This window comes from Passer domesticus, chromosome 23 (genome assembly GCF_036417665.1).
Source record: "Passer domesticus isolate bPasDom1 chromosome 23, bPasDom1.hap1, whole genome shotgun sequence".
In the NCBI taxonomy this organism is placed as follows: Eukaryota; Metazoa; Chordata; class Aves; order Passeriformes; family Passeridae; genus Passer; species Passer domesticus.
In genome coordinates, this window is record NC_087496.1 from 6,618,351 (window position 1) to 6,756,919 (window position 138,569).

The 138,569-nt window shown below is 50.7% G+C and overlaps 3 protein-coding genes and 2 long non-coding RNA genes across 16 annotated transcripts in view; all 5 read left to right on the plus strand.

The window, feature by feature from the left end:
* Positions 1-1,744: 1,744 nt before the first annotated feature.
* Positions 1,745-11,766, plus strand: LOC135285500 (uncharacterized). Of its 2 annotated transcripts, XR_010350312.1 has the most exons (3): positions 1,754-2,275; positions 8,027-9,143; positions 11,364-11,766. It is a non-coding gene; the product is annotated as an uncharacterized LOC135285500 (long non-coding RNA). The 2 variants fall into 2 exon arrangements; XR_010350311.1 differs by lacking the exon at positions 8,027-9,143 and having other exon boundaries at positions 1,745-2,275.
* Positions 2,285-5,137, plus strand: LOC135285499 (uncharacterized). The gene is made up of 2 exons (XR_010350310.1): positions 2,285-3,779; positions 4,955-5,137. It is a non-coding gene; the product is annotated as an uncharacterized LOC135285499 (long non-coding RNA).
* Positions 11,767-13,063: 1,297 nt separating the features above from the next.
* On the plus strand, positions 13,064-102,802 carry NCAM1 (neural cell adhesion molecule 1). 9 transcript variants are annotated; one of them, XR_010350273.1, is made up of 21 exons: positions 13,064-13,255; positions 53,544-53,618; positions 54,500-54,718; positions 55,169-55,312; positions 56,502-56,639; positions 57,034-57,151; positions 57,823-57,992; positions 58,765-58,907; positions 63,314-63,343; positions 67,796-67,946; positions 68,834-69,018; positions 69,357-69,453; positions 70,339-70,509; positions 71,097-71,228; positions 84,305-84,429; positions 85,280-85,460; positions 93,937-94,144; positions 95,026-95,142; positions 96,107-96,859; positions 97,835-101,674; positions 101,715-102,802. XR_010350273.1 is itself a non-coding variant. In XM_064397729.1 (20 exons), the coding sequence occupies exons 1-20, from the start codon at positions 13,201-13,203 to the stop codon at positions 97,947-97,949; spliced, it is 3,327 nt and encodes a 1,108-aa protein (XP_064253799.1). In that variant the 5' UTR covers positions 13,064-13,200; the 3' UTR covers positions 97,950-102,802. The 9 variants fall into 9 exon arrangements, 7 of the variants coding, with proteins under 7 accessions (XP_064253799.1, XP_064253801.1, XP_064253800.1 ...); XR_010350274.1 differs by having other exon boundaries at positions 101,755-102,802; XM_064397729.1 differs by having other exon boundaries at positions 97,835-102,802.
* Positions 102,803-105,528: 2,726 nt separating this feature from the next.
* Positions 105,529-120,616, plus strand: TTC12 (tetratricopeptide repeat domain 12). Of its 3 annotated transcripts, none has more exons than XM_064397737.1 (21): positions 105,529-105,707; positions 106,207-106,358; positions 106,605-106,635; positions 107,118-107,195; positions 108,041-108,162; positions 108,659-108,718; positions 109,036-109,107; positions 109,429-109,489; positions 109,572-109,760; positions 110,449-110,515; positions 111,010-111,098; positions 111,705-111,870; positions 113,406-113,498; positions 113,663-113,726; positions 115,214-115,348; positions 116,038-116,136; positions 116,915-116,983; positions 117,072-117,173; positions 117,811-117,910; positions 119,653-119,878; positions 120,458-120,616. In XM_064397737.1, exons 1-21 carry the CDS (start codon positions 105,644-105,646, stop codon positions 120,531-120,533), a joined length of 2,115 nt encoding a protein of 704 aa, XP_064253807.1. In that variant the 5' UTR covers positions 105,529-105,643; the 3' UTR covers positions 120,534-120,616. The 3 variants fall into 3 exon arrangements, with proteins under 3 accessions (XP_064253807.1, XP_064253809.1, XP_064253808.1); XM_064397739.1 differs by lacking the exon at positions 105,529-105,707 and adding an exon at positions 105,749-105,925; XM_064397738.1 differs by lacking the exon at positions 105,529-105,707 and adding an exon at positions 105,946-106,122.
* A 15,052-nt stretch (positions 120,617-135,668) lies between these two features.
* Positions 135,669-138,569, plus strand: part of ANKK1 (ankyrin repeat and kinase domain containing 1) — a 7,837-nt gene continuing 4,936 nt past the window's right edge. The window contains exons 1-3 of the mRNA XM_064397546.1: positions 135,669-135,856; positions 137,627-137,921; positions 138,259-138,410. Coding sequence (XP_064253616.1) covers positions 135,669-135,856; positions 137,627-137,921; positions 138,259-138,410 — 635 coding nt within the window. The remainder of the gene's footprint in view (positions 135,857-137,626; positions 137,922-138,258; positions 138,411-138,569) is intronic.

The following is a 138,569-nucleotide window of genomic DNA, read 5'->3' on the forward strand; positions in this document are numbered from 1 at the left end:
GGTGCTGCCCTGCTCTGCTGGTCACTGCTGGGGTCATTTCCTGCAAACAGGGAGCTGCATCCCCCTGGTTCTTCCGAGCAGCAGTGATTTCACTGCCAGGCACCTTCCAGTGCCCAGCTGGAGTGTCTGCCCATCAGGAGTCGGTGCAAACAGCTCTGCATGCCCACATCAGCAGCTGGGCACTTCTGCCCCAAGAGCTTTCCATGCCCTCGCTGCTGCTTTTGGGCTCTGTGTTTGTGCTGCTGTCCCCAGGGCTGCCTCTGCCCCCCTCCCCTGAGACACAGAGTCACCTGAGCACGAGCTGTCCCTGCCCTGAGCACACCTGGGCACACCTGGGCACACCTGCAGCTCCAGAGCAGCCTGCAGCACTGCAGGGGTGTTTCCCCAGCGCCCCGGGGCAGCAGCTCAGATGTGGCAGGGAAGGGGGACTTCAGAGCTCGGAGCTTGTTGTGGCAAAGCCACCCTGCTGGTGCCAAAGCCACCCTGCTGGTGCCAAAGTCACTCTGCTGGTGGCAAAGCCACCCTGCTGGTGCTCTCAGAGCTTTGGAAAGCTTTTGAGGAGGACATGAGGCTGTGCTGAGAGTTTCTGCTCCTCTGGTCGCTCTGGGGTGGGTGGTGAGCAGGTGACAAAGGAAAAGCAGAGCTGGCAGCAGTGCCACTGTCCCAGCAGTGCCAGTGCCCCACAGTGCCAGTGACACTGTCCCAAGACATGGGAAAGAGCTGGGCCTGCCTCTCTGTGCCTCTCTGTGTCTTCCTGTGCCCTCCTGTGCCTCTCTGTGCCCTCCTGTGCCTGGGAACCCGGGCAGGGCCAGCTCCCCTCGCCACCCGGAGAGAAGCAGCCCAGAAAGGAGCTGGGATGTGCTCCAGGTCACACAGCAGAGCAGTGGCCAGGAACAGGAGCCAGCTCCCACTTCCCTTCCCAGAGCCTGTCCCCTGTGTCCCCCCCAGTGCTGGCTTTAATCACCAGAGCGTGTTTGTTTTCATGGCCATGCATTCCTCACCCACACGACATCGGATCCTCTCTGCCCTGCTGGGCCAGGTGGGTGGACAGCAAGGAGAAAATCAGCTCTTTTTTTTTTGAGAAAGAAAATTCTCCAAGCCTTCTCCAAGCTTCCTGCTGGACTGCAGCACTGGGAATTTCCTCAGGGGTGAGGTTTTGTGACCCCTTGTCCCACTCAGGGGGTTTTGGGACCCCTTGTCCTACTCAGGGGGTTTTGGGACCCCTTGTCCCACTCAGGGGTTTTGGGACTCCTTGTCCCACTCAGGGGTTTTGGGACCCCTTGTCCCACTCAGAAGGTTTTGGGACCCCTTGTCCTACTCAGGGGGTTTTGGGACCCCTTGTTCCACTCAGGCTCCCTTGCCCAGGGGAAAGGATATCTGCAGAGCGTTTAACCCTGAGCTGGCAGGCAGGAGGTGCAGGGCAGTGTGTGAAGGACGCTGTGACAAGGGGCTGAGATGTGCAGAGTGGAATGGAATTACCAGAATGTGCTCCTGAATTGCAGTTCAATTAATTAATTAATTCCAGGTACAGGAACCCTGGGATCACCCCTCAGAGGGGAGGATCCCCCAGCAGCAGGGCAGGAGGGACTGGGGTTGATTTTCACAGAATCACAGAATGACCCGATTGGAACACTTGAGGGAAGGTGCTGCTGGGATTTTCCTGCTTGGCCAAACAAAAGAAGCGATGGAATTACCAGAATGTGCTCTTGAACAGCACTGAATTTATGAATTCCAGGTACAGGAACCCTGGGATCACCCCACAGACGAGAGGATCCCCCAGCAGCAAGAGAGGAGGGGACTGGGGTTGATTTTCACAGAATGACCAGGTTGGAACGCTGAGGGAAGGTCCTGCTGGGATTCTCCTTATTGGCCAAACAAAAGAAGCAATGGAATTACCAGAATGTGCTCTTGAACAGCAGTTAAATTAATTAATTCCAGGTACAGGAACCCCAGGATCACCCCTCAGAGGGGAGGATGCCCTGGCAGTGCCCCTTCTCCAGCCATGGGTGCCCTTCCTGCCCCTCCCTGGCAGAAGCCACCCACACCGAGCAGATCCCACACCGAGCAGATCCACCAGGCTCTGCTACCACCACAGCATCCCAGAGTGAACAAAGAAAAGCCGGGTTTAGCCCAGCTGAGCTGAACTTTAGCGCTGAGCCCGGTGCCACATCGCCATGGCAACAGCAAGGCCGCGCTGGGCAGGGCCTGACTGCTCTCCAGCCTCCATCCCGGGTGCTTAAACCATCATTTTCCATGGAATCACGGCATCACTGAGGTTAGAAAAGCCCTGTGAGACTATCGAGTCCCAGCTGTGCCCTGTCACCACCTTGTCCCCAGCCCTGAGCCCTCAGTGCCACCTCCAGCCCTTCCCGGGCCACCTCAGGGACGGGCGCTCCAAACCTCCCTGGGGATTTTCACCAACCCCAAAACTTCCTGTGGCAGTAAGACAGGACACGGGAAGGGATATTTGGAGACCCAGAGGCATTCAGGGCGTCCTGCCCCCTGTCCCTGGAGGATTTGGGGCTGTGAAACCGTCCTGGTGTGAGCTGGGCTGGGCCTGGAGGGGCTGAGCCAGGACGGAGCTGCTGTGGCAGCCTGGGTGGCTCTGGTGGAGCAGGAGCTGGAGAATGCAGCCTTTGAAGCCTCCTCAGAAGTGTGTGGATTCCCCAGGGATGGGCTCCTGCAGGCGCTCCCTTCGTCCCATCCGCTGCCACGCCTTGGAACCAAACCCAAGTTTTTACAGAGCTCACTTTTGTACCCTCTCCCTGCCTGATCCCAATGGGGAATTCAGGCCAGAATTGCCTTTCAACAGCAGGAGAGCTCCACGTTTCCCCGAGAAAACCTCCAATCCTGGTGCTATCAAACCCGGTAAATTGGATTTGTCTCCTGGATGCTAATGCCAGCAACCCGTGGCAGTTAATTGCAAGTTTTCCTTGCAGGCTGTAAGTGATGGAATCTCGCTACAAAAGCCATTTCTGATGGAGGGTGCTCTGTAAATATTTATGTTCTTTCAGTGGAGGAATGCCTCGCAATCAGACAAACCACACAAAGGCAAATGAACTCATCAAAAGAAACCACAACTGAAATGCAAACATTATAAAAAAAGGGGGGGAAGCCTCTCTTCTGAGAGAGTTCCAAGCCCAGGTGGTGCTGTGGGTTTTCCTCAAGTGAGGATCTTTTTTTTCTAATCTGCAGGTGCTTCCAGATGATGAGCAGGATGGGAAATCTGGCCCAGTCCACCTTAAATCTCAGGATTTAATGGAATTTCAGCGTTTTGTCAGGCTCAAAGGCTGTAATTAGTGACCAGGACATAATCACCACTCACACTCAAACACTCCAACTTTCACCGGTGCCTTTGGTAAATTCCAGACCTGCTCTGAGCCAAATATTTTGCCTCCTAATCACAGTTTACACCCTTTATTCCTAAACATTTGGTAGCAGCAGGAAAGGAAAGTCTGTGTATTGTCAGTTAAAGGTTTCTTTATTTCAGCCTTGTTTTTTTTACACTATCAGCTAATCCCCAGCACCAAAACAACGCTGGAACTTTGTCAGGAGTTTGCTGCTGATATCCAGAAATATAATTGCATTTATTTATCTCCCACCTCCAAATTTTAATGGATTTATTTTTCCCCTCACAGATAACAACAAGGACACAATGGGCCATAGACAGGCTGTAAATGTAAAATCTCACTTTTCTTCTTTCTTTTGAGCTCCTCTTGGGACAAATGCAAGCAGCGGGTAGGAGCAGGACTGCAGGAGTGTCACGGGAAGGCTGATGGGTGAGCCCAGGTCCTGTGGCCCTGCCACAGCTGTTCTTCCCTGCCAGGAGGCTTTGGAAAAAAAGGATTTCCATGGCAAAATACAAATTGCCTTCATCAGCCCAGCCTTCTTCCTTCAGTTCAGGGCTTTTCCTTACACACCGTTACCTGCTCATCTCAGAGCCATTCCCTGGTGGAACCATGCCCTTCCTGGCACTGAGTTCCAAATCCCAAATTCAAGGATCCCTGAGCCCCTCTCACCAGCCCAGTCAGCTGTGGGCTCACTGGGAGAGATGAATTTGGATTATTCCAAAGGGATTCCAGCTATTTCCCACCTGTTTGGGCATTCACAGAGGTGCCAGGGCATAAATCAGCAAAAAACAGAAGAGGAAAGGCAAAGCATGACTCCCAAAAAGGGCTCTGCAGCAAAGAGGAAGGATGGGAAACTGTTTCAGTGCCTTCCTCAGGAGATTCCAGCAGAATTCCCATTGTTCCCTGGGCAGAGCATCCTGGCACCAGAGCCCAGAGCTCCACCAAGGCAGTGGAATTTTTGTGTGCCCCAAAATCCTTTGACCTACCCCCACACCCAAGACTCACACAGCTCCCAGGGCTGGCTGGGATCCTGCCCCGTCCCCATTTATTTGTGGAATGGCAGAAACCTCAGGTGCAGCTGCTCGCAGGAAATTTTGTGTGGCTGTGGAAAATCCCAGCAATTTTCTGCTCTGAGCACCCCCATAATAACACAGCAAAGTTCTGGCTCAGGCAACTGCTTGGAATTGGGTTTTACGGCCGGGATGCAGCTTGCTTGTAACAAATCCTGGACTTTTCGAAGCTGGCCTCTGTCACTTTCTGCTGGGAGAGAGAAATCTTCCATTTTTAATTCTATTCTGGGCTTTTTTTCTTTTTTTCTTTGGTTTCTTTTATTGTTTTCTCTGGAAAGGAAGACAACTCAAGTCAGGGGATGTTGGAATGGAAATTATTCTTGCAGAAAGTCTTGCAGATTTGCAGGAGGTTAAACCAAGGAAAATTGGGAGCCATTATCTTCCCAAAGCCAGAAAATGTGTTGCCTGAATTAATGGCTGATTTCAGGAATACACTCAGTAACGCCATACATCAGAAATGAGATGCGAAATTACCAGCAATAGCCCCGTTCTTTATTAAACACTTTGGTTAATTAGTCTGGGAACATTTCACAGGCTGGGGCACTGTGAAGAACTGCAGAAGGTCACAGCAGAAGGCAGCAGGCGATGGATTAGTGAGCACCAGGACTCAGCAGGTCTGTTCAGCCTCTGAAATCCGACTGCCTGAGCTCCCCAGCCCCGGTTTTTCCACCTGTAACCACATGAAATAAAAGTGAATAATGATTATTATGGCTAGGAGACCGTGGCAATTGTTCTTTCTGGTGAAAGCTGCCAGTCTGAGCTGAGAAGCACCTGCACTGAGTTTGTGTGAGCTCAAAACCCACAGGATTCTGTGCAGGATTTACCCTGCAGTGAGACAGGGAGCCCACACTGCAGCCCCCTGCCTCCAGCAAACCGGGGGGGATAATAAATGCAGAATAAAGGGAATTCTCTCCTGTCCCTGGCAGCAGAGGGTTTGCAGCTGTGGGTTCTCACAGGCTGAAGCCCCCAGCAGAAGGGGAGAACCTTTCCCAGCCTGCAGAGCTTTGGGTGGCGCTGGCAGTGCCACCTTTTGCCTCCGTCTGTGGCCCTGCTGTCACCCTGATGGAGCACAAGCCCGTGTCCCTCCCTTCCTGAGCCACTGCCATAAATTAATGGCATTACAGCTCCCCCATGTCCTACACGAGGAGCGTGCTGCTGATCCCTTCCCCTGGCAGGGGCCCAAGGCAGGTAATTACCCTGAGCCTGCCTCGCGTGCCCCTGGGCAGTGCCAGGAGCACTCTGGTGCTGCTGGCAGCTCTCAGTGCCGCCCCAAACACAAACCCGACACCTTGGAGGGATTTCCCCCTTTCCTTCTATAAAAACATCTCTGATTTCCAGTGCCATCCCTGCTCCAGGATCAGTATTCCAGCCCCCATCTGGGATTTGTTTACATCCAGTTCTGCCCTGACAAGGGCACTTTGTGCTGCTGGGGATGGAGGGAAAATGATGCCTCTATTCATGGGTGAGCACCAATTTCCAACTGGGATTTTCTTCCAAAAAGGCCAGAAATACAAAATTACTCCTCAGCTAAGAAAGTAGAAAACCAGGTCTTGATGTACAAAGGATTGTTATGCAAAAAATCCCAACCCCGAGGCTGCATTATGGAAAAAAATTAGGGTGATTTGTACTTTTAGCTTAAATGAAGCAGATATCAAACTAGAAATCCAGGGACAAATTCCATCATTTATTGCTGAAAATGATTTTTTTTTCCCTCATGAAATGAGAAAATAGTGAGGGAAACCCCCCAACAGTCCCAGGTAACAATGCTGGCACCTGGCTGCCCATAAAGGTGATTCTCCCCCAGTTCTAGAGAGGTGCCCCATGTCAGCTCAGCCCTCCTCACCCTGTGCACGCCTTAAATGAGCTGGAAACACAGCACAGAAACATGAAACAGAATCTTCTGCTATTGGATTTTCCTTTTCTCTGCTCCATTTGTGCTGTGATTTATATGGAGAGCGCAATTTGGAAGATTGCATTGTGCCAGCAGTGAGACCACTCACCCTTGATGCCAAGATGAATTATTTTGCAGCTTTCCCATGCTGTTAAATCATAAATAGGAGCAACGGGCAGAAGATGAACCTGTAATTAAGCAGGATTTTCTTTTTCATGTAAATTTCCCAATTCTGAAATATATTTTGATTACATAGCAGAACGTACTTTTGGGAAAAAAAAAACATTTCTCACATTTCCATCTTTAATGGTGTGAACAACTTCACAGACATTGCACAGAGCTGGAAGAAGAGTGGGAGGAGGAAGAGCCCCAGAAGAAAAGGAGTTCATGGAGTTTAAAAATGCAGTTTACGTGTTCAACAAGAGTCCTGCAGGAACATGCACGTTCCACATGCATTTTAAAGCTCCTACAAATAAACAGTTTTGCTCCCTCTGCTGCATATTTTGATCTTGGTAGCAAAAATAGGAAATACCAGCCTGACACTAGGACAGGATCCTTTCCCTGCAGGGTCAGAGGGTCTTCTGTAGTGGGATTATTTTAGAAGTGAAGCTTGATCAGACACGAAAGATGGAAATTTGAAATCTTGAAAGTGATTTGAAATACCGAAAGTGATTTCCTTCAGTGCAACAACTCTGTAAGTGTTTGACTGTTTCTAAGACACAAGCTGATCTCAGAGTTAAGCCCAGCTCAAATGGCCGTGTTTAATGGCCTGGTGCTGTGGTGGCTCTGACCCCCAGCCATGCCGGGAATGAAGTGCACTGTGGATATTGATTAGCCCTGGAATCGTGAGTCATTTCCTCTGATACACTGCTGAGTGTTAGCGTGCCCAAGGGGCTGGTTTAGGCTTCAAAAAAATAAAAAAAGGGAATTACAAAGGGAGTGTGGGCTGTGGAATGGCAATGACTTTCATTCAAAAAAACATCTTTGCAGAATAGCTTGGCTTTGAGAAGGAAAATATTTACATCCCTTCTGATCTGGAACTGGAAAAACAAGAAATAAACCTTGAAATGGCAAAAAAAAGGGCAAGATCCTGTAGTTCCAGAGGCTTTGTAGCATTAAATGCACTTGAAAGGACAAATCACAGCTTAGGTTTTGATTACTCACATTACTGCAATGGAGCTTTTGGAGAAGGGCTTGAGGGAGAGGGGAAGGGATATTTTGTTTTTCTTGCATTTATTTCCATCCTGCTGCTTTCAGGATTGGCCTCGTGCTCCGTGGTTGAAGCTGAGCTCTGTTTCCAGCTCCCTTTTGGCCACAGCTTTCCTACGGGGAAGCACCAGACACATCACTAAATCAAAGTGTGCTCGGCTGAGGTGACTTTGGGCTGTGTCCTCAGCAGGGGCTGTGCCGGGAAAATTCCCCGAGTTTGGGGTTACAGAACAAGGAGGACTTGGAGAAACCAAGTTCTGTAAAAGGAGAAATATGAAATAACAGGGGAATGTGCTGAATTCCAGGGCTGGAGGGCAGGGAAGGCTGCACGAGCTGAGATGTGTTTAGGGGTGATGATGGTTTTGTCTCCAGATTTATCAAGACAAGTTACAGACCCCCCTATCTGTCCCTGACTGTCCTACCTGAGTGGGATCCAAATGGCTCCAGAGAGGATCCTGAGCCACAGCAAAGCTTTTTGTGGTGGTTTTTTTTTTTCCCCCTTCCAGAACGAGCACGGCCCTTCTCCAGGAGAGGCTGGAGCAGCTGTGCAGATGGCAGACATCTGCCAGAGAAATGCATCATCTTACATCATCTGGCACCGCTCCTGCCAGCTCAGAGCCGCTGATTTGTCGCCCAACAATTCCTCATCAGAGACGAAACTCGGGTGAGGAGAGCTAAAGGCACACTAAAGGTGCTCTCCTCATCCCATCTGGGTGGCTGCAGTGGCATTCATGGCAACCTGGGACCTCCTAACCCTGGTGTGAAGATGAAAGCCACCACATCTGTTATTGGTGGGTGCTTTGCATGAAGAACCTGCCTGTGGAGCAGCATCTTGTGTTTAGGAAATCACCGAATATCACTTTAATTCAGAGGAGCACGAGAGCAGCAGTAAAAACTGCCTAAAAAGCAAGGATAGGTCCATGAGCTCTGAAAATCATGGTCAGGACTGCAGGGGCAGCAGCTGCCCTGGGGTCTGGGGGTGATGCTCACGAGTGAATTCGGGCCCTCACACCGGTGATGGCAAAGATTAAATTCCCAAAGTGGTGCCCAAAGGTTTCGTGGCTGGATTTTAGCATCCAGATGTGCCTGAGAAGCTGCCTCAAGACAACCTGGATGCTATAAATCCCAGAGCCTCCATCCAGGCTTTGGTAACAAAGCAGAGGATGTATCAATTCCAGAAAAAAAAATTATTTTTGCCTCAACAGCAAGAATTTTCCAGGATCTTTTTCTTTCTCACTGCATTTCAGCACCATCTTAAGACCATTATGTAAAAATAGAAACACTCCTTTACTCATATTTTTATCCTCTCCTCAATATTTTTAGAGAAATGTGAGGCTGACATAACACAGAGTCAGAGAGTGAGATTCTGTTACAAGTTTTATTCTTCTGTGCCTAAAACCCAGTCACAACCAAAGAATGTTGGGGAAACATTCAGCTCTGCTCTGGGCTGATTTCAAAACGGAATTATTCCTTCTTCTCTTGGAATGACTGCCTACCTGCCTGCCTTGTGGGCAATCAGCATAATCCTGTTTCGTTGCCTCTCAGCAAGAGGAAAAATTAAAGCACAGTTCTGCTCCAGTGGATTCATCTTCTGCAGCTTTGAGTGGCAAGGAGCTCCCTGTGGTAAGGAAAGAGAGGAGCAAAAAGTTGTAAATTACCCTTTTTTTGTCGTCTTTTGGACAGCTCTTTGCTTTTGGGGGATGGGGGAGCCTTCATTGAGTTTCAAAGCGAGTCCACTGGTCATTGAAGCTTTAGAGGCAGCTCCGGGGAATAAATCTGCTGAGTGTGGGGCTGGCAGTGCACTCCATGTGCAGGGAATGTGGCTCCTCAGAGCTTTCACATGTGCTTCAACATTCCTGCCAGGCATATTTATACTTTTTTTTAAAATCAAAGCAGAGCGAGGGATGGGTTTTTTCAATTAAAACAATCCTTTATTGCTTGCTACCATGAGACACCCTCTTGTTTTAGTCTCTTCTATGCTAATTTTGCACACACTGGTTTTACACTTGCATTAATGCACGTGATGTGATGGTGAGGCTTGGAATAAATATTATTACAAATAAAAGCAGCAACTAGAACAGCTGTTCTTTTAAAATAGTATTAGTGATACTGATGTCTGTTATTTAGAGGCACTGGGTGATGGAGGTGCTTTAAATACCTTCAATATTTTAAATTAAAACAGAAACCAGTGACACCATGGGGAGAGTGGAAGAGAACAGTCAATTAATCCTCATGTACTCTTTACACCCCTTTTAATTTCTGTGATTCTGCTCAGCTGAGAATCCTTTTCTCCTTTGAATTAAAGCACCAGAGTTGACTGGGTAGGTTAAAAATATTAAAATGAGACATTTAGTGCACACTGGCAGTGTGTAGTTGTTTCATAGATGGAAGCATGCAGGCTAAATGTAACATTTGAGCTTCAGAGATGGGAGATTTCCTGCATTCCCACAAGTGCCAGGTGACTTCCAGGAATGCCATCAGCCGGGTGACATGTGAGCTGTGAGTCAGGGTGACAGAGCATGGCATATCCTTTCCCTGGGTATTTCCATGACTAACAGCTCCACTGGTCTCCATTTCCTCCCAGCTCTGGGCAGGAACCATCCCTGCCTGTGGGAAGCAGAACTCCAGGAGAATTCCAGGAGAAATCCAGGGGTTGGCTCAAGGTGTGCACCTAAAGCAGAGGTTTTGAGTGCTCAGATCCTGAATTTCTGGCCTGTAATTTTACCTCTCCAGTTCTGATGACTTCACCCTCATTCCCATGGTTGGTGACATCAGCAGAGCACAGGAATATCCTTGTGAGCCACGTTGTCTAAACAAGGAAAGGGACATACTCTTCCTTTTTTTCTATATTAAGACTTTTAAAAATAATCCGTGGCAAAGACAGGGATGTTTCAAGGGACTATCTCTGCTTTTATTGCCTGGCTGTGAAGAATATTGATTTGAGGTCATTTTGCATAGTGTTCTTATCCATCACCATAAACATCTGCAGAGCACAGAATAATTCCCCTGTGGCCAGGAGGAATTCTGAGGTGCATTCCCCAATTATTCCCTTTTCCAGAGCCTACAAATAAGGGAGAGCTCTGCTTTGTGGTTTAAAAATCTGGGTCTAATATTTGCGAAATGCCTGTATAGTTAAAATTCACTTTTGTTATATTTGCATAGCAGAAGTGGAATTAATTTGACAGATTCCACTGCTGCTGCTTTTAAATGTGGCAGAAAACTTCACATTTCCTGCTCACTTTTATGCCAAGTACCCAGTGAAGTCAGGAACTGAGACTTGCACTTCAGTTATTGATTGATGGGAATTTTCCCCCCTTTTCATTTCATATATTAACAAAAAAGAAATGCACAGGCATGGCCCATAAACCTCTGTTAATGGCCAGAAAAAAAGGGAAATGTGTCAGGTAATGTACTTGGAGCACCTCATTCCATTTGGATATGCCTGGGACTCGTCTCCATTGGATTTTCATCATAAAACCCATGATTTTGTTTTTAAATTACTCGGAGGCTCAAATTCAGGCTAGGCACTTGGTGTCTTTGCTCTGTCAAGTCTTTTGAAGAGAAAAGCTCATATTTCTGGAATTTTGTTCCAAGTGTCTCCAGATTTTCCTTTTTTTCTGCCCCATCCCTGGGCTGGAGGGGGTTTGGGGTGATTTTTCCTCCTCTGATTTCCATGTGAGTTCTTCCCCTTATCCACCCTGGGAGTTAAAACTCCCACACCACGGCCTAAAATATGGTTAAACAGGAATAAAGATCTGCTGGTATCTCCACCACAAACAACTGCTCCCCCACAGCACACAATAACTCATGGTATTTGTTGTCTGCAATATTCTCTCTTCACAGATCCTTCTGTTCCAATTTTTGGGGATGTCAGCTTGCAGGGGAGAAGAGCTGCCTTAATTGATGGAATATTCTCTCCAAGACTATTGTTTACCACCGAGGAATACTCCTGCTCTGCAAGGACTTGTGGATTTTTGTGGAGAAGATGGCTGGGATTTCGTGGAAACGCCTCGGTTTATAAAATTGTGTCAATAGCAGCCTGTGCACCGCCACAATTTCATTTTCTGGGTGCTCTAAAGGTCATTTTCACAAGGGGACAGGGACACCTCCCACTGTGCCTGGCCTTGGACACTCCCAGGAATTCCTCCCCAAAATTCCATCTCCACATCCCCTCCCCAGGCCTGAAACCATCGCCCTTGTCCTGTCACCATCTGCCCATGCAAATAAAAATAAAGATGCGAAATCCCGCTTTGTTCTCTTCTGGGGTTACTGTTAACATTGCCATAATTACTATTACATTGTCAATAATATCCTGTAATTAATACAAGCTACAGACATGATTGTCTTTTTATCTGGCATATAATACATAATATATACAATTTTCCATAGCATATAATACATAGTATATACACATTTTTGCATAAATATTAAATACCTATTTTCAATAGTGCATAATGCATATAACATACACATATTTACACATGTATTAATACATAGTATATACACATCAGAATAATTTATATTCTAACACTATAATATAATAATGCATGGAATGAAATAGAATAGAATAGAATAGAATAGAATAGAATAGAATAGAATAGAATAGAATAGAATGCTGCATATTGCAATATATAATAATATAATAATATTTATTTGTGTAAATATTAACTACCTATTTTCTATAGCACATAATACATATCACATACACATATTTACAGACCTATTAAATACACATTATATCCACGTGAGAATAATTTCTATTCTAATACTGTAACGTGATATGATAATAATTAATAATTAGGCTATGAAAATTAACGATAAGGTGATATTATTAAAAATATCAATACTATATAATATACCATATATAGTATTATAACATATATTATATTATATTATATTATATTATATTACATTACATTACATTACATTACATTACATTACATTATATTATATTATATTATATTATATTATATTATATTATATTATATTATATGATATTGAGGTATAGTATAGTATATTGTGGTATAGTATATTATACTATATTTCGTTATATGATATGACATTCTATTATATTATATGACATTATATCATATTATATTATGGTCTAGTGTATTCTAGCATATATTATATTATTCTATACTATATTATATTATATTATATTATATTTAATTACATCATATCATATCATATCATATTACATTATATTACATTATATTATATGACATTATATTACATTATGTTATATGACATTCTATTATATTATAGTGTAGTATAGTATATATATAGTATATTATATAGTATTATATTATATGATATTATATTATTAATATGCAATAATAAGTAACAACATGCAATAAATATACAACAATACAACAACAATTAACAACGCCGTTATGCTAATAAAAACAAAGCAATCACAATAACTAACTACTCCTTCACCCCCCCCCAAATCTCCCCACCCCCACCCCGCGGCACTACTTTCCGCGGCGGAGCGATCGGCGGCCGCGCCGCCGGCGCAGGGATCGCGGGGGCGCGCTGCGGCGCTGTCAGTCAGCGCGGCGGCGCCGGGACGCGCCGGGCGCAGCGAGCGCAGCGGAGCGGCCACCGCGGGCTCGGCTCGGCTCGGCTCGGCTCGGCGCGCCCTCAGCCCCGGCCCGCGGCTCGCCCTCCCGCCGGTGCGATGCTGCTGCCGCTCGCCGTGCTGCCCTGCGCCTTCGTCCTGCTGCGGGCCGCAGGTACGGCGGGGCGGGGGCGCGCCGCGAACAATGGGGTCGGGCGGACCCCGCGCTGCCCGCAGCGGGAGGAGGAGGAGGAGGAGGAGGTGGCGGCTGGGTTGGGCCGGGCTGGGCTCCCCCGCGGCCGGGGGTCGGTGCGCGGGGGGCGCAGACAATGGGCGCGGAGGGGATGCTGCGTGCGGGCTCGGTGCGCACCGCGAGGATGCTGCCGCGGCCGCCGCCCTCCGCCCGCGGGGCACGGACGCGGCCGGGCGGGGAGCGAGGGGTGCCGTGGAGCGGCTGGAATAATGAAAGGAGAGGGGGAAAAAAATTAAAAAAAAAAATTAAGAAGAAAGAAAAAAAAAAAAAAAAAAAGGAGGGGCGCGGGGCGCTGCCGTTGTGGAGCGGCCCCCGGCGCGAGCGGTGGTGCGGTGGCCCCGCCGTGGCCGCTCGGTAGCCGCCGGTGACCCGCCCGGGTCGCCACCCCCGGGTCCGGGAGCGGCAGGTGGGCTGGGAGCGGCAGGATGGAGCGGCCACACCTGCGCCGGCCCCGCCCCTGCCAGCATCCCTGCTCCGAGCTGCATCCCTGTGCTCTCCATCCCTGTGCTCTCCATCCCTGCTCCGAGCTGCATCCCTGTGCTCTCCATCCCTGTGCTCTCCATCCCTGTGCTCTCCATCCCTGTATTATCCATCCCTGTGCTCTCCATCCCTGTGCTCTCCATCCCTGCTCCGAGCTGCATCCCTGTGCTCTCCATCCCTGTGTTATCCATTCCTGTGCTCTCCATCCATGCTCCGAGCTGCATCCCTGTATTATCCATCCCTGTTCTCTCCATCCCTGCTCCGAGCTCCATCCCTGTGCTATCCATCCATCCACCCGCCCGTCCGTCTGTCCCTCCTCCCCGGCGCTGTCCGTGCGGCGCTCCCCGGGGAGCGCTCCCGAGCCGCGCTGGGCTCCGCCGGTGTTTGCTGCCTGTCCCGTCCTGTCCCGTCTCCTCAGCCCCGCTTCCCCGTCCCTGGAGGGCACCCCGGGCTGGCTGTGCCATCGCCACCTCGCCGCTGTCCCCCCGGGCTCCGCGTTTTTCCCGGCGCCGTGTCCGTGTGTCCGTGTCCGTGTGTCCGTGTCCCCGCGCTCCCGGAGCTGTCGCTGTGTCCTTGCCGCGCTCCATCCCTGCCCTCCACGCCGAGGATTTTCATCTCCTTGAGCAATTACCGCCGCTGGGGTGGCGGTGGCTGTCGTGGCGGAGCAGTGCCACCAGTGTCCCCAGGGCTGCCGCCAGCCCCGAGCCACCTGTTCAACAGCAGCGCAGCGCCCACGCCGCGCCCTGCCCGCCTCTCCCGCCGCTGGCGAGCCTCTCTGGAACGAAAATCAAAGAGAAAAGTGGTTGTGGGGGGGTCGCGCTCCCGTTCCAGCCGCTCCTGCCGTGCCCAGCTCCGCATCCCGCCCGGCCACACCCTGCCGTGCCCGCGGTGCCCATCGCTGCTGCCAGCCTGCTCCTGCCACCGCACTGCCACCGCCTCCCCACCGCCTCCCCAGCTGCGGGAGGGCACGAGGAAGCGCCTCGCTTTGGGGATTTTTTTTTGTTTTTTTTTTTTTTTTTCCAGGGGGAATAAATGGGAGTAAGCGAAAGAAAAAATTATCTGCATCTGTTGCCCCACTCAAATGCGTGTTTATCCAATAATAATAATTATGAATATGGAGACTGCCTAGGGAGCTGCACAGCTGGATCTGTTAAATCAGCATAAAATGGAGAACACAAAAACCAAATAAAATATTAAAAAGCTAGAACAAAGCAGCAGCAGTGTTTGTGGTGAAAGCAGCACCAAGCACATCCAGCTCTGCTTTCCACCCTAAAGGATGCTCTGGTCGTGTTCCTTCTTTTTGTGCCCAGCTGAGCTCACCAGTCTGTGATGGGGGAGAAGGAGTTTTGCTTTGAAAGCTGTGGAGATGTCAGTGCAAGAGGGTGTTTTATTTATTGTTATTTATTTTATGATTGTGCTGCTAAAAAAACCTCAAGCTTCAATGTAAGAGGAGGCAAGAGGGAGATATTCATCAGTGAGGGAGCTGTTGTGTGGGGTAGGCTCACAACCAAACCGTGTCTTTTATGTCTTTTAGAATAATTCCACATTTCGTGTGTACCCCCGTGGCCTGTGACAGTGATGATTTATTTTATTTAGTCTGCTGTAATATTAAAACATTCTCTGATAATTTAGAAGCTGATTTATAGACAGAGCAGATGGCTCCTCTCCTTTCATGTACATCCTGAGAACTGTGGTTTCCTAAAGAATAGCGAGGATTTTGTATCAACTTTATCCCCTTGACACATGAACTCGAAAATTCCCAAATTGACTCTTGGGCTGGGGTTTTTTTTTGGGTCTTGGTTTTGTCAGAGGTTTTTTTAAGGCCATTTCAAATGAGTAACTTCAGCACTACCCGGTTTTGAAGTGTTAAACATTGTGGCTGCTCTCCAGGCTGAAAGTGCCTTCACTTTTCCTGGCTGGCCTCCAGAAATGTATTTTAAGGATAACTGCTCTGCTTCCTCCTGCACAGAGAATGCCATGGGGGGTTTTGATGGTTTTCCCGTGTGTTTGGGGTGGGAGGGCGATGCCATGGCTCTCCTGCACGGGCTGCCAGGGAAGCAGAACCAATTGCTGGGGGAGGAGGAGGAGGAGGAGGAGGGGATCCTGCATCTGCTGCCATCAGTCTGCGAGGAGCAGAGGGATAGCTCGGCGAGCAGACAAAGCACGGTTAATTTCCTCATTTCAAAAAAGGCCATTGCGAGGTTTTCCTCATTATTTTACACACCTGGTGATAGAAAAAAGGCACATTCCTGGTTTGGTTTTTTTTTTTTTTGGTGGGTTTCTGGGCTGGTTTTGGCAGCATCGTTTTTGCAGCGTGTTCGGTTTGAGATGGGCATTATGAACTTCCCCAAATGCCTCTCTGAGCAGCCTGGCAGGAGCTGTTTCCCCTGGATTTGTGGCTTTTATGCGGGGAATTCCGAGCAAGCTTCAAGGATCTGATGCTGCCAGGGCAGGGTTTTCCAGGTGCTCTCTAAAGAGCGTGTTCATTGCTTTGTTTATTTCCCATTTCTGTCATTTTCAATTTCTCACGGATGTGAAACAAGCCAAGCGACTCACTTGCAAATACGGAGCTTTGAAAACGACCAGGAAACAGAACTGTGTTTTCCTTGCTGTTTGTAAACCGGGAGAATGGGAATAACTGGGCTGAGGGTGTGTCTGGCAGGGAACTACGGCTCCCAGCAGCTCCTCTCCTCTCCTCCTCTCTCCTGGATGTTCCTTTGCGCATGTTTTTCAGGAATTAATTTGTCGCTTTTCACCCCCCCACCCCCCAAAAAAAAAAAAAATCAAAAGAGCCACCAGGCAAATAGACTTCGAGCCATCCAAATCACAGGAGCGAATGTGAAGGTCAGCTCTGGGCTGGCTGTGGCTCCTTTTGTTTAGGAAAACACATTAGCATGGAGCAAAGGGCTGGCTGTGCACAGGGATGGAAATGAGCAGGGCTTGGCAGCAGGGCCGCTCTGGGTTCCTGGTGGGGAAATGCAGCTGCTCATTAGCAACGATGCCTTTTGGAGTGACCCCAGAGCCAAATGGCAGCTCCTGCTCCTGTCCGCCTGCCTTTGGGATTGCCTCTGCACGGAGCTGTTCTGGGGGTTGGGGTTTGTAGTGTGTGTGGAACGGGGAAAAACAGATCAAAATCAAGGGTAAAATTCAGATTAAAATAAATGTATGGCTTTAAATGCAGTGGTTTCCACTGCATTGGTGGTAAAGCAGATAATCCCTGTCCGTAGATGCAGATTCCAGACCTTCCCAGGATAAATGACACACACAGGATGGAGTCACCATCCCTGGAAGTGCCCAGAAAATACGTGACCATGGCACTAGGGGCAGGGTTTGGTGCTGACCACGCTGCTGGTGCAGCGTTGACAGTGACACTTGATGATCTCAAAGGTCTCTTTCAACCTTAACGATTCTCTGGTTCCACAAAAAACAATTTCAGGAGGAATTTCTTCATGGCAAGGGTTAAACATGGGCAGGGCTGCCCTGGGAGCTTTGGATTCCCCATCCCTGAGGTGTCCAGGGAATTGCTGGGCAAGGTGGGGACTGCTCACAGCTTGGAGGCTTTTCCATGGCAAACCTCGTGCCACAACACACTGGGCTGTCCAGGGGAGCTGCTGACCTCTTTTAAAACTTCCTCAGAGCAGAGCTTTGGCTTCTGAGGTTGCTTTTGACCCAAGAATTTATGTACTTCAGCTAAATTCTGACTGGGACAAATGTGGGGCATCAGCAGCCTCAGTCCTGAGAGCTGCAGATCTGCAGGCAGCTGCCGGAAAAGCTGATTTTGGGGGAACAGCACACAATGGGAGGTTTATCCTGCAAAGCAAGTGCAAATTGCTTTGAGATTCCTCTGAAGAAGCAGCAGCAGCAGCTGTGGGGTAGAGTCACACAGAGCTGTGCTTAAGAGCAGGGGGAGTTATCTGAATTCTTACACGTGAATAATAATGAGGATGGAGAGCTGGCGTTGGCAGCAGAAATCACAGAGGGTCGGAACAAGATGAAAATTCTGCTTGTGCCTGAAGATGAATGTCTGCAGGAACTGGGGCTGGGAAATGGGGGGGATTTTCAGGAATCTCTGTTTGCTCTGGCACTGCTCAGTGCTCCTGCCCTGCCCAGGGATGGAGGGACCAAAGGTGCCAGGTGGATTCAGGCTGAAAACGGGATCAGAGAGGGGACAGAGCGCAGGGGTGGCAGCCAAGCAGGGCTGCAGCCCCAGAGCCACCTCTGCTGCAGGGAAATGCAGCTGGGGCTGCGGGCAGCGAGGGGATCCCTGGCAGGGCTGATCCATCCTCTGTTTTCATCCAGATCTTGTGACAGGACACGTGCAGGGGGTGCTGGGACAGTGGGAGTTGGCTGGTTCAGTACAACCTGGGAAAATATTGGGAAATCCACTGAAATGCTCAATTTCTTAAATCAGGGAGCAGATTTGATTTCTTTTGAGTCCATCACTTCACCAGGGCATCATTGGCCAGGACAAAATCCATTTAAAAAAACTCTTCACTGCTTGAATTGTTCCAGAATTGTCAATCTCATCATGTCTTGATCAGAAATATTTGTGTTTTCTTTCTAGCTGAGTTTTTAAGGTAAATCAGGGTAGGTACTTTCCACAGTTTGTTGTTAAAATCAGGCCAGTCAGGTTAATTCTCTGAAAATCCACCTGCCGAGGCCACATTTGGAGCGTGGGGTGCAATTCTGGGCTCCCCAGTGCCAGAACAATCAGTGGATTTGTGGATTTACTGCCGAGGGACTGGAGGAGCAGCTTGGTGTGAGGAGGAGCTGAGACTGCAGAGAGAAGGCTGGAGGGGATGTGGATGTGGAAGGAGTGAAGATCCCAGCATGTCCCAGGGACGCCCAGCAGCAGAACAAACTGGAATACAGCAAATCCTCTCTGCACGGATGAAAACGCACCAAAATCCCTCTTTTTGTTTTTATTTTTTTTGTTGTTGGATGAATCCTGGACCAGGTTGAGTGGAGAGATTGTGGATTCTCCATCCATGGACCTTCAGAACACTCCTGGCCAGACCCCTGGAGACCTCCTGCCTTCCCCTCGTGGACTGGATAATTCAAGATGTCCCTTCCAACCTCAATAATTCTGTGATTTTTCTACCTCTACTCTTATTAAAATAGTTACAATAGAAGCTTATTTGAATATTTAATTCACTTTTCCTTCTTTGTTTATATTCATGACGTTTATCACCCTTGAATCTTTAGGATAAACAGGAATGTTAATTGTTGGTTGCTGGTTTATGGTTAATTATGATTTTCCACGTTGATTAACTTGGAATGTAACTCCAAAGACATGAAAGGGGGTTTGTAAATCCGTGTACAGAAATGGGGAATTGTGTGAAATGAAGGATTAGAGGAAGAAATAAGCCAGGTAACATTCAGGCCACGTTTTAGGCAGAGTTTGGTCAAAATCAGTGCTTGAAATTCAAGGTCCTTTCCAGAGGAGAGCCCTGGCTGAGCTGTGGAATTGAGCAGGTGATAAATGATGAGATGAAGTGATGAAGATCTTAGACAATGGAAATAGAGAATTGTTGCCTCCAAATTTGAATGGGCTTTTCCAGATGTTTAATATCTCTTGTCCCAAAAGCAACTGCATAAAAAATACCTCAAATGTTACTAAAACTGCAATATCCTCCTGCAGAATTTAGTTAATTGTCCCTGAAATCAAACTGTAGGATTGCAAATGTCCTTGTTTCATGGAAAAAAACCCTAAAAATTTATTTATAAAGTGCAGTTCCTTTTACAGTGAAGACTGATGGCATTATTGCACCCTTTAAAATAGGAGCAGCCAGTTTGGCACAATATTGGCAAAGTGGGCTCTAATCTGGGGCATTATTGCACAATTTCAAATAGGAGCAGCCAGTTTGGCACAATATTGGCAAACTGGGCTCTAATCTGGGGCATTATTGCAGAATTTAAAATAGGAGCAGCCAGTTTGGAGGTGTTTCCCCAATATTGGCAAACTGGGCTCTAATCTGGGGCATTATTGCAGAATTTAAAATAGGAGCAGCCAGTTCGGTGGTGTTGGCACAATATTGGCAAACTGGGCTCTAATCTGGGGCTTTATTGCAGAATTAAAAATAGGAGCAGCCAGTTTGGAGGTGTTTGCCCAATATTGGCAAACTGGGCTCTAATCTGGGGCATTATTGCACAATTTAAAATAAACCCAGCAGGGATTGAGGGCAGCTCAGGGCTGGGGATGCTCGCTGGTGGTTCCTCGGAGCCCAGGCTGTCCTTGCATATTAATCACCCTCTCAAAGGAGCTCTGATGTGCATTGTGCAGGCTCGGGGATTGTGCTGCTCAAAAGGGTTTTTATTCCATTCAAGTGGCGGGGCTGAGAGCAGCAGAATCCGGGCAGTGTTTGGGGTTTGGGGAGGGACAGCCCCGCTCTGCCCCGCGTGCCTGGAGCTCTGCCCTGCCAAATGGGCACAAAATAGTTAAATATTCACCCTCGGGTCTCCCTGCTCCTCAGCTGGGGGGTGAAATAAAATATTGCCCCATTGGGGTCTCAGCAGGCCGAGCTCGAGGTCTTGGTCCCGTTGGGAAACTTGGAGGGGGTAAAAGTTGGGGAAATGGCAGATTTGTGACTTTGGGAATAACAGGATTTCTCCCAGTAAAGAGTGGGGAAATTCAGATTCTGTGGGTTTGGGAATGACAGGATTTCTCCCAGTAAAGAGTGGGGAAATTCAGATTCTGTGGGTTTGGGAATGACAGGATTTCTCCCAGTAAAGAGTGGGGAAATTCAGATTCTGTGGGTTTGGGAATGACAGGATTTCTCCCAGGTAAAGGTTGTGGAAATCTCAGATAGTGTGACTTTGGGAATTACAGGATTTTCCAGGTAGAGCGTGGTGAAATGTCAGATTTGTGAGTTTGGGAATAACAGGATTTCTCGCAGGTAAAGATTATGGAAATTTCAGATTGTGTGGGTTTGGGAATGACAGGATTTCTCCCAGATAAAAGTTACAGAAATCTCAGTTCTGTGAGTTTGGGAATAACAGGATTTCTCCCAGGAAAAGGTCATGGAAATCTCAGATAGTATAATTTGGGAATAAGAGGATTTCCCAGGTAAAGGGTGGTGAAATGTCAGATTTGTGAGTTTGGGAATAACAGGATTTCTCCCAGTAAAGGGTGGGGAAATTCAGATTGCGTGGGTTTGGGAATAACAGAACATTCCTCTGGTGATGTGGTTTTATGTAACTCCAGCTGCTGCTCTGGGGCAGTGAGGTGAGGTGCTAATGAGCTGTGTCTGTGTGAAAAAATCCAGAAAAGGAGAGATTTTGGATCCTTCTCTTGGTACAAATCTCAAACCTCCACAGATACTGAAACACGGACTTCAGTGTGCAGTAGAGATGTTTCAGTGGGTGATGGTTGGTACTCTGAAGGAGAAAATGGGCAGATAAAAAATACATCTATATCAAGATGGTTACAGATTTACACACAAATGTTCCAGCGCAGGAATTTTGTTGCAATCAGTAAAGAATTGGGCTGCAGACTGTGGTTGGGAATTAGCAACAGCTCACGTTGTGAGGACAGGTGAAAACTGGTCCTGGTTGTGCTGAAGAAAACCTTTTGTTGGAAGGCAAAATCTGCATTTCAGACAAGCAGTGAAATACCACACTGCTCCCCAAATGCAAAGCTGTTTTTCTGGGCTGTGTTTAATCAATATTATTGAGCTGTTTGCCGAGTCCTTGGTGTCTCTTTGCTCCTGCTTTTCCTCCTTTTATCAACTCTTGGGCACGTTTTCTCACACTTGATTATTTTGTTCTGCGAGGGCACTGCCAGAGTTCCCTGCTGGTGAGAATTTCAGGAGTGAGGTTGTGGAGAGCAGCAGATCCAAAGAGGTGTCCAAGGAGCTGAGAAAGCCTTGAGGGGTGATGGTCAGGCTGGGCTGAGGTTGGTGTTAACGTGGGATGGTCTTGGTGGAAATGAATCACCAGAGTGGAGCTTTCGGTGTGTTTGTTGTTGTTCTCTGTGTTCCAAATGGGATTTTTTGGGGCATTTTTGTAGGGAACACGAGGGATTTTTGTGTAATTTGGTAATGCTGTTAAGGCAGCAAGAAGGGGAGAGCATTTTTCTGCTCAGTGTTCATTCTGCTGTATTTGAGTGAGAATTGTTGGGTTTATGTGTGGATGTTTTGGGGTGGATTCTCATGTTGCAGCAGAGCCCTGCCTGTGTCACTGCAGTCAGAAGGAAGCCCCCAAACCATCCATGCCAGCCAATTCCCATTTATTTCCCTCAAAACCCACCTAAAGCCCATTGCAATGCAGAATTTGGAGTGAGGTGTAGCAGGAAATCCTGAGTACAGCCAGTGCTGGCATTTCCCTTCAGTGAGAGCTGCCTCATCTTGGTTTTATATTAAATTTAGATTAATTGTGTGCAGGCTGTGGCACTGCTCTGATCAAGCACTTGGAGCCCACCTGGGTGTGCTTTGAAATCTTCAAAACAACCATTTTCAGACTTGTTTTAAACTTATTAATGTGCATCAGAGATCCTGTGCAGTCCAGGGTCTCGTGAGCAAAATGCCCAGTCATTATTGGTAATTATAGCACTGGAGGGTTTAATTTTGCATTTTTCCCTGTGTTAATAGTGAGAGGAAGACCCTTGTGCATGGCATTTTAACAAAACACAACCAGCAGCTGCTTGGCCGAGGAACTGAGTCAGTTCCTGCGAGGAGTCAAAAGAACAGAGCTGCAGAGTGCTGCAGTTGTGTTTGCAGCAGATAATCCCCAGTGCAGCGTGCTGCAGGGCTGCACAGACACAGGAATTACTGCCCACTCCCTAAATCCTCCTGCACTTTAATCTCCCCATGATCTCTGCGAAGGCTCGCAGCATTTATTCCATTTATTCCGTTTATTCCGTTTATTCCCTGCTCCTTCCTGGCTGGGGTTTGTTGGGAATGAAGGAGGGAGGTTGGAATACATGAAGGGGATAAAATTTAAATTTATTTATTGTAGACAGTCTGGACCAATTTTTTTTTCTTTTTTTTTCTCTTTTTCTCTGTAAGAAGAGCTGCAGCATCAGAGATTTAATTTCATCTTGATTCACTTCTGGCTTTGCCACAGGGTTTTATTTGGGGATGGGCTTTGGTCATTTCGCTCTTTGATTTTTCCCCATTTCTCTGTGAAATGAATATTTCATGAAATACAAGCAAACTTGGAGTAGTTTGTGCTTCATGGAGAAAAATAACATAATGCTGCAGTGATAGTTTGTGATTTTAATTTCCCACTGCAGGCTGGCATGACTGTTAGCTCCAGAGCAGGAAATACTGTGAAATATTTGTTTGGAGTAAAACTTATTTAGTATAAACACTAGTAAATAAAAAAGTTATTTAGTTATTTATATTCTGTAGAGAGTAAAAGTTATTTTTGTCTGGAAATGGGTGTTTCTGTTGGTAGGATGATTTTATTCCTGGCAGATAAGGGGGGGTTTTTGTGGTGTGCAGTTTGGTTTTGCACAGTATGAGGCACAAGGAGGTAAATCCTGCTTTTATCCACTCCCAGGGAATATCCAGGGAGGAATTTTTCTCACCTGCCCACAGGTACTGAGGGATCCCCACGAAAATTCCAAGTGCCTACATGAGTAAAAATCAATGTAAATCTGCTCAAGGACCATTTCTTTTTAAATAAATGCCTTGAGCTGATCTTTCTTACACCTGGTGAAAAAACAGGCTTTTAATTGAAGGATAAAATGTGTTTTTTTCTCATCCAGGCCCTGCCTGGCTGCTCACACTGCAATTAATGTGACCTGCTGCTCATGAATTCCTTGCACAGAAATTGATGTAAATTGTCCTCTTTTCCTTGCCGGGTGCTCCCAGCTCTGAGAAGGGCAGATTTGAGGAGTTTGAACCAATCTCTCAGCATTTTGTGCTGTCCCACACTTGGGTTCTGTTGTAGAATAAAATCCTCAACATCATCACAAAGCACAAACCCCTGAGGGATTTTCTCACTCAGTCTCTCTTCCAGGAGAAAACTGCACTTCAAACCCTTTGATTGGGCTCTTTTTTAAAACACACAGTTTCTGGAGCAGCTTTTCCCATTATTTTATTGAATATTCCAGGTGAAAAGGTGCCCTCGGAGCAGTCCCTGGAGTGTGTTTGCCCTGGGTTTTTTTGTGTTCTGGGCAAACACACTTCAGGTATTTCTGCTTTTATCAATGGCAGTGGTTGGTGTTTGCTGATAAAACAGTAGTAGAAATAAATGGTTTGTGCACAAGCTTGTGGGATTGCATTATTTTAATGCCTTGTGGTATTATTTTCACATTAAAAGATGAGGGAACTTTAAAAGGTGGCCTTTGGGACAATCTCTTAGTGCTATCTAATACCAATAAATTAAAGCTTTTTTTGCTTTTTACTAGGTGTGCCTCAGTCTCTGTTTTAGTTACATTTTACCTATTAATCCCCCAAAAAAGGCTGAGTGTGCCAATGAAAGTCCCAATTTTGCAATCCCCATTATTTTGGTTCAAAGAAGCCATTTTTCTATAAAGAATTCTTGCTTCATGAGACTGGATCTGGATTTAGATGAAAGCACAAAGCCATTGTGGCCCATTTTTGTTGTGTTCAGCCCTGAATTTCAGGACCATTTTTGTGTGCTCAGCCCAGAATTTCAGGACCATTTTTGTGTGCTCAGCCCAGAATTTCAGGACCATTTTTGTTGTGTTCAGCCCTGAATTTTAAGACCATTTTTGTGTGTTCAGCCCTGAATTTCAGGATCATTTTTCTTGTGTTCAGCCCAGAATTTCAGGACCATTTTTGTGTTCAGCCCAGAATTTCAGGACCATTTTTCTTGTGCTCAGCCCTGAATTTCAGGACCATTTTTGTGTGCTCAGCCCAGAATTTCAGGACCATTTTTGTTGTGTTCAGCCCAGAATTTCAGGACCATTTTTGTGTGTTCAGCCCTGAATTTCAGGATCAGTTTTCTTGTGTTCAGCCCAGAATTTCAGGACCATTTTTGTGTGTTCAGCCCTGAATTTCAGGACCATTTTTGTGTTCAGCCCAGAATTTCAGGACCATTTTTCTTGTGCTCAGCCCTGAATTTCAGGACCATTTTTGTGTGCTCAGCCCAGAATTTCAGGACCATTTTTGTTGTGTTCAGCCCAGAATTTCAGGACCATTTTTGTGTGTTCAGCCCTGAATTTCAGGATCATTTTTCTTGTGTTCAGCCCAGAATTTCAGGACCATTTTTGTGTGTTCAGCCCTGAATTTCAGGACCATTTTTGTGTTCAGCCCAGAATTTCAGGACCATTTTTGTGTTCAGCCCAGAATTTCAGGACCATTTTTCTTGGGCTCAGCCCTGAATTTCAGGCTCTGGTTTGTAGCTGCAGGCACTCTGGCAGGTCTGGAGGGTGATCAGTGCCTTATTCCAAAGCTTCTGTGTATTCCCAGGAGCTGCTTTTTATCAACCTAAATTGGTCAGCCTGGAGATAAAAATAGCAAATCCCCCACTCCTGGTTTGGACCCTGCATTATTGATGGTTCCTGCAGTGTCCTCCGTGTCCAGGAGATTTATGGGGTGTAATTTATTTAGTGGCACATGCAGAAGAACCTCCAAGCATTAAAAGAACAAAAGATAAAGGTATTTTCTTATCGGGTGAAGGGCTCTCTTATCTCCTTTTCCTTGACGATTGCAGCAGTAGTGGGACCAGAGGAATTCAGCTGGAGTGGTGAGTGAAAGCAATGCTGCTGATTCCCTTGGAATTTAGCACTTTAAATGGATTAGAACTAAAAATATCCCTGCCTGGCATTGCGTCAGAGCCTTCCAGAGTATCTGCATTTCCATGTTTGATGGCAATTTCTAAAGATTCCCACGTTGGAGCTGAGGGGGAGCCTTGTGAAGGGGAGCCAGGATTCTTCACTGGAGCAGCAGGGTTGGGGATAATTGTGAAATTCCTGGGGGTTGCTGAAGAGGGAGCCCACAGAAGCAGCGTTTGGGAAGGAAAAAGTGATTTTTGTTGCAGACAGGTGTCGTTCTCTCCTTGGACATGTGGGAGCCTTGACAGGAATTGGTTTGTAACTTTGGGGTGGGATCTTGTACTGGTCCATGTCTTGTTGGTCAATTCTGGTGCAAATTAATTCACTCACTGCTGATAGTTTGGGGTTTTTGTGAATAATGGTGTGTGAGCACTGCATTAGGGTTTATAACCCAAACCCCAGACCTGGTATTGCACCAGTGCAAAGGGAAATAATCACATTTTGTGCTTACAGAAAGCCTGGAGTTTCACTAGGACAAGGCAGGGTGTTTTGATTGAGCTTGTGGCGTGTGCTCCTGTTCTTTTTGGACAGATCTGACATTCCCAGAGCAGTGAAATGATCTCAGTGCCCTTCTGGAGGGGCTGAACCAGAGAAACACAGAATCCCATGGTGCTAATTGGGGTGTTTTTAATGAAATGTGGTGGTAGCACCGTGTTAAACACCGTCATGCATTATGAGTTCTAAACTGCTGGAAAATCCCGATAAATCAATGCAGGATTTTCCCCCTTACACTGAACATTTCTGTTGATTTTTGGCCCGTGTTTTGTGTGACTGCAGAGCTGCTGGCTGCACATTCAGGAGCTCCAAAGGTGAGTTCCTGCTGATGCTGGGGGGGTGTTTTGGGCTCCAGGTGTTGGTCCTGCAGCTTTGTGGAAGGTGAGGGAGCCGAGCAGTGTTAAACTCATCAGTTTGATGGATCAGCTGCCTGCACTGAGGGAGGGCTCTGTGAGAGGCTGTAAATTCCAGACAGGTAAGGTTTGGGAGCTGTGGTCCAGGTTAACATTTTGGACTCCACTAGATGGCACTGATTTATTGTGCTGTTGATAAAAACCCATCAAATGCAGTGGCAGACTTTTATTTTTTGAACAGAAGCCATAAAGAAGGTGATGAGGATGCTCAATATTTATTTGTTTGTCTGCTGGGTGCATTGATAGTTTCCTTCATGACCTCCTGCTTCTGAAGTGCAGTTTTGGGTGGGGTGAGCATATCTTTGAAATATTTAGCACTGGGAAGACATCTCTAAATAAATATCTGGGTTTTTTAATCCTCTTTGTGTAGAAGGAAGGAAGTTGAAGGAAGAAGCTGGGCCAGTGTTGGTGCAGGCAGCTGGGTTTGCCACAACTGTGTCTCAGACCATCACAGAATCCAGGATAAATAGAAATTCTTGTCTTTCTGATAAGAAAAGAGTGTTCCTGGTGGGTTCCAGTCCCACAGTGCCAGTTCTGGTTCAGACAAAAGTGATTTCATTGTGGTGGTGCTGGAGGCCACAGGGTGGGGGCAAATAATTAATTATTCCAGAAAATGGCCACGAGAGTTCTTCTGGTAAATTTGGTGCCCACATTCTCCCCAGGACCTCCTGTGTCCTGCTGCCCAGGGTGGAGGGGCAGCGAGGAACCCCAGATGGAATCTGTAATTCCATCTCTCCTGCGTCCCCCGTGCCACCACACGCTGCCCTGGGGGCACACAGGAGATGTTCTGCTCAGCATTTGGGACGCTCCACGGGGATAAACCTGAGTTTAGGCTCGGTTCCACCTCGTTTTCCTGCTGTAATCTCCCGTCCCTGGCGGCTGAGGGGGAGCTGAGCAGTGCTGCAGGCTGGCCTCGCTTGACTCCAGCACTCGTGGGTGTTTCCAGCTGCTGCCTCACGAGAGGAGCTGGCCCTGCAGCTCTGCCTCCCTCTGCTTCCTCGCCTTCCTTCCAAGGGAGCTGCAGTTAAATGGTTTTCCAAGGAGCTCAGCCTCAATATTCCATCGGAAGGATCAGTTCTCTGCCCGCCCTGTGGTTGGAGGGATCAGCTCAGATAAAACCAGCAGTGACTCCCCAAAATTCAGCATTCTGTGGGTGCTGCTGCTTCCTCCAGCGGCAGTTTTTGGGGCTGTGGGTGGGGTTCCTGTGTTCCCCTGGGGAATTTGTGTTCCCCCTCCCCAAAGGCTGCTGGCAGGGGCTCAGCAGCCAGGGCCCTGCAGGGAGGGACTGAAACCCAGTTTTGTGCAGCTTTCGTGGTTTCAGTGCCCAGAACTGGGGCTGATGTGCTGATATTCCCTGTCTGCTTTGGGATTTCTTGGTGCTTTCCTCTCCTCTCCTCTCCTCTCCTCTCCTCTCCTCTCCTCTCCTCTCCTCTCCTCTCCTCTCCTCTCCTCTCCTCTCCTCTCCTCTCCTCTCCTCTCCTCTCCTCTCCTCTCCTCTCCTCTCCTCTCCGACTGGAGGTTCAGTTATTACTTTGGCCTCCAGTTCATAATTAGTTCATAATTAGTGATGTTTCTCAGGCCCAGCTCACTGCAGCCTGTGGGACTCCTTCCTGTGACATTGGCAGGGTTGGCTTTTTCTAATTTTTTTTTCTTTTGACACCATTAATTTTGACATAAATTTATGAATTTTACCCTTGGTGGGGAAGTGTTAGGTGACGTTCCCTGGCTTTGAATTCATTCCTAATGCCATTGTTTCCTGACTCTGTGATTTATATCTATTCCATTTCATTCTGGGCTTTATATATTATTAATTCCTAATTCCATTATTTCCTGACTTTTTTCCCAATGCCATTTTTTTCTTCTTTTTCACAACGTTTATCTCTTGTTTGCTGCCCGCTGAAGCCTGGATGTTCCTGGATAAATGGATTATTAATAAATTGATCATGTGCAGTGCCTGGGAACTGTCCCCAGGGGCGGGTGGGGACCGGGTGCCTGCTGTCCCTTGGATCTCACAGCTCTGCTTGTAAATTGGCCCCCAAAAAGGGGGGATTTAGAGGAGCATGGCTGGGTTTTTTTGGTTTGTGCTGCTGGGAGAATCAGGCAGGGCTGGCTGGGGACTCCAGGCTCCGTTTGCTGTTCTGTTTTCCAGCACAGAAGGTGGAATAGTAATTTATTATCTGACATTCTTGGCAAACAGATGGAAACCACTCTGCCTGTGAATTTGCAAGGGAAAGGATTGTGGGAGCAGGCTTTGCATATGTCCTTCCCCCCTTGGTTTTTTTTGCATGCTTAGGAAAACAACCATGAAGTCATTCCTTGTTGTTGGAAGGAAACTTGTGTGGTGTTCCCGCTCCTGCTGTCGAGATGGATAAAAGAGACATCCACTCTGAACGTGGGAAATGGAAGGAAGAAATGGGAATAAAACGACAGCTGAGAAGCGCAGCGAGCTCTGCTTGGTTCTCATCCCACATTTGCATTTTTTAGTGCGGAATAAACCTCTCTATTTGATGGTGGAGATGCTAAGGGTAAAAGCAGCTAATTAAAGAGGGAGCAGGTGAATAAAGGGCTCGGATCGGTGAGCAGTGAAGTGCCCTTTGCAGCCGTGACATGTTTGTGTTGTAGTTGGCCTTTGTTTGTGCTTTTCTTCAAGAGGGCAATTAATTAACTTGTTTCTTTGTTTTGGTTGGGGGAGGTTTTGCCTTTAGCGAGTTTCACACCGGGGAGTTCTCGCCCTGCAAAGATGAAAAAAGGGCTCTGGGGGTGGGAGGGCAGATAAGAGCACTTGGGAATGGGGATTTTGCAGTTTTGGGTAATTAATTGCCCTCTGGGCGTGTGCGCTGTGCCCTCCAGGCTGTGATCCGGCACTGCAGAGGTTCCTAAAGCACTTGGGCTGCACAGAAACAGCACCAAGGGTTTGTGACTGGGGCTGGAGCAAACACAAAGCCGGGGAGGAATCGGACAGATGGGATCTTAACCTAAATCCCCTGAATTCCCTGGGGACACCTGGCCCAGGCTGCTCTCCTGGGTCAGCGCTGCGGTGTGAGGTGTGTGAGTGCTTTATTCAATATCCAGGGCACATGAAATGTCCCTCGGAGCTCCTGGAGGGGGAAATGCTGCTCACAATGTCACGGACACATAGAGGGGATGGCACCAAGATCCCCGAATGCCTGGGCAATCCCAGCAGAAACCTGGGAGATTCCCCCTTACAGCTTTGGTCACAGCTCCAGGCAATGTTTGGGTTTTCCTTCTCACTAAAATCCATCCATGGCACCAACGTTGGCTGTAGGAAAGTGGGAATCTCCCATCCATGCACTCCCAGTGCTTTCCCATTTTTTACATCAACCACTTGGATCTGGCAGTGCCATTTATAGCGAGACACAGAGATTGAAATGAGCACTGAGATATTCTCACCATCTCAGTGTCCATTCCAGTCTCTGCCTTTCTCTTCCCCATCAGAGCAGGACCTGAATTTCCCTCCCTGAATTTCTCCCTGTGCTGCCTGGGAGAGGCAGAAAAAGGACATGCCAGCACATGATGCTGATGAAAACAAGCAGCTCCTGCCTGATGCAGGGCAGGCTCCTGCTGCAGGATCAGAAAATCCCCTTCCAAACCCTGGTGCCAACTCATCGGAGCCAGGCAGGACCCCCGTGCCTGTCCTGGTGCCCATCAGGAGCAGCTGCAGGCTGGACTTTGATGTCCTGCAGGACAATGGGGTCACTGTTCCAGCTCCAGAGTGCCTCTCCTTGCTGTGTGCTCTTTGTCTGGGGGCTCTGGCAGTGGGGAGGACGTGAGGGGCGACACGAGATGGAAATCTCGGGCAGGAAATTGCTCCCAAATGCCATCACTGGGACGTCAGGGTGTCGGCAGGGATGCACTTGGGAGGCAGCAGAATTTTAATGCTGGCAGATAAATGAGGATGAAGGGGGAAATTGTCCTCATTGAGGAGGGGAAAATCCAGCTTAATTCAGAGCAAAGTGTAATTAAGGGGGAGAAAACTTCTGGTGTAGATAGAGACAGCTGAGAGATCACAAGAAATGTTCTTGTGCACAAGGGAAATTTATCTGTTTCTGTCTGGTTTTTCTGGAGAATGTGCCCACATTTTCCTGGGGTATTTTATGCAGTGGACACCCAGAAATTTTTGGGTAATCCCTTTCTGATTTGTGCAGCAAAGGAGGTGTCTCAGTGCAGGAAATGTGAATTTCTGCAAAGTGAGGTGCTGTGAACAGAGCCGGAACAGCAGAGGTGGTGGATCCTTGTGTTTGTGAGGAGGAGGAACTGGGAGGGATGGCCATGGGATAATGGGGTGACAGAACCCCCATCCCAGTGCTCTGGGTTAGTGAAATAACACTCCCAGGTGCTTCTTTCCCTTCTCTCCCTAAAAATCTCCCGTTTTTGCCTCGCACACCCCAAACCCGTGGCTCATTAAGCTCCGTTCTCATTTCTGTTTTCCCCAGACCTCTGGCAGGATCCCAGTGAGTCACCTTCTCCTCGGGTTTTTGTTGCTGTTCCCTCCGTGACAGCAGTGAGTGAATTCCTGCTCGCAGGCATGTAGGAGATCCCACATTCCTGCTGCCATCTGTTACCAAACTTGGAGGGTTTTGTTTTTCCCAGTTTGCAGCAATTTGAGGGAGAGTGGGGGAAATAGAGCAGGTGATTAAAAGGAGGATTCAAGTGATGTAAAACATGGGTGTAATGACCAGGAAATTAAAAATGAAGAGTGCCTGGAGCGGGGCTTCACTAAATTCAGCAGCCTCTGACAGAAGATGGTTTCACTCAAATATCCTGACTCTATTCCCCCTGTCATGAACCAAATTTCAATTTATTTCTGTATTTTCAGTGGAGTGTGGCTGTAATTGCAGCTCATTATCTCTGTTGTGGTGGAGGCCGGGGTGAGGATGTCCCAGGAGGTGCTGGCTGATAACAAAAATCACCTTGCACTGAGCTCTGAGTGCCAGCCCGGCCTCCAGAGTGCATTTTTTAATGAGCTCACCCCGTGGACAGATCCATTGTTCCCTGCACAGACAATTGCTGGCTTGTGCTGTTTGCTGTTCTCTGCTTGGCCACAGTTCTTAATGATAATTCTGTGGGAATTATCCTTTGGGTTTGGCTTTTTCTTCAGCAGATACAAAAAAGGAATAAAACCCCTATCCAAAGACATCTTTAATTATTTGTGTTTTAGTGGTGCAAAGCTCCCACTTCGTTATGTGATGCTCGAAGCAGACTTTTCAACACGGATGAGCAAACAACACTTTGTGTTTTTCCCACAGGGGATGAAAATGTTTCTTAAAACTGAAATCCCCCGTCATTCATGAGTCAGGGCTGATTTTAGGAAGGAGTTGATTGGACATGAATTACGTAGATGCTACTCCAGAGTTGAAATTATCTTGGGTTACTGTGGGTATTTTTATCTGTGCAGCTGCAGGATTGAAGGCAGAACTGTGCCTACAGCTCTGCTTTCTGTAAAGAAGAATTTATAACAGAACATTTTAATCTTTCCCTTCAAAGATTCAATTAGCAAGCTTTGATTTTTTTTTTTTTAAATCTTTTTCTGTCACACAGACAGATTCCACCTGCACTTTGGGTTCCCTGACCACGCTGACTTAGGCACCAAATCCTTTTTCTTTCCCCTCATTGCCTGAAGAGTGAGAAGTCACTGGGCACATCTGCCCCCAGATGTGAGGGTCAGCTTTGGTTCAAGGTCGTGCTTTTGGCTCTTTCTGCATTGAAAGAGAAAACATTGGGGGTGTTTTAGGTACCTCGAAGTGGAATTGTGCTTAAACCTGAGACAGGAGCAGCTGGATCTCAGTGGGGGCTCCTGGGGCTCCTCAGAGTCAGGTTTTGTACACCCTAAACCCTTTTATCCTCTTACAGCCTTGATTTTTTTTATTTATTAATATATTTTTTCCCCTAGAAGGCACAATACACTTATTAAGAGCTGTGAATGATCTTGTTCATGTGTTTCTGAACCTTTGGGGAAGAGCAGCCTGGAGTGGTTCCTGCTCTGCTCTGGTGTCAGTGGTGTCCAGATGCAGGGAATAATGATGGACCTGGCAGTGACAGATCAGCTTTGGCTGCTCTGCCCCATGTCAGGTATTATTAGCTGTGCTGAGCATCCGATCCACCCAAATCCAGCAGCTAATCCCGTTGTTTGAAGGAAATTTGAGTGCTGCACAGTGGCAGGAATGTTTGTCGGTGCACGCTGTGGGCTTCCTGAGGGTTTTGGGCTGGCTGGAGTCGCCTTCAGGGTGATTTTGTTTGCTGGAATGTCACTCGGACTGGGCTGGGTGAGGGAATTAAATCAAGGTAAGAGTGACAGCTCTGGGGAGAGCAGAGCTGGCTGCTCCTGCTGTGCTGAACTCGAATAAACTGAGCATTGCTGAAGTGCAGAAGGTGAGCTGAGACGCGTCAGCCAGGGGACAGTGATGAACAACGAGCAGCAGTTCCCTTAAAAAAGCTCTTGCCAGCCTGCCGGGGGGGTCTGAGTGTGGCAGACCCAGTCTGGGAGCAGAGGGGTTGTTTCTGCAGGTTATTTCTGCAGGAGAGGTGTCTGGGTGCCCGGCTGATGTGCCCGCCTGAGCAATCCTCCCCTTGGCAGCCGAGAGATCCCCAAATCCAAATATCCTGCTGGGGTTCAGCCTGGAATGAGCTTTCCTGAGCATCCCCAGGGAGGGTTCCGGGGTGCTGGGAGTGCTGCAGGGCATGCTGCAGTGCTGCTGGGCATCCTGCACTGCTGCTGGGCACCCTGCAGTGCTGCAAGAGGCTGCTCCTGATGGAGCAACTCCTGAAGGTTCTTTGTCCTGCTTCCAGGGTTTCTCCTCCATCCCAGGCTGTGTCCTGCATCTCAAGGGTGTCCCCAGCACCTCAGTGTCCGTCCTGCACCCCAGGGTTTTTCCTGCTCCCAGGGTTTTTCCTGCACCCCAGGCTGTGTCCTGCACCCTGTCCTGCTCCTGGCTCCAGCCGTCCTGCCTTGCCTGATAAAATGGAACATTCCAGAGGGGCAGTTCTGCCCACGCTGGATTTTCTGCTCCTAAAAACCAGATTGCAGCCGGGAGCATCTTGCAGAGCAGGTCCTGAGTTTCTGGCTGTTAAAGCATCCTCTGCAGAGCCTGATGTGCATTAAAATGTGCATTAAAATGTGCATTAAATGCGTTGTGTTTCCCTGGATATCCTGTTAGACCCAGCTACCAACACCTTCTCTAGCCCCATGAACCCTTTGGGAACATTTTCTCTGCTGTTCTCTGGTGCTCACAGAAGTTTTTGCCATCTTTGTATTGAGTTCTTCACCTTCAGGTGCTTGTGGAAAACCCTGTGGGGATGAAATGGAGTGTTTGATTTAGAATGTTTGTTTTGTGGGATCTGGATTTCAGTGGGTTTCAATTTGAATTTTTTTTTCAATAAAAAATTCTGATTTTTGGTTTTTTTCCCAATAAAAACCCTTCTCCCTGGGAACCTGAACCCCCCAGCTGAATTCCTGCCTCCCCTGCCACCCGCAGGCTTGACCAAAAATGCCATTTTTAATGCTGTAAAGCGAGCATGAAACCCTGCTCAGCACAGATGCCCTTTTCCAGCACTGGGGTTCCTTGTGCAAGGAAAACCATCCCTGCAGCCAGAGGAGGGAGAACAGGAAATTATGGGATGCCAGCAGTGCTGTATAGGAGCTTTCACTGCCTGCCCACAGAGCACTTCCAGAGAAACTCAGAGCCAACACTTCCCTTGGCAGCAGCTGCTTGATTTTTATTTTTTTTTTAAATTAATTTAAATTATCATCTCCTGCAGACAATCCTGACTCGGTGTCCTTGGTTTGAGGCTTCTCCAAGCCAGGCACACGAGGCTGTTCCTGCTGGATGTGAGCAGCTCAAATCCCCGTCAGTCCTTGATTGTGGGGAGGATTTTGGCAGTGCTGGGAGTTGATTTATTACATTATTTTTCCCCCCCAATAACGTGATGTTGCTGGAATTTTCCATGAGTGGGAAAGCTTGTCCTTATCTTTTCTGGAAGTTGTGTGGTTGAGGGGGCTGGGAGCACACCCTGGAATATCTGGGTGGGAAGGGGAGGCTGCTGAGTCCTTGGGGATGGGGAGATCCCCCCAGTACCCCTGGCTTTGGGGACATTCCCCCAGTGCCCCTGGGTTTGGGGACATTCCCCCCAGTACCCCTGGGTTTGGGGTGTCCCACTGCAGCATTTTGGGGTCACACTTGGCTTCAGGGATTGTTGAATGGGAGAGGCAGCTGATTTTTCCCATTTTTCCCTGCCCAAAAGCCATTTCAGCCAGGTTGGTGTCCCTGGGCACAGAATTCCCGGTTTTCGTGCAGGATGGAGCTGGGACAGCACAATCCTGGGGGGAATTCCCTCATTCTCCCAAGGTGTGGGGAGCCCCCAGAGCCTCCTTGCCCTGCCAGGGACAGGCGTGCAAATCGTGGTTAAAAATGATAAAACTGTGCCAAGAAAACGGGCACTGAGCTGTGGAGGGAGCAGGACTCTGTGCGGGGAACAGAGCGTGCCTGTTCTCGGGGCAGGAATTCCAGCCTTTGGGTTTCTGATGGGTTTTTAATTGCTGTGATAGTGCCCTGAGCGTGTGCAGGGGGGCAGGAATCGCAGCCTTTGGGTTTCTGATGGGTTTTTAATTGCTGTGATAGTGCCCTGAGCGTGTGCAGGACGCCCAGGGGCCGTGCTGTGTTTGACACATCTTCCTTGCCACGCCACCTGAATTTCCACTCGGTTTCTGTGCTCTTACCCAGTTCAGCACCCAAGTGCCAAAGGTGTTTTCTTCCTCCTGAAGGAGATTTCAGGGTTAATTCAGCGTGCCAGTGCCAAGGTGGGGAAATGCAGCTGGGATTGCTTCTGGGGCAGCTGGAATTCTGCAGCCACCCTCACCATCATCATCCTCACTGGACAGAAACGCTGGGGGTTTGTGGGTGTGCTCGAGGGTCCCAGGGCGAGGGAGGAGATGAAGACCTTGACTCCATGTCTCAGAAGGCTGATATTTACATTATATTATATTATATTATATTATATTATACTATATTATATTATATCATATTATATCAATTATATTATATTGCATTATATTATATTATATTATATTACATTATATTACATTATATTACATTACATTATATTATATTACATTACATTACATTATATTCCATTACATTATATTTATTATATTCTTTATATTTATTTTATTATATTATATATCATATAGCACACTTACTATATTTATTATACTATCTTAGATATTATATATTATATTATCTAATTTATATTACATGATATCATATTGTATCACATTATATTACATTATATTGTTATACTGAAGCTATACTAAAAAGAATAAAGGATACATCAGAAGGCTGGACAAGAAGGAATAATAAAAACCTGTGGCTCTCCAAAGTCCTGGCAGAGCTGGGCTGTGATTGCTCATGAAGTAAAAAATCCCCAGGAAGCAGTCAGAGCTGCACCTGCTGGTAAACAAGCCCAAAGCACATTCCAAGCAATCAGATCGTCGTTGTTTACATTTCTTTTCCGAGGCTTCTCAGGAGAAAAACCCTGGGCAAAGAGGATTTTCCAGAAAATACCACGGTGACACGGGATTCTCTGCACATCTGCTTGGGAAGGAGCCTGGCAGCGCTGCTGGCTGTAATTAGTGGCTGGGGCCCTAATGAAGGTGGCGGTGTCCCACGAGGACAAGCCCCCTCTCCTTGCCCTGCTGTTCCTGTCCAGTGGAAGCTCCCAGAGCTCGGGGCAGGATTTGGCTGCACTTTGTGCCTTGTGATGCCCCAGAACGAACAAGAGACTCATTCATGGCCGGAGTTTCCCTACAGAGACAATATGGAAAATAAGGAAATTGCGTCGCTTCTCGTCCCCAAACAGATTTCAGTTTGAATTTTCCTTGTTTTCCCTCTCCCTGGGTTATAAATCAGATTGCCTCTCCTTTTCTTTTTTGGCTGCTCCCAAGGGCTGCATAACGTTTTTCAATAATAGAATGCATATTCAGTGCTTTTAAATAATAGAATGTATATTCAGTGCTTTTAAATAATAGAATGCATACTCAGTGTTGCAAAAAAACCTTGGGATTGTATTTTGGGAGCCAGTGGCTGTGTTGGATCCTTGGCTGTGACATTTCTCTGGGAGAAATCTGCTTTCTGAAATGGATTATTGAATGGGACTCATCGGAAAACAAACACGGATATGTATTATTTACTTTTGAAGGGAAAGAAAATGGCCTAAAAGCAACCCAAAGCTGCTTTAGGTTTTAAATCTCCACACCCAGGTAGAAAATGTTTGTGGCAGGACACGTGGGCTTGGGGAGGTGCATTGATTTTTCATCAGTGATCAGAGAATCCAGTTCCATCAGCTGTGCCCCTCCTGCGCAGCCTTTCCCTTCCCTCTGCATTTCCACTGCAGCTCGTTTTTTTCCTGGTGTTTCATTCTTTATCATCTGTTCCCTTTTCAAAATAATTAAGGAATGAAACATATGATTTATGGCAATTATCTTGCACATTAGAGGGGGGAAATACACAGTGTGTCTGCTGGCTTTGGTGTTGCAGTTTGCAGAGTTGATAAGCAGCCCCAATTTCCTGACACATTCATTTTTCAAGTTGTTCTGAGAGAATCTGATGTGACACAGTGAACAAAAGACTAATCTAATTTATCTTTCTGATTTTTTTTTTCCCTCATCTCTCTCTCATCCCTGGAATGTTTCTGCTTGGCTGGCTGCATATGTGGATGGGTTTTGTGGTGGCATTTCAGTTTTGGGGTGGTGTTGAGACAGGGAACAATATTTCAGTTTTGGGGTGGATGTTGAGGCAGGGAACAACATTTCAGTTTTGGGGTGGTGTTGAGGCAGGGAACAACATTTCAGTTTTGGGGTGGATGTTGAGGCAGGGAACAACATTTCAGTTTTGGGGTGGATGTTGAGGCAGGGAACAACATTTCAGTTTTGGGGTGGATGTTGAGGCAGGGAAGGACATTTCAGTTTTGGGGTGGATGTTGAGGCAGGGAAGGACATTTCAGTTTTGGGGTGGATGCTGAGGCAGGGAACAACATTTCAGTTTTGGGGCAGTGTTGAGGCAGGGAACAAAATTTCAGTTTTGGGGTGATGCTGAGGCAGGGAAGGACATTTCAGTTTTGGGGTGATGCTGACGCAGGGAAGGACATTTCAGTTTTGGGGTGGATGCTGAGGCAGGGAACGTGTCCTCCCCTTCCCTGTGATTCCAGGGGACAGCTGGAAGTGTGGCTGTGAATCCTCGGGCATCAGGGTCAGAGCAAACCCCTCCTCTCCTGCAGGGACAGACTCGTGCGGTTCTACAGGACATTGATCATTTCCAGTGAACTGAATTGATTGGGTTCTGATCAATACATTGAATTATCGGGTTCTGATCAGTGAATTACCAAGTTCTGATCAGTGAATTAGCAGGTTCTGGGCGCTCCATTGATCAGGTTTCAGTGAGTCCATTGATCAGGTTCTGGGCACTCCATTGATCAGGTTCTGATCACTCCATTGATCAGGTTTCAGTCACTCTGTTGATCAGGTTTCAATCACTCCATTGATCAGGTTTCAGTCACTCCACTGATCAGGTTTCAGTCACTCTGTTGATCAGGTTTCAATCACTCCATTGATCAGGTTTCAGTCACTCTGTTGATCAGGTTTCAATCACTCCATTGATCAGGTTTCAGTGAGTCCATTGATCAGGTTCTGGTCAGTCTATTGATCAGGCTCTGATCACCCCATTGATCAGGTTTCAGTCACTCCATTGATCAGGCTCTGGTCACTCCATTGATCAGGTTTCAATCACTCCATTGATCAGGTTTCAATCACTCCATTGATCAGGCTCTGGTCAGTGTTTAGCTGTGCTCAGGCCTTGCTGTTGCTCAGACTCAGAGGTGATCACATCAGCTGCCTGCCCACAGATAACGATTGATAACCCTCAGTGGCTGCTGAGGCTTCCCAGTGCCACAGGTCCCTATAATCTGATTTACATCATTCCCTCTCCTCCATGGTCTGCTCCTCACATCCTTTGTCAGCCCGAGCCACAGCTCAGCTGCCTGCAGCAGCACTTTGGTTGGGTTTAATTCCTCTCCAAGGGGTGAGGAGTGAAACGTGTGTGGAAGGAAGCTGTGCAGACAACAAATGCTGTTTGTGTGCTGTGCTTTGTACCAAGGCTGGATCCAGCCTGAGGGAGTAGCTGAGCCCTGAAAAGAAAGACCGAGGGGTTTTTCCCTAATCCTGTTTTACCTTGTGGCAAAATCTACTCCTGGGTTCTAACAGTGCTGCCCCCCAGGCCTTAAAGCAGGGATTTAGGAATGCCTGGTGGGTGTGCTGCAGGGAAATCTCATTTCCACTGCTGGGCTGTCAGGGGTGCAGAGGGGTTTGGGTTGTTGTGTTCATCTCCACGATCACGGCCATGGCAGCGGATGGGACGTGCTCAGGGACAGGATTGCTGCTGGCACTGGGCTATGCTCCTGTTCCTGGCCATAATTGCAGTGATTCGGGTGACAGGAGTCTCCAGTGCCCTGGCAGGACTGGGGCCTTATTGGACTTGTCACCAAGCTGAAGGAAATATTAAAATAACGAGTCAGGCTGAAGCGCCGCAGGGGGAGCACAAGGATGGGCAGTGTTCTGCTCAAGGTAAAGCACAATGGCAGAGTTCAGAACAGCTTCCTAATTCAGTAATTCAGGCTGGAAAAAGCTCCTGTTCCACTCTGCTGTGCCCTAAACCCGATGTTCACGCTGCTCTCAGATATTGGGTATTAGATAAGGTTATTTCACCACTCCTCTTGCCTCGCAGAATTTGCCACTTATGAAATGATTCCATTTAGCAGATTAGTTTCTGTAACTGCATATTGCTTTTCATTAAAATTTCATGGGGCTTTTATTTAACATGCACTGGAGCCTTGTTTATGTGGGACCTGTTGAAGGCAAAGTGGATTAGGCCATTTAAGCCATGTATAATCCATTCCCCATGGACTTGTGTTTGCTGCTGCCTGCCTGGTCCTCATCCCTGCTGCTGTCCACCCACCCATCCATCCATCCACCCTGCGAGGAGCAGAGTTCTGCATTTGCTGCCCAAGGAATTAGCAGTGCTTTAATTGCGTGATAACAAACTCGTTCCAGGCCTCTCCTCCGCCGAGTTCCAAATTTTGCTCCGTCCTGGAAGCCCAGTTTTGGCTCTGGAATGGTGCCAGTTCTTGTTTGCAGGAGCTGGCTGCTCTCTACATGGAGATTTCTGCCCTGTTCTCATGGATTGAGGGCAGGTGTTTGTTATTTAAAAGCTCCAATTTGTTTAATGCTTTGTCCACCGTGTTCAGCTGAGTCAGTAAGGCCCTGCTTGGGTTGGTTGTGTTTATTGTGTTAATTCCCACATGCCGCACAGCCCAGGACTCCTGGCGCTGAATCTGGGCAGGGTTGGATCCACTGTGGGTTGCACACATTGGGAAGGAGCACGGAGTCCACGGAACACGAGCTCAGCCTTTTGTCCCCAGCTGGTCCCAGGGCCAGTCCTGTCTGTGCCCAGCACTGTGCAGGGGCTCCAGGAGCCTGGGACTGATTTGGGCTTCAGTTTGGGTCCAGTTTGGGGTTCAGTTTGGGTCCAGTTTGGGCTTCAGTTTGGGTCCAGTTTGGGGTTCAGTTTGGGATTCAGTTTGGGATTCATCTGGGCTTCAGTTTGGGATTCCTCTGGGCTTCAGTTTGGGGTCCAGTTTGGGGTTCAGTTAGGGATTCCTCTGGGCTTCAGTTTGGGTTTCATCTGGGCTTCAGTTTGGGGTCCAATTTGGGCCCCAAATTTTTTTTCAATTTGGGATTCATCTGGGCTTCACTTTGGGGTTCAATTTGGAATTCATCTGGGCTTCAGTTTGGGGTTCAGTTTGGGATTCATCTCGCCTTACTTTGGGCTTCAGTTTGGGATTCAATTTGGGATTCATCCCACCTTACTTTGGGCTGCAGTTTGGGTTTCATCTGGGCTTCAGTTCCTCCTTGCCCAAGCTCTTCCATTCCAGACCCAGCCTGTTGTGTCAGGGCACAGGGGAACTGAGTTCATTCCAGCTGAGAATCCTTCCATCCTCGTGCTTTTTTAGGGAAAAAAGATGGAATTTCAGAAGCGAATCCACCTTGGGCATTGCTGCTTGGGACAGAATCGTTGACACCACCTGCAGCATCCTCCTCCTGCAGGAGATCGTTTTTCCCCCTGAATTTCATCCATTAATTAGCTGTAAATGTCCAGTTTTTATTTTAATGCTCTCACCTGATGTCTTATTTGCCCGTGAGGTTTGAAGTGATTTCTCCCCAGCCCCTGGCTTTGGGATTGTTGTGCTCCAGAAGCTTTTTCCAGGCTGTTCCAGTGGTTCCTGGGAGGACAGGGCTCTGATTTTGGGGGAATTCCAGCTGGGATCAGCTCCTGCTCAGGCCTGGCCTTGCAGGGAGCTCTCACTGCGGGACAGGAGGTCAGGATGGCAGGGGATGGAGGAGCCCCTGGGGAGCATTTTGGGGACATTCCCACGGGAATTTCCCCTGCAGTTTTACCAGGGCAGGATCTGCAGTGCTGTGAAAACACCTGGGGCTGAGAGGGGACAATAACCAGCAGCAGAAGATGCTCCAGCAGGGCAGGACAGAGCCTTTCACACCCATTTTTCAGGTGGGACCATGAATTTCAGCCGTTGGTCCTTGCCACTGGTGGTGGTGGGATCCGCAGGAGTGGTGAAGGATGGAGAACTCCTGATTCCTGCTTTTTTTCCTGATTTTTTTTTGTTTTTTCCTGTTTTTTTTCCTGTTTTTTTTTTGTTTGTTTTTTTTTTTGTTTTGTTTTTTTTTTTTCCTGTTTTTTTTCCTGTTTTTTTCCTGCTCCTCCCGAGTCCTTGTGGCTTCCCAGGTGCAGCAGAGCCCTTGGAGGAGCTTGTGCTGCTGAACCAGCGCAGCCCAAGGGCTCCTGGTGGGTGCTAATGGCTTAATTGTCACTTGGAGCTCTTCTTGATTTTCAGCTTCTTTATCCCCTGAAAGGTGAGAAAATAAGGCCAAAAAACTCCAGAGGCATTTTGCTTTCTGAGCCTCCTTTCTCCAGGCTTCTGAAATGTATTTATGCACAGGGCTCCTCCTAACAAAGGCCTCTTTGAGGGTCCTGTGGTCGTCTAACATTCCCTCCTTTCACATGAAATTAAGGGCTGTGATTTACTGCAGTGACCTGAGTGCTCTCATTTACCGCCAGCACGGCTTTTATTTTCCTCTTTCTAGTCTTTTTCTATATTTTTTCTTCTTTTTTATTTTCTTTTTTTTCTATTTATTTTTCCATTTTTTTTCTTTCCCCCCTCTTTTTTATTTTTCTTTTTTTATTGTATTTTTTCTCCTTTTTTCCTCTTTTTTCTCTTTTTTTTCCCTTTTTTTTCCTCTTTCTTTTCCCTTTTTTTTCCTTTTTTTTTCTTTTCTTTTTTTTGAGGGGAGAATGTTTTTTGTGGGTACTTTACTCATGCAAACATCCCGGGAGGGCTGGGCTGGTGTCACACAGCTCCCCGGCTGCCTTTCCTTTGCCTCTTGCAGTTCTTTTTCCCCCCTGGCTTTTCATCCCGCGAAGAAAAGGCACAGATTTATTCATTTTAATTAACCAAAGCATAGATTTCTTTGTGATTTTCACAGGTGCTGATGGAGGGCACGGAGTGGGGAGGTTTGGGTCTTTTATTTGTGGGGTTCCCAGATGAAGGGAGGAGGCTAATTTATTATTTTATTATTTTATTTTTTATTATTTTATAATCGATATTATATTAAAGAATACTAAACTATACTAAAGAATACAGAAAGGATACAGACAAAAGGCTAAAAAGATAATAATGAAAACTCGTGACTCTTTCCAGAGTCTGACACAGCTTGGCTGCAATTGGCCAATAAATCAAAATAATTCACATGAAACCAATGAAACAGCCACCTGTGGATAAAGAATCTCTAACTCCGCTCTAAAGCAGCAAAACACGGGAGAAAGAAATGAAATAATATTGTTTTCTTTTTTTTTTTCTGAGAGACTTCTCAGCTTCCCAGGAGAAAAATCGTGAATAAAGAGATTTTTCCAGAAATAATTACAGCAAATGTCCCAACCTGCTGCTCGGCTTTCTTAGGAAATAACAAATTCTCATCCCCAAATTGAGGCAGTTGGTCCCAGCTCCATTCCCTGAACCAAACCCGAGATTTTCGGAGCTGTTTCACACCTTGATCAGCCCAGCACTCCTGCTGGCCCCGGATCCTTGCTGGAATTTGGGACAGATCCTGCTGCAAGTCAGGCAGATTTTTATCTTTGCAGCAAGGAGTTTTTACCAAATATCATGTATAAAATAGGGATAATATAGATAAAATATCAGGTATTTTCCTTTTTTTTTTTTCCTGTCTGTAGGATTTTTTTTTTAATTTTTTTTTCCTCTCCTTCTGTGAGATCTGTAGGATTTTTCCTGGTGTGATTCCCCACCCCCCCTCCTTCTGTGGCATCTGTAGGATTTTTTCCTGTTTTTTTTTCCTTCCCTTCTGTAGGATTTTTCCAGTTTTCCTCACCTCCTATGGGATCTGTAGGATTTTCCCTGTTGTTTTTTGGGGGGTTTGTTTTTTTTTTTGGTTTTTGGGTTTTTTTTTGGGGGGGGGTGGGATTTTTTTTGTTTGTTTGTTTTGTTTAGTTTTTGGTGGTGTTTTTTTGTTTGTTTGTTTTTTGGTTTGTTTTTTTTTTCTTCTGAAGGATTTTTCCAGTTTTCCTCCTGTGGGATCTGTAGGATTTTTCCAGTTTTTTGTCCCCTCCTATGGGATCTGTAGGATTTTTTCCTGGTTTTTTTTCCTTTCCTTCTGTAGGATTTTCCCTGTTTTTTCCTCCCCTCCTGTGGGAACTGTAGGATTTTCCCTGTTTTTTTAATTTTTGTTTTGTTTTGGTTTTTTGTTTGTTTGTGTTTGTTTGTTTGTTTGTTTGTTTTTTGGGGGGTTTTTTGGGGGGGTGGGGTTTTTTTTTGGTTTTTTTTTTGTTTTTTTTTTCGTTTTTGGTTTGGTTTTTTTTTCTGTAGGATTTTTCCTGTTTTTTCCTCCCCTCCTGTGGGATCTGCCCTTCCCTGGCAGGTGCTGCAGGAGCAGGGCTGTGTGCTGCAAATCCCATTAAAACCTCATTAAGTGGAGCTGTCTGCCCTGCCCAGCCTGGGGAGCTGGTTTACTGCAGGAAATAGAAATTCAGCTCAGGACAGGGCGAAAATCCTGCCTGGAAAAGAAGGCCAGGGCTGGGATGGCGAGAAGGAATTGGTTTGTGCTGGAGCAGCTCCGGAGTGTGGCATTGCTCTGCTGGTATTTTATCTGCCTTTAGCCGGGTTGGGTGCAAAATAAAAGCTGAAAATGCAGTTTTTGGGTGGTGTGGTGGCTGCTGGCAGTGTCTCCCTGGCTTGCTGCTGTTTGTCACGCAGAAAAATGCTGCAGTTACCCCGCACAGTGAAATTCCTCTGTGCTCTGTGGCCCTTGCCTTTGTTTTAGGAAGTTTTTTTTTCCTTTTAGGAAGTTTTCCCCTCAGATTTTCAGCTGCAGTTGCGTTGCTCCGTCATCCCCCGTCTCCTTTTCTTCCTCTTATTTTTGTCTGTCCTTGTCCGTCTTGTCCTTCTCCCCAGCAGAAACAAAACGCCCTTTGTGGCTGCAAACCGGGTGCCAAATACTTTGAATAACTGTGGCAGTGTAAAACAGAAAAGGGCCCGTAAATTCCTTTTAATGCCATCCTATAACCCACGAGAATTCCCGTTTTAATAACGGGGGCAGGGCAAGGCTTGACCCGCTTGGTTGGTGCTCGGCTGGGTTCAAAGACTGTGTGTTCAGCTCTGCGGTTTGGTGTTAATGATGCTGCGTTCATTAACATCCCAATGAGAGCCCCTGATCCTTTCCTGGCCACATCCCTCCTTTACCTGAGCCCTGCTTTTATCCAGGCTGCATTGGGGCTGCTTTATTGCCTTTGTTGTGCCTGGGCAGGGGAAAGGCACTGGGGGCACGTTGCTGATTATTTATTATTTTAGTTATGTCAATTATTATAATATTATGTCAATTATTATAATAGTTATGTCAATCATTATTTATTATTATTAATAAATTGTTGATAAAGACATTATCGTCATCATTATTATCATTATTGTTGTTGTTGTTATATTTATTATTTATTATTTATTATTATTAGTGGTGGTGGTGATGGTGGTATTGTTATTGTTATAATATTACTATTGTGCTATATATATATAGTATATATAATATACTATTACTATATTATATTATAAATATAATATAATATAATATAATATAATATAATATAATATAATATAATATAATATATTATTATTATCATTATTATTATTATTATTATTATTATTATTATCATCATCATCATTATCATTATCATTGTTATTGTTATAATCTGTACTGATAATTGTGGGGAAGGCAGCTCTGTCCTGAGCAGCAGCCCCTTCATTCTTGGGGGTCTTCCAGTCTGCAGGAAGGTTGGAGGCCCCGATGCTGAGTGAGAAATGGAAAATAACCCCAAAAAGGGCTGGGGATGGGATTTCCCTTTCCATTTCTGCATTCCATTGGAGGGTCTGAAGGACTGGGAGCTGTCAGTGTGTGAATCTGGGGTGAAAATAATGAAAATGATGAAGGATTTGGGCTGGAGGGGACCCCAAAGCCCACCCAGTGCCACCCCTGCCATGGCAGGGACACCTTCCCTGTCCCAGCTGCTCCCAGCCCTGTCCATCCTGGCCTGGGGCATTCCCAGGGATGATTTTTTTGAGTTCTCACCCTGTGGGTACAGAAAGAAAAGGCTTCAAACCCAGATCCAGCCCTGGGCAATGATGAGTTAGTGGCCGGGTTGGTTTGTTTGGAGGAGCTGGGGTCATTTTGCTGTCAGGAAATTAGAAGGCGTTTTGGGGGGTTTGTGGGTGCAAAGAAATGCTGAAACTCTGAGGGGGATCTGGGAGTGCAGCAGGGACCTGTCCTACATCTGTGATCCCAGCAAAGGGGGAGCAGGCAGATCCAGCGAGGAAGGTGCAGCTCAACTCTGCCTGGGCTGGGTTTTCCTCCTTTTTTCTCTTTATTTCACATGTTGCTCTGCTCCCAGGAACCTGCTGTGGCATTTCTGGGGTCACCATGCCCAAACTGAGGCCATCATTCAGAGAGGATTTGCTGTCTGTGCAAGCTCCTGGGCTGGGTTTGCATTTTGGGCTGACCCAAGCAGAACAGAAGCAGTGGACAAGTTTTCCTTTCCCATGCAGTGGCTCTGGGATAAGGAATGTTGATTATTTTGATTATTTTACCTCTCTGCTCTGCATTGTGCTCGTGCTTCTCGCAGCTGCTTTTTTTTTTTTTTTTTCTCCTGGGCAGGGGCCACGTTCATGGGATTTCATTGTGGGATTCATGGGATTTCGTTGTGGGATGCAGGAATACAAAAATAAACCCTCCAGACAGGGAGAGAGCCTCCCAGCCCCGCTGTGGCCTTCATTCCAGCAGCAAGCAGTTGTTAGTGGCAGCAGAAATCTGTCCCAGAGAGGCAGAAATAGCAGTGGCAGGAATTGTGTGGGGAGCTGGAGCAGGCTCCATCTGCTGCTGGTAAAAATGTAGGGAGAGGAAATCCAGAGAAGTGGTGGCTGCTGCCTCCTGCCACTCCTTTCTGCATCTGCCTGGAATCTCAGAATTCCTGGAGGCACCAGGAGCAGCACAGACACCCCAAATCCTGTTTGTGCAGCACAGGCTCTGTCCTGCTTGGGCAGGTGACATTGGGATGTACCTGGGGCACCCCAGCTCGTGGTGGGGCTGGTTTCACCTCTGGAGGAGTTCAGAAATGCTCTGCTGTTATTTAAGGCACCAGGATATCACAGGGATTTTTAGGAGGAATTTGAAGCTGTGCTTTGCCTTGATTTCCTGTGAAAGCCACAGACTGGAGGGCTGAAAAAATTGGTCACTTTTCCTGCTTTTCTGGCACAAATTCCGTGCTGTAACTGGGGTTATTTGAGTGGAGCCGTGGGTGGGAGGTGGACCTCGATGTCTTGAGGCATCCTGGTGGAAGTGAGCATCTCAAACCTGCTGCCTTCAGCGGCAGAAAGTTAATGCTGCCTTTTTTTTTTTTTTTAATTTGGTGCCAGCTCTTTCTCCCTCAGAAGGCGTCCTGGAAATGGGAACACAAAGTCCTTTTTGCCCTTCCATGGCCATTAACCTTGTGCTGTCTGGCTGAGTCCAAGCCTTTTCTGAATTAGAGTGGAAAATGCTGCTGTCCTTGGGTGCAGTGTGGTTCCTGGCTCTGTGTGTAATCCAAGCTTTGTGCTTGGATTTTAGGAGAACTTCATTTGAGTGAGGGAGGGCAGGCTTGGAATCCTGTGCTGTGAGTGCCTGACTTGTATGCGCAAAGAAATTTGGTTTAAGTTCACTGAAATTTGGTTTAATTTCTCTGAAATCTGGATTAATTTCTCTGAAATCTGGTTTAATTTCACTGAAATTTGGTTTAATGGCACTGAAATAAAGGCATTTTCTTGGCTGTCCTGACCTGTCACAATCCAGATTGTCCACAATGAATTTTGAGCCATTCCTGGCAGGTTTTGCCTTGATTCCTGTCTGGATCCTTTGAAGGAGCAGATCAGCAGAGTGGTGCTTTCTGACCTTAAAATATATGGTTTAGGAGGGCAAACCCCATCCATGTGTAATTCAGGAAGCTGGCAGCAATCCCAGTTTTCAGGCACAGTTACAAAGGATTATTTCATGTGCTTGCTGGGCAGGGGATGAAGGGAGCAGGGCTGAAGACATGTTTTCCCTTTTATTTTTTCTTTAAGGAATGTTCAGTTCTCCACTTTTACTGCCACTGAAGAATGTCAGGGACATTGCTCGTCCTGTCAGGATTTTCTGCTGCTGCCTACATCTGTTCTTTGTCCTTTCTGGCCTTATTTGCCCCAGTTTCCACCAGTATTGTTTTTATTATAAACCAAAAAAACTGCATTTATGTTTTACTGTCCATTCAGTCAGGTAAACTCGGCAGGTTTTGATTTGTGTGGGGTTTTTTTCCTGATCTGTGTTGGTAGGGCAGGGATTTTCTATCCAAGGGGAAAGGTGGCATTCTGAACTCTGGTTTTTGGGAGATGGTGAGGAAAGGGCCTTGCAAATAACCAAGGGAATGCAGATAACAAAGAGCACAACTGATCATTTAATGGGAATTTTTGGGAAGAAGGTGTTCCACTTTCATCCATTCCAGAACCTTCTGCCATGGCTGGTTTCATGCTGCCTGCCCACACAATGTTGTGTTGTCCCAAATGAATTTTTGCACTGATCAAATTCCTTTTTTCAGCCTGAAATGACGAGGGCAGTTTGCAGAGAGTCGATTTCCCCTCGTGTTCCTGGTTCTGGGTGGGGAGTGCAGGGCTGGGATTTGGGCTGGAAAACCAGAGAGGGGCTCCTGGGGGTGGGGGTGGCAGCAGGATGTTGGATCTGGGATGTTCAGCTGTGCCTCTCACCGCTCCCTGGGGATGTTTTACAGCAAAGAGCTTTAATTAGTGATTGCAGGAGGGTTTGCAGTGGGGCAGGAGTCGTGGCTGGGCTCTGACACTTGGCTTTGTCCTTCAGCACATCCATCCCTGCTGCGTGTCTGCCTTTGGGTTTGTCATTCTGGGGACGTTCCCACCCTGCTGCTGCTCTCTGAGCACATTTCTGTGGCTCCTGCTGCCTTTTCTGGCTGTTTTCTGTATTCCAGAGCAGTGCTGCTGTTCTTGTGCTGTCATTTCACACCCAGGAGAGAGCAGGCAGTGTGGGAGGGGAGGAATTCAGGAATCCTCAGGTGCTTTAAAGGTCTGTGCCCTCACAGATCACTGAGCATCTCCTTCCCTTCCTGCTCCCTTGCAGTGAGTAGTTCTTACACCATAATTCCAATTAAAACATTGCAGGTACCAGGAAAACGTGGCCAACCTGATTATATGAGAGCCCTGTTGTTAGCATCAGTGTTCAAAGTCATGTCGAGATTTTGGGCCTTGTAAGCCTCTGCAAAAGCCACCCCAGAACATCCTGAGCTGGAAGGGACTCAGAAAATTCTATCACCAAGTCCAACTCGTGGCCCTGCAGGACCCCCCAGCAATCCCACCCTGTCCCTGGGAGTGTTGTTGTAGAATTTGGGAAATTCAGGTGCAGAATTCAGGAAATTCAAGTGTAGAATTTGGGAAATTCAAGTGCACAGTTTGGGAAATTGAAGTCTGGAGTCTGCTTCCCTTTCCTTCAATTTTCCTCCTATCCTGGATTTTACTGCATAAGAAGTGTGAAAATCCATTTTGTGTTTGGAGATCAGTGGGGAGAGAGGTGTGAAAACCCAGTGAAATCCATTTTGTGTTTGGGGATCACTGGAGGTTTTCTTTTGGTGCTTTCTTGGAGTGAATTCTTGCAAGTCTCGGAGTGAATTCTTTCAAGTAGGAATAAGTTATTTCAAGGAGTGTGCTGCTTGTAGAGGCCAAGGCAGGTTCAGAGCTGAGCTCCTGACAGTTCCCTTAAATTTTGGGGCACAAAAGCTCAGCTGAAACATTCTTTGTCTGCCTTGCATAACTGATGAGGTGCAGTGATTGCATTTCTCGTGTTTGCTGGGCTGCATTCTCCTGGGTTTCCAGGAGCCTTCCCAGAGCACAGGGATGAGGATGAAGGCTTTTCTTGGCTCCTGGCAATCTGGGGAGTGTTTATTTATCCTGTCAGTCGCAGCTGATGCTTAAAGCCTTTGGCCTCCTGGCTGGGTGCAGATTCTTTCTGCTTCTCCCTTGGCATCACCTATTTTTGAGCTGTAAATGTCTAAATTTGGGGCTGTGTGAACTGTTCCTGTTGTGTGCATCGGAGGGGCTCTGATTTATTGCCTTCACCTTGGCTGTGTTCTGCCAGCCCCAGCTGAAGCTGACAGAGCTCAGCGGGTTGGAGAGAGAACATGTTAGATAAGAGAAAATAACCTTGGAAAGCAGAGCCACGGAATCCCAACTTCTTCTTCTGTCCTGGGGCAGGGGAAAAGAGACTTTTTAACACCTTGGGGTCATCTGGACCAAGAGATCCCGACAGATCCTTGAGTCCTGAGCTTTTACAATTCCTGCTTTCTTCATCTGCTCCGGGTTCTTCCCTCAGCTCACTGTCACCCACCCAGATTTCTCTTTCAGCACGAGGTTGTAACTTGCTTGGTTTTTAATTAAAGTTGTCCATTCTCTGATTTAATGGCTCCATAAAGCATCCTGGCTTACCCAGCCTCAGGTAAATGAAAATATTTGCTGTGGTAAATAGGACTATTAGTTTTATGATCCATAGCAATAAAAAGCTTTTATCAAGAATGTCATCAAAAGAGGCATAAAATTGTGTTCCATGTAAAAATACGGAGGTGTCTGGGAAGTTTTACTGCAGTTCATAAATTCCTGTAGGAAAAGGTGTTAATAGGATCATTTTTTGGTGTGCCTTGTGGTCATTTAAAAATTAAAAAGCGCTTGTGAGCAGATCTTGTACAAGGAAAGGATGGGCTCACGAGGTGGACATAATTGGGATTATTCCCTTTTCCCTGCACAGATTCCCTGCATCAGCTTGGCCGTGTCACTCTATTCAGGAGCAGAATAATTCTGACTGAAACGGAGCAGAGGACAAACCTCTCTGAGATCCCTGCCTGTGTTTTTGTGCTGCCACAGCTGCCTGGGCCCCCGATTTCAGCTGGGTGGCCAAGCACACCTTTATTTAGGGACGTCCCTCCCCTGGAGGTGGCTTTGGTGTCTTTATTTTGGGGTGTCCCTTCCCTTTGGGCACACCTTTATTTTGGGATTCCTCCCCCAGAGGTTCTCTGGGCACACCTTTATTTTATTTAATTTTGGGGTTCTCTGGGCACACCTTTATTTTATTTTGGGGCTCTCTGGACACACCTGTATTTTATTTTGGGGTTCTCTGGGCACATCTTTATTTTATTTTGGGGCTCTCTGGGCACACCTGTATTTTATTTCAGGGTTCTCTGGGCACATCGTTATTTTATTTGGGGCGTTCTGGGCACACCTTTATTTTATTTTGGGGTTCTCTGGGCACACCGTTATTTTATTTCGGGGTTCTCTGGGCACACCTGTATTTTATTTTGGGGTTTTCTGGGCACATCTTTATTTTATTTCGGGGCTCTCTGGGCACACCTTCCCCGCTGTTGTGCGCTCAGCTGCCGCCTCTCCAGGATCCGATATTCCCACAGGACCCAGCCATCCCCTCCTCCCGCTCCTGGCAGATTTAGGGAGCCGTTGCCATGGCGACGGGGCAGGAATTGGATCTGCATCCCAGCTGGGATCAATCCCAGCTGCTGCCTCCTCCTCCTCCCGAGCACTCAGCGTATTTTTAATAAAGTGACCGTGCACAGGAGCCTTGTCTTTGTCTCGTTAAGCCTTTGTTGTGCATTAAACCCCGAGGGCTTTCACCATAATCTGCTTCCCTCACGAGCTCTGCAAATCCCGGCCCTTAGATCCGGGAGATGTTTCTTTCCTGATGGTTTTTATTTCTGGAATCGGGTTTAATTGGTGAATCGTTGCTAGAAATGAGCGAAATTAAAGGTGCAGCCCGTGAGAATGGAGCAGGGGTTTGGTCACAGATGAATTCATCCCTGCTGGGCTTTCTCTGCCCAGATCTTTTGGATTTTTTTTATTCTGGATTTTTTTTTAAATTTATTTTTAATTCTGGATTATTTTTTTTTTTTATTCTGGGTTTTTTGATTCTGGGTTTTCTCTGGGCTTTGTTGCAGCAAAGCATCGTTACCTGGGCTACCTGTGACAGAATTCCTGCTCCTGGATGGAGACCCCCTCCAAGGCAAACCCCATCCAAATTCCCTGCTGGGCTCAGAGGAAGAGCCCTTGGAACTGAGTTTAGCCCTTGGAATTGAGTTCAGCCCTTGGAACTGAGTTTAGCCCTGCAGTGTGGGCACATCCCTGGGGATGTGAGTCTGCAGTGACCCCAGTGCTGGAGTGGGGTGAGGCCAGAAGGATTTCAGTCCTTGCTGACCTCCAAGCCCAAACTGGGACCTCTCGGGGTCAGTGCTGAGGGCTGGAAAGGAGCAGTGGTTTTGTGAGAAGGGAGGGACGTGAGGGGCTGAACTCCATTTATCTGAGAGAATAGAACCCCACTAATTGGGTGTATTTATTGTTCCAAGACATTCCTTTTGTGGAGCCAGAGCAGTGTGACCGCTCCTATTCCTGTTCCTGGCGTGTCACCTTTGGAATTTGGGCAGCCACAGGCCCAGTCCCCCATAATTCACTTTATTTGCTTTATTTAGTGCCCAGGTACAGCCTCCTGCCTTAAGCTCAGCCTGAGCTCAGCAGGGACACAGCCTCCCTGCCTATTACCAGAACCACAGCTTAATTTGAGCTCATTTCTTTTGTTGAGATGCAAAACTAATTATATTGAACTACAGATGAACAGGAAGTTGCATTAGCAAATTTGTTGTCTTTTTTTTTTTTTTTAATCAATGGGGAATTATTCAGCATTTTTTGGGGGCTGGGGAACTTTATAACCAGATAAAAGATATGGGGGAGGGCAGAGCTATAAAAAGTGTTATTGTGTGATTATGAAGAGGCCTTTTAATGCAGTTATTATGTGATGCTAAAAAGGCCTTTATTGCTTGAAGTTGGAAGCAGAATACAAATGGGCTCGCAGTGTCTATTAAATGAAGAGTGGAAAAAATAGTCCCCATTTCCCTGAACTGCAAAGCAAAAATAACGATTAAACAGCGATTAAAACCAGCAGTGCTGGCTTTGTCAGTGTGATCACAGCCTGAGCACTGGGGTGGTGTGTGAGGTTGCAGGCACAGCCCATTGTCCCGGGGACCTGTTTGTCCAGGTGACAGTGACAGCAAATCCCCCAGGGCTGAGCTCTGTGTGTGAAACGAGGACAGAGGAGCTGGGATTGTCACAGTCATAGGCTCTGAAAAATCCCGTCGCCCAGGATTTCTGCTCCTGGGAAGCTGAGAAGCCTCAGAGAAAAGGAAAACAATGTTATCTCCTTTGCTTCTCCTGTGTTGTGCTGCTTTGGAGTGTGGTTGGACATTGTTTATCCACAAGTGGTTGTTTCGTTGGTTTCATGGGAATTGTTTTGACTTTTTGGCCAATCATGGTCAGGCTGTGGCAGGACTCTGGAAGGAGTCAGGAGTTTTCATTGTTCTCTTTTCAGCCTTCTGTCTGTACCCTTTCTCTATTCCATAGTATAGTTTTAGTATAGCATAATTAATATAATATAATATAATATAATATAATATAATATAATATAATATAATATAATATAATATAATATAATATATAATATATTAACCTGAGAACATGGAGTGAGATCCATCATTCCTGATATTCCTGTATTTCCCTCAGCTCTGGGAGCCCCAGGCTCAGTGCCTGACCCCCAGCCCGTGTGTTTCCCCACATTTAAGGAATGTTGCCATTGGCACGTGCAGCCAGGTTTTCATTTCTTCTGCTTGTTTCTCATAGCCCCAGGTGTGCTTGGCAGCTGAAATAATGCCTCTGTGGTCTGGAGGTAAAATTAGCTGCTCTGTGAGAGAGATTTTCAGATTTTCATGAAAGCACAGAGGGTGTTTTCCAAAGAAAACCTATTTTGGCGTCCTCAAATTCAACTTGACCCGGGCTTGTTAGGCCACAGATCTGCTGTGGAATTAAGCTATAGCTGGAGGAGAGCCAGAATCCAATTACATTTTCTGCCTAATGGGTCATAATTTATGCAATGAAGGAGGAGGCAGGGATGATGCTGGGGGAAAAGGGCACTGGGCCTGCGTGGGTGTGCCCTGGGAGGGGCTGCTGGTAAATGGGAATGGACAGGGCAGGGGTGCTGTCCTTTGCTGTTTAGAACCTTTCTGTGGTGTTTAAAACCTTGTTCTGGTGTTGAAAATCTTGTTCTTTTGTTTAAAGCCCTTCTCTCTTGTTAAAAACCTTCTTCTCGTGTTTAAAACCTTCCTCTGGTGTTTAAAACCAGCAGTTCAGATCAGAAAACAGGTGTCATCCAGGACTGTGAGTTGAATAAAGGATCCATGGGGGTTGTAAGGCTGGCAGTGTGTTTTGCTGAGCCCCCAGCCCGTGTCTGACTGTGCTCATTCCCTTCCAGCCTCTCTCCAAGTGGACATCGTTCCCAGCCAGGGGGAGATCAGCGTTGGAGAGTCCAAGTTCTTCTTATGTCAAGGTGTGTGCTGGCTGAAGGCCCCTGGGCTCATTGACCATTTAGAAATGAGACAGACCCTGCTGGGGTGGTATTGCTGCTGTGGGGTGGTCAGAGCCTCACGGGGGGTTTGGGGCAGAGCCTGGGGTTTGGGGCGTGCAGGGCTGGGCTGTCTCACAGTGCTGTGGGGTCAGTGAGACCCTGGGGTTTGGGGGTGAAGCAGAGCTGGGCTGTCTCATTGTGCTCTGGGGTTTGGGGGCAGATCCTGGCGTTTGGGACAGAGCCTGGGGTTTGGGACATGCAGAGCTAGGCTGTCTCACAGTGCTGTGGGGTTAGTCAGAGCCTCAGCAATGGGGTTTTGGAGCAGACCTTAGGGTTTGGGGCCATGCAGGGCCGGGCTGTTTCACTGTGCTCTGGGTTTTGGGGAGCCCCTGGGGTTTTGGAGCAGCCCCTGGGGTTTGGGACATGCAGAGCTGGGCTGTCTCACTGGCAGTGGGGTTTGGGGCAGTCCCTGGGGTTTTGGGGCAGCCCCTGGGGTTTGGGGCCATGCAGGGCCGGGCTGTTTCACTGGCAATGGGGTTTGGGGCATCCCCTTGGGTTTTTGGGGCAGCCCCTGGGGTTTGGGACATGCAGAGCTGGGCTGTCTCACTGTGTTGTGGGGTTTGGAGCAGCCCCTGGGCTTTGGAGCAGCCCTTGGGGTTTTGGGGCATCCCCTGGGTTTTGGGGCTCTTCTGGGGTTTTGGGGCAGCCCCTGGGCTTTGGGGCCATGCAGGATCGGGCTGTCTCACTGGCAGTGGGGTTTGGAGCAGCCCCTGGGTTTTGGGGCTCTTCTGGGGTTTTGGGGCAGCCCCTGGGCTTTGGGGCCATGCAGGGCCAGGCTGTCTCACCCCGCCCTGTCCCCGCAGTGGCCGGTGAGGCCAAGTTCAAGGACATCTCGTGGTTCTCCCCGAACGGGGAGCGGCTCAGCCCCAACCAGCAGCGCATCTCGGTGGTGCGCAACGATGACTTCTCCTCCACGCTCACCATCTACAACGCCAACATCGACGACGCCGGCATCTACAAGTGTGTGGTCAGCAGCCCCGAGGAGGGCGACTCCGAGGCCACCGTCAACGTCAAGATTTTCCGTAAGGCAGCTCCCCCTGCCTCTTTCCTTTCCCCTCTTAGTTCTTTCTTTGTCCCCCCCGGCCCTTTTCTTGCCCCACTGGCTCTTTCTTTCCTTGGCTCTTTCTTTTCTTGGCTCTTTCTTTCCTTGGCTCTTTTTTTCCTTGCCCCTCCAGGCCTTTTCTTGCCCCCCTGGATATTTCTTTCCTTGGCCCTTTTCTTTCCTTGCTCCCCTGGCTCTTTCCTTGCCCCTTTGCTTCTTTCTTGCCCCCCTGGCCCTTTCCTTACCCTCTTGCTTCTTTCTTTCCTTGCCCCCCTGTCTCTTTCCTTTCTCCCTGGCTCTTTCCTTGCCCCCTTACTCCTTTCTTGCCCCCCTGGCCCTTTCCTTGCTCATGGGTGAGGCAGGGTTAGGCAGGAAGCTGTTTCACCTCCCTAGGAAAGCTGCAGTGACCTTTTCCTGTCCCATTTTCCAGAAAAGCTGATGTTCAAGAACGCTCCCACCCCTCAGGAGTTCAAGGAGGGGGACGATGCTGTGATCGTGTGTGACGTGGTCAGCTCTCTGCCCCCCACCATCATCTGGAAGCACAAAGGCAGGGATGTCATCCTAAAGAAGGATGGTAAGGGCTTGGTTTTTGTCCATTCTGGGGTCAGATGTCCACCTCTGTCCCACACAGTGTCAGTGGGACACTGCTGTGTCACCTCCAGAGCTGTGTCAGTGGGACACTGCTGTGTCACCTCCCTGGGCTGTGTCAGTGGGACACTGCTCTGTCACCTCCAGAGCTGTGTCAGTGGGACACTGCTGTGTCACCTCCAGAGCTGTGTCAGTGGGACACTGCTGTGTCACCTGCAGAGCTGTGTCAGTGGGACACTGCTGTGTCACCTGCAGAGCTGTGTCAGTGGGACACTGCTGTGTCACCTGCAGAGCTGTGTCAGTGGGACACTGCCGTGTCACCTGCAGAGCTGTGTCAGTGGGACACTGCTCTGTCACCTCCCTGGGCTGTGTCAGTGGGACACTGCTGTGTCACCTGCAGAGCTGTGTCAGTGGGACACTGCCGTGTCACCTGCAGAGCTGTGTCAGTGGGACACTGCTCTGTCACCTCCCTGGGCTGTGTCAGTGGGACACTGCTGTGTCACCTGCAGAGCTGTGTCAGTGGGACACTGCTCTGTCACCTCCCTGGGCTGTGTCAGTGGGACACTGCTCTGTCACCTCCCTGGGCTGTCAGTGGGACACTGCTGTGTCACCTCCCAGAGCTGTGTCAGTGGGACACTGCTGTGTCACCTCCAGAGCTGTGTCAGTGGGACACTGCTGTGTCACCTCCCTGGGCTGTGTCAGTGGGACACTGCTGTGTCACTCCCAGAGCTGTGTCAGTGGGACACTGCTGTGTCACTCCCTGGGCTGTGTCAGTGGGACACTGCTGTGTCACCTCCAGAGCTGTGTCAGTGGGACACTGCTGTGTCACCTCCAGAGCTGTGTCAGTGGGACACTGCTCTGTCACCTCCAGAGCTGTCAGTGGGACACTGCTGTGTCACCTCCCTGGGCTGTGTCAGTGGGACACTGCTGTGTCACCTCCCTGGGCTGTCAGTGGGACACTGCTGTGTCACCTCCAGAGCTGTGTCAGTGGGACACTGCTGTGTCACCTCCCTGGGCTGTGTCAGTGGGACACTGCTGTGTCACCTCCAGAGCTGTGTCAGTGGGACACTGCTGTGTCACCTCCCTGGGCTGTGTCAGTGGGACACTGCTGTGTCACCTCCCAGAGCTGTCAGAGCAGAGGCTGAGCGAGCTCCCCGTGCCTTTGTGCTTTGCAGTGCGCTTCATCGTCCTGTCCAACAACTACCTGCAGATCCGGGGCATCAAGAAGACAGATGAGGGCACCTACAGGTGTGAGGGGAGGATCCTGGCCCGAGGGGAGATCAACTTCAAGGACATCCAGGTCATCGTGAACGGTGAGGGGCGCGGCAGCACCTCCCCCCAGGCTGCTGCAGGAGGTGCTGCCTCTCATTCACACCATCCTCTTCCTCTGCTGTGTCCAATAAAAATGTCCATGGAGCTCAGGGAGTGTTGGCCAGGTGTTTACAGGGAATAACACCTCGAGGAACCTGAAGGTTAGAGTGAGGAGCTGGGCTTGGTGGCACTCACGAGTGGCTCTGGCCACCACGCTGAGTTTTTTTGTGTCCCTTTTTCCCCTGTGCTGATGACTTTGGCCTTGCCTCAGACTCAGTGATGAAACCCTGCAGCTGGTGCTGCTGACAGGGTTTGGTGCCACCAGAGGTGCCCAGGGAGCTCCCTGTGGTCACAGCTTCACCCTCCCAGCTGAGCCGTGGCTCTGTTCTCTTGCAGTGCCTCCCTCGGTGCGTGCCAGGCAGAGCACCATGAATGCCACCGCCAACCTCAGCCAGTCTGTCACCCTGGCCTGTGATGCTGATGGCTTTCCCGAGCCCACCGTCACCTGGACCAAGTAAGATGCTGTGTGCAGTGTCCTGCTGGCCTGGGGGTGCTTCCCTGCCAGGCCAGGCTGGGAAGGGAATGCTCTGGCTGGGATGAGCTGATTCTGCTCACAAGAAAGGCCTCATGGTGGGGCTGAAATCACCTTCTGCTGGGAAGAAACCCACAGAGCCCACGCAGGGAGGAGAATCTGAGGGTGAAAATCCTGTTGGTTGGGATAAAAACAGTTTAATAAAGCAGAGTAAACCAAGGAATTCCTTCAGTGCACCCTGTTGTTCAGCTGTGTCCCCTCCCAGCTTCCTGCACTGCCCTGTCAGGCAGTGACTCCCACTCCAGGGACTCTGGAATTCCAGAATTCTTGGAGTTCTGCAGCCTTTGGTGAAGGTTAGGAGCACAAATGGACCTGGAAAAGCTGATGGCAGCTTGGAGTGGTGCCTTGGTGTGCAATGAGCACCTCTGGTGGGGTTCCAGCTGCTCTGTGGTGTGCCAGGAGGGGAGAGCTGCAGCTGCCAAGAGCCCTGGGGCAGGAAGGGTTGGGAATGGTCTGGAGCTGAGCTCTGGAGCCCACGGGGAGGGGAGAAGGGGCTGCTCCCTCTGAGCTGCAGTGTAACAACTGCACGGACAGGCCTGAAGCAGGCTGGCGTGGCTTCTGCCAGCTCAGCCCCGTGTGCTGTGTGCCCCCAGGGATGGAGAGCCCGTGGAGGAGGTGGAGGACGAGGACAAATACAGCTTCACGTCGGACGGCTCCGAGCTGAGCATCCACAGGGTGGACAAGAGCGACGAGGCCGAGTACATCTGCATTGCTGAGAACAAGGCTGGCGAGGCCGACGCCACCATCCACCTCAAAGTCTTTGGTAACAGCGCCCAGAGCAGCCCTGGCAGCCCAGCTGGGTGCTGCTCACCCTGGGGGCAGCTCTGTGTCCCACCTAATCCTGCTGGGGGTATCACCCCAGCTGTGCCTGTGCCCCTCCGGGTGTGGGGGGAGCTCATCCCTGCTCCTGTGGGCTCAAACACAGCAGGGCTGGTGGGTCAGACCCACAGGCTGCTGGAAATGTCCTCCAGGACATTTCCTAATCCACCAAAGCTGCTGTTGAAAGGGTTTCAGCCACTTGAGTGGGGCTTGCTGCAGCCTGGATGGGGAGGTGGGCTCCAGCCCAGCACTGTGGGAGTGACCTCAGGGTTGGAGGGGGGAATCGGGAGCTTCCCTGGCTCCCAGGGGCCTGGAAGTGTTGAGGAACATGAAATTGTCCCTGCTTTGGTGTGCAGGAGCTTCCCTGGCTCCCAGGGGCCTGGAAGTGTTGAGGAATTTGGAATCCCTGCCCTGTGTGCAGCTGACCCACTGCTTAGCAAAGGGCTGCTTTGGGGCAGGGAGGTGCAAGGGGAGCTGGCAATCCCGGGGTGAGTGTGGTACCCTCTGCACTGGCTCCTCTCCTGGAGCCTCAGCTCTGGGAATGAGCACAAGAGGTTTTTCAGCTCCTTCCCTTCTGCAAGGAGGGTCCTGGTAGAAGTCCCTCTGTCCTTCCCCAGCTGGCAGGAGGTGGCCCCAGTTGTCCCCGGCGCTGCTGGTGACAGGCAGTTCACCCTGAGCCCCACCTGAGCCAGGCTCCTCTTCCTCCTCCTCCCCAGCCAAACCCAAAATCACCTACGTGGAGAACAAGACGGCCATGGAGCTGGAGGATCAGATCACGCTGACCTGCGAGGCCTCGGGGGACCCCATCCCCTCCATCACCTGGAGAACCTCCAGCAGGAACATCAGCAGCGAGGAGAAGGTACAGCCCTCCCCCGGGGGGGTGGGAGCAGCACAGCTCCTCCTGCCCGGCCTGGCACGGCCTGGCACGGCCTGCAGCTGCATGAGGGGCACCTGGGGGCTGCTCTGCAGGGCCTGGGGCAGGGGCATGCCTGGGGCAGGGGCACACCTGGGGCAGGGGCACACCTGGGGCAGGGGCACAGGGGCACACCTGGGGCAGGGGCACACCTGGGGCAGGGCCACACCTGGGCACACCTGGGGCAGTTTCACAGGTGCCACACCTGGGGCAGGGCCACACTTGGGGCACAGCCACACCTGGGACAGTTCCACGGGTGCCACATCTGGGACAGTGCCACACCTGGGGCAATGTCACAGGTGCCACACCTGGAGCAGTGCCACAGGTGCACACCTGGAACAGTGCCACACCTGGAGCAGTGTCACAGGTGCACACCTGGAACAGTGCCACACCTGGAGCAGTGTCACAGGTGCCACACCAGGGCCACAGGTGCCGTCCTGTGAGAGCCGCCTCGGCTCAGGACAGCTGGGCAGTCATTCTGCCATCCCTGCTGTGCTCACTGCGGGTGAATTCCGTTGGAGGGAGCCTGGGCCCTGTTCCCAGGAGTTCTGGGGGATGGCACTGAGCCCCCTGAGCCCCGAGCTGGGCAGGGATCCAAAAGGAGCCTGTCCATCCTCCTCCCTGCTGCCCTCTGGCACTGCACATCCCCGAAGCACAAAAGCCTGCCTGCCTTTTGTGCTCACCTGTTCTGTGGATCCCATCAATACCATTTTGTTCTTAAAAGGCAAAAATAATTAGCAGTTTTTTCTTCCTCTTGAAAGGGATCACTGGTGTTGTTATTGGCGACAATAATTCCTTTAATTAGAGCAGGCTGGGGTGTGCTGCTGTACTGGGGATGTTTCATGAGTGATCAGGAGGCAGAATTTGGAGCCTAGACAGAAGTAGGAGTGAGGAGTTGCTGCTAATTAATAATCTCCTAATAAGAGGATGCTTCAGGGCTCAGCTGCCTTGGCCATGCCAGGGGTTCTGGCTCGGCGTGGAGGCAGCAGGTGACACTCTGCAAGTCTTGGAGCAACAGAGGTGTCCACTGTCCCTTGTCCCCACAGCTGCTGTCCTGCCCTGCAGCTCCTAAATGAGCTTTTTAAATTGCCCCCATGACGTCAGCCCTCCCCACGTTGTTCATGTGTGACTTTATTAATCAGGGTGCCAGAGTTTTCCAGCTTCAGTTCTTTCTCAGCATCTTCTGGATCCCAGGGCTGCTGTGAATCCCTGCAATGTTCAGGGAGAGGTTTCCAGCGCCTGCAGAAGCTGCAGCCTGACTGGGGCACCTGCTTGGGCAGGATTTGAGGGTATTTATTCACGGGTTTGTCTCTTAGGACAGCCCTGGCTCCAGTGCTGCTGGCTCTGGATTTGGATCCCAGCCAGGGCCAGAGCTTGGGCAGGGAGCAGAGTGTAAAAGCTGACCCAAGTCTAGAAGAGCCCCCCTCTGCAGCCCAGTGACACCATCACAGCTCAGTGCAAAACTGCTAACTCATTTTTGCTGAGTTTTGAGGCTCTGCTTGACGCTCTCAGCTGGGTGATCAGTAGCAAGGGGAATGTTCATGCTCTGAGATGGGGGAAGAGCCAAGGTTTGAGGTGCTGCCATGTGTTCATGGGCTGGTTCAAACCTTCAGGGCAAACATTATTTTCTCATGTCCCATGCACTTTCTAGGCTGGATTCTTGTGTGTGTGTGTGCATTTTGTTTTGGTTTGTCTTGTACTTTTCTCATTCTCTCTCTTGTGCTCTAAGTTGAGGGAAACGTTTCACATGTCCAGAAAATCCTGAGGTCAGAACAGCTCTCTAAATATCCTACTACAAATTCTATTAGAATATTTAATTCTGTTAAATATTCTGGTACAAATAGATTCGGTTTATTCTCCACTTTCTTTCTCTGGGACAGCACAGGGAAGTGGATGGTCTTTGGTGCAGGACAAACAATGCTATTTTAAGGATTTTCAAGCCTACTTTTGAACATTTCTGTTATCCAGGTGCTTGGATGCTTCTCTCTTGCTCTGTGTTGTTTGCTCTTGCAGTCATCCCTCAGTGCAGGTTTTTTGAGGTGTAGAGATGCCTTAACTCCCACAACATTCTGCAAAACCCACCCAAACCCCAAAGGAAAAGGAAGGTTTGGTTCAGCTGTGTCTCCTGGCAGATTTTGGGCTGTCCCAGCTGGGAGAGCTCAGCCAGCCCTCCAGGAGCAGCTGTGGGGACAGTGCTGGGTTTGTCACCCAGCAGGGCAGCTCAGCCTGTGGGGATGGGAGGGAAGCACCCTGCAGGTCCTTGATCCTTATCCAGGGCTGGATCTCCTGGAGCTGCTCTCCCTGCAGGCCAGAAACACAGGGGGTGAAGAGCAGAGGGATCAGCTCTGGTTTCTCCCTCCTGCATCCCAAACACACTTCAGCCCCTGTGCTGTCCCTTTCCCCACAAGCTCCCTGTTCCTCCAGCAGGAAAATGCAGATTCCTGCATGGATCTGAGGGCTTGGCTGAATTTCTGTGTCTGGCAGGTGAATTCCATCTCAGCATTGTCCTAGGAACAGCCCAGCCCATGGGCTGTTTCTGCCTCTCTCAGCTCTCTGCTGTGGGCAGCCAGAGCAGGGGGAGGAGATTTTCATAATTTAGGAATCTGAAGGAGGCCTTGGATTGCCCCTCATTGCCTGCCTGGTGCAGGCTGGAGCTGCTCTGGCTCTGTCTGGGTGAGGAAGACTTAGTCTGGCATTCTCTCTTCACAAAAGATAAAAATTCATCTTTTTCTTTTGTGCTGACTCAATTTCAGGTTAATACCTATAAAACAAACCTAGATGAAAAGCACGTGTGAACAAGTGAGAATAAACCTAGATGGAAAGCACATATGAACAGGTAAAAATAAATAATTACCTGTTCATGTGTGCTTTCCTAGATGGAAAACACATCTGAACAGGTAATTAGCCCTGCTTGCTCCTGTGGGCTGCAGACACTGTTTCAGAGAGCACAGCACAGGCAGAATCCATGTGTGATCACAGAAATAACAACAGACTCAAAATCAGCTTGTTGTGTCCAACAGTATTTCATCTCTTAGGGTGATTTTGGCATCTCCAAGTTGGCTTCAGCATCGCTGAGAAACTCTGAATCATGGAATCACAGAATGGTTTGGGTTGGAAGGAGACCTTTTTTTGTCTCCCTGCAAGGAGAAGGGGCATCTTCAACTCCCCTGGGGTGGGGAACGTGGCTCTGCCTGTTCTCCTGCTCCCAAGGGTCACTGCAGGGAATTGGGAATGGGCTCTTGTCCTTCTCCATCCTCCCTGAGGCTGACGCAGGGATGAAAGGTGTCTCCCTGTGCTGGCTGCAGCGAGCAGCAGTGGCAGGGACTCACAGGGCCACCCCTGGCACTGAGCAGAGGGATTATTCTGGATTGTTGGGCTCCTGCTCAGCTTCCAAGCACAGCAGGGTGTGTGCACCCAGAAGTGAGCAGCTCTGGGGGTGTCCCAGCCCTCACAAAGAGCCCATTTTTCTTTCCCCAGAGCTGTCAGAGAGGTGTGTGTCCCATCTGTTGGTATTTCAGTCTCAGTGTTCCCTGGCAGCAGGGCTCTGGTTCTGATTCTCATTCCCTGAGCCTCCATCTCCATCCCTGTCACCCGTGTGTGCTGTGACACCCCCACAATGTCACTGTGCCTCCCAGCCAGCGGTGCCATCCTGCAGGCGACTTCTGACTCCTGAACAAAGCACAGAGAGCTGAAATATAGATTACAGGGGGGATGGAACAGCAGTTGGCTCTCTGTGAGCCACAGGGAGCGTGGTCCTTGCTGCTGGTGCCTTGCTCTGGGTGGGAAATGTTTGCTTTGCAGTAAGGTCTGGGCATGTTTCACTGCTGTGGGGCTGGGGGTCCCTCCCTGAGCACAGGGAGCTGGAGCTGGGGGTCCCCTGCAGCTCTCCTCCTCCTCCTGGCACAGCCTGCATGAACCAGGCCTCCAAATGCATGATGAGCACGTTAATCAGTGTTAATTAACCGCTGTGGGGTGGCAAACAGGGGCACAGCACCAGGTCTGTCCTCTGCAGTGCAGTGGCCAGAGCCACTTCCTGAGCACCAGGTGTGTAGGAAGGGTGAGATGTGACAAAGAAAACGATCCCTGATGTCATAAATCACTCTTGAGGTGCCAGCAGCCTTTGCTTGGCCATTGAAAGCCCAAAGCAAGGCTGTGAATGGTGAATGCCAGCCTAAATTGATGGGAGATGAAGCTGTGACCCCCCCAAGACACACAGGAGGTGTTCAGCTTGGAGCCTGCATGTGCTCGCAGCTCAGTGTGCTGCAGACCCTGGTGCCTGAAAGCAGCCTTTGATAAACTCTTATTGCTTTTTTTCTGTTGTTGTCGTTGTGTTCTATATCTGTTCTCTCCAGGCTTCGTGGACCCGGCCCGAGAAACAAGAGGTATAAGATTCCCAAACCTTTAGCAGACTTCTTTAGGTTGTTGGTTTTTGGTTTCTCGTCTAAGCATTACAGATTAACAAACCTCTAGTGCAGTAACCAACTAAACGAGCATTAATCTGACCCAGTTAAATGCCAGTACATACAAGAAGCAGCTTCTAGAGGTAGAAATTGCTTGGCGTGTAGTGATGCAATTTTTGGATGAGCAAAGTAGCTGTGTTGGGAGTGAGGAACTCGGCCTGTCACTTCAAAATGAAAGAAAAGGCAATTAAAATGAAAGGCAAATGTAAAATGCTCTTTTCACCATTTTTTTTTCACCAGTGTGAATCATCCTCTCCTTCAGAGAGGGAAGAATTAGCACCAACCTGTGTTTTGGGAAAGTAAATTTTCCCCAGGAAAGCCTCCTCTGCTCCAGCCAACTCACCTATTTGCTCATGGCACTCCTTCATTTCAGTTTGACCTTCTCTGTGAAGGAAACTGCATCGTGTTCCATTTCCAAGGCAATGCAGAGAAACCTTGCACGAGGGGCATTTCTCCAGAAAATGCCCCAAATTGCTCAATTCTTTTCATTTGTCTTTGATCTGCAAGGGTCAGCGAGGGGGAGGTGGGATGATGCAGTGGCTGGGGTCGCTGCAAATGGGGTTTGATTTTATTTCACATTCAGTGCTGTGCTTTAATCATAATAATAACAACAACAAGAATAATAATGCAGCTGATTTGTAGCACTCTTGCTTCAAAATGGACCAGAAGGAAAGATCCCAAGCAAATAACAGGGGTCAGGTGGAGAACAGAATGAGCTCTCAGAACTGGGTGACTTGGATTTGTATTTTTAGGATCAACTCTGTGGAGGCTGTGATTTTTTAAATCATTTTGAAGCCGTCCTAAATCCCAGAGACTGAGCAGCGTGAAGCTGTAACCTGAGCACCACCCAGCTGTGTTTCCTGGGCAGATCCTGCCCATTCTTCCTTCAGAATAATCTCCGGGGTTGTGGCAGGTGGAGGCATCAGATTCTCTGAGCAGTTTGCACTGAAGGATTTGGAATTTGAGTAGCTGCATCTCTCCAGGACTCAGGAATTCCTGTCACAGCTGTCCCCTCCCTGCCCCAGTGTTTCCTCTGTGCTCTCCCTCTCCAGCTTTTGATTAATATGAGCACTAATACTATTAAGTTTGCTGTCTCTAAATTTCTTACTGCCTCTGTGTGTTAAAATACCCCAGTGGGGTGCAGGATATCTCTCTAAAATTGCTTTTAAATTGCTTTAAAGTTGCCTGGGGGCTTTTAGCAGTGGGTTCCAGCCGCAGGATGAAGGTCAGGGAATGTTTGGCATTAAATATTTCACTTTTCCTGAAGGGATATCGGGTGAGGAGTTGAAGTCAGTCCTGGCAGCACCTCTGGGTACCTCAGTCACACCCCAGACTGGTAACTGGTGCAGCCTTAGGAGCATTTAGGGCTGCAGTTAAATGCAAATATCAAACACTGCAAGCAGAGAGGAAGGAGAGACCCCTCCTCTTCCTCAGTGCCATTCCTGCCTGGGCTGGGGTTTTCAGGGGTTTTTGAGGGTGAGGAAGTGGCTGAGGAGCAGACACGATGTGCAGAATTATCCCTGGGTGCTTGTTTGGGAAAGCCTGGAAGCTCAGAAGGTGAAGGGAAGGGGATAAATGCAGTTTATTTATCTCTGCTCTCCCCCTTGGCCCTGAGCTCTTGCCCAGCTGTGATCTGTGCCCCAGGGCATGGCCAGAATTTGGGGAAATTCTGCAGTAGCTCGGGATAAATTGCAGTAATTGGCAATATAGAGAACGTGCTGCTCTGTTCTGAGGAGTGATTCCCCGTGTCCCTGAGCTGCTCTCCCAGCACCAGGAGTTTGTTGTTCTGTTAGCCCAGATCCTTGCAGCTGGGGGATTTGAGTAAAAGGGTTGCAGATGTCAACATCTGGCTCCCAAATTCCTGCCCGTCCTGTCTCCAGCAGCCAGAGCTCCTGGTGGGCTGCAGCAGGGAGGGAGAAAGCTTGGATTGCTTGCTTGGCTAGGCCTTTTTCTCTTCTTAGAGCGCTTTTCCTGATCTCTCTTTTCCTTCCCTTATGCCTTTTTGCATTAAAACCCAGAGCTTTGTCTTCAGAATGAGTTGCATTGCTCATGAAATCATCCCTGCCCATGATTTCCTGGCTCTCCTTCGTGGTGGATCGTGAGGGAGTGAGGACAAAGTCAGGAGTAAAACTGGGTGTAAAACTGCCTTTTCTGGTGATCCCACACTGGTGATTTGTCCCTTCCACTCTGCTGGTGAGGTCACAGAGATAAATATTGAGAATATTCCCCAAGGTGTGGAGTCCTGGCACCCATGGGTGCTGCTGGAATGAGCTGGGTTTGGAGGGGAATCCAAAGGCAGACAGAAGGAGAGCAGTGCAGTCAGATAAAAGCAGATTTTGGTGATGTGGTACCACTGTAGTTTCCTGTCAGGCTCTGAAATGATGCCCACAGCAGCACGAGTCCATGGAATAACTGTTCCAGGACAGGGATGGAGGCTGTAGCTCAAGGCACTGGCCAGGGATTGCAGCAGGGAAGGGGAGAGCAGATAAATCCACCCAGTTGTTTATGTGCCATCAAAAAATACTATTTCTGTGCATTGGAAATTGGCCTGGTGCCCACGAGCTGATTCTGGAGCTAACTGAGGTGACAAAAGGCATTTATTTGTAGAAACTTTGTCAGGCTCAGCACAGAGAGAGGCTCAGGCCCAGAGTCTGACACCTGAGAGGTGCTTTTTGTGCACTTGGCTGTTGGAAATCCTCGGGGTTTTACTCATTTATCAGCACTTGTCCTGTACCTTCCAAGGAAACAGATGCTCCTGGAGAGTGGCAGCAGGCACAGCCGCGAGGGTGCCAGATTTACTCCCTTGTGTTTGTGCTGCAAAACCAGAAATGAGAGGAGGGAGTTGGTGCTTGGGAGCTTCCAGGCTGAGGCAGGAGCAGCAGGAGGGAGAGAGGAGTCCCTGGCTCGGTGTTTTCATGGGTTTGGTGACAAACTGGAGAGGAAAACCACGCAGCCTGCAGTCCCTTGGCCATCCCCTGGGATTTTACACTCCCTGTTTCCCTCTGTCAGTGGCATCCCCACAATCTCTTGAGTGTGGGAAATGGTTCTGGAATTTCCTTGAGGCAGGGCTGTCTCTAGAGGCTTTCTTGCCCCTTTCACTGCACTTTCCTCTCTTGGTGTGCCACGTTCAGGTGAAAGTTCTGGGCTTCCTTTGGCCTGATTCAACTCTGAGCTCTGGATCTGTTCTGCCTTACCCATTTCAGGGGCACTGAGATAAAACCAGTGTTGCTGAGGGGACAGGAAGGGCTGGATTCTCTGACTCAAAGCTTTTGGGGAGGTTTTTCCTTTTTTTTTTTTTCTTTTTTTTTTTTCCTCTTTGCTGGCAAAACGTTTGAACCAGAGCTGGATGTCTGCAGTTCCCACCCTGGGGAGAAGCTTTGTTCTCAGTTGTGCAGTGTTCTCAGCCACGTGGGGCTGATCCTTGGGTCCTGCTTTTGGTGATTGCCCCTTCCCCTGAGTGCTCTGAGCCACTGCGGTGTGCCCTGGGTGCCAGGGACAGAGAACTGCCCCTGTGTGCCACAGAGCTGCCCCTGGGTGCCAGGGAACTGCTCCTGGGTGCCAGGGAGTTGCCCCTGGGTGCCAGGGAGCTGCTCCTGTGTGCCAGGGAGTTCCCCTGGTGACAGAGCCTGCCCCTGTGTGCCAGGGAACTGCCCCTGTGTGACAGGGAGCTGCCCCTGGTGCTCTCACCTGGCCTCAGGTGAGGGATCCGCAGCGCTGCGGGGCTGCCAGGGGCAGGGGGTGTGCCATCCTGGGGCTGCCATGGGCAGGCTGTGTGCCACACTGGGGTGAGCTGTTTGCTATCCTGGGGCTGCCCCGGGGCTGGGGCAGGCTGTGTGCCATCCTGGGGCAGGCTGTGTGCTATCCTGGCCAGGCTGTGTGCCCTGCTGGAGCTGCCATGGGCTGTGCCAGGCTGTGTGCCCTGAGGGCTGTGTGCCCTGCTGGGGCTGTGCCAGGCCGTGTGCCCTGTGTGACGGGCTGTGCCAGGCCGTGTGCCCTGGGCTGTGCCAGGCCGTGTGCCCTGGGCTGTGCCAGGCCGTGTGCCCTGTGTGACGGGCTGTGCCAGGCCGTGTGCCCGGGGCTGTGCCAGGCCGTGTGCCCTGTGTGATGGGCTGTGCCAGGCCGTGTGCCCTGTGTGACGGGCTGTGCCAGGCCGTGTGCCCGGGGCTGTGCCAGGCCGTGTGCCCTGTGTGACGGGCTGTGCCAGGCCGTGTGCCCTGGGCTGTGCCAGGCCGTGTGCCCTGGGCTGTGCCAGGCCGTGTGCCCTGTGTGACGGGCTGTGCCAGGCCGTGTGCCCGGGGCTGTGCCAGGCCGTGTGCCCTGTGTGTCGGGCTGTGCCAGGCCGTGTGCCCTGTGTGACGGGCTGTGCTGTCGCAGACGCTGGACGGGCGCATCGTGGTGCGCAGCCACGCGCGCGTCTCCTCGCTGACGCTCAAGGACATCCAGTACACGGACGCGGGCGAGTACGTGTGCACGGCCAGCAACACCATCGGCCAGGACTCGCAGGCCATGTACCTGGAGGTGCAGTGTAAGTGCCCTGGGGGGCTCACGGGGGCTGGCTCCTTCCCTGTTCCCTCCCTGTGCTGAGGGTGAGGGGTGGAAGTCTCCCTCTGAGATATCTCAGGGGGTTCTCCCTGCCCATCCCCATCCTGGGTGCTTGCCATGCACCTGGAGGTGCCCTGAGAGGTTCATGGGGGCTGGTTCCTTCCCTGTTCCCTCCCTGTGCCATGTGGGGCTGAGGGTGAGGAGGGTGAGGGGTGGAGGTCTCCCTGTGAGAGGTTGCAGGGTGTTCTCTCTGCCCATCTCCAGTGCTTACCATGTACCTGGAGGTGCCCTGGGAGGTTCATGGGGCTGGTTCGTTCCCTGTTCCCTCCCTGTGCTGAGGATGAGGGGTGGAAGTCTCCCAGTGAGATGTCTCAGGGTGTTCTCTCTGCCCATCCCCAGCCTGGGTGCCTGCCATGTACCTGGAGGTGCCCTGGGAGGTTCATGGGGCTGGTTCGTTCCCTGTTCCCTCCCTGTGCTGAGGATGAGGGGTAGAAGTCTCCCAGTGAGATGTCTCAGGGTGTTCTCCCTGCCTGGGTGCCCTTTGCACCTCACCACGGCTCTGCACTCCTGTTTGTTGGGAACCAAGTTCTCCCCTAGAGCACTTGAATCAAGTTCTCCCCTTCCCAGCCCCGTCCTGCTGCCTGCTCCTCCCACGCTGCCCAGCAGCAGCTCAGCAGGATTCCTCCCTGTGCCCTTCACCAAAAGCTGTTCCCAGCCCTGGAGGAGAGGACAGTTCCCATTTCCAGTATTAGTGGAATATTCCAATATTCCCCTGCCCGCACTGAGGTGGACTCCAGCCAAGGGATCCTTACCGGGAGGATTTTTTGGGAGCTCAGCTGGCTCCATGGCCTTCCCAAACGTGTCTTTCAGATGCCCCCAAGCTGCAGGGCCCCGTGGCCGTGTACACCTGGGAAGGGAACCAGGTGAACATCACCTGTGAGGTGTTTGCCTACCCCAGTGCTGTCATCTCCTGGTTCCGGGACGGGCAGCTCCTGCCCAGCTCCAACTACAGCAACATCAAGATCTACAACACCCCCTCAGCAAGCTACCTGGAGGTGAGGAAATGCCACGAGTGCCATCAGAAAATGGGTGTTGAAGGAACTCAGTCTTGTCCTCTTGGTAGAAATGAAGTTGGGGTGGTGTTTCTAGCGTATAAATCCTGAGAAAATTGGGTTGTAGGAGATAAAGAGGAGGAGGAAATGGGAGAAAATCTGGTATCAGAAGAGAAGATCTGGTAGCAGAAGAGAATGCTTGCCTCTGCTTTTTGCCCACTGCAGCTCTCCAAGCACAAACTCCTGGGTTTCATTGTAGCTTCTCCCCAGCTAAGTTCAGGGTGCCTTGGCAGAGTGAAAAGGGTTCTGTGATCCCATCCTGAGCCTTCCTTCCCCCTCAGGTGACCCCGGACTCGGAGAATGACTTTGGGAACTACAACTGCACGGCCGTGAACCGCATCGGGCAGGAGTCCTCCGAGTTCATCCTGGTGCAGGCAGGTGAGCAGCCGGGCCAGCAGGGCCACGTGCCCTGCTCTGCTGCCTGCTGTCCCTGGGGCAGCAGGAGAGCAGCCTCTGCCCTCAGAGAGGCTGTTCACGGCTTTCCTGCTGCGCTGGGGCTGCTCAGCACCTCTGGTCCTTCTTTCTCCGGGGGTTTGTTGTCCCCTGGGGTCTTTGATCTGTGCCCCCCAGCTCAGGCAGAGCCCCAGGGCAGGGTCTGAGAGCTGGGGGGCACAAAGGGCTCCAGGGTGGCCTCAGGGCTTTGGGGATGGTCAGGGGACACTGGGGACAGAGTGGCACCCAGGAGTGCACAGCCCTGTGAGGGGACACTGGGGACAGAGTGGCACCCAGGACTGCAGAGCCCTGTGGAAGGGACAGAGGGGGCAGAGTGGCACCCAGGACTGCAGAGCCCCGTGGAAGGGACAGAGGGGACAGAGTGGCACCCAGGACTGCAGTGCCCTGTGAGGGGACACTGGGGACAGAGTGCCATGCAGCACTGCAGAGCCCTGTCAGGGGACACTTGGGGACAGAGTGACATCCAGCACTGCAGTGCCCTGTCAGGGGACACTGGGGACAGAGTGGCACCCAGGACTGCATGAAGTGCCCCGTGGAAGGGACAGAGGGGACAGAGTGCCATGCAGCACTGCAGTGCCCTGTCAGGGGACACTTGGCGACAGAGTGACATCCAGGATGCTTTTGCTGCACTGCCCTGGTTGTTCTCTATTGGAGAAGGGACTGGGAGTCTCCTGCCTGTTCAAGAGGAGACAAAATTAATCTCTGTGCCCTAATTAACACCTCTAAACCTGCCTGACCCCTCTCGAGGCTCGGCCCCACGCTTGTCCTGTGCCCAGGGGCTGTGTCTCACCGGCTGTCCCTTGTCCCCAGACACGCCCTCGTCGCCCTCCATCGGCAGGGTGGAGCCCTACTCCAGCAGTGCCCAGGTGGAGTTCGAGGAGCCCGAGGCCACGGGCGGGGTGCCCATCCTCAGGTACAAGGCGGAGTGGAGGGCGCTGGGCGAGGGGCTCTGGCACTCCAGGCTCTACGATGCCAAGGAAGGTAGGAGCGACAAGAAAACCTGCTTCCTTCCCCACCAGCACTGAAAAACATTGGTTTTCCTCTGTGGAAAAGCCAGGGAGGATGGAGGGTTCCAGGTTGGAGGCTCCAATCACGTCTTTAAACATTTGCTGTGAAGGACGTGTGGAATTTTCAGCTGGAAATGAGGGTTGGGCTTTGCTGGGAGCTCCCTGTGTTTGGAATTACAGTTTTCACTTGCTGCCTCCCACAGGAGGCTTTTGAACCCTCATCTGTCACCCCTTGGAAAATAAACTCAGCTATTCCGGCAGCCAACCCGTCCTGTTAGAATGATCTATAGCAGTGCTTGTGGCACAAAATCCATCTTGGAGTCAAATGAAGCAAAAGAGTTTTGATCTGGGGAGGTCTGTACAAAGGAGGGTTCTGCTCCAGAGCCGAATCCCCCACCACCAATTCCACGTGGAGCTGAAATTCTGATTTTATTCCCCCCTGCAGTGGTGTGATCCCAGCTAGAGCCAGCTCCATTTATCCCTTCTCTCCCCGCGTGGGGAAAACAAAGTTTGTTCATTTATTTCTTGGAGTCCCGAGCTTTTCTCTGCTTTTCCCCCCAGCCAACGTGGAGGGGACAGTGACCATCACGGGGCTGAAGCCTGAGACCACGTATGCAGTGAGGCTGTCAGCAGTCAATGGCAAGGGCGTGGGGGAGCTCAGCCTGCCCGCCGAGTTCAAGACACAGCCAGTCCGTAAGTACAGCCCAGCCTCCCTCTCCTGAGCCTCTGCCGTGCATGGATCTCACCTTTTCTCTCTCACAGACCTCGCTGCACCCTCTGCTCTCTCCGTGGTTCTGGGTTGGGGTGGGTTTTGTTGGTAATTCAAAGGGAGGAGCTGTTTGGTGTGATGGTGTTTCCAGTCCAGCCTTGGTGGTGCCGAGGAGAAGGGGCTGTGAAGGAGAATTTGAATGAGGAGAAGCAGCTGAGAAGGGTTTTGGTCACACAGAGTGTGCTGTCACTGTCACAAGGCTGCTTTGTTTTGCACTTTGAGGTGCTCAGCACGGGGCTGGCCTTGTGAAGGTGAAGGGAGGGAGGGCTGCTGTGTTCTGCTTGGAGATGCCCCTGCAGCTCCTGAGGGGATCCCATGGATTCCTCAGGCTCTTCCCTGCTCTGCCTGGGCCGTTTCCATGTTCTGCTGTGGCCCAGCACTGTGCTGCTCTTCCAGGAAAGAAATGAATCCCAGGGAGCTCTTCAGGGTGGGGAGGAGAGCAGGAGGAAAGGATTAAAGGTGGAGCGGGCAGGGCAGGTGTGACCAGGCCAGGTGTGACCAGGGCAGCGAGAGGTGCTCTGCTTTCCCCTTCTCCTGCATCCAGCCCTGACTGTTGTTCCCAGCCCCGAGCTGGAATTCTCTCTCCAGACCCCTCTGCTGGACCCGGGGCTGTCCCAGCCCACCCCGAGCATGTCTGGAGTCCCTGAGCTGTGCCCAGGCTCTGCCCATCCCTGCTGAGCAGGGCTCACCTGGATGCTGATTTCCAGCTCCATATTCTCTGTCACCTCACATCTTCTACATTTATTTTTTTTTTTGTATGTGTGTGTCTATTTCTGTCTTTTTATTTCGTTTTTGGTCTGTGTCCCATCCATGGATAAACTGCAGGCATCCCTCACCCACGTAAGTGCTCTCTGCATTTCTTTCACTCTCTTTTTGTGTTTTTAGAGTGTTCCTCTAACACCCAGAACTTTTAATTTAGTGCCTTTTCCCTCTCAGGGGCTGTAGGATTGGAGTAACTGGTAATTTCCTAACAACACTGACTCTGGAGTAGCCACTGCTCTTGTTTAGAACAGAATTAGGGTTTGTCTTTGTCTGTGCTCTACAGCATGCAGTTGAAATATTTAATGTAGTGATTATCTAATCATAATAATAATAAAAATAATAGTAGTTAGCTTGTTGACTCAGACTGGAGTAGTGGAAGGCTTCATATTTATGAATCCATTAAAAATAGTTCAATTTTAATGATACTGAGATAATTCAGGGAAATCAATTCAGCTGAATTGCAGATCTGGTTTAGACCAGAGCCAAGCAAAAACTTCAACATTTTGAATATCTCCACAATTTTGAAAGCACAAAATTGAAGAAAAAAATTCAATTTCTTTTTCCCTTCTCACTAATGGTTTTTACCATTGGACAGTCTTCCAGCACTTTTGTAGATCGTGTGATTAAATAAATAAACCTCATACTAAATTTAAAACAAATGGCATGTTCCCCACTTCCCCTTGCAGAATGAGCCTGGAATGTGATGGATTTGTGTAATTGTGAGTGAAATATGGAGATGGCTCCATTGCTTTGTGCCTTTCCAGTCAAACCTGATCAATGGAGCTAAAAATCCTCTTTATCCCAGTGAGCATTATTGCACTGATCAGTGCATCCTCCTGGGGAGCTGCTGCGCCTCCCAAGAGTACAAGGACAAGCTCCAAGAAGCCTCTTTGAGATTCCTGAAGTGGAAAAAAAAGAGGAATTTTTGATATTTTTATTTTGAATCCCTCTTGTGCCATTTCCCCTTAAAGATTGCATTGGACAGAAGCTGGGATGCAGGGGAGCAGGCAGGGGAAGGAGGGATGGACAGATGGACAGGCAGGGCTGCAAACTGCAGCAGTTAGGGAGCACTGGGAGGCATTTCCAGAACATTTGTGCAGGCTGAGGTTGTTTTGGATCCTGTTAATTCCAGGAGCGGTAAAAAATAAAAATACAATAAACAAAAATACAAAAAAATTTACAAAAATACAAAAAAAAAAAAATAATGGTGTGAGGGTGGTGGTCAGGGTTAGAGCCCAGGCTGAGGATTGGATTGGGGCCCTCCTGGAGATAAAACCCCAGGGAGAGCAGGGTGGGGATCCCCAGCAGAGCTGCAGGGAAAGGGGAAATGCAGCTGCAAGAGAGGAGAAAGAGCATGGAAAGCTCTGCTGCAGCCCCAGAGCAGAGCTGTGAGCCCAGCCCCAGGACAGGTAGGTGGCTTTGCACAACATTCCAACTTCTGCACTGGAATATTTTGGTTTTTTTAAATTATTTTCATGTGTCATTGAGCTGCCAGCCCCTCCGTGCTCCCCAGTGCAGGGTAAGTTGCACTTCTTCCTCCTTTAGCTGGTTTTTCATTCACAATTCCATCCTGCTCTCGAAGCTCTGCAGCTGGGATCCTGCTGGGCTCTGTCCCCAGTTCTCTCTGCTCCTTCCCAGAGCCCATCTCGGACCCTGCCCGAGGAGCTGGCACCACCAAAACGCCAGTTTTTCCTTTTTTCCATCTCTGCTGGAACTCCAATCACCTCTTCGTGGGCAGAGTCACGAGCAGGAGGAATTTTTGTCCCCTCAAGAGTGATTTGAAGGTCACAGAGATGGCTCAGGAATTTTACAGCTCAGATTAACCAAGGCCACTTATTTTCTTTGCCCTATTATTTAAAGTTTCTGTCTGAATGTAAAACCTGACACAGTTTTTAATGCCTGCTGGGATAAGTCTGAAGTCATTTTGATTTATTTAATTTCCCTCAATAAGAAAAAGAAGTTTCTGTCTATCTTAGAGGGCCTCTCCATGAGGTAATTAGTGATAATTATGGATTATAGTGGCACAGATGAGAGCTCTGGAGGTTGGGAGAGTGTCTGAGTTGACCTGGGTTTGTCTTTTCATTTTAACTATTTACTGCTTTTCTTCATTTCCTTTTCCTCACAAATCTGCAGCCAAACAAAGTCCTGGGGAACAGGGGTGGGGTTTGAACCCAAAAGTGTTCAAGGAGAGCGTGTGTGGGGCTGGTGCCAAAATACAAAAATGTACAAGCAGAAATGAGCCCAGGTCTGCTCATTTCCTGGGTCTGGCAGCATTTCCAGCAGTGCTCACCTGATTTCTCTTCCCTCAGCCAGGGCTGCTGCCCCCAGCTCCCCTCCAGCAGGCAGTGAGTATGGCAGGGGGGCTCTGGGTGCTCTGCATGACCCTCCCCGTGTGCTGCATCTCTGACACCCCGGGGTGCTCGCCACACACCAGCATTCTCCTGGGAAGCCGTGAGAAAGATCAGGGAAAAGAATGGGGAACAATTCTTACCTTCACTGGTGCACATGTGGGATGTGTGACAGAGATTTGTTCACCAAAGGGTGATTTGTTAATTAGCCACTAATGGTAATTTTAGATTCCAGGACCAGTGAGGTCAGAGCTGTATTGGACTGTCTCCTTGGTTGGACTGTATTGGACTGAAATCAAGGAGGTGAAAATGTCAAGCAGCTCAGAAGGATCAGTACCTAAAAAACTGAAAAGCAGGGAGTGATCCAATACTCTACATGGTCAGAATGCAAATTTAATTTATCTTGCTAAGCACTTGGATTCTGAGGAAGTCATATAAAATTCATATAAACTGTATAAGATATATGTAAAATAAAACTACATCTAATTATACCACACAACGATGAGGCAGTAAATTTTGGCAAACAAAAAAAAAAGAGTAATAATAAACGAACATGCTGTTCAAAAATCTTATCATTTCTGCCTAGGAAAAAGATTCTTGAAATTGTGTAATTATCTAGATACCCATTGCAAAAGCAATGAGTTTTAGTAGAATACTGTAGTATAATACAGTATAATAAATAATTAGCCTTCTAAAATCATAAAATCAATGCTAATTGTTACCACGTTAAGTCCACCCTCCTGCAATATCCCTGGATGTTCTCCTGCTTCCCTGGAGATTTTTCCCCCCCAGATCTCCCTCCCTGGAGCTGCTCTGCAGCTTCCCAGGGTCTGATTTCCTCTCCTCATATCCCTGCCTCTCGGAGGCACGGCAGTGAGGATTCCTTTGGTTTTGAAGGTTTTGTGGGGACTAACAGAGAAATCAATCCCTCCCAGCCTGTGTTCCTCCTGCCGGGTTCTTCCCAGGACTTCTGGAGCAGAGACATCCCTTGTCCTTGTGCCCTGGCAGTGCTGGTGGCAGGGCTGGCACAGGCTGTGCTCTGGGGAGGGCAGCCTTCTCTCCAGACCCATTTCTTTCCCGAGGTGCTCACGTTTTTGGGGTTCTCAGCCCTGTTCTCCTCCCCTCTCTGTGTTCCTGGGTGTGGTGCAGGGAGGTGGGAGCAAGCAGGAGCTCACTTCTCCTCAGGAGCTGCCCCTGGAGGCCTCCCAAAATATTCCATTGATGGGCAGGGTGGGGCCACGAGGAGGCAAAAACGGGGATTTGGAGCTTCAGAACTCTTGGGGGTGAGGAAAGCCTCAGGGCCTGGGGCTGCCAGGACCCCCCTGGGGCTGCCAGGACCCCCCTCCCTGCAGCAGGGCAGCATTTCTGGGTGACACAGCCCTGGCTGTCCCCCTGAGTCCCCTCCTCCTCCAAGCTGCTCTGTTTCCCTGGTTCCCACCCTGACTGCCCTGTGCATCCTTCTGTTTCCATAGCAACGCCAGCTGCCGCTGCATCCCCGGCGCCGAGTGAGTACCTGGGCTGCTGTGGGGCTGCAGGAGCCCGGGGTGCCCCCGTGCCAGGGCTCTGGCTGTGCTGGCAGCAGAGTGCCCTGCGAGCATGTCCACACCCAGCATGCTGCCCCCTCTTCCCCCCGTTCTGCCCAGCACGGGTTGAAAAATGGGAATAACAGGGTCAGGAAAAGCACAGAGAGGGAGGGAAAGAGGAACAACCCCCCCAAGTCATCCTTTCCAAAAGGGATGTTTTCTTTTAGTGTTCCCCATTTTAGGGTTGCAGCTGCCTTTGCAAAAGGGATGTGCATGAAATCGTTTTCTTGCTGCCCTGCCTTGCTCTGTTTGCTTTGAATACAGGGAGATAGAGTTGATATTAAAATTAGAAGATGCAAATGAGGATGTAAAATACCCCGCAGGAGAGGTCCCAGGGCCCTGCTTGCCTTAAAAGAGGCCACAGGCTTCCAGAAAATTCCATGTCTGAGATGGGAACGGGATTCAGACTGCCTTGGTTGGGTGGTGAAGGGAGAAGGAAGCCCCTGGGTGAAGCTCTGAGCTCCGTGGTGCATGGGTGTGTTTTGAGCATTAACGATCTCTGCCAGGCCAAACGCTCTCCTTGTGACGTGCAATAATCAAAAGTGTGTTTGTGGCATGTGGGGTCGCTGAGGTGCTCACCTGAGCTGGGGCAGGAATGGTTTTCTGGATGGAAAAGGCTCCAGGCATGAAGTGTGGGATGATCTTGGGGTTGGGATGGAGGGAGAGGAGAGCGTGGCCAGTCAGATGAATTTATAATTAATTATAATGAATGCATTTATGACTGGCACCTTTCATGGTCTCACAGGTGGCTTTAAATGTCCTTTTCCTGCCAGCAGCGTGTTCCTTGTGCAGTAATTTTCATTTCCAGAGTGCCAAACCCCAATCCCTGATGCACTGAAGAGACATTTTCATTCCTGCCAGCCTTGGCGGGTGGGTTGGAGAGGCTGAAGGGCAGGCTCTGCTCATCATCCTCATTCCCCAGCAGCAGAGACTCCCTTCTGGCCGTTCCTGTGTGGGCTGGACAGCTTCCCTTGGAGGGAAAACCTTGGGTTCATGTTTTACAGAACAGTTCGTTCTTTAAAAAGAGAATCTTTACCCAGAAAATCTCCTAAGAGCCGATTAATTAACGATAAACATTTCCCACATTTCTGTTGGCGTGGGGAGGAGGAGGAGGAGGGTGAACGTTTCCCTTTCCCTGCCCCGGGGCTGAGCTCTGAGCAGGAGCAGAGCTGTTATTTTGGGTGTGCACTCCATGTGTGCAGGCACTGCCCACGCTGGTGTGCTGGGCTGGGCTGTGCAAAGCTGGAGTTGAGCAGCAGAGGAAGGGCAGTGGCACGGGGCAGATGCTCCTCTAGCTCTGCATCACTTAATTGCTGCTGTGGGAGTGATCTGTGCTGTCCCCTGGCCGCTGCTGGGCTTCAGGGAATGGAAGCAGCAGCAATTAGGGGATGAGAGGTGCCCTGTGGCACCACGGAGGCAGGGACAGAAACCCAGTGAGGCTGCGCTGGCTTTTTGGGGTGTGGGATCAGTGGGATCAGGGGCACGTGGGAGGTGTCTGTTCCTAAACCATGGGGCAGGTTTAGGAATGTCTCTCCTTGGAGTTAACCCTCTGGGGTTGCTCCAGGAAACAGTTCTGTGCCAGTTTTGACGTTTTTCTTGCAGCTCTCTCCTCTCTGGGACCTGCTTTGCCTTGCAGTGGTTGAGCTCACTTGAAAAAGGGATTTTTTTTCAGGTTGGAGGGGGCTTGGAGCAACCTGCTCTGCTGGAAAGTGCCCCTGCCTAGGTCTGGATAATCTTTAAGGTTCCTTCCAACCCAAACCATTTTATTGTCTCTATGCTGCTAACTCTGCCCTTGGTCTTTACCTAAAGCTCCTCTCCTGAGGACAGGACCCTCTCTTGCCTGGTTTAAAATCTGAGGTTATATTGAGTTTACTGCAGTTTGGGAGAGGTTTCTTCCAGACCAGAAGACAGATTTTCCTTCCAGGCAACCTCACAGCAACTCCCAACCCTTCCTCCTGCACAGTGCCCAGAGTTCTGTGAGCCTGTGTTTGAAGAGAATGGATTGAGAGCTTGGCTCTAACAAATGGATTTTACATTTTGTGCCATCAGTAATGGTCTGTCCTTAATCTTGTCAGAGACAAGCAGCCACAAGATGAAGGGTTTAATTCTCTATACATCAAATTAGCAGGGAACTACCAGAGCACTGTGGAGTGGCCTCATTAGGACGAGACAGAGGCACGAGCGAGAGAAATGCGAGTTTGGAGCGACCTGGGAGGGGAACTTGGGCTGGCAGCTGATTTGTCCTCATTTTCCTCATTCCCTGCCACTGTCCCTGCACTGCCCATCCCTCCCAGCAGCTGCTGCCTTCCCTGGGCCCTGCTGGTGATGGATTCCCTGTCGTGGCTGAGGCACCCAGCCCCTCGGTGTCCCTGCTCTGCCTCCACCGACCCCGTCCAGCTCCTGGATGAGAAAAGTGTCCTTGTCCTGGTCACCTCAGCAGGGTTTTCTCTGCAGTTTTTGTTGTTGGTCAGGAGCAGTTTGTGCTGCAGAGGGAGGACACGGCGCTGTGGGGTGCAGGGTTTGTCCTCGCTTTGGGCTGGTTTTCACCCTCTCACCTCCTCTGCCTCCTAATAACAATATTGCCTTTTTCTTCCCAGCAGTTTTGTGGATCCCTCCAGCAGTCCTGGCACCCAGCACAATGATTTTTGTCCCTTTTGTTCCTTGTATGACTAAGCAGTGACGCAGCTGTGCCTAACACGAGGCCGTAACTCAGTGCTTGCTGTGGTTTAATATTCTTATTTTCCAGGCGGTTTTACTGTCCCCCCCCCCAGTGTTTCTGATATATGCTGGCTAATTTAATTTTGCTCCTATTTTTATTTACTCTGTAATTCTGTTGTTGATTTTTTTCCCTTGCCCATTGTTTACATCAGTTTTTTAATTTTTTTGTATTTTCCATGTGACCTCCTCCACTTTCCTTTCAACCAAACTCATGTGCGTGCGTATCATGTGAATTTGTCATGTGGCTTGCATGGTGCTGATGATGTCGTCCTCGCTGGTGAACAGAAGGTAAAACACTTTGTTCTGATTGGTTGCCTAGATTTTTGGGGTGAGGATTCCCCTGTGGGATCTCCAAATTCCAAAAAAAAAAAAAAATTTTAAAAAATCCCACCGAGCCTCTTTGGAGGAGTTGCTCCTCACTGTCTGCATGGGAAGAACTCGACTTCAGTCCTCTGCCTTGAGCTGGAAAATACTTGGAGGGAAAACAGGAAAAAGAAACAAAAAAATCACCTGGCTCAGTCATTTGCTTCTTCATTCTCAGAGTCCAGCAAGGAACTGTCCCAGGAAAGTGCTAAAAATCCTCTGGAGTGAGCACCAAAGGCCAAAATCCTTTTGCCTCTCTGTGGGACCGACCACAGACTCGAATCTGATGGGAAATGAGGGCTCAATTCTGGGAGCACCCTCTCTCCTCTTGCTTTAGCAGCATTTTGACCCTATAAAATACACATTTATGTAGAGATTGTGCACACATCCACACTGTTCAGTAACCTTCCAAAAAAACCCTGAATACTCTGAAATCTGATTAATTGGAGTATGTCACAATTTGATTTAAGAAATAATTCCCTTTTTATTGTGAGTAAAACTTAAGCATAGCTGGAATGAGAGCTGTGCTATGAAATACTCTCTATAAAATGCTGTTATAAAATCCTCTCCCTGTATAAAATGCTGCATATAAATCCTGTGAAACAGCACACACAGAGTCCATGCTGGGAGCCAGACCTCACACAGATCTCATCAGAGGGAGAATCTGGCTCCTGCCAGAGCCTCTCCTTCCTCCCACCGAGGCTCTGGGAGCCTGGCAAGGCTTTAGGCTGAGCTCAGCTCCCAGGAGCTGCTGGTCCCAGCACACCAAGGAGCAGAGATTGAGCCTGGCAAGGCTTTAGGCTGAGCTCAGCTCATAGAGCTGCTGGTCCCAGCACACCAAGGAGCAGATTGAGCCTGGCAAGGCTTTGAGCTCAGCTCAGCTCACAGAGCTGCTGGTCCCAACAAACCAAGGAGCAGATTGAGCCTGGCAAGGCTTTAGGCTGAGCTCAGCTCACAGAGCTGCTGGTCCCAACAAACCAAGGAGCAGATTGAGCCTGGCAAGGCTTTGAGCTGAGCTCAGCTCACAGAGCTGCTGGTCCCAACAAACCAAGGAGCAGATTGAGCCTGGCAAGGCTTTGAGCTGAGCTCAGCTCCCAGAGCTGCTGGTCCCAGCACACCAAGGAGCAGACTGAGCCTGGCAAGGCTTTAGGCTGAGCTCAGCTCCCAGAGCTGCTGGTCCCAGCACACCAAGGAGCAGACTGAGCCTGGCAAGGCTTTGAGCTGAGCTCAGCTCACAGAGCTGCTGGTCCCAGCACACCAAGGAGCAGAGATTGAGCCTGGCAAGGCTTTAGGCTGAGCTCAACTCACAGGAGCTGCTGGTCCCAGCACACCAAGGAGCAGAGATTGAGCCTGGCAAGGCTTTAGGCTGAGCTCAACTCACAGGAGCTGCTGGTCCCAGCACACCAAGGAGCAGAGATTGAGCCTGGCAAGGCTTTGAGCTCAGCTCAGCTCACAGGAGCTGCTGGTCCCAACACACCAAGGAGCAGATTGAGCCTGGCAAGGCTTTAGGCTGAGCTCAACTCACAGGAGCTGCTGGTCCCAGCACACCAAGGAGCAGATTGAGCCTGGCAAGGCTTTAGGCTGAGCTCAGCTCCCAGAGCTGCTGGTCCCAGCACACCAAGGAGCAGACTGAGCCTGGCAGTGCCTGGGCTGGTGCAGGGCAGCCCCTGCAGCAGTGCCACACTTCGCTCTGAGCCCAGTCCCAGCAGGGGAGGGAGGGAAGCTCCTGCTCTGCTGCTGCCCCAGCCGGAGGAGGAGCTGTGAGAGCCAGGCAGGAATTGGCTTTCTACAATCCAGGACTTCTGGAATCACCTTTTTGGCTGGGACCACCCCCAGGCAAGGATTGAGGCTGGGCTTTGCCGGGAGAACAGGACTAACACCAGTAACGTCCCCACGTGGCTGCATGCACACCAGAGCCCTGTCCCTGTCCCCTCCCTGAGCTGGGCTTCCAGCAGGGGGGGAGATGTGCCTGTCTCGTTTCTGCATGCTCTGCTGCTGTTTATTTCTGCTCTCTGCTCCCCTCGTGTGCACCCTGACCCCAGCTGCTCTTGCTCTGTGTTTTTGCCCTCCTGGAGGCTCTGCCTGGTGTCTGTTCCCAGTCCTGGTTTGGTGGTGCTCAGAGGTTGCAGAAATCAGCCCTCTCCTCGTTCCTCTGCTGCACAATTCTCCAGCTTTGCTCTCTGAGCACAGGGAGGATGCAGGACCTTGCCTTGCTGCCAGCTGGGCAAGGATTTCACCTCAGTGATTTTTCATTCTCCCTTTTCTCCCCGCCTCAAGTGGCACCCACTCCTGGTGCTCGTGGCATCCTCTAAAAAACACAATTAAAACAAGAATTTCTGCAATCCAGCAGACCTGTGTTAGGGCAAGGATGCCCTGAATAGAAACCAAAAGATTGAGAGGATACCAGGAAACATTTCCTGCTCCCTGCAGCAGCAGATGAGCAGAGTGCTGATGGTTCAGCTGGGATTGGGTGAGAAATAAATTGGAAATGTCATGGCTCCGAGCCCTGCCCTCAGCTCCCCTGCCACCAGCAGCTTTGGGAAGCCCTTCAGGCTTTGGCAGCCTGGAGAAAAATCCTCATTTCCTTGATCAGGCTCCCCCTGGGTTCCTGTGGAGCCCAGGGGAGGGGTGGCTGGGCTGCCCTGGATCCCAGCACAGCAAAGGCTGCTCCTCTCACAGCTGAAGCTCCTGTCTGGCCCTTGTCTCCTCTGCTGAGTGTCCTGGGGGGAAGTTTGAGCATCAGCCTCAATCACTGGGAGCACCAGGTCCTGCATCCTCCTGCACAGAGAGGACTTCAATCAGATATTTGGTGATCAGACAGCAAATCTGGGCTCCGTGGAGCTGCTGGCCCTCCCCAGCAGCAGCACGTGGGGTCCCTCAAGGATTCCCCTGCTCTAGGGGCTGGGAGGGACAGGCTGGTTTCTGCCCTGGCTGAGCAGGAGCTGCCCTGGCATGGAGCACCCTGGGATGTTCTGCTTTGCATGTCTGAGCATGAGTCCTGCTCTGAGCTCCTCTGACCACTTCTCTCTGCAGCTACTCACATTTTCACTCATTGTAGGGTTGCTGGTTCTGCTGGACTAAACTTTTCCCACTAAACCTCTTCCTCCTCTGTTTGACACACTAACCCAGTTTTCATTTTACAGCCCTGTGTCTGGATTGCATCCACCTGCTTGAGATAAATGAAATAAAGCCTTATTTCTGGAGAGAAAACTATGCCTTACCAGGGCTTGCACTGCTCCACCTGTTGGTTTTCAGCACTTAGGAGTGTTCTTCTCTTTGCCAAGAAATGTTTCTCAAAGCTGAAATGAATTGAAACTATTGGGGGAGGAAGGAGTGAATCAGGAGCTAGAAATTAGATAATTCAAAGTGAAGAAAGGAAGAAAAATTTCAGCAGAGCAGGTAATTAATCAAGGGAATGGCTGTGTGTAAGGTGCAGCAGCATCTCTGACATTTGAAATCAAGACTAAGCATCTTTGCAAAGGATGTTCCTCTTAGTCTCAGTGCTCAATCACTGGGAAAAAACTGCAGGCAGTGTTAGAGAAAAGGTCAGATTCTGTAAGTGCAGTGTTCCCTCAGCACTTGAGGATCCCTGTGCTCATTATTGATCATCTCTGAGACGGGAAGGAGCGAGGAGATGCTGCTCTTGCTCTGTCCCTCTGCCTCAGCACTGTGAGAATTCAGCCCAGCTGCTCGTGCAGGGCTCGGGCACACCCAGAGCAGGGCCAGGGCTGCCCTGGGTGACAGGGTGACAGAAGCAGGCTTGTCCTGCTCTGATGAACCAGCTCAGTTACTGCAGAGCAGCTCCTGCCACTCAGCTCCACAGCTGAAAGCAGGGACTTGGTGGTGCTGTTTGTCTTTTGGGATGGAGGAAAAAAATAATCATTGTTTAACTGATGTTTTCAGTATGCCCAGGTGAGGATGGAGTTGTCCTGTTTATCTGTGCCTTAAACCACACTTGTGTCACCTTTCCATGTTCAGCACTGGGAAAGCTGTCCCAGGGTGGGATCCACATCCAGGGGCTGTGGGAGCCCTGCACTGGGGATAAAGGCAGAGGAAAGGATTTGGAAAAGCAAAAAAGCCTGGAAAAAAAGGAGTGTTGCCTCTTTACATCCGTCAGAGGAGCTGCTGTGTTGTTAAACACAAATGTGTGTGTCCCACACGCCTGGAGTGTGATGGATTCCCTTCCTGGAACAGTGCAACAGCACGGAATTCATCTTCAGTCACAGTTCCTTGCAGTTTTCCCATTGGTGTTTCACCAAAAAACCGCTCATATTCCTTTGAAAGGGAGGAGGGAGGGGAAAGGGCTTCAGATTCCTTGTGAACTTTTGAGGGATGTTGGGAGAGGAACCTTCCTGTGGCCACTCGGGAGTGCCTGAGCTGTCCACGAGGAGCTGGACACAAATCCAGGGGTGCAAGTCTGCACTCAAACCTTCTGTGTTTGGCTTTTTTAGCAGAGCTCAGGGTGGGACTGGGATCCTCCCTGGCAGGGAGGAATTGAGGAGCTGGCTAGGAAAAGCAGTTTGGGGGCTGTGGGTTGCAGGGCTGGGGATGTAAATCAGTGTCCTGCAGAGGAAGGGACATTGCCATTTCCTGCTGGTGGCAGGGTGCAGCCTGGGACATAATGGCCTTTTTCTCCTGGAAATGGTTATTGCAGAGGAACAAAGGGCTTTCTGTGAATTTCTCTCCAGCATCCCCTGGAGTTGCAGTCAGGCTGAGTGAGGGGATGTGCTCTGGGTTCTGTTCAGGTGTTTTCACACTCCTTTAAGTGGTCCAGCAACTCTAAAACCCCTAAACAAATTCAGAGTGCTGATCTGGTCTGTCTGAGAGGCACGAGGTCCTTTCCAGTGGTGTTCTGTGCATCCGTCCCCCAGGAGCAGCCCCAGAGCCCTCCCAGGTGTTTGCCAGGTGTTCCACAGCAGTTCTTACAGCAGAAGCAGCGAGGAATTCCTCATTGCTTTGGGGTTTTCTTGGGAAGAGGAATGTCCTTCGCTCTGACTCCATTCCAGCACACACAAAAATGGAAATTTGGTGTTTCAAATGCAAGAAGTACTCGAGTGTGGGAAGTATTTACCTCACACACACAGTGTCCTCTGTGTCAGCTCATACCCTGAGCTGAGGATGATAAAGTATTCTTCTGATTTTTTACGAGCATTTTTTTTTGATAATGAAGTAATTAATTTTTTTTTTTTTTTCCCCACAATAACCCTGACTGCCCCGTTGTTGCAGGGGAACCCAGTGCCCCCAAGCTGGAAGGTCACATAGGAGAGGATGGCAACTCCATCAAGGTGAACGTCATCAAGCAGGACGACGGCGGCTCCCCGATCAGGCACTACCTGATCAAGTACAAAGCCGTAAGTGTGGCACAGCCCAGGCTGTGAGCTTCCGAGCCCCCTGGGCTCTGGGCGGGGCTGGATCGAGGAGAGGAATCTCTGCCACTCAGCTGATTTAAATTTGAAGTGCTGAGATGTGAAGGAGCATTTTTGTAGGAGCAGAACTTGCAGCTTTTGGCTTCTGGAAATAGTTTAGTTAAGGGCAGAATGAGAGGAAGAAGTGAGGGTGAAGTCTTCCTCTGAAGATCCCATGGAAAAGGCAGCTGCTCCTCTGGGAATCTGGTGGAAAGGCTGTGCTGGTGTTCCAAACCTCAGATTGTATCCAGGTAGGAATGCTTGGCTCCTCCCCTGGGCGGAGCATCTCCCAGTGGGAGGATGGAATTTGATCAGCCATGCAGGGACACTCAGTGGCCATGGACAGCAGAGATCTCCTGGAGGGAGGATTGGCTGTGGGAGAGATAAAGAAAACTGCCCCATGAACGGAAGGGAACCATCTAACAGATGGCAAATAGAACACACAGGGCCTTGCAGTCTGGGACATTAAAAGATCGATTGATCGGCCTTCTGTGGATCACAGGGTCAGTGCTGATTGTGACAGCAATGGCCTGTCAAATAAAATACACATTTTTTACAATCAGCTTTATGTGGATCACAGGGTCAGTGCTGATTTTGACAGCCACGCCCTGTCAAATAAAATAAAATAAAATAAAATAAAATAAAATACACATTTTTCACAATGAGTTTTGCGTGGATCCCAGTCAGTGCTGATTTTGACAGCCATGCTGTGTCAGATAAAATACGCATTTTTCACAGTGAGCTCTGTGTGGATCCCAGATTTGATTGTGACAGCCGCGCTGTGCCCTCCCTGCAGAAGCACTCCGCGGAGTGGAAGCCCGAGATCCGGCTGCCGTCGGGCAGCGACCATGTGATGCTGAAATCCCTGGACTGGAACGCCGACTACGAGGTGTACGTGGTGGCCGAGAACCAGCAGGGCAAGTCCAAGCCCGCCCACTACGCCTTCCGCACCTCAGCCCAGCCCACGGTGATCCCAGGTACTGCTGCTGTGCCCCCCACCCGGGTCCTGCTGCCCCTTAATGCCACCGAGCTGCCCTAATGTGCCCCAGTAACCCCCAGAGCTCGCTTGCTTCCAGCCCATTCTCTCATGGTTGGTTCCCCCATCCGAAGCTGAGGGTTGTGGCTGCGTGCATACCTGTGGCAGGTATGTGGGAGTGCTCCCCGTGGCAAAACCCTTCCCTTTGCCTGGCTGTTTCCAGGGAATGTTGGCGCCTCGCGTGGGGTAGGAAAAGCTTTCTGAGAGCAGAAAGTGGAATTGCTGTTCCCTTCAGCTCAGGAAAAGCTTTCTGAGAGCAGAAAGTGGAATTGCTGTTCCCTTCAGCTCAGGAAAAGCTTTCTGAGAGCAGAAAGTGGAATTGCTGTTCCCTTCAGCTCAGGAAAAGCTTTCTGAGAGCAGAAAGTGGAATTGCTGTTCCCTTCAGCTCTGCGGGGTTATGTTCCTCACAGGGCAGATTTCCCAAGTCCATCTCTGGAGGAATAAAGGCAATAATCAGGAGTTGGCTGGCAGTTGGATGAGAAGGCAGTTAAAAATCCCTCAGAGCATTTTTCAGGTCGAATTACCAAATGACAGTGATTTTCGAGCAGCAACGATTCAGTGTTGAGGAGGACATGAGGAGAAAATAACTCAAAGGTTTAGGGTGCTGCTAAAACAGACTGTACTTATTAGTGTGCTCATAAAGTGAGGGATAAGGACAATTCCTGCAGAACTCTCAGCTGGGAAACTGGAACTGAGCACTTTGTGGCAATCTGTTGGAAGGACAGTGAGGATTTCTTTTCTACACGTGGACATTTAAAAAAAGCAGGGGGGAAACCCACACAAAGCAACCAAAACCTGAGGATGGATGGCTGGAGTAGCTGTAAATTGAGGTTGTGGTGGTTAAAAACGGGGCTGCTGAGTCAGGGCCTCCCTGCACAGGCAGGGTTGGTGCTGCCAGCCCTCCTGATGTGATTTAATTCATGTTTTCTCTTGAAAGTAGAGAGTTTCCTTCAGTCTTTCCCTAAAAATTCAGTCCCTGCTCCCCTGAGCCCATTCCCTGGCTGGAGAGAACAGCTCAGCCCCCTTGGCTCAGGCAGGTCACCTTGTTGAGCACAGAAATGGGTGAAAAAGTGGGAAAAGTGGGACTGGCAGTGAGCAGGAGGGAGATGGACCAAAGGAGAGCCTGGGGGTGCTTGAACAGGGCGTAGTTTTGGGTGGAAGGACCCTCAGCAACTCATTAACTCACTCTGTGGTTCTCATTTTCAACAGCTCTAACCCTCGCTCCCCCTCTGAGCCCTTTAAATCCATGTAACATGGGCAGGAGCCCTCTGAAAAACAGGGAAAAGCCAGTTTGTTACCAAGGCTGAAACTTCTCTGCCCTCTCTGCAGTTATTCCTTGCTTAGCTTGGTGTGAAGCCCAGGAGGAGCCGGGATCTGAGGCTGACACTCAGATGTTGCAGGAGGAAAAGCAGTTTTTGGGCGTGCAGGGTTGCCCCAGGAGCTGGAGCTCCTCACAAAGTGCTGTGTCCTTGTGCAGTGCCGTGGTTATCGCTGCCTCTGTCACTCTCTCTCCTGGGTTTTTTGTCATTTTGGCCTCCCAAGGTGTCCCCTGGTGCCCAGACTGAATTCTGAGGAGAATATTTCAGGGCCAGGTTGGTTTTTCCTCTGCAGTGCAGCCCCACGGGTTTTATTGCCAAGCTGCAGCAGGGAAGAGGCTCCGTGTGTCCCTTTCCTTTCCTTTCCTTTCCTTGCTGTTCCCGTGGCATTTCTGTGGTTTTGTCTCAGAATGAGCCGTGCAGGGGTCAGAGCCAGTGCTGTAAGAGGAATTGTGCTGTGCCTGACAGCAATAACCAGGCACTCCCTGCAGGAAAATGTGCATTTATTTATTGTGTGGAGTCCTTTGTTCCCCTCACCTGTGCAGAGTTCTGAGTGGCTGGAAGGATAAGGGTGTTATTTTCAGTAATAATAACAATAATAATTCGAATAACAACAATCTTCACACTGGCATTGGAGTGGTTCCCAAGCAGCTGAATGGCAAAGTCAGAGCATTCCTGAGACCTTCAGGATAAAGTGGATTTTTTCTCCAGGCTTTGGGGCAGGGCTTGGACAGGCAGGTGGATTCTCTGCTGCACCAAAGCTTTTCTTGTTCTCCTTTTTTTTCCCTGTTGGAGGCAGCGTTGTGCTCTCAGGCTCCAGACACATCTCCCTGTCTCTCGCTGAGCCCCTTCTGTCCCTTCATTTTTAATCTCATTTGCTTGCAACCCCTACCCACCCTGCCTTGGACCCTGCTCTGCAGCTTTGGGCTTTGCTGAGCTTCTGCCCCTTTTGTGGTGAATGTGCTGCTCCTGGAACCCTGAGCCATTTTAATTTACAAGATTAAATAAACCTTTGATTCTTATGTTTTCTGTATTTATGACCTAATTTTTTTTATCTATTTTTCTCTCTCTTTCTCTCTCTCTCTCTCTTTTTCTTTCTTTTTTTCTTCCTCTCTTCCTTTCTTTCCCTCCCCTCTCCCTTTTCCCCCAATTCCTTTCCTATGTCTGTCATCCATGGTCACCTTGGATCTCACGGGGAACATCCACGCTTGCCACATGCACCAAATTTGTTTTTAAAACAACCATATTCCCCCCTCCTGGGAACCATTGTCTGGCACCTGCAGCGACCTTGGGAAGTCCATCAACGTCGTCCTCCTTTGTCTCATTGCTTCTTTCTGCAGTGACTCTGCTTTTGCTCTGTTAGAAACTTTCAAAAAAAAAGAGTCAAATAAAGCAATATTTGCTTGGGAAGGCCTGGGTCCCACCAAGGTGTGGAAGGAGATAACTTTGCTTCAGAGGATCGTGTCAGTTCAGAGAAAAAAAAAAAAAAGAAAACACAGAACACTTAAAAAAATGTTTAATTTGAAAGAGTCAGTATTTTGTAACAAGGAAAAAAGGTTTAAGCCAAGTTTTTTCTCTTTAACTTTTTTTTTTTGTTACTTGTAATGAATTTGCCCTTTTAAATGGATGTAAAGAAAGATTTTTTTTGTGTTGTTTGCTTGCTGTTTTCATCAAAGGAAGGTGCAATGCTGAAAGCCTTTAAGATCCTGCTTTTTACTGATCTCTCTGCACATCTGGTGCTGATCTTGTGCAAAAGGAGGCCCCATCCACAAACCCACAGACTGTCAAAAAAAGAAAGAGAAGATTTGCCAGAGACCATCCTGCTGATTGCCCAGATGTCTCTGGGGGCTTTTGCACGTGGATTCCAGTGCCTGGAAGGTTTTCCTGCCGTGCTGCTCTGACCATAAACATCTGCTGGGACCCCCCTGGGGCACTGCTGCTGCTCCTTGTCCTTGTCCCTGCCTGGGCTGCAGGCTGCTCCTGCTGGAGCCGGGCACTCGCAGTGCCAGTGCTTCCCTAACCTGCCTGGGTTTGCACTGTGCTGCCACAGAGATCCCTTCCCTCGCTGTTCCAACAGGAGGTCTTGCCTTAGGTGGAGTTAGCTGAGCAGCAGAGTTGTTGCTGCTGGTCCTTAAGCATCTTCCTGGCTAGCTGTGAGCGTGGCAGGATTCATCTCTGGTCTAAACTGGTGCAGGAGAGCCATCTTTGGTGTCAAATCCTGGGCATTCCCTTGGATAAAAGTCAGAGATTTTTGGCAAAAATTCAGATTTTTGCACTGCTTCTTAAAACAAACAAACAAACAAACAAACAAACAAAACCAAACCAGAACTCCCCACCCAAAAAAAAAGCTAAAAAAACCCCAAAAAATAAAAACCCCAAACAAGAAACCCACAAAAAACCTGACACAACAACCCCAATGAATTCTTTGTCATAGGAAATCCATTGGAACAGGAAATCCATTGGGATATGAAATCCATTGAGATAGGAGGTCCATTGGAATATAAAATCCATTGGGATAGGAAATCCATTTGAGCAGGAAATCCATTGGAACAGGAAATCCATTAGGATATAAAATCCTTTGGAACAGGAAATCCATTGGGACAGGAAATCCATTGGGATATAAAGTCCATTGGAACAGGAAATACATTGGGATATAAAATCCATTGAAACAGGAGATCCATTATGATAGGAAATCCATTGGAAGAGGAAATCCATTGGGATATAAAATCCTTTGGAACAGGAAATCCATTGTGATAGGAAATCCATTAGGATATAAAATCCTTTGGAACAGGAAATCCATTGGGATATGAAATCCATTGGAACAGGAAATTCATTTGGGATATGAAATACATTGGAGCAGGAAATCTACTGGGGTATGAAATCCACCCCCTCAGATGCTCTCCTAAAATCAGTGCTCTTTCCCTTGAACTGTCTGTCCAGAATGTCTCCAGCCCTCTCAGCTGGGTGGGGTTCATCTTCCTGGCAGAATCCTCACAGGGACAGACAAAATCCTGCCCTCACCTGTGTCTGACTCTGCCTTTTCTGCTCTGCTCTCTTGGTTCAGAGCTCGTTCTTTATCAGCTGGGAACTTTCCTGTCTGGATTTAAAACTTGGGCCGGGTGCCACACACAAAAGCCTGTGGGTTTACTTTGTTTTACAGACCCCCTCATTTCCAGTGTTGTAGAGTGTAGACGCTTGGTTAGAGCTTTGCAGCTTGCTGAAGTGCAGCAGAATAATCCTGGTACTAAAAAACTGTGTGATTTGCCCTCTAACTGGATTAATTGAGCTCGTTGTAGATCTGGGATCAGCTTTGTGTGGGTTTCCCCCCATCCACAGGGAGGCCCCTGCCTGAGGCTGAGATGTTTCTCACCAAAATCACAGTTATTAAAATGATATCTGGAACTTTGTGTGGTTGGTGTGGAGAGAGAGCAGCACCTGGGGAGGGGGTTCTGTCCCTGGGGAGGGGCTCAGGATTCTCTGAGCAGAGAGAGAACAGCAGCTGAGACACCCTTCATGTGGCTGAAACAAATCCCAAACTCCACAGCAACCAGGAGGCCAGCCAGCATGGAATGGAGACAGAAAGTGCTTCTTTCTTTCTGCTGCTTAAAATAAGGAGCAGAATTGGGTTTTTAGCACTAATTTGTGCAGGTTTGTAACACTCCAGGTACCAGAGATCTGTAGGGCCTTGGGGTGGCATTTCAGGGTCCTTGATGTGAGTAAAATGAAATTTAAATAGGGTTTTTAGACAAGCCAGAGAGGAGGCAGAGGCTCAGGTGTGGGAGCAGAAGATGCTCAAACCCTGGGATTTCCATGGCACGGGCACCTGCAGTTCCTGTGTGTGTGTGAGGGGCTGCAGGATTCCCAGTTTGCTGAGGTCCCTCCACATTCCCAGAGCTGTTCCTCAGAGCATTGTTGGGCTGTTTTCGTGGGCTGGAAGGTTTGGGGACGTGCTGCTCCACCAGGAGCAGCTGCAGGTGTCTGCACCTGCGAGGTTCTGGGGGATAAAATGAAGGTTTTATCTAAAAGGTTTTAAAACCAGCTTCTCCTGACTCTTGGAGCTGCTGGGGTGGGGTGGGCAGGTGGGGCAGGGGGGTGATTTTGGGGTAGGAAAGAGGAATTTGGTGTCACTCTGTGTTCATCCTGCAAAGGAGAAGATTTGGGGTGACCAAAGTGCCCCTTGCAGGACCTGAAGGAGCTGGCAGGAAAAGAGGAGAGGAATTATGATTTCCATGGGATGGAGGGACAGGAATGGCCTCAAACTGCCAAGAGGGCAGGGTTAGTGGGATCTTGGGAAGGAATTCTTCCCTGTGAAGGTGGGGAGGGGCTGGGATGGAAATGCCAGGATCCCTGGAAGTGTTCCAGCTTGGATGGGGCTTGGAGCAGCCTGGGACAGTGGGAGGTGTCCCTGGACGTGGCAGGGGGAGGGATGGATGGGATTTAGGGTTTTTAGCACTAATTTGTGCAGGTTTGTAACACTCCAGGTACCAGAGATCTGTCAGGCCCTTGGGGTGGCATTTCAGGGTCCCTTGATGTGAGTAAAATGAAATTTAAATAGGGTTTTTAGACAGGCCCAGGGAAACAGCAGAGGCAGAAGGAGCAGAGCTCTGAGGCCACAATGCCCAGGAATCCGGGGCAGCTCTGGGAATGCCCCTCCCCTGGCCCAGGCCAGCTGTGAGCTCACTCATGGGGTTTGGAACGTGGATTTCTGTCCCTGGCAGAGCTGGGTCCTTGTCCCCAGGGTGGGCTGGGCAGTGTCTGAGGGAAAACCTGAAAAAACAGCCCTGAAAATCCTCCTGCAAAGGGAATTTCCCCCTGGGAGCTGCTGGCACCCACAGAAACAAAGAGCTGTCCTGGGCTTTGCTGTGGCTGCACAGAGTGGATTTTTGTTTGGTTTGTCCCTTCCTTTTGCCAAATCCTGGAGGATCTTTGACATGCCTGCAGTCCCACCTGCTTCTCTCCAGCCTCTTTGTCTCTTTGCCTGTGCCTGGACATTCTGTAGCTGAGACCCCCCTAAGGAAGACACAGCTGAGCTCTCTCTGGCAGGGCAGGTGTTGTGCAGAAATTAAAATGCTGGGTGGTTTTCCTGTGCACTGTGAAATGAGGGGGATTAGAAAAGCCACTCTCGCAGGAAGCTCATTTTCCATTGGAAAACATAATTTGTAATTAATAAATTCTTCACTTCTTTAGAATTAAGGACTCCAGAAGTTCTTTAATGGTTTGTGTTTCCTTATTTAACTGGTGGAAATGTTTTTCCTCCATGTCCTGAGAATGGCAAAAGGGGATTAATGGAAGGGCTGGATTCAGAAATGTCCAACATCAATTTATTACATTTATTTCATACACACAGTGTGAGCAGCTGCTCCACAGCCCATTTATTTATACATTTCTTTTGTACACAGAGTTGTTCTAAGCCCCAGCAAACCCTTCAGGGATGTTTAAACATTAGTTTCATTAAATACAACATAAATCCAGCTACAGGATGGAGGGAATGGTTCCAGAAAGTATTTGGAGATCAATTCAGTTTAATCAGATGGGACAGTCTGTGAAAAGAATAATCTCCACTATGATTCCTGCATTTTGTAGGAGCAGCAGAATTCCTTTACAAGGAAAAACAAAGGCAGCACCAAGAGCCTCCTGAGTCCACGGGCTGGTGGAGGATTTTTATATTATGTCTCCTTATGCCAGTCCTTGGAAGGTTTGGAATCTCAGTTCATGCCACGAGTGAGGATTTATGAAACCACAGCCAACGGAAAAGGCTGGAAAGTTCCTGCAAATTGCAGGGCTGCCTTACCAGCCTAGAAACCCAAACTGCAGGCAATTACCTTGGCCCAGTTTCCTTGTGTGAGGTGTGAAATCCCAGAAGAGCACAAGAACAGGGACATTCCTCTGCAGGCCTGGCCTGCTTCTGCCCAGCTCCAGCCTCCTCCTCCTCCCGGGGCAGAGGAGCAGGGCAGGGCTTGGTGCCTGCTCAGGGGGGAGCAGAGGGGTCTGTGCAGGAATTTGGGGGTGACAGCTCCTGGAAAAGCTGGAGGGGGCAGAGGAGGCACAGAGCAGCACTCTGGTGTGAGGGGAATTCTCCAGAAGGGAATATTGCAGCTCTGGAGGCACCCAGGGAAGCGTGATCCCCTTGGCTCACCCTCAGGAGCTCCTGCCCACGAAAAGGGGTGGATGGGAAGTGTGGCACAGCTCCAGGAGCACCTGAATTGTTGAATCATCCCTGCAGGGATCCTGAGCACACCCAAAATCCCTGCCCTCCTCACTCCCTGCAGGCATCAGAGGTGGTGAATCCGTGTCTTCATGCAGATTGCTGGCAGGGGCTGGGCTGTGGGACAGTGTTCTGCTCACCAGGGGCTGGGCTTGTGATCCCAGAGCCACTCGGGTGCCTCACAGTGGCTGTTCTGCACTTCTCCTGCTGGAATCCGCACTCCTTGATCCATCTCGGGGTCACAGAATGAAACAACACCTCTGTGCCTCCTGTTTTCAATCAGACAAATGCACGGCAGAGGCTGTGGCTCGGGCTGGAGCCCTGGGAAGGGTCTTCTCACCTGTCCAAGTGGGGGATCCAAGTGTTCTGCTCTGCAGAGCCAAGATCCCAGGGGTTTGGGGCTGCAGGGGTGGGGTGGTGAGAGGCTGGGGGGCCATGAGCAGGCTCTGCAGAGCTGGGGCTCACCTGAGCTCCGGGGAGGGCTTCAACTCAGTGTCACCCCCCAGGGCTCACCAGCACTGAGCAGCCCCCAGTGATTTGTATCCCGCCAGGAAAACCCTGCTGCTGACTCTGGGCTTTGCTCCCACTGCCCCTTGGGCAGGGCCAGGGCCACTCTGGACCTTCCTCTTGAGGAGGAGGAGGGGGAGGGAAGCAGGAGCCCTGCCCTGTGTGCACAGCAGGGATTCTGCTCTTTGCTTGCCAGCAGGGGTGGGAGAAGGCCCATCAGGGCTGTCCTTTCAGGCAGATTGTCTGTAGGGTGAAGCACTGGTTCTTGCACAGGGCTGGTACAGAGGGCGGACTTGCAAAAAAGCAACTTAGTGCAGCCAGATCTGAGCCCTGAAACCCCAAATTTTAACCCGAACGCCTTCTCTTCTTCTCTCCCTTGGTGTCTGAAGCCAGCACTAGCCCTGCCTCGAGCCTGGGCACCGCTGCCATCATTGGCATCCTCGTGGTGGTCTTCGTGGCGCTGCTGGTGGCCGTGGATGTCACCTGCTACTTCCTGAACAAGTGCGGGCTGCTGATGTGCATCGCCGTCAACATGTGCGGCAAGTCGGGCCCGGGGGCCAAGGGCAAGGACATGGAGGAGGGCAAGGCGGCCTTCTCGTGAGTACTGCCCCCCAGGTCCCCCCTCTGTGCCCCAGGTCCCCCCTCTGTGCCCCAAATCCCCCCCTCTGTGCCCCACGGGCAGCAAAGGAGCTGCCTCAGGGAGGGGGGCTCTGGGCTCTGTGGGGAGGGGGTGGCAGGAAGGTGGGTTTGGGGTTGTTCCTCTGGGGTTTTGTCTCGTTCCTCTTGGTGGATATCAAATAGGTGGCCTCAGTGCTGGACATCCCAGTTCTGGACATCCTAGTGCTGGACATCCAGTGCTGGACATCCCAGTGCTGGACATCCCAGTCACCCCAGTTCTGGACATCCCAGTGCTGAATTTCCCAGTTCTGGACATCCCAGTGCTGGACATCCCAGTCACCCCAGTTCTGGACATCCCAGTGCTGAATTTCCCAGTTCTGGACATCCCAGTGCTGGACCTCCCAGTCATCCCAGTGCTGGATATCCTGGTGCTGGACATCCCAGTGCTGGACATCCCAGTGCTGGATTTCCCAGTTCTGGACATCCCAGTGCTGGACATCCCAGAGCTGGACACACCCATTTCTGGACATCCCAGTCATCCCAGTGCTGGACATCCCAGTGCTGGACATCCCGAGTTCTGGATATCCCAGTGCTGGACATCCCCATCACCCCAGTTCTGGACATCCCAGTGCTGGACACCCTGGAGCTCAGTGCTGGGTGCTGGCAGGAGCAGTGACCCCGGAGCAGGAGCAGTGACCCCAGAGCAGGAGCAGTGACCCTGGAGGGGGATCAGTGACCCCAGAGCAGGAGCTGTGACCCCGGAGCGCTCCCGCTCAGCCCGTGGCCGTGCCTCCCAGTGGCCCTGTGCAGGCTGTCTCTGCAGGGGCAGCCATCACTCCCCGTGCTGTTCCTCGTTACAGGAAGGATGAGTCCAAGGAGCCCATCGTGGAGGTGCGGACGGAGGAGGAGAGGACCCCCAACCACGACGGGGGGAAGCACACGGAGCCCAACGAGACCACCCCGCTGACAGAGCCAGAGTATGTGGCCTTAGGCAGCCCTAGCACAGGGTCACTGCATTGCCCTCAGCTGCCCCAGTCCCTCAGGAACACCAGTTAGGGCAGGAAGAGAGGAAGAAAGGTAAAATCTCCACGTGCCAGTGAGGAAGTGCCTCCTGTCGAGCTTCAGTGGTTGCTGTTGCCAGCACTGGAAGGGAAGGGGGAAGGAAGCAGCGTTTCCTGAAAGGCTCTGTCCCATGTGGAGATCCAGGGTCGCTGCGAAGGATCCAGAGCAAAACCAGCCCCAGCAGTGCTGGGTGAGAGCCGAAGCCGTGGGGAGAGATCCTCCCCAGGGTGTGGAGTCACAGCAAGGCTGAGCATTGTGAGAGAGAGCTGAGAGCCTGAGTGTGCACTCACGTGTGAGGAAGGACTCTGGGTCTGAGGGGGGCTCTGCAGGCCTTCAGACAGACCTGCAGCAGCTGAGGGCCTGGATCCATGGGGGAGCACAGGGGTCTGTGCCCGTCAGAGCAGGAATTTGGGGTGACAGCTCCTGGAAAAGCTGGAGTTGTGTTGTGGCACTGTGTTGTGCTGGTGGCAGGTGGCACAGGGCTGCAGGCTCAGGGGGGTGGCAGAGCTGCCTGGAGAGGTCAGGACCAGCAGGCTGACAGGAGAGTTTTAGATGAGGAGAGAAGAGTCTCTGCAAGCTGACAGGATCCATTTGCCTCAGCCCGAACAGTGCACGTGAACAAACCATTCCTGCAGGTCACGTCCTCTTGGCTTTTTCCTCTTGCTGATGCTCCTCAGCCATCCCAGCCTGGCTCCCTTTGCATGTCTGACCTCTGCATGTCTCTGCTCCTCAGTCCCCCTCCATGTCACGTGTGTGTGCTGTCCTCGCTCTCCCTCTCTGCCCCCTCTCCCTGCTGTCGTTTCGGGCCTTCATTGTCTCTCTCTCTTCTCTCTCTTTCTCTGTTTCTCTCTCTCTCTCGTCCCCGTGTCCCCCTCGCAGGCACCCCGCCGACACTGCGGCCACCGTGGAGGACATGCTGCCTTCTGTCACCACGGGCACCACTAACTCTGACACTATCACTGAAACCTTTGCCACTGCCCAGAACAGCCCCACCAGCGAGAGCACCACGCTGACCTCCAGCCTTGCCCCGGCTCCGGCCGCGGCCGCTCCCGACGCCGCCGGCCCCGGCCAGGCCACCCCGGCCAAAGGCGCGGCCGCCGCCTCGGCGTCGTCACCGCCGCCCTCCTCCAGCCCCAAAGTGGCCCCACTTGTCGATCTCAGCGACACCCCCAGCTCCGCTCCGGCCGCCGGTAATTTATCTTCAGGTGTCCTGCCGGGGCAGGCCGTGCTCAGCCCCAGCGCCGCCGACGCCGCCAAAGCCGGGAGCAAGGCGGCCGCCCCCAGCCCCGCCAGCCTCGCCAGCCCCGCAGCTCCCTCAGAGGCCAAGCAGGAGGTGGCCAAGAGCCCCGAGAAGGAGCCCGTGCAGCCCAGCACGGTGAAGAGCCCAGCAGAGACCCCCAAGAACCCGAGCAGCGTGAAGAGCGAGGCTGCCTCGGGCAGCGCCGCCAACCCCTCGCAGAACGAGGACTTTAAAATGGACGAAGGGACCTTCAAGCCACCAGACATTGACCTTGCCAAGGATGTTTTTGCAGCTCTTGGCACTGCTTCTCCTCCTGCTGCCAGCGGGGCTGGTGGGCAAGCCCCCGAGGCTGCTGCTGCCGCTGCAGACAGCTCTGCCCCTGCAAAGACCGAGTACGGCCGCCTTTACTCTTGTGTTGGTTGTGTGCTGTGTCCCTCGTGCCCTGGTGCTCGTGCTGTGTCCTCTGTTGGGTGTTCTCTTGACTAATCTCGCTGTTTCCTTAGCCACCTAACTCACCTGAGAGCCCGCGGGGCTTGGCTTGGAAGGTGCCAGAGGAGAGCAGGGGTAGGCTGTGCCAGGGAGGCAGGGGACAGGGAGCTGGGGATTGATCAGAAATGTGTGGTTCCTCAGGCTCTTGGGCAGCTTTGTCTGCCCTGGGTTGTTCTTTCATTATGAAGAGCAGAAATAGTTCAGGTTGGTGTGAAGAGCTGTTCTCAGAGTGCTGAGGTTCTGCAGGTCATGAGCACAGCCCCCAAATCCCATCTCCTGCAGGTCAGAGGAGCCTCAGGGCTCACTCAGGGCCAGGCTGGGCAGCACGCAGTGCCCCGGGCAGGGGTGGCAGCACTGGAAGCTCTGGAGTTGTCCCCAAGCTGGGCAGGAGAGAGAGAACAGCCCCTGGGGGCTGGGGGGTCCCAGCTGTGCTGCAGATGTTGGACCCTGGCTGGGCTGGCAGTTGTCACCTCTTGAGGGTGGTCACCTCCCTCAGGCTTGTGAAAATGTCTGTGACAGAATTCCTGTCTTCTGTGTCCCCCTTTCTCCAGCATCCCAGGGATCTCAGGACTGGCAGGAGCACAAAAAATGGGATTGCTGCTAAATTGTCAGGGACTTGGGGTGCTAAAACCAAATCCTGCAGCTGGGGGAGGTTTCCTTGCTGCTCCTGCAGCTGAGCCCTGAACCAAGCCAGGGCAAGCCAAAAAAAGTTAATTTGGACCTAAAGGAAGCAGGGTGGGCGAGCTGAGCCCGGTCCTCCTTACTCCTGCTCAGGAAATGCTGGCTCTGCTCTCCCAGAGGGATCTGCTCCCTGGCTAAGGCAGCCCGGCCTGTGTTTCCGTGCCTCTGAACCCTGTCCTTGTGGTGCTTCTCCCCAGGAAAATGCCAGCAGAGGAGCAAGGCGCCGCGCAGGACAGGAAGAGCCCCGCGGCAGAAGTGAAGACGGTGCCCAACGAAGCCACACAAACAAACGAGGGCGAGAGCAAAGCATGATCAGCACGGCAGAGGGGACGGCGGAAACCTCCACCCGAGCATTGAAATCACAACCCACACACCCATCTCATTCCTCTAGTGTCTGTTGCCTTTTTTTAAAAGAGAAAGACAAACCAACCAACCAGAAAAATGCATAAATGGGGGGAGGGAGGGAATGTCTCCTTTTTCTTTTTTTTTTTTCCTCTTACTTTCTTTTTTTTTCTCTTATTTTCTTTTTTTTTTAATTTTAATTTCCATTTTTTGCTTTCTTTGAGATTTCTAGAAAGGTTCTATTCGTTGTGCACTTGCTTTTAAAAAGTAAACCATGTTAAAAACAGGGTTAAACCCGTCACCAAATCAGGGCTCAGCTGGCCCTGTGTATATTCAAAAAAGCAAACATTGCAGTGCTGGTTGCAATGTGGTTGGGAAGCTCAAAATCAAGTAGTCCTAGATGCAAAAAAAACCACAAAAAAGACAAAAAAAAAAGAAAAGAGACCCTGTTGTTTCCTTTGTTAGTATAGCAGAGATAGCCACTGTGCTGCTGGGCACAGCTGGTGCTTAAAGAACAAAGTCCACAATTTATTTTTATACTTTTCAGTCGAGTTTGAAATATGTAAAGCCTCATAAATAAGTTATAATTTCTGTTCACCTTGTATCTGGTCAGTATGCAAAGTGTCTCGAGCTCTTTGTGACTGAATCCTGCTCGCCACGTTAGACCTTTATTTGGGGTTTATTATTATTGTCTATTTTTTAGGAAGAATGCCAAAATTGCAGCTTTGGGGGATGTATTTCAATTTGCAGTATTCAGACTCTACATTTCTTTTTTCCAATTTTACGTTCCATTTTAATTTTTTTTTTTTTTGTTTTTGTTTTGGCCAACTTCGGTTCTTTCCAGTGTTTACAATTGACAGATATTTTTTTAACTTCTGTTGTGTTGAAATGGATGTGTAAAATAGCTGCCTTTTTTTTTTTCCTTTTTTTTTTTTTTTGGTTTTTCAGTCAATCCAGTCCTGTAGACACTAGGGTAGCAGCATGCTTGCTTTGCAAAGGGAGACATTTTCAACCATGGATGTTTACAGTAGTCGTTTCCCCTTTTCTCTTTTCTTAATTATTGTTATTATTATTATTATTGTTATTATTATTATTATTATTTCTTACTGGAGTAAGAAGAAAAGCGATGCTGGGGTTTGGTTTGGGGTTTTTTTTGGGGGGGTGGGTGTGTTCAAACCACTTGCCACCAGTCAAGGGCTTTAGCCAGCAATCCCCAAACCTGCTTGGGGTCAGGGAGTTGCTGGAGAAAATCCTTCTGTGCTTAAAATTTCGTTTGAAGTCCCTCGCTGGACCTGGGCCTGACTGCATAAGAGAAATATCATCTCTGCTTTTTTAGGACATTCTCCCCTTTCCTTCACGGAGCCCTCCCGCAGCTCTGGGGGGCACAAGGGAGGTTGGACAGTTTGGGCTGGTCTGGGCTCAGGTGTGTGACCAAATCCATCCCTCCTGATTGGGGCAGAGAGTTCCAGTTGCAGAAAAATCCCAATTTCAGCAAATTCCGATTTCAGTAAATTCCAATTTCAGCAAATTCCAGTTTTGGAAAATATCAATTTCAGAAAATATCCATTTCAGAAAATAGCAATTTCGGTAAATAGCAATTTCAGAAAATCCCAATTTCAGTAAAATCCCAATTTCAGTAAACACCAATTTCAGTAAATTCCTATTTCAGTAAACATCAATTTCAGTAAAAACCAATTGCAGAAAGTCCCAGTTTCAGAAAATCCCAATTTCAGTAAACACCAATTTCAGTAAATCCCAATTTCAGTAAACACCAATTTCAGTAAATTCCTATTTCAGTAAACACCAATTTCAGAAAGTCACAATTTCAGAAAATCCCAGTTTCAGAAAATCCCAATTTCAGTAAACACCAGTTTCAGAAAATCACAATTTCAGAAAATACCATGTCCTCTGACCCTAAAAGTAAAACCCAAAAGCAAAGATTTTTTTTTCCCCACAGGTGCTGGGCAGACCCCAGACCCTTCCTGCAGGTCCAGCTCCAGCAGGACCAGCCCTGGAATCAGGAGCAGGAATTCTGTGCCAGGGCCAGCCCTGGGCAAGGTTGAGGCAGCACCCTAAAAATTAAATTATGGATGGGGGAGCTGATCAGTGGGATTTGTTACCAGGAATCGTGGAGCACACTGAGATTTGGGGGCTGATCAGTGGGATTTGTTACCAGGAATCGTGGAGCACACTGAGATTTGGGATGGGGAGCTCATCAGTGGGATTTGTTATCAGGAATTGTGGAGCACACTGAGATTTGGGATGGGGAGCTGATCAGTGGGATTTGTTACCAGGAATCGTGGAGCACACTGAGATTTGGGGGTGAAAAGGAGCTTTGAGCAGAAGGAAGGCAGAGAGTGTAGGGAGAGACCAGCCCATTGTATAGAGATGTTCCTCCTGTTGGGGTTTTGGATATTATTTCCTCCTTTTTTTTTAATTTTTATTTTATTTTCCCTTTTATTTTCTTTTTTTTTTTTAAATTCTACTTTAGATCTGCAAGCTTGTGCACTGTGGGTGCGTGACTATTTTAGTGTGAACCGTGTTTTTTGTCATAGTATTGAAATAATAAAAGCTTCAACATAGTTTGGATGTGGAAGGTGTAGCGCTAGTTCAGATTTGAGAAACAAAAATAAAAAATACCAACATTCAGGAATTAATTTAAAACAAAGAGAGAAAGAGAACAACTCTTAGAAAGAGCAGAAGCCTTGAAAGGAGAGAAGCGAGCCGAGGTGACTCCAGGAGGAGGAGGAGGAGGGGTGTGGAGGCTGTGTCCGTGTGTTTTTTGGGAACATGCACTCTGTTCCAGCGGCATCCCACCATCCCAGCTGTGAGAAACAATGCTCTTGTCTTTGCTAACTGTGGGGTTTCTTGGTTTTGTTTTGCTCAGCTCCTGGGGGGCACGGGGAGGGTGCAGCCCGAGGCTGCCCCCCGCTCCTGGCTGGATTTTGGGCAGGATGGGGCCTCGTCCCCAAAGCCAGCCCCGGTGTCACCCTCACAGCAGTGTCCCTGACCTCTGGGGACCTTGGTCACGAGGATTCCTTTCTTTTCCTCAAAGAAATGAGTCCATAAACCAGTTGGGCAGCAGCGGTGCCTCCATCCCCGGGGGTGAGCACAGTTTGTCCCTTTTTGTGCCCAGTTTTGGCTGGTTTTGTCACCTGTGTGTGCTGTGACCCACAAAGCTCAGCAGCTGGTGGGAACCACAGCACCACCCCAAAAACCTGCCCAGGGACCTCCACCAGCACCTGCCAGGGGCTCTGGGGGAGATCCCCACCTGGACTGGAGGGTTTGTCTCCCAAAAGGGGACGAGCTCAGAGCCCAGCCCAGCACCCGTGACAGTCTGGGGTGGCACTGGCTGGGATTTCAGGTCCCTTCCATCCCAGAGCTCTGGTTTGGGGTGGATGGAGCGAGCTCAGGAGGGAGCAGCTCCTTCCAGTGACCGCCCCCACACCGTGCTGGGCTCAGCAGCAAAGAATTCCAGATTTCATTTCCAGCTGCCCCGGTCCAGCCAGCTGCAGCCTCACAGCTGGGACCTGTCCCCTCAGGGGACACCAGCCTGAGCGTGGTGGCACTGCCGTGGCTGCTCCGGGCTTGGTGGCACTGCTGTGGCTCTGTGTGTCCATCCCCAGGGTTGGTGACACTGCTGTGGCTCTGTGTGTCCATCCCTGGGGTTGGTGGCACTGCCATGGCTGCTCCAGGCTTGGTGGCACTGCCATGGCTCTGTGTGTCCATCCCCAGGCTTGGTGGCACTGCCATGGCTCTGTGTGTCCATCCCCAGGCTTGGTGGCACTGCCATGGCTGCTCCAGGGTTGGTGACACTGCCGTGGCTCTGTGTGTCCATCCCAGGGTTGGTGACACTGCCATGGCTCCGTGTCCCTCCCGGGGCTGGTGACACTGCTGTGACTGCTCCATGTGTCCATGGCTCTGTGTGTCCATCCCTGTGGTTGGTGACACTGCCATGGCTTCTCCAGGGCTGGTGGCACTGCCATGGCTCTGTGTGCCCATCCCCAGGCTTGGTGGCCCTGCCATGGCTCTGTGTGTCCATCCCTGTGGTTGGTGGCCCTGCCATGGCTCCATGTCCATCCCAGGCTTGGTGGCCCTGCCGTGGCTCTGTGACCCTCCCGGGGCTGGTGACACTGCTGTGACTGCTCCATGTGTCCATGGCTCTGTGTGTCCATCCCTGTGGTTGGTGGCACTGCCATGGCTTCTCCAGGGCTGGTGGCACTGCCATGGCTCCATGTCCCTCCCGGGCTGGTGGCACTGCCATGGCTCTGTGTCCCTCCCAGGCTTGGTGGCCCTGCCATGGCTCCGTGTCCCTCCAGGGCTGGTGGCCCTGCCATGGCTCCGTGTCCCTCCCAGGCTTGGTGGCCCTGCCATGGCTCCGTGTCCCTCCCAGGCTTGGTGGCACTGCCATGGCTGCCCCCTGCCTGTCCCCAGTGCCGCAGGAGCGGTGCCATCTCGTGCTGCACCATTCGTGCCGGTGACAATAGTGCGTCCCGCCCGTCAGCTTCCAGAGTGGCGTTTTCTTTCACCCTTCCCCAGGAGCCTTCAGGGCCCGCGTCCTTCACCACCAGGCTGTTCTGATCGTTGTTCTCAGCCCCTCCATGGCCATCCTTCCCCAGCATTCCCTACTTTTGGGGGCCTTCTATCTTGTTAAAAAACGGAAAAAAAAAATCAAAAAATCTTTTTACCGAGTGAAACATCGACTCCACCTTTATCCCCATTCTCACTGGTGTAAATACTGATACTAACTGAGGATTTTGACTTTGCATTCTGTCAGAATACTGTGTTCAAATAAAAACTACAAAAAAAAAAAAAAAAAAAAAGCCGATGCCTGCAGTCTGCCCTTCTTTAGCTGCCTTGTACCCCTTGCAAGTTTATTTCTTTGTCCCTCTACATTTATTTTCTTCTTTCCTGGAGATAGCAAACACAGAAATGCAGTTTTACAGCTGCTAGGAAGCTTTTTCCCCCCAAAAAAGGTATTTTTCTGGTGCCTGGCTGTGGACGGGGTGACTGAGTGTTGGGTGTAAGAGGTGACCTCTGCCCAGCCTGAATTGGGAGCCCAAACTTCATGAGATTTAAATGTCATTAATTTGTTCAATTAATTCATTTTAAAGTCTTGACCTTTTTTTTCTAAATCCCAGCTAAAAATTGCCCAAATGCCCAACTTTAATTTTTTTTTTTACTCTGGGGATTATGGGGAGGGAAGGGTTGTTTTACCTTCACCAGTTTGGGCAAAATAAAGTTGATTCTCACATGGAAATTCCCATTCAGCTGCAAAAAAGCTCTTTAAGTCCCTCCCTGATGTAAAAAACACCCACAGCTCCCAGTGGGGAGGCAGCAATGGGCCCAGTTGGGGTTGGAGGGGAGGCAGTGGGGTCGCCCCTGGACATTTGGGGTTGTCCTGGGTTCAGAGACCCCTCAGTGCCCCCGGTCCCTGTGCGTGTGCCAGCCGGGTGGGAGCTGTGCCCTGCCTGTGCCCGGCTCCCTCTGCACCTCTCCCCTTCTCCCAGAGAAGTGAAAAGGGATTCTCCTGCCCTGGGGCTGGGGCCGTGCTCGGTGGCAAAACCACTGAGAGATCCCTTGTTAGAGCTTTGTGTTTCCTCAGCCGTTTTCTCAACCCTCAGACCTTTTCGTTTCCATTTAATTGTAATTTTCCCTCGTCTCTCCCTCTGTTAAGGCCATGGCACCCGACTGGCAGTGTCACCTTGGCTCAGTGTGGCTCCTTTTCCCCCGGGCTGAATTTGGGGTAAGTCTGAGCGGGGCTGGGGGGCTGGAGGGAGATTTTTGTGCTGCCCCTTTCTAGAAATCATCAATATCTGGCCTTTTATCAGATTTCAGTATCTGAATATCGTGCATGAGGTTCAGAGCATCGTTTTAAGTGCTTTTTGAAACATTCAGAGACTAAAGGTGCCTCTCCCCCCTGCACATTCGCTGCCCTGTGTGGCTTTATTCCCCAGATTTTGGAGGATACCAAATAAACCCCAAATTCCCGAGCTTCCCACCACCCCAGCTATGGCCTCGTGGGTGTTTTTAATTGGACACTGGGCTGGGAACAGCTTCATTAGAGAGAAAATAAAACCCTTTGGGATGAAGGGTGGTGCAGGTAGAGCTGATGGCAGTGAGGGGAGGGATGGGAACTGTTTGGGTTTGGGGCAGGAGGGGGGAAAGGGGTATCCTGGCTGTTCCTGCAAGGAAAAGGGGTATCCTGGCTGTTCCTACAAGGAAAAGGGATGTGCTGGCTGTTCCTGCAAGGAAAAGGGATGTGCTGGCTGTTCCTACAAGGAAAAGGGGTATCCTGGCTGTTCCTACAAGGAAAAGGGGTATCCTGGCTGTTCCTGCAAGGAAAAGGGATGTGCTGGCTGTTCCTACAAGGAAAAGGGATGTGCTGGCTGTTCCTACAAGGAAAAGGGGTTTCCTGGCTGTTCCTACAGGGCAAAGGGGTATCCTGGCTGTTCCTACAAGGAAAAGGGATGTGCTGGCTGTTCCTACAAGGAAAAGGGATGTGCTGGCTGTTCCCACAAGGGATGTGCTGGCTGTTCCTACAAGGAAAAGGGGTTTCCTGGCTGTTCCTACAGGGCAAAGGGGTATCCTGGCTGTTCCTGCAAGGAAAAGGGATGTGCTGGCTGTTCCTACAAGGAAAAGGGATAACCTGGCTGTTCCTACAAGGAAAAGGGGTTTCCTGGCTGTTCCTACAGGGCAAAGGGGTATCCTGGCTGTTCCCACAGCCAAGGGCTGGCAGGGATGGGGACTCTGGCTGCCTGCAGAGCTCAGCACCTCTCTGGCACTCGGGATCCCGCCTCCAGCTGCTGAGGATGGATGGGAAGCGGGGCAGTGGCTGCGGCCGGGCTGTCCCTGTGCTGCCGCTCCCTGTCCCTGTCCCTGCCCGGAATGTGCCAGCCCGGGGTGGGGATGGACCGGGAATGCCAATCCCGGGCTGAGGATGGGTCGGGAATGCCAATCCCGGGCTGGGGATGGGTCAGGAATGCCAATCCCGGGTTGAAGATGTGCCGGGAATGCCAATCCCGGGTTGAAGATGTGCCGGGAATGCCAATCCCGGGCTGAGGATGTACTGGGAATGCCAGTCCCGTCAAGCGCGGCTCCGCGGTGCTCGGGCTCCCTGCGGTGGCCGACAGCTTCCATGGCAGAGAGCCGGGAAGCCTTTCAGGGAGATCGGAACGGGAAAATGATCCCAGGCTGGCACTAAAATGGGCACGAGCTTGAGGCTGGGCAGCGGCAGGAATGTTTCATGGCAAGCTTTAACCATCGGCAGGGGCTGCCCGGGGGTTGGGTGCCCATCCCGGCGGGGCCTGGACGTGTCACCCGAGCTCTGGGCTGGGGACAGGGTGGGCACGGGTCCCGGGGAGGGCTCGGGGCTGCCGGGGCTCCTTCCCAGCCGGGACAGCCCCGGCATCCCGAGCCAAATTACCGGCTCATTTGCATAGCCCCGCCCCTTTAATTTGAATAGCGGTACCGCCTCTTGTTTGCATAACCCCGCCCCTCATTTGCATCGCCACGCCCACCCGCGCGAGCGCGTCAGGCGCGTTCCCCCGGCAACGGCGCCGCGGGTTCGAGCCCGGCCCCGGCGCTGTCCCCTCGGTGTCCCCTCGCTGTCCCCGCGCTGTCCCCCCGGTGTCCCCTCGCTGTCCCCCCGGTGTCCCCCGGCCATGCTGCGCGACGAGGACACCGAGGCGGATTTCCAGCGCTTCCTGCGCCGCGTGGACGATGTCAGTGAGTGCCGGAGGGGCCCGGGGACAGCGCGGGGACAGCGGGGAAGGGCAGGGCCGGGGCCGGTGGGGAAAATCGCCGCTGTGCCCCTCCCCGGCTCGGTTTATTCCGTGTTTCCCTGCCCTCTCTGCTCTGGGAGGTTTTGCGGGGCTCTCTCTTTTATTGGGGATGCTGGAGCCGCTCGCCTCTGTGAATTTCGTTAATGTTGGCAGAAACCGCAGGTGGCTCCTGAAAGTGCCGGGAAATCCACCCTGGGGACGTTTCTGTTTATCCCAAGTGCCCAAGGCCCCGCTGGAGCATCCTGGTCTATGGGAGGGGTCCCTGCCCGTGGGTTTAAGGTCTTTTCCACCCCAAACCAGTCTGGGATTCTGTGGATTTATGGTAAAAGCCATCCTGGTCAGCGCTGCCTTCAAAGCAGGTGCCACCTGGACTCCTGCTGCTTCCACCTTTGAAGTCCTGTGTGTATATATATTTTATTTGGGTGTTTTCTATGACTTTTTAGCCAATTTGCTGCAAGGCCTGAAGTCCCCGGACTCGGCTGTGCAGGAAAAAGCCATTGCTGAGACAGAGAAAAGGCTCCGAGAGCAAGGGGCCAGCAGGGAGGAGGAGGAGGAGAGCAGGACCACGGTGAACAGGACACTCATCAACACCTCTGTAAGGGCTTTTCCCTGGGAAATTAAAGCTGGGCTCAGTCCAGGTCTTCCCTCGATAAAAACACAAATGGAAACATTCCAGGAACGCCAGAATTGATGAGATCCTTGCCTGCTTTGTTTAAATATCAAACAAAAAATATCAAGCTGCTCCTGCTGTGTGTCAGGCTGGGAATTTGGGATGCACCAGACATTCCTGATGCTCGCTGTGGCTTTTCCCAAGCCATTTGTGCTGTTTCTGTTTTTCCAGGGCACGCCGAGGGTGCAGGCAGCAGATGCAGGTAGGACACTGCTCCTCTCACTCTGCCACAGCCCCAAAACCAGTTCCAGCAGGGATGGAGCTCATCAGGAGCTGACTCCACCCCTGCCAAAGTCCAAGCTGGCTTTTCCTGGTGTCTGAACCAAAATTCAGCCAGGTCTAGGACCACACTCAAGCTCTCAGCAGCCTGGCTGTGTTTCTCACAGGTGGGAGCCTTGTTCTCTTCTGGCTCCTCATCTTTTTACAGTTTTTATTGTGGGTTTCAGAGCACACCTGTTTGTTTGGAGAGGAGCAAGGCAGGTGTGCAGATCCTCAGGGGTGTCACATCCTTGTCTGTGACAGCTCGTCAGCCACTTCCACTTTAATTACTGAAATGCCCCCTTAGTATTGGCTTTTATTAAGAAATGACTCAGAAGCACCCTGGGCATTATTGTTCCTTCTCTGTTTAATGAAGTTTGCTCTTTTTTCCCCTCCCTGAAACGCCACCACCTCTCCTGGTGGAAGATGGTTTCCTGGCAGCTTTGGAGCAGGATGCCAAGGAACGAGCCCAGCGCAGGAGGAGGAACGAGCAGCTGGCAAACGGTGACTGCTGAGGGCTCTGCAGGCTCTGCCTCCAGAAATCACCCGCCAGGGGCTGAGGGAGGCACAGCTGGGCTTGTCCTGTCCCCAGCCCTGGGACAGCCTCAGGGCTCCTGGTTCTCTGCATGATCAACTGGTGGTGGGGCTGGTTTGGGGTGCAGGGAGGGAGGGGAGCACTCGGGTTTGCCTCTGGAAGGGGAATGGTTGCAGGGAAATAATGGAAATAATGGAAATAATGGAAATGAAATCATGGAAATCGTGGAAATAATGGAAATTAAATAATGGAAATAATGGAAATGAAATCATGGAAATCATGGAAATAATGGAAATTAAATAATGGAAATCATGGAAATAATGGAAATAATGGAAATGAAATCATTAAAATAATGGAAATGAAATCATGGAAATCATGGAAATAATGGAAATTAAATCATGGAAATAATGGAAATAATGGAAATTAAATAATGGAAATAATGGAAATAATGGAAATGAAATCATGAAAATAATGGAAATGAAATCATGGAAATCATGGAAATAATAGAAATTAAATCATGGAAATAATGGAAATTAAATCATGGAAATAATGGAAATAATGGAAATTAAATCATGGAAATCATGGAAATAATGGAAATGAAATCATGGAAATAATGGAAATGAAATCATGGAAATAATGGAAATAAAGGAAATAATGGCTGGGCTGGAACCCTGGGGCTGTTCCAGCAGGGCAGCGTGGCCCCTGCCTGCTCAGTCCCATTGGGGGAATTAAATGAATTAAATATTAATTAATTAAATGCATTCAATGCTGATGGACATTGCTGCTGTTCTCAATGCTTTCTGCCGCTCTGCAGCCCTGAAGGAGCAGGGCAACGAAGCCTTCAGGGCAGGAGACTTTGCCCTGGCCATCCAGAGGTACTCGGAGGGGCTGCAGAAGCTGAGGGACAAGCAGGAGCTCTACACAAACAGGGCCCAGGTCAGTGCAGGGAAGGAGCCTCCTCGGGCTGGTTTTTGTGTGGCTGTGCAGGGTAAAAGGCCAAGGCATTGTCCTGTTACACCCCTTGCATGTGGAGCATCCCTGCTCCTGCACAGCAAGTGGGGAAAATCCTTCCAGTTCCCAGTTTAATTCAAATGTTTTATTGTTAATAAAATATCAAATATTTTATTATTAATGCTTTCCCAGGAATCACTTCTGTAACTGCAGAGTGAAATATTTGCTTTGCAGTCTCTGTTTGCCTTGCATGCTCCGTGTTTTTGTATGTCTATAATTCTGTTCCATTGATTCTAAATTAGAAAATCCAGGGAGATGGCAGACAAGCTAAGCATGGAAATTACCCTGCAAAATCAATGGCCAGGCCAATCAGCAGCCTAATTTTATTCTTTTTAATTAGCCAGTGTTTGTGCAGCAGCGAGCAGAAGTTGTTTAAAGGATTCTAATTCTTCTGCCCGGACTATTTTTTGGTTTATTTCAGGCCTACCTGAAGCTCCATGAGTATGAGAAAGCCATCAGTGACTGTGAGTGGGCATTAAAGGTAATTCCAGAACTGCCAAGTGGGAAAGACCCCTAAAATCAGCATTATTTACAGAAATCCATATCTTTTACTGAAATGAACAGGAGAAATAATCACCTTTTGGAAACCCTGCTTTCCACCCTCACCTCAAGCCTTTCTTCAGTCCCTGGGGGCAGTAATTCAGCATAAAAACTTTATCCACCACTAATAAATGATATAAACACCCTCATCTTTGCTTTGGGCAGCTCTAATAATTAATCAGAATGCTGAAAAAAAAAATACTGAAAGGCTGCAATGTTCTAAAGACGTGACTGATAATAATTTCTGGTTTTCCTCAGTGCAACAAGAGGTGCCTTAAAGCCTATTTCCTGATGGGGAAGGCTCACCTGGCCCTGCAGCACTTCTCTGAGGTGAGCTGGCTGAACCTGTGCTTTGTTCTGCTTTGGGGGGTGACAGGGGGACAGTTTCCCTGCCTCAGGTTCTGCTTTCTCACCGGAGCTCTGATTTTTTGCTCCTTGGGTTTTACTGGAAAATTCGCTTTGACTTTGCAACAGCAAAAGCAGGGACTGAAAATATTTGACTTTTCTGGGAGTTTTGACATCTGCGTCTCCATAAATGTTACTTTTCACGTTTATTGAGGACTGTGGCCCCAGAAACCTTTGGGATATCACTGATATCACTGACTCCTATTTCCAGCTGCAGCTGAGAGCCCTTTTTTTGTCCCCCTGCAGTCCAGGCAGTGCTATGAGAAGATGCTGCAGATTGACCCCCAGAAGGAAAACCTGTTCAAAGGTAGGAAATAAATCCTTTCACCCTTTCTGTCCGAAGAGGGAGCAGAATTTCCCTGCCACTCGTGGCTCCTGTGACCTTGCAGACTGCATGAACGAGGCCAGGCTGGAGGAGAAGAGGCTGAGGGAGGAGCAGAGGGCAGAGAGGGAGCTGCAGGCTGGGAGCGTGGCTGCTGCATCCATCCAAAAATTGCTGCAGAGCATCAGCACCCCCGGGCACCCCCTCCCCTACTACACAGGGGCCATCAGGCTGCTGGCAGCAGCTCTCAACAGCTGTGAGTCTTTGCTGAAAAATGTTAATTTTGTTCATTTTGTTCATTGTTAATTTTGGGAGGGGTAACCCAGGCAGGGGAGCAGGTTTTAAAGGAGCACAGTAAGTGTTGCTGTATTTAAAACAATTTAAACCACAAAACTGCCAATGGTGGGTATTTCAGTTGTGGCCACACAGTTAGTGTTGCTGTATTTAAAACAATTTAAACCACAAAACTGCCAATGGTGGGTATTTCAGTTGTGGTCACACAGTTAGTGTTGCTGTATTTAAAACAATTTAAACCACAAAACTGCCAATGGTGGGTATTTCAGCATGGCCATGGGTGTTTACAGCACTTTTTAGAATCAGACTGATGCTGTAGCTGAGCTGCTCAGAGTTCCTGGGGAGTGGAGGTCTCATTTGTTTATAAATATTTGTAATTCTCTGTTAAAGGCCGTTGAGTTACAAAGCCAATTTTGTGTTTCAGCCTTCCTGAATAATCTTTCACTTGAAACCAACAGCAGCAGGCATGAATCAGAGCAATTCCCAGCTTCAGAACCACTCCTGCTTCATTCCTTCCCGAATTTTCCCCCCTTTCCAAGGATGTTTTTCCCCAGAGCTGCTGCTGCAGTGACCTTTTCTTTTAGCACTGGTCAGGAAGAGCAGCAGCCTGCCTGGCTGTCACACAGCTGAGCTGTCTCTGCCTCTTCCAGGCACCGGGCAAACGTTCTTCAGGACAAACAAAGGCTTCAGTGTGCTGAGGAGCGAGCCTGTCAGAGGGTGAGAGCTCTCCAGAGGGCCACTCCAGCCTGGGGAAATGCAATATTGTTTTCAAGAAACAGAATCGCCTCTTGAAACGCAGATGAACTGATCAGAGGAGGATGTAATGCCAGATTTTAGTGTCTGAATGGAGGGGCTTGTACCTGGCCCTGGCACACGCGGTGCTCCTGAGATGCAGGGAGGAGAATCTGTGGGTTGCTGTTTGTGTCTGCCCTTTCTGGGCAGTCATCCCATCCCCGGTGCTGAGAGCAGAAAAATTCTGAGTGGAAAAGAACATCTGAAGGCTCTGGCTGCACGCCCTGGAGCTGGGGTTGGGCACCAGGGGATATTTGGGAGTTCCTGGCACCTGCAGCACTGAGACTTTTGAGGGTTCATCCCTACTTTGGGCAGGGCTGCAGGCAGACCTGAGGGGTGACCCAAATTCCCATTCCCTGGGTGTTTCCCATGGTTTGATCCCTCCTCTGCTCTTTCTCAAGCTGACTTTTCTCATCCAGGGCCTTCTGTGCAGAGAGCAAAAGCCCTGCTGAGGTGGAGCTCTGCGTTTCCCTTCTCCTCCTGTGGCAAGCTGCCTGTGCTGGGAATGGTAAAGCCCTGCAATCCCCCTCGTCCTCGTTAATGGGAGATTAATTTGGCATTTCACCCCTCTCCCGGAGCACCTGCACCCATCCAGACGTGGTTGGAACCCAAGTTTTGCAGGTCAGAGGAGGTGACATCATTTTGGGAGGGTGAAATTCCCACTCTCTGAGCATTTCCCATCCACCCAAGGGGTGGGAAGTCAATTCCCTGCGATTTTTGCTGCTCTTAAGGTAATACCACTTGCACAATTTTCTCTGTTTTAAGCAGTTACACCTGCAAAAAGCAGAGTTTTACAGAAGAGAAGGCTGAATTATTGTAGAATTATCAAGCAATAGTGCTTGGGCAGGTACCTGCCTCTGTTTTTAGTGGGTGAGAAATGGGCTGGGGTGGGTGGTAAAGTGGAAATGCAGAATATTGTGTGGACTTGTGGGGTTCAGCTGTTTAAATAAAATATTAATTTTAATATTTCATTAAAATATTAATGAAATATTAAAATATTTCAAATATAAAATATTTGAAAAAATAAAATAAATATTAAATAAATATTTATTAATAAATAAATTAAAGGAAGCCAGTGAGTGACATTGCAGTGAGATTTTCTCTCTCCTTCCAGAAGAAAATCAGCGTCTCCTGCTGGCCCAGCCCGAGGTGGGTGCCCAGCTGCCAGAGCTGCTCTCCTGTGGCACAGCCCAGATCCAGAGGGAGACCTTGGCACTGATCTCTCTCTACTCTGAGCACGAGCAGGGCCGGAGGCTGCTGGGCAGGCAGGACCTGAGCAGGTGAGCAGCACCAGGAAAATGTCCTGGAGGGCTCAGAGCTGCCCCAGCTGAGGGGAAAAGGAGACTCAGGGGTGCCCTCAGCACCCTGAAAGGTGCCCGTGCTCAGCTGGGCTCTGTCTCCAGGCACTGACACAACCAGAGCACACAGCCTCCAGCTGCACCAGGGGAAATACAGGCTGGATATCAGGAAAAGGTTTTTTCCAGAAAGGTGATGAAGTTCTGGAATGGCTGCCCAGGGAGGTGGTGCAGTCACCATCCCTGGGGGTGTTTAACAAAGCCTGGATGTGCCCTGGGTGCCAGGGCTGAGTTGAGGTGCTGGGGCTGGGTTGGACTTGATGAGCTTGGAGAGCTCTTCCAACCTGGTCATTCTGTGATTCTGTGAATTCTGGGAATTCTGTGAATTTTGGGAATTCCCAGGGACTGGGGAGGTGCTGCAGTCACCATCCCTGGGGGTGTTTAACAGCCTGGATGGGCACTGGGTGCCAGGGCTGAGTTGAGCTGTTGGGGCTGGGCTGGACTCGATGAGCTTGGAGAGCTCTTCCAACCTGGTCATTCTGGGAATTCTGTGAATTTTGTGGTTCTGGGAATTCTGGGAATCCTGGGAATTTTGGGAATTTCCAGAGGCCAGGGAGATGGTGTAGTCACCATCCCTGGGTGTGTTTAACAAAGCCTGGATGTGGCACTGGGTGCCAGGGTTGAGTTGAGCTGTTGGGGCTGAGTTGGACTCAGTGATCTTTAAATTCTCTTCCAACCTGGTGGTTCTATGAATCTGTGAATTCTGTGGTTCTGGGAATTCTGTGAATTTTGGGAATTTCCAGAGGCCAGGGAGATGGTGTAGTTACCATCCCTGGGTGTGTTTAACAAAGCCTGGATGGGCACTGGGTGCCAGGGTTGAGTTGAGCTGTTGGGGCTGGGTTGCACTCAGTGATCTTTAAATTCTCTTCCAACCTGGTGATTCTGGGAGTTCCTGAAGGGACACAGTGGCACTGAGGCTTCTGCCCCTTGGGGACAGGCCTGGGCTGGCAGAAGTGGAAGTTGGATGTGTGGGGTAGAGCTGCAGGAAGTTTTGATGTCTGAAACAAAGCAGGATTTAAATTAATTTAATAATTTGGAGTCCCCTGCTCTAAACCCGTGGAGCACTCAGGCAGAGCTCGCCCTGCTGCCTCTAAAATCTCCTGGGTTGCAGCTGAGAGTCTCTCCTCATTTAAAAATCAGGATTTGGGGTTGTTTAGTGTTGCCATGGCTCACTGAGTGGGGAAGGAAACCCCATGCCATTGCCTTTGTCCCTTATCCTCCCTCTGAGAAATGTCCATTTACTGGTTTGGGCAATAATGATGATCAGGAGGCATTGTCCATTTTCCTGGGGAGGAAAGGTGGAAGGAATGAGCCACATCTCAGAGAGTGCTTAAAAAGGGCAGATTTAACTGTGGCTTGAAATACCAACAACCTAAAAAAAATAGAATTTTGATGTATAATGATTAAACCAAGGCTGACACCAATTTTTGGTTGTTTTTTTTGTATTATTTTGACACCAGATGGCTGCAGATTTTGATGGCATTTGTCAAGTGCACTGATGCAAGGGCTGATACTGCCATGAACATCCTGTCTGACTTAACTGGGGAGGAAAGGTAATTTATTTAAATTCCTCTTTCATTTCTCTAAAGCTGTGCTCTGAGTTGTGTGAAATGAGCCAGGGACATTTGCTCTGAGCTTACTGAGGTTTTTCTACTGCTCTTCTCTTGCCTTCAGCTGTGGTTTGTGACTAAAACTTTGGTTTTTTATCCCCCAACAGGTTCCAAAGCCAGTGTAGGGCCACGTTTTCCACGGATGTTTTACCTTTATTCACCCAGTTGCTGGTAGGGAAGATCTGATTTTGTATTTCCAGTTTGTTTTTCTGTAGCATGTCCTGTGTCTGCCCTATGGGTGTAAGAGATTGAGTTTTGTCAGGAAAATGTTCTTTTTCTCCAATATTTTGTCCTACACATTCCTAGTTTAATATTCAGTATAAACTCTGGCCTTGATTGTGGATTTCCAGTGATAATTTCACCTTCAGCTTTGAGTTTTGCTCTTCTTGCTGTGACTTTAATCCCCTGTTCTGTCTTGGATGGTGATTTTTGCCTTCTGATCTGAGGGATCAGGGTGAGGAGATGACATTGGGTGCTGAGATAAAGAATCCCTTCCCTGAACATCCTTTATCCAACAGCAAATTTTAAATGTGCTGCTGCAGAAACCTGTCCTGAGGAAGGGGGCAGATGGTTCTGCTGGGCAGTAAAATACTCCCATTTCTCCAAATGAGCAGCAAGACAATAATTCCAGAACTCTCAATTGTTTGTGGCTCTTCTTGCTGGAATTCCAGCTGCAGCAGCTGCTCTGTGCCCCCAGGGAGTGACTGCAGGAAATGTTCACACTCAGGCATTAGGGGACACAAAATCCCCTTTGCCCAGGGCTCATAAAGCAGGAGATAAAGTGAAAATGAGGGAAACCTGCAAACCTTGGTGTTGTGTTTGCGGGGTCCCCCGTGGCAGGAAGGAATGATCAATCTGAGTCCGTGTTCTCAGAAGGCTGATTTATTATTTTATGATAATATATTATATTAAAGAACACTAAACTTAGCTCTACTAAAGATTACAGCAAGGATACAAACAGAATGCTAAAAAGATAATGAAAACTTTTGACTCTTTCCAGAGTTTGACCCTGCTTGGCCAATGAGTCAAAACAATTCACATGAAACCAATGAAACAATCCCCTGTGGGTAAACAATGTCCAACCACATTCCAAAGCAGCAAAACACAGGAGAAGCAAATCAGACAATTATTGTTTTCCTTTTTCTCTGAGGCTTCTCAGCTTCCCAGGAGCAGAATCCTGGGCAAAGGGATTTTTCCAGAAAATACGACTGTGACACCTTGGGCAGCTGGGGTTTGCCTGAGAGCTCCTGGAGTGCCAGAGGGGTGGCACACACACACACACACACACAGAGTGCTGTTTGCTGGTGCTTTTTTTGGGCTGATTTTCTGGGTTTTTTGGCTGATTTTCTGTTTTTTGGGCTGATTTTCTGGTTTTTTGGGCTGATTTTCTGGGTTTTTTGGGGCTGATTTTCTGGGGTTTTTTGGGCTGATTTTCTGGTTTTTGGGCTGATTTTCTGGGGTTTTTTGGGCTGATTTTCTGGGGTTTTTTTGGGCTGATTTTCTGGGTTTTTTGGGGCTGATTTTCTGGGGTTTTTTGGGCTGATTTTCTGGTTTTTTGGGCTGATTTTCTGGGGTTTTTTGGGCTGATTTTCTGGGTTTTTTGGGCTGATTTTCTGGTTTTTTTGGGCTGATTGTGCCTTGCCTTGCTGTGTTTGCAGGCGTGTGCCAGGCAGGTGCAGCAGGCAGCCCTGGCCCGTGCCGTGGCCGTGCTGGGCAGCCTCTGTGCAGATGTTGGGCTGCGGGCACAGCTGGCTCAGAGCAGGGAGTGCTGGCAGGCCTGCCTGGAGCTGCTGGTAAAGAACCTCCCTGTTTGTGTGCTCCCCTCACAGCCCCGAGCCCTTCCCTCCAGCTTTTGGGGGGAGGTCTCAGAGCTGCCCCCCTCAGCTGTGTCCCTTCAAAGTGGCCCCTTCCTGCTGGAACCTTCTGTGGCCTCAGGTCACATAAAATATTTTCTAGTGGGAAAGTTTAAAATTCTAGTTTAAAATCCCTCAGCACAGAAAGTTTGAAATTCTTGTTTAAGATTCTTCAGCACAGAAAATTTGAAATTCTAAAGTTCTTCAGCATAGAAAATTTGAAATTCTTGTTTAAAATTCCTCAGCACAGAAAATTTGAAACTCTAAATTAAAGTTCTTCAGCACAGAAAGTTTAAAATTCTAGTTTCAAATTCTTCAGCACAGAAAGTTTGAAATTCTTCAGCACAGAAAGCTGAAAATTCTAGGATTCTAACACCTCCCAGGTGAGGCTGTGCCGTGAGCACAGTCCCCAAAACCTGAAGGTTCATGGGGTGGGAAGGGGTCTTTGTGACATCCCAAACATGCCAAGTTTGGGGGGTGCAGCTCTGGGTCCCAAACACGTGGGTTTGTGTCACAGTGTCCTCAGCTCTGCTTCTCGCAGAACCTTTCCTCCCCTGGAGCTGCCCCAGGAGGCTGAGGCAGGGCTGTCCTGGCCCTGGAGCTGATTTTCCTGCCCTGCTCTGTCCCAGGATGGGTGTCCTGGTGCCAGCCCTGGGTACCAGCAGTGTGTGTTTGCAGTGCTGGGGCTGATGATGAACCTGCTGCTGGAGTCCAATGGCACCATCCAGGTAAGCAACAGCTGGGAATTAAAAATAAATAAATAAATAAATTGCAGTGTTGCAGGTTGTTTTTAAGGGTAGTTGATAATTGAAGTAGGCTGAAAAGTGAAAAAAGCTACAGAATTTTCTCCTCTGCCACCACCTCCAGTATATAAACAGCTATGAGGAAAAACCAGTGTAAAGTGCATAAATTATCTTTTCATAGTGGTGTAAATGTTTTGTTTGGACCCACTCTCCAATTGTTCTGAGGTCCTGGTTACCTTCCCAAAATATCCACAGCTCAGGGTCCCACAGGGAAGGCAGAATTCCCCTGGGTGCTGCAGAGCTGTCCCCTGATCTCCAGGGGATTCCTTTGGCCTTGGGCCCCTTTCTGCCCCAGCTGCAGCTCAGCTGAAACCCTGAGTTTCCCCTGACTTTTTCCTGAGATTTCACTGTCTTTTCCCCGTGTTGTTTTCCCTGTGTTTTTTTCCCTGATTTTTCCCTGAGTTTCCCCTGCATTTCCCCTGAGTATTCCCTGTGTTGTTTCCCCTGAGTTTCCCCTGTTTTCCCCATTTTCCCCCTGTGTTTTCCCCATTTTCCTCCTGAGTTTCCCCATTTTCCCCCTGAGTTTCGTTTTCCCCCTGAGTTTCCCCTTTGTTTTCCCCATTTTCCCCCAGTGTTTTCCCCATTTTCCCCCTGAGTTTCCCCTGTGTTTTCCCCATTTTCCCCCTGAGTTTCCCCTTTGTTTTCCCCATTTTCCCCCTGTGTTTTCCCCATTTTCCCCCTGAGTTTCCCCTGTGTTTTCCAGGACTTTGCTGTGCCCATCAGTGGCAGGTGCCTGGCTCTGCTCAGCCATCAGGACGGAAGGATTGTCACAGTAAGTCACCAACAAAAGCTGCATTTTCAGCTGCCTGGACCAATAAAAATTTGGTTTTGCTTCTCTCTCTCCTTTCCCCCTCATTTAGAGAGCCACAGGAGTGCTGAGCCGTGTCCTGCCAGCATCCCCCTCAGCCGTGGAGGAAGTGGTGAAAGGAGGAGTGGTGAAGAAAATGCTCAAATTCTTGAAAGTAAATCCAATTTTCTTCATTTCTGCCTGCCCTGAGCAAATCTAACTTCCCTTGGGTTTATCCTCCTTCCCCTGGAGGATGTGTCTGCATCTTTCTCCATTGTAACACTGCTCCCAGGTTTCATTTCAAATTATTTTAAAATTCTTCATTCTAATTCTTAATGCTTTTCTTTAATCTTTTTTGATTTTAATTTTTTTTCTTTAATTGTTCTCAATTTTTTTAGTTCTTAATTCTAATTCTTCTTTAATTTTTTCTTTTTTTTTCCATTTAATTTCTTCCTTTAATTCTTTCTTACACTAAAAAAAAAATTCTTAATTCTAATTCTTCTTTAATTTTATTTCTTCAGTTTTTGCTGTTTATCTGTGCCCAGCAGGTGTTTATGCAGATCAAGTTAGTCTAGAAAAAAATCTGTTGCACTGGGCTCTTATCAAGGGGGAGTTGATTTAAAAAGGATTGGCCTGCAGAGACCCAGGGAACATGGGTTCATTACTGGCAGGAATTAAATGAGATTTATGAGATTCTCAGCCTGTGAGATGAATGCCCTGTGAAGGTTTTCGTTTACCTGAGTGTGCCCTGGTGCCCAGGCTGCTCTGGGCACCGTGGCTGAGCTGTGTTTGCCCCCTGTGTTCAACCCCAGGCTGGGGGACAGCTCACATCCAGCTATGCCATAAAGACCCTCGCCATCTGCACCCGGAGCAGCAGCAGAGCCCAGCAAGAGCTGCTGGAGGGGGATAAAAGTAAGTGAAACTGGTCATTTCCTAGGAATAGAACCCGATTTCCTATTAATATAAACCCTGATTTCCCATTAATATAACCCCCGATTTCCTATGACTATAACCCCTGATTATCCTGTTAAAATAATCCCTGATTTCCTATGAATATAACCCGATTTCCTATTAATATAAACCCTGATTTCCTATTAAAATAACCCCTGATTTCCTATTAATATAAACCCTGATTTCCCATTAATATAACCCCAGATTTCCTATGATTATAACCCCTGATTTCCTATTAATATAAACCCTGATTTCCCATTAATATAACCCCCGATTTCCTATGACTATAACCCCTGATTTCCTATTAATACAACCCCTGATTATTCTATTAAAATAACACCTGGATGCACAGAAAGCTTTTTTTTTTATATTCCTTTTTCCAGCTGTTCTTTCCACAACAGCATCTCTGCTTTAAGGCAGTTAACGTGGCACCTTCAGCTCTCTGTGAGAGACACTCTGGGCAAGAGGAGCTGAGGCAGCTCCTGGCTGCCGAAAATGCCACAAAATCCCCTTGCAATTGCCACAAAATCCCATTGCAATTGCCACGAAATCCCCTTGCTCCCCAGATTTTCCAGAAAAACAGCACTAAAATCACTCCCTGCAGCCAGCAGGGAACAGCTCTGGCAGTGTCTAACAGAGATTTCCCTTCCTGCCAGGGTTCCAGGTGAGCTCTCTCTGAGAGACTCTGGGTAGGAGGAGCTGTGGCAGCTCCTGGCTGCTGAAACTGCCACGAAATCCCCTTGCAATTGCCAAGAAATCCCCTTGCTCCCCAGATTTTCCAGAAAAACAGCACCAAAATCACTCCCTGCAGCCAGCAGGGAGCAGCTGGAGAGCCCTGGCAGTGTCTAACAGAGATTTCCCTTCCTGCCAGGGCTCTAGGTGAGCTCTCTATGAGACACTCTGGGCAAGAGGAGCTGAGGCAACCCCAGGCTGCTAAAATTGCTATGAAATCCTCTTGCAATTGCCACGAAATCCCCTTGCTCCCCAGATTTTCCATGGGAAAAGCACCAAAATCACTCCCTGCAGCCAGCAGGGAACAGCTCTGGCAGTGTGTAACCGAGACTCCCCCTCCTGCCAGGGCTCCAGGTGAGCTCTCTGTGAGAGACTCTGGGCAAGAGGAGCTGAGGCAGCTCCTGGCTGCTGAAATTGCCACTAAATCACCATGAAATCCCCTGGCTCCCCAGCTTTTCCAGAAAAACAGTTCCAGAATCACTCCCTGCAGCCAGCAGGGAGCAGCTGGAGAGCCCTGGCAGTGTCTAACAGAGATTTCCCCTCCTGCCAGGGCTCCAGGTGAGCTCTCTATGAGACACTCTGGGCAAGAGGAGCTGAGGCAACCCCAGGCTGCTGAAATTGCCATGAAATCTCCTTGCAATTGCTATGAAATCCCCTTGCTCCCCAGCTTTTCCAGAAAAACAGCTCCAGAGTCACTCCCTGCAGCCAGCAGGGAGCAGCTGGAGAGCCCTGGCAGTGTCTAACCGAGATTCCGTCCCCTGCCAGGGCTCCAGGTGAGCTCTCTTTGAGAGAGACTCCGGGCAAGAGGAGCTGAGGCAGCTCCTGGCTGCTGAAATTGCCACTAAATCACCACAAAATCCCCTTGCTCCCCAGCTTTTCCAGGGCAACAGCTCCAGAGTCAGTCCCTGCAGCCAGCAGGGAGCAGCTGGAGAGCCCTGGCAGTGTCTAACCGAGATTCCCTCCCCTGCCAGGGTTCCAGGTGCTGCTGAGGCTGCTGCAGGCAGGCGATGAGCTGACTGTGGGCAATGCAGCTTTCTGCCTCAGCCAGTGCCTGCTGCTGCCCGGGGCTGCCTCGTCCCTGCTGGGCTCCAGCGTGGTGCAGCTGCTGCTCAGGCAGGCTGGGGGTGATGCTCTCAGGAGCTCCGTGCAGCACAACTCAGCCATTGCCCTGGGCAGGCTCTGCGTGGCTGAGCCAAGGTAGGCACCAAAATTCCCTTTTTTTATTCCCCTTTTCTGCCTGAGAAACCAACCAGGGTGAGCCAAATCTGGAGTTGTTAGGTTAATTTAACTCCATGAATTCTATTTCCTTCCTCCAGCCAGAATTCCCCCTTGTGATCTGTCCCCAAATCCTGCTTCAGGGCTCCTGGGGTGCCAGTTCTGTCCCCACATCTCTCAAGGACTTCACTGACCTGTGCTGGAAGGACAGAAGGGGTGTTAAAGTCTGTAGATCCCAAATGAGCGGTGCAAAAAATATCAGCCCTGAGATTTGTCTGAAACAGCAGAGATAGAAGAGAAACTCTTTTATTTTCTTAGTTTTGTTAATCTGAAATTAACCTATTTGTGATTGTTATTTATATGCCTTTCTGAGGGCAGTAATTATCTAGAAACTCTATTAAGAGTATCTGCATTAACTCTGTATTATTATTGTTATTGTTAATCTAGAAACTCTGTTTTATATTGAATACAGCATTAAACACCCCTGAAGTCTTGGGCAGAGCAGTGAGAGTTTAAAACTTTAATTTTTAGTCACCAGCTGTCCCCCTGTTGTCTCTGCAGGCACATCCATCAGCTGAGGAAGCTCAATGGCCTGGCCATCCTGAACTCCTCCATGAAACACGTGCACAGCAGCTGAACTCCTCAGAGTCCCCCACAAGTGCCCTTCCTCTCACTGCTCTTGAGTTTTCTTTGCTTTAATAAAATTAATTCAACTTTTCAGTGGCTTTTTGGAGTGGTTTTGGTCCCCCACAGAAGCCAGTGAAACGAAATCAGGAGGAAGGAGTTGATTTATTACCTCAGCTACCAACCAAATCACCCCCTTGCATTAGGCTGCCTTTGCTGCAATAACTGACATAAATTTAATTAATGGCCATAAATACAGCGTAGCTTTTTTTTTTTTTTGGTTGGTTTTGACCACAGGAAACAGAAGAATTTATTACATTCCTGTGAAGAACAAGCACAGTTCAGCCCAGCTTGAGTTTAAAATGGCTCTGCAGCTCCCCTCCTTGGCCCTGGGGGTGTCAGCTCTGTGGGGAGCCTTTGTCCCCTCAGAGCTGATAAATTATCCAGCAGCTTTTTCCAGAGAGAGAGAGAGAGCAGCTGAATCCCCCTGCAGAGGAGGGATATTCTGGGATGGAGAGTGTGTAATGGATCACCTCAGTTTCATTATCTGGGGGGTTTGGGGTTACACATAACAAACCCCACCGGGAGGCTTCAGGTGCTCTGAAAGTGGCAGGAATTTTCCTTCCAGGGAGGGGAAAAAGCTGCAGGGCCCTGCCCTTGGTCCTGCCAGGGAGGTGAGGGCAGGGCTGGGCTGGCACTGGGCTCGCTGAGCTCCTGCTGGATCCCTCCTCAGCCTGGAGAATAGTGCTGAATAATGGGGAATGTTGTTGAATAATGGAGAATATTGTTGAATATTGTTGAATATTGTTGTTCCCAGCTGTCATTAGGGCCCTTATCTGCCTCTGCTCAGGTGTTCAGTGCCCTCACACAGGCAGGGCTGTGTCAGGATCCTCTCTCAGCCTGGCTGCAGGTTTGTGTGCCTGGCACTGAGAGATCCCTGCTGGGTGCTGCTTGCTGCCTGCAGGGAATGTTTACATTTATTGGGGGCTTTATGGCTAAAGAAAAGGGTGTTGCTGTGATTGTGCCCAAGAAGCCTCTGGGCTGTCAGGAAGGTTTGAGTTCTGTGCTGGTTTCGCTGTGGTTTCTGTTCCTCCCTGGGATCCAGGCTCATGCCTGGGGATGTTTTCATTGCCACAAACTGGCAAAAAAGTCAGAATTGTAGAATAGTTCAGTTAAAAAGGACCTACACCCAATGCAGCTGCCTGAGCACTCCAGGGCTGAGCAGAGGGCAAAGTGTGTTCAGGGCACTGTACAAAATCCCCTCTCCAGGGAACCCTTCCAGTGTTTTACCCCCTCCTTGGCTAAAAAAACGCCTCCTAAAAGCCAGTTTGAACCCAGCACCTCCCTTCCACGTCCTCCTGGGGAGCTGCAGGGAGCCAGGAGGTCTCCCCTGAGCTGCTTTTCTCCGAAGTGGGCAGCCCCAGAGCCCTGAGCCTGGCAGGAGGCACTCCCAGCTCTGTCCCCCTCCCCTGGCTGCATGCAAGCCCCTCCACAGCCTCCCCCAGCCCTCCAGGGAGCCTTTCAGCTCTCCCCCAGGGCTGCTCAAGCACCCTCTGGTGCTCACAGTCACATTTTCCACCTTTTGGATGCACAACCCACCTGCCCACCTCTGTTCTTTTGTTAAAAACCGATTGATTCCAATTGGCGCAGGGTTTGTTTTTTTTTTCCTGGCCCAGGTTATTGGTTGGTGTGTGGCCTAAGCTCTTATAAAGTGACCCAACCCTCTGCTGCCCTGCAGAGCAGCCCATGCCCGTGGCTGGGAGGCAGCCGTGGCTCCCCAGGGAGCTGCTGCCAGCTGGGACATTCTTTACTGGGATGGCTCAGGAGATGCAGGAAAAATTCCCCCTCTTTGTCCTGCTGGCAGCTGCACTGCTGGATCTGTCTGGTGAGTGCTGGGCTTTGTTCTGCTCCCCAGAACTGCTGCTCTTCTGCCTCTCTGGTTCTGCTCCTGCTGCTTTTCTGCCTCTCTGGTTCTGCTCCTGCTGCTTTTCTGCCTCTCTGGTTCTGCTCCTGCTGCTTTTTTGCCTCTCTGGTTCTGCTCCTGCTGCTTTTCTGCCTCTCCGGTTCTGCTCCTGCTGCTTTTTTGCCTCTCTGGTTCTGCTCCTGCTGCTTTTCTGCCTCTCTGGTTCTGCTCCTGCTGCTTTTCTGCCTCTCTGGTTCTGCTCCTGCTGCTTTTCTACCTCTCTGCCTCTGCTCCTGCTGCTTTTCTGCCTCTGCTCCTGCTGCTTTTCTGCCTCTGCTCTTGCTCTAGCCCCACCAGGCTCAGGTGTGGGGCAGCTCTGGGATGCAGGAGCAGCCTCACCCTGTTTGTGCAGCCCAGGGTTTGGGTGCAATGCTTTCACCTTGGGGTGTGAGTGGCCCCTCATCAGGACATGCTGTGCTGCTCAGCACCCCAAAGGAAACACTGTTTTTAAGGGAAAAAAAAAAAATTAAAAATCCCTTTTCCTGAGGAATTCCAAGCAGCACTGAGGATCAGGCTGGTGCTGCTGAAGGCTTGCTCGGAGTCCCTTTTCCAGGCCATGCTGTGCTTTGGGAACAGCTGTCCTGCCAAATATTTCTGAGAGCATGCAGTCAGTGCTGGGTGGGTGCTGTGCCCAGCAGAGCTCCCGGGGCTGCTGTCACTCCCAGCAGGGCTCCAGCCTGCCCTTTCCACCTTGCTGCTGCCTGGGAGCATCCCTGCCAGGGCACAGCGTTCCCTGGGCTGCTGGAAGCCCTGCTGTGTCCTCAGGCTGCCTGTTCTCTTCAGGAGAGAAAAACTCGGGAAATGGCAAAGAATTTTCTGCCTAATCAATAATTTTTTTCTTTTTGTGAAGCTGCTAAGCCTCTGCTTCGCTTTTGTCAAAAATCACAATTTAAATGCGCGACACTTAAGCCTTTAGATTTGTGTTTATCCTGGCAGGTACCTAAGGAAAAATGCTTAAAGATTTTGGGGAGGAAAATCCATTTCAGTCTGTGGTTTGCAAAGGGTAATTTGGAAATCAACCTTCTGATGTGAAGACAGAAAAAGAAAAAAGTGTGGAGAAAAGAATAACCTTTTAAACCAAGGGGCTGCCTTTTTCAGTGACAAAGTGGCAGCTTTGGGGCTGAGAAGTTGCCGTGTTCTCTCTGCTCCAAAACAAAGCTCCTGGACACCCTGTAGGGACCAGGAAACTCCTGGTGGCACTGGGACACTGCTGGAGGGAGCTCCTTCAGGTTTATCTCACCAGGAAACTCCTGGTGGCACTGGGACGCTGCTGGAGGGAGCTCCTTCAGGTTTATCTCACCAGGAAACTCCTGGTGGCACTGGGACGCTGCTGGAGGGAGCTCCTTCAGGTTTATCTCAATCTTGTTTTGAGCTCCCAGCCTGTTCTCCTCTGGAAATCAAGGGCTCCTCTCTGGCTGCTTCTTGCCTTGGGTGCTTCAGGTGGTGCTGGATGGCAGCAGCAGAGGAGGAGGGTGGTGGGAATGGGAATGGGACTGGGAATGGGAATGGGAATTTGAGTGGGATTGGGACTGGGAATGGGAATTTGAGTGGGATTGGGACTGGGAATGGGAATAGCAATGGGAATGGGATTGGGACTGGGAATGGAACTGAGAATTGGAATGGGAATGGGACTGGGACCAGGAATGGGACTGGGACACAGAATGAGATTGGGAAATAGGAAAGGGAAGGGGATTGGGAATTGGAATGGGACTAGCAATGGGACTGGCAATGGCACCGGCACTGGGGCTGGCACTGGGGCTGGCAGTGCCAGAGCTCCCATGCCTGCTCAGTCCAGCTGTGCTGAGGTGCTGCTGCAGCAGTTTAGTCCTGGTTCCAGCTGAGCCCAAGGCCTGTCCTCTGTCCCCAGGTGCCTCCAGGAGTGGCCGTGCTGGCAGCGGGGCGCTGGCCCTGAGCTCTGCTGGAGCAGCCCCGAGCAGCCCCGAGCCCGTCACCGAGGGGGACTGGGCTGAGGGGACCTTCCAGAGCCCAGGAGCTGCTCCCACCTCTGCAACAAGCCCTGAGCCCGTGTCCCACACGGGGAGAGCTGCAAACAGGACAGCCCCCACAGCCCAGGATGGACACTCACCTCCTGGAAGGTTCTGGAATGGATCCACACAGGGATCACAGGCCTCCACAGCCCAGGATGGACACTCACCTCCTGGAAGGTTCTGGAACAACCCCACACAGGGATCACAGGCCCCCACAGCCCAGGATGGACACTCACCTCCTGGAAGGTTCTGGAACGGCTCCACACAGGGATCACAGGCCCCCACAGCCCAGGATGGACACTCACCTCCTGGAAGGTTCTGGAACAGCTCCACACAGGGATCACAGGCCCCTGAAGCCCAGGATGGACACTCACCTCCTGGAAGGTTCTGGAACGGCTCCACACAGGGATCACAGGCCCCCACAGCCCAGGATGGACACTCACCTCCTGGAAGGTTCTGGAGCTCCACACAGGGATCACAGGCCCCCACAGCCCAGGATGGACACTCACCTCCTGGAAGGTTCTGGAGCTCCACACAGGCCCCCACAGCCCTGCAGAGAGAAGCAGGAGGTGCTCCTGGGGCTGGGCTCAGCCCTCCCAGCTCCATCTCGGGGCTGCCCCAGCCCTTGCCCAGTGCAGGGACACACCAGGATTCTCCCCAGCTCACGGCTCTCTCTCCCCCTCCTGCCATCAAGCACGGGGAGGTGCCAAGCCCTAAAACTTCTCCTGTGACCCCAGCGCTGGATTTTTATCCGCCAAGGAGAGAAATGGCAGCGTCTGCAATTCCCCCCGGAGCTGGGATCTCCGTGGGAAGGGCAGGGGAGGGCTGGCTGCCCACGGGAGTGCTGCCCACGGGGATGGTGCCCACAGGGAAAGGGCCCACGGGGATGATTCCCACAGGGAAAGGGCCCACAGGGATGATGCCCATAGCAGTGCTGCCCACAGGGAAAGAGCCCACGGGGATGATTCCCACAGGGAAAGGGCCCACAGAGATGATGCCCACAGGGAAAGAGCCCACGGGGATGATTCCCACAGGGAAAGGGCCCACAGAGATGATGCCCATAGCAGTGCTGCCCACAGGGAAAGGGCCCACAGCAGTACTGCCCACAGGGATGCTGCCCCCAGGGATGATGCCCACAGGAAAAGAGCCCACGGGGATGATGCCCATAGCAGTGCTGCCCAAGGAGAAAGGGCCCACAGGAGTGCTGCCCACAGAGAAAGGGCCCACAGGGGTGCTGCCTACGGGGATGCTGCCCACAGGGAAAGGGCCCACAGAAGTGCTGCCTACTTCAGTGGGGCCCACGGGTATTCTGCCCACGGGAATGATGCCCACAGAGAAAGGGCCCACAGAAGTCCTGCCCATGGGAGTGCTGCCCACAGGGAAAGGGCCCACAAGAGTGCTGCCCACAGAGAAAGGGCCCACAGGGGTGCTGCCTACGGGGATGCTGCCCACAGGGATGATGCCCACAGGGATGATGCCCACAGGGAAAGGGCCCACAGAAGTGCTGCCTACTTCAGTGGGGCCCACGGGTATTCTGCCCACGGGAATGCTGCCCACAGAGAAAGGGCCCACGGCAGGGGGAACACCTGCCCGCCTGAGGAGGACTCAGAGCTCGGGTGATGGAACTTCTGCCACCCCAGCGCAGCCAGCTGCAGGGTTCCTGGGCTCAGTCTATGCCAGAACAACCCAGGCCAGCCCCGCTGAGCTCTCCCCTCTGCAGCAGGAAGGCACGGGCAGCAAAGGCAGGGATTCAAGCTCAGCTGTCACAAGGGGCTCAGGACACCCAGCCCAGCTGCCTGCTCCTCACACCCTCCCCGCAGGCACTGTGAATTCTTCATTCTGGATGGAAGCCCCAGCTCCTGAGGAATCCCTTCCTTCTCCATTCCAAGCTGGCAGCAGGGATGGACAGCAGCCCCTCTCTTTGCACAGGGCTCTCAACTGCACCCAGCACCTTCCCCCAGAGAGCAGCAGGAGCTCCCAGGAAATGGCACTTCAAGGAGATGCTGCTCCTCGAGAAGTGACGGGGAGCCCTGGACAACCTCCCTCCCCTGAGAGCCCACAGCCTCCTCTGAGCTCCTCCTCATTCATCCAGCTGGGGATTGCCACATCCAAACCTTCCCCAGCTACTAAAGAGCTCAAAGAAGCAACACCTGCCCCCTCTCCAGGAATGCCCACCTTTGGGAATGGTGACCTCCAGCCCTGGGATTCTGTCCCAGCAGGGCTCCAGCCTCCTGCTGCCTCTGCTGCTGCTGGTTTGCAGCCCACGGGCCTCCACACCCCGAGCACCTCATCCTCACCCCCTGGCTCTGGCTCCCAGCTCCAAGGAGCTTCTGCCCCTCCTGTGCCCCAGGGAGCCTTGCCTGGGATGCTGCAGGTGAGCACAGGGAGAAGGAGCAAACCTGGTTCTCCAGCCCTGACCCCAGCAGCCAGCCCCGTCCCCAAAATTGATTCTCCAGCCATGACCCCAGCAGCCAGCCCCATCCCCAAAAAAGATTCTCCTCAAATGACCCCAGCAGCCAGCTTTGTCCCCAGAATTGATTCTCCGGCCCTGTCCCCAGCAGCCAGCCCTGTCCCCAAACTTGATTCTCCTCCACTGACCCCAGCAACCAGCCCCATCTCCAAAACTGATTCTCCGGCCCTGTTCCCAGCAGCCAGCCCTGTCCCCAAAACTGATTCTCCGGCCCTGTCCCCAGCAGCCAGCCCTGTCCCCAGAGCTGGTTCTCTGGCCCTGTCCCCAGCAGCCAGCCCTGTCCCCAGAGCTGGTTCTCCAGCCCTGTCCCCAGCAGCCAGCCCTGTCCCCAGAGCTGGTTCTCCAGCCCTGTCCCCAGCAGCCAGCGCTGTCCCCAGCCCCTCTGGAGCACCCAGCCACAGGGACCAGGCAGTTCCCAGCCTTGTCCCCCCCAGCCCCCCCGAGCTGGCAGCTCCTGCCCTGCTCTCCTCCCATGCCCAGGGAGGCCATCCCAGCTCCCCCACAGCCCAGCCTGGCCCAGGGGTGCCCAGGGAGGTGCCAGCAGCCCTGGCACAGGCTCTGGTGCAGCAGCTCAGGACGTCCCCTGCTGCAGCTGCCGAGACCCCCAGCACAGCCAGAGGGGCCCCCCTGGCCCTGCTGCCCTCGTCCCCACACTTGTCCTTCGTGCTGAAGAGCACTGATGGCATGATCTGCCTGCAGCCCCTGCAGGATTCCCCTCTGCCCCCAGAATTCCCCAATTCCAGCCTCGGGGGGCTGCTTTCCATCCAGCAGATCCTGGCAGCACCCAACTCTTCAGCGCTGGGCCTGGCAAACTCCCACCTGGGCCCCTCCAGCCTGGTCCTGGTCAGGCCTGTGTTTGTCCTGCTGCCCAGTGACAGGGCACAGGTGCTGCCCTCTCCTCAGGGTGACCACAGAATGGCCCAGCAGGCCACCAGTGTGGGGACAACCGGGAGCAGCCAGGGTACCCCAGGGCAAACCAGTGCCTCCTATGCCACTGTGGGACCTGGAACTGCTCTGCCCACTGTGCCCACGCAGCAAGCACAGGGAGCAGAAGTCAATTCTGAGCCAGTGCCAGCCAGTCCTGTTCCTGCAGCCCTCAGGGGCCTGTCCCCAGCTGTCCCCTCAGCCCCAGGCCATGTGCTGGAGCCAAGGATGAGCCCCACAGTGCACACCATGCCCAGGCTGCCCGAGGAGATGCAGATTCCTGCTCCCCATCCCCAGCAGGGCGCTGCTTTGCTTTCCCTGGCAGCACAGCCTGGCACCTCCCCTGTGCCGCCAGAGCTGGTGTCCACTCAGAGCCTCCAATCTTCCCCCAAAGTGAATTTCACCACTGAAAGGCCACAACCTTCACCTGGAGCTCCTTTCCTGGCAGCAAAGGGACCCCGGGGCTCCCCAGAGCCTGCCCAGGCTGGGAGCAGCTCAGGGGCTGCAGGGCAGCTGGGCTCAGTGCCCACGCCCAGCCCAGCCCATGCCCCCTGCACGGGGTGTTTGCCTTCCACAGCCCCTCCCAGGGCATTGCCCAGCACCAAAGCCCTGCAGCCCCCCACTCAAAGGCTGCCAGGCACCGAGCTGCTGCCATCTCCAGCAGCTCCCAGCACATCCTCAGCCTTCTTTGTGCTTCCAGTGGGCAGCACAGCCCGGCCTGCAGGCGCTGTGCCTGCCACAGCAGCTCCAGTGCCCAGCACTGCTGGCACACCTGGTCCCACTCCCCGTTTGGAGCTGGAGCTGAGCCCTGCTGTGCCCTTCACCACCACGCAGAGACCGACAGCAGAGCAGGCTGTGCTCCCCACAGGGGCCCGAAGGCAAGCAGCCATTCCTGGGCAGGCTGTGGCGGTGGGGAGCCCTGCAGGGATGTCTGCCACCTCTCCTGTCCCTGTCCCCGCTGAGCTGTCCCCCCAGACCAGCTCGGGGCCAGCCGGGGGCAGCAGCAGGGCAGGAGCAGCAGGAGCTGCTGGCTCTGCTGGCTCTGCTGGTTCTCCTGGCTCTCCTGGCTCTCCTGGCTCTCCTGGCTCTGCTGGTTCTCCTGGCTCTCCTGCCTCTGCTGGTTCTCCTGGCTCTCCTGGCTCTCCTGGCTCCCCGAGCAGCAGCGTGTCCCCCTCGGCCGTGTCCAGCCCCAGGACAGCTCAGCCACCCCCAGCAGCCCTGGGACACGAGCTGGGTTTAACTCCAGCCCAGCCAGGCTCTGTCCCTGCCCTGGGGGGACATCCCAGCCACAGCCAGGGCACTGCTGTCCCTGCGGCCAAGGGTGCGGGTGGCACTGCCCCGCTCAGGGGCACTGAGCTGCTCCTCCTGCCAGCCCCAGCTGGGCAGCCCGAGCCCAGGGCGGTGCTGGAGCCCCCGGGGCAGCTCCCTGTGCTGCTGGGGAGCGCTGAGGGGGCAGCAGGAGGAGAGGCAGCCCCCACCAGGCAGCTGCCCACCCAGGCACCCGTGCCAGCTGCACAGCCAGCGTCACCCAGACTCCTGCTGGAGGTGTCCCACCCTCTGGAGAACATATCCCACCCTCTGGAGATGTTCCACCCTCTGGAGAACGTGTCCCACCCTCTGGAGAACGTATCCGACCCCCTGGAGATGTCCCACCCTCTGGACAAGGTGTCCCACCTTCTGGAGATGTCCCACCCTCTGGAGAATGCATCCCATCCTCTGGAGAAGGTGTCTCACCCTCTGGAGATGTCCCACTCACTGGAGAATGTATCCCACCCTCTGGAGAACATATCCCACCCTCTGGACAAGGTGTCCCACCCTCTGGAGAATATATCCCACCTCCTGGAGAACGTATTCCACCCTCAGAAGATGGTGTCCCACCCTCAGGAGATGTCCCACCCTCTGGAGAAGGTGTCCCACTCTTTGGAGAATGTATCCCACCCTCTGGAGGAGATGTTCCACCCTCAGGAGAACCTATCCCATCCTCTGGAGAACATATCCCACCCTCAGGAGAATGTATCCCACACTCTGGAGGTGTCCCTCCCTCTGGAGAAGGTATCCCACTCTTTGGAGAATGTATCCCATCCTCTGGAGGAGATGTTCCACGCTCTGGAGGTGTTCCACCCTCTGGAGAAGGTATCCCATCCTCAGGAAAACGTATCCCACTCTCTGGAGAACACATCCCACCCTCTGGAGGAGATGTTCCATGTTGTGGAGGTGTCCCACCCTCAGGATAACATATCCCACCCTCTGGAGGAGATGTCCCACCCTCTGGAGGAGATGTCCCACCCTGTGGACAAGGTGTCCCCCCTTTTGGAGGTGTCCCCCCCTCCGGAGGAGGGTGCCACAGAACCGGACCCTCATCACTCCAGCCCTGGCACTGCTGCCCGCCCCCCCAGACCCACAGCAGCTGCTGTCACCTCTGCCAGGCTGGTTCACGAGGGCACAGCTGACACCCCTGGCCATGGCAGGGACCCCGAGCCCCTTCCCCGGGTGTCCCCGGGCCCGCAGAGCCCCCGCAGCCCCGCCGGGAGCCGGGCTGGCACAGCGCCGGGGCAGCCCGGGCTGGGGGCCGCGGGCACGGAGCAGGAGGGCAGGAGCGGGGAGGTGACAGACGGAGCAGCTGAAGGCTTGGGGACAGCGGTGACCCTGGAGCCCGGAGCGCTGCGGAGCGACTGGCACCAGAGCAGGGCGCTGCGCTCGGATGTCCCCGCGCTGGACGGGCAAGTACCGCTGGCTCCCTTGGGCTGCTCCGCTGCAGCCCGCCTGCTTTTCCTTTCCATTCCATTCCATTCCATTCCATTCCATTCCATTCCATTCCATTCCATTCCATTCCATTCCATTCCATTCCATCCCATCCCATCCCATCCCATTCCATTCCATTCCATTCCATTCCATTCCATTCCATTCCATTCCATTCCATTCCATTCCATCCCATTCCATTCCATCCCATCCCATTCCGTTCCATTCCGTTCCATTCCATCCTATCCCATCCCATCCCATCCCATCCCATTCTATCCTATTCCATTCCTATGGTTGAACAGACAGGGGCTCCCGGGATGAGTGAAGAGATCTGAATCTTGACTCCAAGTTTCAGAAGGTTAATTTATGATATATATATATATATATATATATATATATATATATATAATATTGATATATATGATATTAAAATATATGACAATATATTTTATATTATATTATATTATATTATATTATATTACTTATATAATTATAAATTATAAAATATAATTATATTATATTAAAATGCTATACTAAAACTACACTAAAAAGAATAGAGAGAAAAGGTTCATCAGAAGGCTAGAAAGGAGAGGAATGATAACGAAAGCTCATGACTCTCAGAAAAACAAAAGCTCATCATCTCAGCTGACTGTGACTGGCCATCAGTTAGAAACAATCCGCATGCACCAATATCACAGATGCACCTGTTGCATTCCGCAGCAGCAGATAGTTACTGTTTACATTTCTTTCCTGAGGCTCCTCAGCTTCTCAGGAGAAAAAAATCCCGGCAAAAGGATTTTTCAGAAAATACCATAACTACATATTCCCTTCTTTTCTGTTCTATTCCCTCTGTCCCCTCTGTCCCCAGCCTCGCCATCGTCAGCGACTCCTGCGGCGCCGGGAACCACTCGGTGCGGCTGAGCCTGAGCCCTGCAGGGGACACGGCCCGCGGGGAGCCGGGCTTGGGGCGGCCCCACGACACCTTCGTGGCCCTGGTGGCCCTGCAGAGCGACAGCAGCCAGGCCCTGCTGCAGCTGCACTCGTGCTGCGTGTCCCCCTCGGCCAGCCCCGGCGCGGCGGGGGCCCAGTGCTGCCTGTTCCGCAGGTGGGAATGGGGAACGGCTTCCTTGGGATGGGATTTATGGATGGAAATAACCCGTCCTGCTCCTGCGGGGGCTGTCACAGCGGTGCAAGGTCCCCGTCCTGCTGGGGAGGCACATCCAGGGCAGGGGTGCCAGCTAGGTACACGCACAGCCCTTTTCATCCCCCCAGGAGCATGGAGGAGTCATTGCCCAGGGTTTATAAACCCACAGGGGGGTGAAATGTGGGTTCCAGCAGCTCAGGGGGTGATGGGCACACTGCAGCAAAACCAACCTCCCAAAAGAGCTCTGCTGCTCTGAGCAGGGCAGCTCCAGCAGGGAGTGCTGGATTTTCCTGCCCCTCGGAACGGGCTGGGCTGTGCAGCTTGTGCAGAGCTGGGATCTGCAGCTGTTTGCTGGTCGCTCCTGCCAGGCTGCCCTTGGAGTGCAGACACATCCAGCTGCTGGAGGGTGGCAGCTCCAGAGCCAGCAGCTTCTCCATCCAGCTGTTCCAGATGCTGAACCACTCCGTGGCCTACCTGCACTGCGAGCTGCGGGTCTGCCTGCCCGGCCAGCCGGGATGTGAACAGGTACTGGGGGGGAGGATCTGCTCCCTTGGTGCTTCCAGAGCCTCCACCCCATGGCCAAGCCCTGGTTAAAGTCTGGGAGAGGAGTTAAAGGTGTGGAAGGGTGCCAATAGTTGGTAATCCCTAAAAAAGGGAATTAAGATTTACACATGTGCTGGTGCAAGGATTGGAAATTCACCTTTAGGAATGACAGCAGAGGTGGAAAAGACTGAGGAGGCCCTGGGGTTCTGTTCAGGACACTTCAGGTGTTTTCCATCTCTTTCCCAGAGCTGCTTGGAAAGTGTGGAGCCCCTGGCCCAGCCCAGTGACAGGACCAGCCATGGAAACCTGCACAGTCTGGTGTCCCTCGGGCCTGTTTGGAGGATGAACAACAGGTTTCTGTACAAGCCAGTGGAAGGTGGGGCTCTCCTGGTTTCATTTCTCTTGCAGAGGTTTTTGCTCAGCTTTTCCTGCAGGAAACCAGCACATTTTTAATAACTTTCTTGATTAGGTTATATCCCAGTAACTCCTCACCTTTGCTTTGGCCTCCCTGAATCCCAGACGTGGGGGTTAATCAGTGTCACATCCAACAGAGTTCAAAGGCACCCTGTGAGGGAACTGAAGCTTTAGGAGGAGGGAAGGGGAGAAAAATGAGGCAGAATGTTCTGTCTGTAAAGAATTGCAGCATTTTGGAGCAGAATGAGGCTGGCCATAGGTCAGGAGTGTTTACAGGTGAAACACAGAAGCTGACTGATATTAATTAGATGTTTATAGCTATTAGAAAAGAGTGACACTGAGCTGGTAAAACATGAGAGACTTCTCAAGACCCGCTGGCACCATCCCTAACTCCTTGTGGCTGTGCAAAGAACATTTCTCACCGCTCCGTTCCCTCTCTGTGTGTCCAGGTGCTGCTCCTGCCCCGCTGCTGCCCGTCCTGCTGGGGGCCCTGGCTGCCTGTGCAGTCCTGGCCAGTGCTTTCATGGGGCTGTGGCTGCACCAGCGGCACAGAGCCAAGCCCAGCCGTTATCCCCCGTCTGGAGAATTCCACGGGCTCTGATCCCAGCAGCTGAAGCGCTCCTGCAGCTCCCCAGCCACCAGAGAAGCAGCTGAATTTGCTTGGCTTCTGTAGAACCCCTGCTGACCAGGGAGCAGGAGATGCCACCTCTGCCCCGAGTCTTCCTCTCCTCCCTTCCTTTCCTTCTGCATCAGAGCCCACAGACTGCAGGGCAGAGGAGGAATCACTGTGTGCCCCAGGGCCAGCAGAGCCAGCCCAGGCTGGGCACAGCAGAGGGGAGAGCCAGGTGAAATCCAGCTCTGGGCACTGGAGCTGCCCCCAGGGGGAGGCGGTGGGGAAAAGGCTGGAGCTGGGTGTGTGGGTAGCACCCAGAGCCCCAGAGGTGTGTCTCCTTGCATTTACAGCTTCTCTCACCTCCGAGGAGCCAAGTGCTTTCCTCCTTCCCTTCCTCCTTCCCTTTAGTCCTCTGCTGTTCTCTCCAAATCCCCACTGACGGTCAGAGAACTCCAGAATCTGCTGGAATGCACTGGGGAAAGGCATCCATGGGATGGGGGACACAAAAAGGGCTCTCCTGGGGGCTTCAGGGGCTGGCTGTGGGGAGAGCAGCCAGGGGGGACTGTGAGAGCTCCTCAGTCTCCAGCCCCACATCCCAGAGGAGCTGGGGCTGCTCCATCCTGTGCAGGACCTGCTGCAGCACCGGGAGAGTGAGCAAGGAAAGCACCTCTGGGGAGAGAGAGGGCTCTGCCTGTGCTGGGAATGACCAGCAGCACCTCACCTCCTGCTCCTCCTGCCCTCGGAGCTGGAACTGCTGAGCTCTGGGGCGTTCCTGAGCTCTGGGGCGTTCCTGTTGGCACAGAAATGCCCCTGGAAGGTGTGGGGAGGGAGAGAAGCAGCAGCTGCTGCCCCTCTGCAGCCGTGGGCTGAGTGTTCCCCTGCTCCTGAACTCCGCAATAAACCTGAGCCTCGCAGTGTTTGTCTGGTCTGTGTCTGCAGGGGAGGGAATGGGGATCTCTGTCCTTGTCCTCGGCTCCAAAATTGTGTTGGCAGCTGGGAGTGGAGGGCAGCAGGGCATCACTCCAGGTGGGCAGCTCCTGGGGAGTGCCAGGGAATTGGCAGCAATCTCCTTCTAATTGGGGCTTTCCCTCCCTAAATCCTGCAGAGCCTTTTTTCCTTTTTCTTCCCCTCTCCTGCAAAGAAGGAGTTCACTGCCAGAGCCCCTGGGGTCAGTGTAACACAAGAAACTCACATTTCCACCTGGGCCAGGCTTCCTCCAAGGATTTCCTCAAGATTCTGCCACAGAACTAAAAATCCCAGGCCAAGGCTTGCTGGCACTGAGACAATTACCCTGCAGCAGTGCTAATTATTATTTGTATTGCAGTAGCGCTGAGGGAATCAGCACCACCTTGTCTTTGACACTGAGCTACCTCCAGAGAGAGCTGAGGCATTAAAGACACAAAGGCACAAACCCAGAGGAGAGTTTTTAACCCCTTTTCAGCTGAAGGTGTGTGTGCTGCTCCTGGCGCTCACACGGTGAGGGTTAAACTGCTCTGACCAGTCTGTGCTCCTCCAAACACCCACTTCCAGGGAGATTTTATTCTATCCCTGAGGGAACTGCTCTGGTTTGCCACATTTCTGGTATTTCTGCTGAGGTTTTTTCTCAGCCTCATGCGCTCATATGGCAGTTCTGGTTGTTTGGGGTTTTTCCTGTTCTTTATCTTTCTAGAGTGTTTTTTTTTCCTAGAACCTCTCCATCCAGCTACTTCTGGGGGGGGGCGGTTTAACTCAGTTTTTTGCCTTTCAAGTGTCTTCCACATCTCCATCTAACTACTTCTAGGGAGTTTTTAAACTCAGTTTTTTATCTTTCTGGAGTGTTTTCCACCTCTCCATCCAGTTACTTCTGGAGGGTTTTTTAACTCAGTTTTTTATCTTTCTGGAGTGTTTTCCACCTCTCCATCCAGCTACTTCTGGGTTTTTTCCCTCTGTTCTCTCTGGAGTGTTTTCCACGTCCCTCATGTACAATTCTGCCTGGTGGGTTTCTCTGTTCCCTCCAAGCCTCACCCTGCCACAGGTCCCACCTCCCTTTCCCCAAACGCCCCATCTGAGGAATGCCACCCTCAGCGCACAGCAACCACTGAAGTCTCATCCTTTGCACCCTTTCCCACCCGAAATTCTTTGAGGATTTGCCCATGCAGCGCTGGATATGAGAGCCACGCTGCCAGGCTGGAGCTGAGCCTGAGCGAAAAACAGAATATGTGAGCAGCCACACTGAGGATCCACCTCTTGGCAGGAGCTGCCAGGGCTGCCCTGGGGTGAATCCCCACCTCCCCGGGCAGGGCAGGGCAGGGCAGGGCAGGGCAGGAGGAGCCTCTGTGCCTCCCCAGCAGGCAGCAGAGCCAGCTGTGCCATGGGCACGGAGCGGGGCGGGCAGCTGGGCAGCCTGACCGTGTTCAGCAAGGAGGATTTCGAGGATGAGTGGCTGAAGGTGGCCAGCGGGGGCTTTGGCCACGTGTACCAGGTGAAGCACAGGAGGTGGAGGACGGTCTATGCAGTGAAGTGCTCCCCGTTCCTGCTGCAGGACTCCAGCCTGGACAGGTAAGCCCTGCTCGGCTCTGGCCACCCCGGCTGGATGGATTGGGGGATAAAACTCTGCAGGAAGGAGTTTCTGCTCCCTGGGAAGGGTTGGGTACCCAGAGGGAGTGGGAAATAGGAGTTCTGCCTTTCCCTGTCTCGTGTGGGTGCACAAGGAACACGGGGGACGGAGCAGGGCTGAGGTCAGCCCCTTACCCAGGGATAAAAGCAGCCTGGTGGGTCATTTACAGCTCCCGCTGCACTTTGGGCTGAGGTGTAGCCATCAGACTCAATTAATCACCAAAAGCTCCAGTTTAAGATGAGGGGCAGAGGATTTCCAGCTGGTTTTGCTGCCCTGCTCCCGGAGCCTCCAGACATCTCTTTCCTCTCCGTGGTGCACCTGCAGCTCCTCTCTGCTGCCTGCTCTGTCTCTCACCAGAGACTCTGCTGGTGCCCACCTTGTGTCTGGAGATGGAGCAGGGCCAGGTAATCACAACCACTGCTGATAACACATCCAATACAGGCAGAGCTGATGGGAAACCAGCAGAGTTGATGGACTTATTTAATTTAAAATTTTATTCCCTTCAATTTGGAAAGATCCTGCCTGGATAAAAATCTCACTCCTGTGATTTCTTGTTACAGACAACAACTGAGCTCAGACTGAGCACTGGCTGTCCTCAGTTTGCTCTGCAGATCCTACACTTGCATTTTGTTCTTGTTTGTGTGGGGGGAAAAAAGAGTCAAATAATCAGTTTTAATTCTGTATCTTATCAATTGTAGTAAAATACCTGAGATTCCTCAGCCTACGGGTAGGTCTCACGGTGAGGAGCCTGCCCGAGGAAGTCTGGCAGAAGATTTTGCTTGGCTGAACCATTTTAGATCAATTAATGGCCCGGCCTAATTGCTGGCAGCTCAGCTCCGTTCCCAGGCTGTGCTTTTTAAAGGCACTCCTGGCACTTTGCTGCCTGGCTGCTCCCCCAAACTCGTTCAGCAGGTCGGGAGGGGTGAGCCTTGGGAGAACTTGGAGAAACAGGTCTGCCAGAGCTGGCAGGCAGCAGCAGGCACGGCAGGCTGGCCCTGGGAGCAGAGTCACCGCGGGACAGACAGCCAGGCACAGAGCTGCAGGCACAGCAGGAGCTGCAGCAGTGGCACGGAGCTGTGCCTGCTCCTGGCATCCTGCTGCCAGGGAACACTGGGCATTTCATGGGTCTACAGAGTGCTTTGGGCTGGGAGGAGCCTTAAAGCTGATCTCAGTCCTCCCTGCTGTGGCCAGGGGCACCTTCCACTGTCCCAGGCTGCTCCAGCCTGGCCTTGGACACTTCCAGGGAGGGGGCAGCCTCTGGGAATTCCATGCCAGCCCCTCCTCACTCTCACAGGGAAGGATTCCTCCCCATCTAACCCTGCCCTGGGGCAGTTTAAAGCCATTTCCCCAGTGTCACAGGCACAGGCTCTCTGTCCTCACTGCTAAGGGTTGAAACAAGTGCCAGTTTTTCATCTCTTTCCCTGTGGTGGCTGAATAAACCACCAAATAAACCTCAGCTCAAGTAAACCTCACATTCTCACTTTGTGAGAAGTCACAACACCATCCATGTCAGATTTTAGTCTGCAAAAGAACCCTGTGTGGCAGCATTATCATGAGCTCAAGGGGGAATTTGGGATGAATCTTTTTGGGGTAGGCAGTGCTCAGAAAGGCTGGGTGTCACTAAGTTACTACAGAGTTACTGAGCCTGTGAATCAGCTGATAACATTTCTTGCTCCCGGTGTATTTTTTATTTTTTATTTTCCACTTTCCAGGACCAGCATGAACTGTCTAATGGAGGAGGCAAGCAAGATGGAGAAAATCAAATTCCAGCACATTGTCACCATCTACGGGGTGTGCAACAGCCCTCTGGGGATCGTGATGGAATACATGGCCAGGGGGTCCTTGGAGAGGATCCTTCCCACCCACAGAATGTCCTGGCAGCTGAAATTCCGGGTGATCCACGAGATGGGCTTGGCCATGAATTTCCTGCACAGCATGAGCCCTCCCCTGCTGCACTTGGATCTGAAGCCAGGGAATGTCCTCCTGGATGGGAACATGCACGTCAAGGTACGGCCATCCCTCCCGTCAGAGCCAGGCTGTTTCTGCCAGAACCCCAGCACATCAGGTTCTTCAGGAACAGCCCGGGACAGAGTGACCCGGGGGGTGTTTAACAAGCAGCTGCTGAGCAAATTACACGGTGTTCTCAGGGTCACACAGGGACTCTGGGCCAGCACTGGGGATTTAAGGCTCCAGCTGGACTCACCTGGACAGGCTGTCAGGTTTTGTCAGGCTCCAGCTGCTCACACCTCCTCCTGTCCCTGATCCAAAGATGGGAGATGTCTGGGTGGCAGCAGGAGGGGTGACTGTGAGCATTTTGGGGCAGCTTCCCTGTTCCTGCCTGCAGATCTCCGACTTTGGGCTGTCCAAGTGGATGGAGCAATCCAGCAGGATGCAGTACATCGAGAGCTCAGCTCTGAGGGGCACCCTGAGCTACATCCCCCCCGAAATGTTCCTGCAGAACAGCAAACCCCCGGGCATCAAGTACGATGTGTACAGGTGAGGGCTGGCCCAGGGCACCCAGGGGTGTCCCCGAGCTGTGACACCCAGCAAGGGGGGCTGAACACTGCCTCAGGTTGTTACAATTCTGGTTTTCTGCCTCACAGAATGTGGGGAACACACTGGGGTGCCCTGACCTCGGTGGTGAGACTGACAGGG

Excerpts from the sequence above, each read along its gene's own strand:
- NCAM1 (XM_064397729.1), top strand. The coding sequence starts at position 13,201 with ATGCTGCTGCCGCTCGCCGTGCTGCCCTGCGCCTTCGTCCTGCTGCGG. Across the intron at positions 58,908-63,313 it reads ACATCAGCAGCGAGGAGAAG|GCTTCGTGGACCCGGCCCGA; the intron begins GTACAGCCCTCC and ends TGTTCTCTCCAG. Across the intron at positions 95,143-96,106 it reads ACCCCGCTGACAGAGCCAGA|GCACCCCGCCGACACTGCGG; the intron begins GTATGTGGCCTT and ends TCCCCCTCGCAG.
- TTC12 (XM_064397737.1), top strand. The coding sequence starts at position 105,644 with ATGCTGCGCGACGAGGACACCGAGGCGGATTTCCAGCGCTTCCTGCGC. Across the intron at positions 109,761-110,448 it reads GGCAGCAGCTCTCAACAGCT|GCACCGGGCAAACGTTCTTC; the intron begins GTGAGTCTTTGC and ends TGCCTCTTCCAG. Across the intron at positions 115,349-116,037 it reads AGGCCTGCCTGGAGCTGCTG|GATGGGTGTCCTGGTGCCAG; the intron begins GTAAAGAACCTC and ends GCTCTGTCCCAG.